Source organism: Diabrotica virgifera, chromosome 6 (assembly GCF_917563875.1).
Source record: "Diabrotica virgifera virgifera chromosome 6, PGI_DIABVI_V3a".
NCBI lineage: Eukaryota > Metazoa > Arthropoda > Insecta > Coleoptera > Chrysomelidae > Diabrotica > Diabrotica virgifera.
The window spans coordinates 135056406-135183009 of record NC_065448.1 but is presented as its reverse complement, the minus strand read 5'-3'; the positions used below and the strand labels follow the sequence as shown (position 1 = coordinate 135183009).

At 32.4% G+C, this 126604-nt stretch overlaps 2 protein-coding genes and 1 long non-coding RNA gene across 3 annotated transcripts; 1 reads left to right on the top strand and 2 right to left on the bottom strand.

Annotated features, from left to right (window-relative positions):
- Positions 1–30872: 30872 nt before the first annotated feature.
- LOC114338189 (dnaJ homolog subfamily C member 25 homolog) lies at positions 30873–41659 on the bottom strand. Its single transcript, XM_028288777.2, has 2 exons — positions 41165–41659; positions 30873–31941 (listed from the first exon to the last, which is right to left on the bottom strand). Exons 1-2 carry the CDS (start codon positions 41500–41502, stop codon positions 31275–31277), a joined length of 1005 nt encoding a protein of 334 aa, XP_028144578.1. The 5' UTR covers positions 41503–41659; the 3' UTR covers positions 30873–31274.
- Positions 41660–44343: 2684 nt separating this feature from the next.
- LOC126886039 (uncharacterized) lies at positions 44344–50827 on the bottom strand. The gene is made up of 2 exons (XR_007698559.1): positions 50275–50827; positions 44344–44576 (listed from the first exon to the last, which is right to left on the bottom strand). It is a non-coding gene; the product is annotated as an uncharacterized LOC126886039 (long non-coding RNA).
- Positions 50828–66503: 15676 nt separating this feature from the next.
- On the top strand, positions 66504–126137 carry LOC114338187 (non-structural maintenance of chromosomes element 4 homolog A). The gene is made up of 5 exons (XM_028288775.2): positions 66504–66820; positions 82695–82924; positions 87028–87442; positions 104463–104578; positions 126010–126137. The coding sequence occupies exons 1-5, from the start codon at positions 66712–66714 to the stop codon at positions 126055–126057; spliced, it is 918 nt and encodes a 305-aa protein (XP_028144576.1). The 5' UTR covers positions 66504–66711; the 3' UTR covers positions 126058–126137.
- The last annotated feature ends 467 nt before the right edge of the window (positions 126138–126604 follow it).

Below are 126604 nucleotides of genomic sequence, written 5' to 3'. Positions count from 1 at the left end.
AAAATAAAAAAATACAATAAAAAACAAAAAATAATAAAAAACTACAAACAAAACAAAAACAGAAACAGACACCAAGTAAATGGCGTGAGTTATACTACTTAAGATAATTTTATAGTTATTAAGTACACATTAAAAAATTAAAAATTTTGCAAACAATATGTATACAACGTCAGAGCAAAAAGAAGGCGAACGAGGAAAAGGGAAAGGGAAAGTAAATCAAAAGTTCTATGCCGCTGCAAATATGTATAAAAGTACTCTAAAGTAATAATCCTGCAAGTCAATTTGCTGAATTCAAATCGTTTATAAAAAAGTCATTCACTGTATAAAACGTGATATACCTATTAAATGTGATATACCTATTAGCTTAGAAAGAAGAGCCTTTAATCAATGTGTCTTGTCTCTTCTTACATTTGGCTCAGAGAAACTTACTCTAACAAGGACATCTGCACGAAAACTACAAGTGACGCAACGTAGAATGGAAAGATCATTGTTGGGCATAACTTTAAGAGATAGGGTAAGAAACGAAGAAATTCGTAGAAGAACTGACCACCCACAAGATGGACTGACGACATAAAAAGGATTTGTACCAACTGGATTGCAGCAGCGCAAGATAGATCTGAATGGAAGTTTTTCGAGGAGATCTATGTTCAGCAGTGGACGATTATGGGCTGATGACGAATTAGGAGAAAAACTGGTGTTACAGATGCAGTTAAAAGAATTACAACGCTAAAATGAAACTGAGCGGTACACGTTGCCAGATTGGAAGATGGACCAAGAAAATTTTAGAAAGGAGACCTAGACGCAATGCTTATCCTAATGGAGGATGTCCTTTAACAAGGTGGTGACATCAAGCGCATCCAGTACAACTGGACTCGGGGTTCTCAAGATTGGATGCAATGAAATTATTTACGGGAGGGCTATTATTATCAGCAGTGAACTCAAAACTATTATTGATGATGATGGATGATGGGAAATAAATGGATAAATCCTGGCTTGAAATAAAAGGAATAGTGGAAAATAGCTGGAATCTGGAGACAAAAACTGGCTTCAAACCCTATGTTCCTCTTAGAAGTCATTAACATTCTGTTAATATAAGTGAAAGTTTTCTAGATTTGTACGATTGATATCACATTTTCTAAATTTCAATTTGATTGCATTGAAAATTATTAGCTTCATCTTTCAATTTCGTAGACACAATGTCAAATACTCGAGACACATATCGACAATCGATAAGATAAGATCTTCGGAAATATTTTATTACAATAAGATTTGATTAAATTCCATTCGATTTACGAATTCATGTAGGTATTTTACATCGAGACAAATTTTTAATTATAATTAAAATATGTACACACACTCCTGGTCAAAACAATCCTGACACTTGCATTTTGTATGTTTTTTTACTTAAGGCGGGTTCTCATTAGCCAGCCTCATTGATCAATCGCGCTGATTCTAAGCAACTGAACATAGAATTCAAATTCACACTATTTCAAGGATATTGAAGTCGGTCTACAAAATGCTAATTTTAAAAATGGCTGCAAAGAAGAAAATTATCCGTGCTGGCTTGACTGACTGTCTTTTGCGACGGAAAAACCTCTTAAAAATGCATCAGCTTGGAACCAAAACAGTTTGGGTTTATACAGATCATCTGTTCCTGTAACACTTTTATTTGCTTTTAATATTTTATTCAGTTCAACTTTATATGTTGTCCGGGTATTTTTAATTTTATTTTTAATATCGTTTATAGTCAGGGCTTCTATTTCTATTCCACAACAAATAGCTTCGTAGCTTTTTTCCCGCTTTATTATATTTTTATATTATTCACTTATAATATTCCGTATGCACTCCTCTCTCTGATATAATTGTAGAAACTTGCAAATATGGTTATCTCTTAATTTAAAATTTGACACGTTTTACAGAGAATTAATTCATATACAGTTGAGTCCACGAGTCTTTACCCGTGCGTCATCATATAAAGCATACCAAATAAGTCGGAAATTTACTAAACGCAACAGCAAGTGACTGAAAGTGGGTATTACTCCGATCACGGGTTATAGTATAAAATTTGACGTTATCAAATACATATAATGTCAAATTTAAGTTTTGCTTTAAAATTTTGGTGCATAATTACAGCTACATTTGAAGTAGCTTAATAAGATATTTTATTATCATTGATTAATAAATAAATAAACAATTTATAAAAAAATTCAATAACATATTTTCTTTTTGTTATTTTATTCACTTTGGCGGAACATTAAACATAAGCATTCCTTAACTGTATCAATGAGGTTGGCTTTGTACGTTGTCAAAATTAATCGTAAAATAACATAAACTTACCATAAAATTTCAAACTCCAATATAAAATTAGTTTTGACAACAACTGTTTGTATACTATAAAAAACTTCAAACTGCAAAAATTCGACAAAATACCAGCAAAATATTCAACAAACTGACAGCCACAAAAGTAAACAAACCAAAACATCAGAAATTGTACTTCAAATATGTGAAAACATCCCCAATCGTCTTTTGTTGTACAAAATTACTTTTCAATGTACTGAGTTCAGATCGTTCATAAAAATAACATGTGTTTTTACTTAATAACAGGCGGTAGCTGGTTTGTCATTAGTTTCATGCGTGGAAGAGAATGATGCTAAATAAAAAGTATATGTTTTATCTCGCTAGGTATTAATGACGCACGGGTAAAGACTCGTGGACTCAAGTGTACCTCATATACTATTATCCTCACAAAATATAAGTCAACTCAACTGAAGGCTAGTTTTCACTGTCAAGTACTGTTCTATCTGATAGAATAACTTCCGTTGATACAGCAAAAGTAGAAATACTTTTCGCTTTTATTGAAATACCATATGATAGAACAATATCGCTGAAACGAGGTTCATATTAATCTATTTTATTTCTAGGGCGTAGAATCAAGGATATTGATCAATGAGGTTGACTAATGAGAACCCGCCTTTACCTATGTAGGTTTTAAGTGGTTTAAATGGGGAGAAAGTAGACATTAATAATATAAATCGTTTATTTAAAATGCTAAAAAAGTAATACATAATAAAAATAAATGACCAAAACGAAAAAGGCAAAAAATTGACATTGTTCGAAAAATTAAACAAAAGAAAAAATAAAAATTTTAATTGCCCTTGGTTGGCTGTTCTCTAGGTATAGTATCGATGATTATTGCCTCCCCTATATCTACGGAGGATTTCAATATGCCTAGGCATACTTGCAATAAGTTGCTGACTCTGTTCTTGTGGTATATATTCTCACTCTTCATTCAACGGTATATCCCGCTCCTGAATCGTTCCTGGCAATGGTTGCCTCTTTTTATTCTTTTTCCTTAAAATGTCCCATAAATGTTCTAATGGATTCATGTCAGGGACTACAGGGGGCCAATCCAAAACGGGAATTTTGAAAGTATTTAGGTAATACACGACGATTCGCGCAGTGGTAAATAAATAAGAAAATATCCCCAACGAAAGGAGCGTAGAGGACAACACTGTCCTCCCAGACAGTGTCGTATGTAACTTTCTGCTGTCAAGGTACGTGTCCATTACGTTGGTGCTCCGTGTAGCTGCTCCACGCTCCACATGGTGGATACGTTGGTGCTCCCGCTCGGCGACCCAAGCGGTGGCGGTTTATATGTAGACGAACTCTTGCCGGATTCATTGGATCAGTTACATGGAGCATCAACGTAATGGATATGTGTCTTTAGAGTTGCATGTTCGATGAAAATTAATTCGGTGCGTCCGTTGAATAAAATACCCACCCATAGCATAACACCTCCGCTACCAAACGACGTTCTGGGTGAAATACAGTGAGGTGAAAATCGTTCTCCGGGTGTCCTCCATACATGTACGCATCTGTTTGAAGATCGTAAGCAAAAAACGGGACTCGTCAGATAACATCATAACACTCTATTGCTAAACAGTCCAGTCTCTGTGACGTGAGCATTCGTAAGGGAAAGTGGGGAATGGTGCGCGGCGGGTAATCGTGCACTGCATTGTATTTCAAATTCCGTGGATGATTTTAAGAACTCGAACTCAACAAGTCATACACCTTTTGGATGATCTCGTGAACGGTTGACGCCATTATCTTCAGTCGAATGTTGCACGTGGACTAAGTGAGATCCGATTATTGAAAATCGCAAGAATTATTTTAGTTTTTCTGCTCCAAAAATTAAGACGCTAAGTTGGTAGGTTTTATTAAGTTGCTTTGAGCTTACTATTGATTTAAATCATGTTGTTTTCCGTACATTTTGGTGCATCTGTTGGTTTATATGGTTTAGTAGTTTTTGGTTTGTGACGACGTTTGCTATTTAAGGCGTAAAGGGGGCAATAGTGCGCAGGAGTGCGCATGATTCCCCACAAACAATGAAGTGGTAAATAATATAGTTACCATTTTCCTTTCCAGAGGCCACAAGACTACACTAGAAAATCTATGATTCTTACATATACTAACGAAGATTTACAAAATCCTCTGTATGCAATCAGAAATGCCGGCAAAAAATAAGGGAAACGATAAGAGCTTTCGACATTTTAAGATCGACTTCAAGAAAAAGACGAACGGGTTTATGTACCTAAAGGAGCTACAAATGTCGGCTCTGTTTGTTGATGGTGGAAGAACTATCATGGCCGTTTATTGCATGAGTGCTGGAGAAAATTATATTTCACTCATGTTGATCTATCATGAGTTAAACCAGAAATTAAAAGAAAATCTCGAACAATCGAAAAATCTTACAAGCTCACCAATGAAGATAAAATTGGAGAACGCCAAGGAAAAAATATGATTAAGGGACATAAATCTCAAGAGAAAGGAGGAACATAAAGCAGCAAGAAAGGCCACTGTTCAAAAATGGTTTGTTAAAAAATCGCTAGATATCTCGCCAGACAGAAAAAAACTTGAAGGCAAACAAAACAAGAATGAGAGTGCAAAAGGAGCTAACACCTAAGTAGTCTGATGTAACAGACACTGATTTGTCAAATATTACCGATGAAGACAAATTATATGATATAAAATTAAGTTTCATTCCACCACCAGAAAACCAGCTGCACCTAGGGACATGTTGTATTTGCTGGAAAACAGAAAAGAACAATATTTAAAGAATTTTATAAAAACATTATTCAGTGCTCACCATTTACCAATCCGTGCGCATGATTGCCCTCATGGATGGGGAATCGTGCGCAAAGGCACTTCTTTTCGTTTTTTAATATTCTTCTTTAGTACTTTGTATTTCTCTAAAACCTATTTTAAATACCTATTCAAAGTAGAATGATTAGAGCTTATTGTAACATACTAGCCGTTATGGTAGATTTAAAGAATTTACAACAGAATCGATTTCTGTTTAAGTGCGCAAATCTGTAAAAACCCATAATCACGCTGATCTCTGCACCTTTTTCTGCCTGATCCTAGTCTTTTATTGTATTCTTCAGTCTGATGCTACTTCGTAAGAGGGTGGTAAGAGCATCATGAACGGTATTTTTGTCAATATTCAAATTTGCAATATAATGTACCTATACTGCGACCGTCTTCATGTAACGCTATAACCTTTGCATTATTTTCGGAAGTAATACTAACACGAGTTGAAAACTCTATGAATAGTGATCTGAATTTATCAGAATAAACGTGTAACTTATCGTAAATGCAATAAAAAATACAAAAAATCGTTTGCTAGTAAACAAGATAAGGTATCATTTTTGTCAAATGTCAAAATATTGTTTCTATGATGACGCGATCATTTAAAAACATTTAAGAGAACCGTTATGTCCGGATTTTTTTGCCATGTGTGTAGTTATTTATTATATAAGTAGCAAAAAGCAGGAAGCAGGTTTTAGCGCGATACATGAAAGTTGCGTCGCGGCGCGTAGCGGAGGGATGCAATCATGAGAGCGCTAAAATCTGCATTTTGTCCCGTATATGATACAATTTTTTTTAAATCGCCAGAAACACCAGAAGTTTCAACAATTTTACCGTCAAAAATAAATATAATATCAATCAACAATCAGGAAAGTATGGGCGTTGCCTTGGTAACTACTAAAATAAAAAAAAAGAGTGTGTGTACTTTGTACACACGTAAGAAGTTATGTATAACTTCTATTTTTATGATTTCAACGATACAAAAAATATATTTTAAACATTTTAATTTTATTGAAGATATTCTTCTTTAGCGGCGAATCGATTGAGGGTAAAATTTGATTGATCCGCGCGCATGCGCACACCGACAGTATGGTATTAATCGTTATACGGGCTCTGATTGGGTGTTGAAATTTTCAAATGATCTGTCAATAATTGTTCAATATGGAGGTTATCGGTAAACAAAAATATTGTATAATATTAGTTTTTATTGATGTGTGGACAGAAATAAAATCTTTATAATTATAAGTGACTATAAGTGACTTTTTAAATAGTTTTGAAAAGCCGCAGGTACGTAATTCTAAATGTTTCAGTTGGAAATACCTAATAGTTTCAATACCTATCTATTTGGAAAATGTAAACAAAATAATGTAGTTACCTATTAGTAGGCAATGCTTTAATTTACATAATCTGATTACGAACAAACTTTCTACAAATCTTCATCTCATATATCGTTTTCTTACTCTATATTTTGTTGTATTTTATTTCGACAAAAATCAAACTAATAATTTTATTAAATTCATATAAATTTACGGTGTAAACGTTTAGTTTGTGTATATTCCCACATAACGTATACGCGAATGTGGTGCAGTTTGAAATACCGTCAACTTTCGTACGGCGCGGTAGACGTGAAGTGGGTTCAAGCCCCAAGTTATTATTTTTTTTATTTTTTTTATAGATTTTATGATTGTAAGTATATTATTATATAATTTTTGAAGATATTCTTCTTTTTTGAAAGTGGTAGATAAGAAAGTTAGTTTGATTTTTAAATAAAATAAGTACAAATAACCTTTTAAGTATATTTACTTCGTTTAAATTACCTATTATATAATAGAAGAATATCTTCTTACGTGCGTACAAAGTACACACACACACACATTATTTTTTTTTATTTAAATATTAATCTAATTTTAATACTTAAAATAATACCAAAAACTAAAAATAACGTTAATACATCATTTTTTATGAACTAGAGCGTCACCGCAATTGCTTTTCTCGTGAGGAATCGTATAAACTCTAAAAAAAAACTTTTCTCGACAAAAAATTTATACTATAATTTTTTCATGTGCCTTTCGAGTTTCTGCTGTATTTTCGTCAAATTTTAAATTTATTAAAAATGGTAAATCCTCGATAAATAATGTTACTCCGTAATTTTTGCGATCCAGCAACGAACTGGAGCGTCCCAGCAATTGCTCTTCCCTTGAGGAATCATAGAAAATCTAAAAAACGTCAAATTTTCTACACAATTTTAATAGAAGTACACATACGAAGTCTAACATGCGTACAAAGTACACGCACAGTCTTGTTTTCTATATTAATAAGTCCGAAAATATACAGTATGTCCCTGTAAGTTGTATCCATATGGAAAACTATTTTATTATTAATTTTACGAAAAAAAGTTATTCTTCATAAAAAGCTCTGCACGGTACATAACCTAAGATTCAACCATCAGATATCAAATTTTATGAATATTATACGAGCTATGTCAAATAAAAGTTTGAATTTCACTCCGGAGTAAAGTAACTTTATTTTTCACAATATTGAAAATTGCTATTACGAAAAGTTATTTGGAATTAAAAACTATATTCTAATATGCAACTACATCCTTCTTATTGAAATTTTTTTTTTGAAAAATTATGGATAACTAAAATTATTTTCAGTTATTTTAATTCTGGTAACTCTTTTATTATTAATTTTACGAAAAAAAGTAATTCTTAGTAAAAAGTTCTGCATGGTCTAAAACCTAAAATACAACCATCTTATATCAAATTTTATCAATTTTATACGAGGTATGTCAAAAAAGATAAAAGATAAAAAATAAAGTACCTTTTTAGTTCAGAATATTTCCATTAGAAGGATGTAATTACATACTGAAACATAGTTTTTATTCTAAATAACTTTTCATAATAACATTTTTTAGATATTGTGAAAAATAAAGGTATTTTACTCTTGAGCGAAATTCATATTTTTTGACATACCTCGTATAAAATTGATAAAATTTGACATAAGATGGGTGTATTTTAGGTTTTAGACCATGTAGAACTTTTTATTAAGAATCACTTTTTTCGTAAAATTAATAATAGAAGAGTTATCAGAATTGAAATAACTGAAAATAACGTTACGTTATCCATTTTTCAATTAGAAGGATGTAATTGCATATTAAAATATAGTTTTTAATTCCAACCAACTTTTCCTAATAGCAATTTTCAATATTTTGAAAAATAAAGCTACTTTACTCTTGAGTTAAATTCAAACTTTTTGACATACCTCGTATAATATTCATAAAATTTGATACTTGATGGTCGAATCTTAGGTTTTGGACCATGCAGAGCCTTTTAGGAAGAATAACTTTTTTTCGTAAAATTAATAATAAAAAAGTTTTCCATATGGATACAACTTACAGGGACATACTGTATATAAAAACTATTTAAAAAGTCAGTAGGTACAACTATAAACTCACTTTTATGTCTGTTTTCACAACTTTTAAAACACAACTTATGATTCAATAAAATTGTGTTTTGACTAGGAAAGTTTTGGGGTAGTTCTGATTTCTTTTATTACATATGGATTTTGGGCTGCTGAATCCGACTATGAGGTTTGCGGACAAAATTTCTTGCCGGAACATTGAAAAAATCGCGAGAAAATCGAAAAAGTTCAGCTTTTTTCCGCTTTTTTGCTCAAATCTTGAAAACTATTAACTTTTAGTAAATGGTCTGTTAACAGAAATTAAAGTACTTAAAATTATCTACAAATATCACTATTTACTTTTTTTTTCAGACGAACCGTTCGGTCAAAAGTGCAAGTTGAAAATTTGTTTTATTTATTTAGCGTATGGACTTTTTCAGTACGATAAATACACAAATATAATATATATTATTCAAATACCAAAACATAATGAATGAATCTAAATTTTAATGTCCAATTTACATAGCCATTCAATTGCATCTGGGGAGCATTCCACAAAGTCCTGGAGGTTTCCACGGTAGGCACGATTTAGGCAATCTGAAACACAATGACTTATGGTCTGTCTAGGCGATCCACACTCACACTGTGGACTTTCTGCACGACCCCATTTGAACAGAGAATCAGCACATTTACCATGTCCGGTACGTATGCGATTAAGCCTCGCCCAGGTGGGCCGGGGCAGACCCGATCCGATGAAACCCTGGGTTGGGATGGATATCTGAATATAGTCTGCTGCTATTGTCGGCATCCATCTTGTGGACCATTGCCTTTGTATATCATAGGAATCACCAATTGTTCGGGCAGTTCTGATTGGAGGATTTCTAGACCTCAGTCGCTGGTGCTCTTTTGAGATGTCTGGTATGTCTTGATGGATTGGTAATTGTATGTTGGCTACAATTTTCTGATACTCTCTCACTAATGCTGCTGTACGGCGTAGATCTGGTGGAGCAATATTGCTCAAAGTAGGCAGCCATCTCACTGGGGTTGATTTTATTGTTCCAGTGATTATTCTCATGGTTTGATTAAGTTGGACATCGATTTTGTTTGTATGTGCACTATTTAACCATACTGGTGCACAATATTCTGCCACTGAAAAAACCAAAGCTAGAGCAGAGGTCCGAAGAGTATCTGCAGAAGCACCCCAAGTTGTTCCAGCAAGTTTTGTTATTATATTGTTTCTTGTTCTCAGTTTACCGGCTGCGTTTGTAAGATGGCTTTTGAAGGTGAGTGTTCTATCAAGTGTGATGCCTAGATATTTGGGGTTGTTGTTATGTTTGATAGCTGCATCATTTAGAGTTACATTGAGGGTATCGCCCGCAAGTTGATTCGACAGGTGAAAGAGACAGGTTTCAGTTTTGCTTGTGTTAGGACGTAAGCGCCAGTTCTTAAAGTAGTTACTAAGTGTAGTTAGGTCCTCGTTTAGAGCTCGTTCTCCAGCTTCCTTACTATTATCTTGGAAGCCAATGGCCAGGTCGTCTGCATAAGCGAATTTTCTCGATTTTGTTTCAGGTATATCCGCCGTATAAAGGTTAAATAATAAAGGAGCTAGCACTGAGCCTTGAGGTAAGCCGTTGTTAAGTTTTCTAACGCTACTTCGTGCATCATTTATATATACCTGAAACAGTCTGTTAGTTAGTAGATTGTTTATCAGCTGGCAAGTTTTGAGACAGGGTATGATTTTCATCAACTTATAAATAAGACCCTCTCTCCACACAGTGTCATAGGCAGCCGTAAGGTCTATAAATGTTATGGCAGATTTTTCACGTCAATTGCCAATTTTTAACGGTCTCGGCAAAATCCACTTATTACATTCCAAAACTTTATTTTTTATTAGAATGCTGTCATTTGATAAATTTCTCCTAGTTTTCTGTAAAAATAATAAATGCTAGTTCATAGGTATGGTATGTCTCTTGTGACAGCTTCCATGAGTCCATTCCGTCCTAAGAGGCCGGAAATGTCTCTGCTTTTCCCTTAGAGCCACAGAAGATCAGGCACAGATGGAGTCACAGTTTCAGTTGGTGTGAACATTTCCTTCCGATCTGTTATCTTGATTTCTAATAAACCTTGAGGTTTTGTCCCTTTAAAATGAATTAGTTGAACAGCTCCCTGACTTTCATAAACATCAGGCGCGGGTTTCTTTTTTATCCGAGGAATGGATTGCTTAGGAGCTACTGCATGTTTTGGTGCAATACAAGAAATGCCACATATGACGTGAAAAGTGTGGTATTCGTCGATTGTAGGTACGTTAAAATCAGCGTTATCGTACATCTGCTGTGTAAAGCAGGCAGGTCAATTTTCTGCGGATCGCCTGCGAATGCTGACACTTCCAGGCGAACAGCTTCTGTATAGCATGAACAAAACCCCAAAGAGGAAACTACATCAACCTATTTTCTTGAGCCGTACTTTTTGTAGAGAAAACGGCCAACCCTGCAAGGAATGGCGAGACCAACTATCTGGGCCTTCAGGCGTCTATACTTATCGCCTATCGGGCGATCCGCAGAAAATTGACCAGCCGTGCTTTACACAACAGGTGTACGAAAACGCTGATTTTAACCCTTTCTATGCCAGGCCTTAATTTGCATGTTGGTCCCTTAATCCCAAAGGTTTTTTCATGCTTAGAGTCCCATTGCCTTATATATACGTCGCATATAAATAAACAAATAAATGACCAAACAAGTTTTTTAATGAGTTTTTTTTAACCAACTTAAACGTTTTCTTTTCAAAAGCACTCAGAGAGCAAAACCAACTTATAAAAATGTAACTAACTTAAAAAAAATAATGTAATGTAAATTAACATTAAAAGTTTTCTTTTGTGTGGTACTCCTCAAAACATGACACTACGCAAAAGCCGACTCCGCATCTTGCACACATGTATCTCGATTCGCTTCTTTTTTTTCTGGTCTTTTCTGTGGCTACAAACGCTTCACCTTCTAGCAGCTACCTAGTGCTACAATATAGCATTTATCTAAAATATGTGAACAAATATATATACGGCAATGGGTCCGCATGACCTGTCTTAGGTGCCAACATTTTGAGGCTTTGGGAACAATAATCTAACATTTTCGGACATGTTTCTACGGCATTGGGACACCAATGAGTCTAAAATTTTATAAGCAACGCATATTTTCGGCTTTGGTAAATTGAGACCTTAACACCTTGAACGTATATACGGCGGCTGGGAATACAGACCCACTTTTTCAAAAACATATATATGCAGCGTTGGGACAGAAAGGGTTAACGTACGTACAATCGACGGATACCACACTTTTTACGTCATGGGTGACATTTCTTGTATTGCACCAAAACATGCAATAGCTCCTAATCAATTCATCCCTCGGCTAAAAACTAAACCCGCACCTGAGGTTTATAGAAGTCAGAGAGCTGTTCAACTAATACATTTTGAAAGGACAAAACTTCAAGGTTTATCAGAAATCAAGATCCGAAGGGAATGTTCACACCAACTGAAACTGTGACTCCATCTGTGCCTGATCTTTTGTGGCTCTAAGGGAAAAGCAGAGACATTCTCGGTATTTTAGGATGGAATGGATTCATGGAAGCTGTGAGAAGAGAATATACCATATTCATATTATGAACTAACATTTATTATTTCTACAGAAAACTAGGAGAAATTTATCAAATGACAGCATTGTAATAAAAACTAAAATTTTTAACTTGCACTTTTGACCAAACCTAACGGTTCGTCTGAAAAAAAAAAGTAAGTAGTAATATTTGTAGATAATTTTAAGTACTTTAATTTCTGTTAACAGACCATTTACTAAAAGTTAATAGTTTTCAAGATTTGAGCAAAAAAGCGGAAAAAAGCTGAACTTTTTCGATTTTCTCGCGATTTTTTCAATGTTCCGGCAAGAAATTTTGTCCGCAAACCTCATATTCGGATTCAGCAGCCCAAAATCCATATATAATGAAAGAAATCAGAACTACCCCAAAACTTTCCCACTAGGGAGCTCGTAGAGTACAAATTGACTGAATCATTAACAACCATTACCATAATAATAAAAATGACAACATTCTTTAACCACAGCCGGCATATTGGATAATTTTTGACATATCATTGGAATACCAAATCAGAGCACACGTATAACGAATCTACGCGTAGCACCAACAATTTAGATGAATTCGCGCACATTTACATTCACTTCCAATCGCGCCTACAGAATAAGTATAACTTCAAAAAATTGTGTCAAAGTTTAGCAAAATATGAGCCAAATGGACAGTGATTCCTCATTTTCATATCACGACAGAAACATACTGTTCTTTCTTTCTCCCCTTCCTTATGCCCTTTCAGGTGTCGGATTAAACAGATTGTTATAAATGTGTTAACTGTACATACATTAAATAATTGTAATTTAAAAATTTTTGACGTCCGCGAGCGGAATATAAATAGATTATACCCCATGGGATAAACGTGACTCTTCAGCAACTAACAAGAACTTAATATATTAATTATATAATAAAAAGTATCAATAAGCACGATTTTTCAAAAGACAGTAACCCAATCTCAGAATTAATTTAGGTAGGGAATTATCCTACATATTATATTATCCTGGATAATATTGGATATATCTATATTTAAAGATACAGTGGAACCCCGATAAGTCGGCCTCCGATATCCCGGAAATTCGGCTAACCCGGACCGATTTTCATCAGACAAGACAAACATTTTTTCACTTATGACTTATAGTGCAGTCACTGAAGGTTTTCACCTCCGATTTCGTTGAACCTCCATCGATTTTCATGAAAATTGGTGAGTAATTAGAGGATACCTCAAGGAACAAAGGTGGCATGATGCCAATTTGCGCTTTTACCCTGGGGGTGAATGCCACCCCTTCTCTGGGGTGAAAATTATTTTATTAAAAATAATGCCTAAGTCCATAGAGGGACAAATTATAAGCAAAATTTGTTATATAAAGTTATTAAAATAAATCAACACTTTTTGAGTTATTAGAGACCAAAGATTTTATTTTTTCGTAAAAAAATGCATGTTTTAAATCGGTTTTTCACGTATAAATCAAAAACTATAAGCTTTTATAAAAAAGTTATTATTACTGAAATTGAAGATAATAAAAAATTTAATACATTCCTCACATAAAGAACTAAACTAATGTTAGTTCAAAGTGAGTTATTGGCAATTGAATGTGTATTTTTTTTTCGACGAGTACTCAAATCTAAGTATTCAAGCTTAAATAACGTGAAAACGATGCAATGTATAAAATATTCCTGCAAAACATTTGTCAAAGTACTTCGGAATACCTATCAAATGAGCTTCAGAACAAGGTAATAGCGTCAAAATTAAGCAAGTTATAATGAAAATAAAAAAACCGTTTCGAATTTTTTAGGAAAAAGTGAAAAATAAAACATACGAAATTTACACAAAAATTAAAATTTATAGTAATCCTTACAAGAACTTCTTTATATTAGCATAAATAATGTTTTCGATAATTTTGACCGGTTTTGAATGCATATTTTTGAAAAAAAGATATAATTTAAAAAAATAATAATTTTTAAAATTATTCTAATTCTCATATTCTTTTGATAATGACTCCAAAAATACTCAATATATAACCAAATTTTAGTTTTTTCTGTGCTAAATATTTTACCTGTTTTACTATTTCTATAGGATAAAAAATAACCGGGATAAAAACGTTTAAATCTTAAATTTTGCTGTGGGAACCATGCAACGGGTCATTTAACCTTTTATTTTTTAAAAAAGTTAGGGGTTTAGCATATTAGGTTCAAGGTACTTAAATACAAGTAAATACAAGAATACAAGTAAATAGCACTTGGAATTAACTTTTAAACAGTTTTTAGATGAACCTGATATCGTACACACGAATGGAGTAAACACATAAAAGACGTAAAGGAGTTATTAAGAAAAAAACAATAACATTTTTTGGAAAAATTTTTTAAAGATAAATTTTGAGCATAAATTTTAACGCTATCAACATGTTCGGGGGCTCATTTGATAGATATTTTTAAGTACTTTGACAAATGTTTAATAAGTTTATGTTATAAAATGCATCAATTTCCCGTTATTTCAGCCTGAATACTTACGAGTTTTTTACTCGCCGAAAAAATATACATTCAATTACCTATAACTCACTTTTAGTTAACATTAAAAAGTTTTTCTAGTAAGGGATTTATTTCATTTTTTATTAGCTTCAGTTTTGATAATAATAACTTTTTTGTAAAAACTTACAGTTTTTGAGTTATTGATGAAAAATTGGTTAAAAACATGCATTTTCCTCAAGAAAAATTAAAATTTTTGATCTTTAATAACTCAAAAAGTTTTGATTTATTTTAATAACTTTATATAACAAATTTTGCTTGAAATTTGTCCCTCTATCGAATTATGAGGTCATTTTTAATAAAATAATTTTCACCCTCGAGAAGGGGTGGCATCCACCCCCAGGGTAAAAGCGCAAGTTGGCACCTTGTCACCTTTGTTCTTTGAGATATCCTCTAACCACTCACCAATTTTCATGCAAATCGATGAAGGTTCAACGAAATCGTAGGTAATACTAGTGTGACCAACTAGTCCGAAAAATCCGGGACATAGCCCGAATTACGAAGTCGTGTCCCGGCGTCCCGGACAGGGCTTCCGGGCCATCCGAATTTTCAACATTTTGTTCAACATTCTATTTTGAAATGTTGAATACGTTATTCTTCTAAGAATTCACATCAAATTGAATTGGTGTGACGAAAAACGTCGACAATTTCTAGAGTGTAAATACTCATACCACATCCAAAACGTATGCATTTTATATCGTGGTATTATAGTTCTACGAAAACTCAAACTATACTGTTTTTCTGTACACTTTTTTTTCGTTTCTGTATTTAAATTATCGTCTTCTAAAATAATTACATTTTTATATTAACCCACCAAGGTCATATTTACATGGAAATCCAACATCAGTTGATTTTAATTTTTCCTTTTTTGAGAACGACTTCCGCAAGTCGAAACGTCAAAAACTAACAAGAATGTAATTGTCATTACAACCAATTGTGGCTTAGTTTCATCAAAAATATCATTGTCAACATAAAAATGTTAAATAATCAATAAAATGATGATAGGTTCTATATTAAAAAGAAATGGCCCGATTTTCATTGAAAAGTCCCGGATTTCAGGTATTTTTTTCAGCCTTGTCCCGAATTCGACTGAAGTGGAGTTGGTCACACTAGTAATAGCTCATATCCACCTTCAGTGACTCCACTATTAGTTTTTTACCAAGCAATAAACAATACTGTATAGAACTGTACATAATTTAGATGATGTACTGTGCATATGTATTTCATGTTTTCGCAATTATAATGTGTGTTTGTTTATTATTTATATGTATTTTATTAATTTTTACCATATTCTCCGGCCAACCCGGATTTTCGATAACCCGGATCGGCCGCGGTCCCGATTAATCCAACTTATCGAAGTTCCACTGTAATCTATAATTTTTCAATTTTTGTAGTATGTGACGATAATATAATTTTATCGTCTAGAGTACGCCAATGTATTAAGCAAAACATGTTTTATACCGTCTGTGACAGTATAAAAGACGGAACGGAAATCAATTTGATTATTCTGTGTGTTGAACGGGGAATAACCATCCAGGTACAATAGATGCAGTGGCAGCTCGTGGTCTTGGAGACAGGTTCGGCAAGGTTTTTTTTTGTCTTCTCGTATAGGTATACCATCAAACTAAAAGGCTTAAATCATCATAGGAGATTTTGTTGTTTTTTGTTTTTTTTTTTATTTGATGTACTTGACATTCTCTCTTGTTTCATGGTGTTTCGACAATACGTGTTTATTCTTTTGAGACAAGATAAATCCCGTTTATTTGAGGCAGAAATTGGTGGTAATAAGAAAATTGATGAACAGTTTGTTGTAATGAATTGCAGTACCTACTTACTATATAGAATTATACATACATATTTTGTAACTTATCTCACTTTCTGAAAATATTTGGATCGGCATAATTTTTAAGTACCTAACTTGTAATAATAAATATCTTGGAAATTCTTTGGCAAAGGGTACTTTTAAATTTTGAATCGTAAAAGAGGTCAAAAATTAGCAAATCTTCAAAATTCGAAAAACGACTATCTATTTGCATATAATAGTAGGTATCCAAAATTTCAAGATATACCTACTCGTTTTTCGAGATATGTATCATGTCAGTGTCTTTTTTGGGATGGTTCGGAAATATCAAGCGAATCCAAAACGTCACTGCGTATATATTGGAAACTACTATCATTACGGAAATATCTGAGATTTTGCACCAGCTTTCGTATTCTATTTTTGGAATTAATAATGTCAGTTGACTGATTTTGAACAACAATGAATATCTTGGGCCAACTCTGTCTTAAAAATATTTAAAAGAATATTAAAAGAGTAATCATTTAATAAAGTTCTCAAACCGATTGCTTCACGGATCGAGGTATCGCCGCTTTCAAAATCGTCGCCTTCGATAATAAAATCAAAAACTTTCAAAAGCTGTTACGAAAATCTGCTACAGATACTAAAACTACTAGAGATAATCTGCTTAGATAAAACTAACCGAGATTTAAAATTTCATCGCTTCTGACAAACTGTTCGCTGTTTTTTCGAAACAATTTTGGTCTAAAGCAGTAACCCGTTTAGGTGAGCTAAACGGGCAAGGAAAGACGATATTCTTTATTTTTTTACACGTATCATGCAAAAATAAATTCATTATATGCGCATCATAGTTCATAGTGAGTAAATAAAGCTTGTGATGCAATAGTTTTAACTTTTACCTGGAGACCATTCAATTCACCACACATCACAGCAACGCCGTCATAAGATTGCCCCAGTTTGCCCTACCAATTTATTTTTGATATCAAGAATTTTAATCTGTTCTTTAAAACACCAAAAATATATTCTGCCTTATTGCTTTTACTCACGTCTCTAAAACCTAAAAACCTCTCATAAATATTACCACGTAACGCGTATCGAACAACAATATAATTATTAATTGTGAATGACATGATAACCAGAAGTTTCATCTACTTCCAGCGAAATGCAAATGGTTTTCTAAATCTCAGATTCAATAACGTTATTCAAAATGTAACTATTTGATTATATTATGTATTAATTCATTCTGTATTACGAATACACTTCGAATCAGAAAGTAAATATTTCTAAAACCATTTTATTAATTCTCTATAATTACTTTGATTTTTAACAAATGCTTCGATCCATCATGTCCACTAAATGATAATTCCTGACAACTTAAAAAAATTACAATATCAAACGACGTAAAACCGCGTGATTATTTTTGACAATTTCTGCCGATGCGATGCGATGCTCCAAATGAAACACCGACCGGCAGATGTAAATGTGCCGTACTTGGCCGCTTAAACCCCAGTCGTCCCCAGTCCAATGCCCACGGAGAGAATGTATGTATGTTCGCTTTCCCTTGCTCATCGACTTGTTATGTCGTTGAGTTTTACGTGTCGTCAAGCGTTGGGTACGGCTAGCCGAAAAGTCGGATGAATGGCTCGGATCATTCATTTTTTGAGAAGTCGTGTTATGCGCAGGGATCACTTTTAACGTTCGGATTGATCAAATCCTTTTAAAACCCATGAATAAAATTGAATAAAATTTAGTCTGTATTATCTGACAGTTTTTTTTACTTTACAGATACAAACATTAAAAAAAAATATATCTATAAATGTGTGGGTCGGCACTGCCGACCTGCCGACCCTGACCGGCCGCCACTGAATAGATGAGTTAAACGTATTCCGAACCCCGTCGTCTTGGCGAGCTGAGCGTAGATCCTTACATGTCTTACCCTCTGGCGAGTTAAGTGAGATTTTCTCTCCTTATATATCTTTTTCGCGTTAATAAATAAATGCAATTCCTAATTCACTCAGTCGTCTAGTATCATTATTTATGTATCAAATGTCGACACATCGACCAGACATATACGAAAGTTTGATATGTAGATTGTAAATATATTTTGATAACGAAATTAACAAGAAGATAATTAACGTAACGATTAATATCTTATCTTTTGTATGTTTGGTTTTAAAACAAATGTCTTATAAAAACGAATGCTGGCTTCGACTGAATTTGTTACCTGAGATCAGCACAAGTAGTACCAACACATTTCCATTTTAACTGGGTATTTAACTACGTAACATCTCCAGGGGTGGAAACCAGAGCGGGGGACGAGGGTAGTTACAGGGGGTCAAAGTCGCGGTTTTTATTATTTTTTTGTGACGCCTATGATCAAGATAGTAAACCAAAATTTGGGAATATGTAGATCATGACGTAACTAAGCAAAATCTCCACGGGCGGAAGGCTGCGTCGGGGACAAAGAACGGACCACTGCCCGCCACCCCTTTGTCCCCCACGAAGCGTTCCGCCCCAGGAGATTTGGCTTAATTACGTCATGATCTACTTATTCCCAAATTTTGGTTTACTATCTCGATCGTAGGCGTCACAAAAAAAAATAATAAAAACCGCGACTTTGACCCCCTATAACTACCCTCGTCCCCCGCTCTGGTTTCCACCCCTGGAGATTTTACGTAGTTATGTCATGGTCTACTTATTCCCAAATTTTGATGCATCTCGATCACAAACGTCACAGAAACCCCTTATAATTTTTATATTCACCAGTGCCCGCCACCCCTTTATCCCCCACGAAGCGTTCCGCCCCTGGAGATTTGGCTTAGTTACGTCATGACCTACTTATTCCCAAATTTTGGTGCACTATCTCGATCATGAGCGTCACAAAAAAATAATAAGAACCGCGAGTTTGACCCCTTATAACTACTCTCGTCCCCCGCTCTGGTTTCCACCCCTGGAGATTTTACGTAGTTATGTCATAATCGACACTTATTCCCCAATTTTGGTGTACTATCTCGATCACAAACGTCACAAAAAACCCTTATAATTTTTATATTCACCTCTGCCCCACCCCTTTGTCTCCCACGAAGCGTTCCGCCCCTGCAGATTTGGCTTAGTTACGTCATGACCTACTTATTCCCAAATTTTGGTGCACTATCTCGATCATGAGCGTCACAAAAAAAATAATAAGAACCGCGAGTTTGACCCCTTATCTACTCTTGTCCCCCGCTCTGGTTTTCGCCCTGGAGATTTTACTTAGTTATGTCATGGTCCACTTATTCCCAAATTTTGGTGCACTATCTCGATCATAGGCGTCACAAAAAAAAATAATAAAAACTGCGACTTTGACTCCCTACAAGTACCTTTGCCCCCCGCTCTGGTTTCCACCCCTGGAGATTTTACGTAGTTATGTCATGGTCTACTTATTCCCAAATTTTGATGCAGCATCTCGATCACAAACGTCACAAAAACCCCTTATAATTTTTATATTCACTACTTCCCGCCACCCCTTTGTCCCCCACGAAGCGTTCCACCCCTGGAGATTTTTCTTAGTTACGTCATGACCTACTTATTCCCAAATTTTCGTGCACTATCTCTATCATGAGAGTCACAAAAAAAATAATAAGAACCGCGAGTTTGACCCCTTATCTACTCTCGTCCCCCGCTCTGGCATAATCTACACTTATCCCCCAATTTTGGTGCACTATCTCGATCACGAACGTCACAAAAAAACCCCTTATAATTTTTATATTCACATCAGCCCCCACCCCTTTGTCCTCAACGAAGCGTTCCGCCCCTGCAGATTTGGCTTAGTTACGTCATGACCTACTTATTCCCAAATTTTGGTGCACTATCTCGATCATGAAGTCACAAAAAAAAAATTATAAGAACCGCGAGTTTGACCCCTTATCTACTCTCGTCCGCCGCTCTCGTTTTCGCCCTCGAGATTTTACTTGGGTATGTCATGGTCTACTTATTTCCAAATTCTGGTGCAATATCTCGATCACGAACGTCACAAAAAGTCCCTTATAATTTTTATATTCACCCCTGCCCCACCCCTTTATCGGCCACGCAGCGTTCCGCCCCTGGAGATTTTACTTAGTTGCGTCATGACCTACTTATTCCCAAATTTTAGTGCACTATCTCGATCATGAGTGTCACAAAAAAAATAATAAAAACCGCGACTTTGACCCCTTACAACTACCCTCGTCCCCGCTCTGGTTTCCGCCCGTGTGGGAAAGTGATGTACACGTCTGATTCAACATATCCCCTTTAGACCAGAGAACTAAGGATTTTCCCGTGACATCCGTTGATACAGGTATCTAAGAACTGCTTTGGGTAAATTTCGTTACAACATTATCGAATATAAAAATTATGCAAAAGATCAAACGTACTTTTTAACTTATAAACAATATATCAACAATTAAAAATCGCTATTTGATTTTAAATATTAAAGGTGGAGACCGGTAAGCTATATCGAAAGGTGATACAATTTTGCTAAAGAAGCATAGAAAATTCTTTAAAATGAGTGTTTGAAAAGTTATTTTTGTTAATTTGTTGCTTAGTTATTGGGAAAATAGCTTCAAAAGTCGATTTTTTTAAAATAAATAATAACTTTTCTAAAAATACACAAAAAACTTTAATGTAGCGTGAGTTTAGCAACAATATCACAAGTATTCAGCTATTAAAATTTCAAGAAATTTCACTTAATAATTATTGCAAAATTGAAATTGTTTATACCAAAAAGCTTGTATCTATGTCGTTATTATGCGTAAACTATTAGGTCAACATAAATTCTCAAGGCATCAAATCAAAGAGAAAGGCACATTTTATCAAATTAGATTAGTTTTTGATTAAAAAGTTTATAATAAATGTTGTAAAATAATGTTGAAAAAGAAGTGTTATTTTAAGCTTATAAACAATTAAAATAACTCAGACGCATTAACATGTAGGAAGTTAATTTTTTTTATTTGGCATGTTGGTATTCTTATACAAACTGATACAAAAATATAATGCCCTACGACCCTTAAAACTCGAGTTAGCCACTTTTCTTCAAAAATTCACCGGGGCTTTGTTTATAAACATTAGAAAATTTAAAAAGCAACATTTAAACGACTGAAAGATCATATTTATACAAAAAGAAACTCAAAACGATTATTGTAAAAATGAGCCGTCCATGATGCGCCAAATTGAAGGGTTTAAAAGTTTCGCTCTTGATTTTATTATCAAAAACTTAATTCACAACTACACATTTATACAAGTGGCAATACCTCCGGTTCTAATGAACGAAAATTGATTTTCTTTTTGAAGTGAATACTTCTCATCGCTTGATATGGAAATTTGTCGCCAAATACTCAATTCGTATTTGGCGTCATAAAAAAAATCGTGACGCGAGTGGTAAGCTTGCGGTATACCGTAATATAAATATTACAGTGCGTCCATAAAGGGACGCATAAATTCATTATTTCGTAAACCAGCGACTTTAAGAAAAAATCTCGAAACAGGTCGATTTTTATTTTTAAATTTCGATTTTCTGGGATATATATCATACTAGTGACGTCATCCACCTGGGCGTGAAGACGTAATCGATGATTTTTTTAAATGAGAATATGGATCATGTTATAGCTCATTTTAAAGGGTATTCAATTATCTATTCAATAATATAAACATTAACATAATTATTTATACAGAGTGTTGAAAAAGAATTTAAATTAAATTAATTGAGACAAAAAGAAGAATGTACGTAATTTATATAATTCAAAATACGTTTTACTGTTATCAGAAAACAGAAAAAAAAAATTTTTTTTGACAAATAAATATTGTTTTTTGCTTAAATTCAATGTTAAAACTACCACTCACCTGCCTCTTGCCCTCTTGGTACTTTGAACATTTCGTTTAAGCGAAAATCAATGTTTATTTGTCAAACAATTTTTTTTCTGTTTTCTGACAGCAGTACAATGTATTTAGAATTAAACAAATTGCATATATTCTTCTTCTTGTGTCAATTGATTTAATTAAAAAAAAATTTGGACGCTCTTTATAAATAATTATTATGTTAACGTTTATATTCGTGAATAGAAAATTGAATACCCTTTCAAATGAGCTATCACATGACCCCTATTCTCATTTAAAAAATCATCGATTATGTCATCAACCTGTGTAGTTTAAAAACCACAAACCACAATTAAGCCAGTGAAGAATTAAAAATTCAAAATCCATATTTAGTTTTAGTATAAAAGAATGTCTCGCAAAATATTTTTTGAAAAAACTGACCAAATCAACCCCAAAGGGTTGAAACCACCTCGACCCGAACCAATGATATAAAATTCGGAATATATACTTAGTTTTACTATAAAATACGTATCGCACTTTATTTTTTGGAAAAACTCAATAAATCTACCCCTAGAGGATTGAAATGACCCCAAACTCAGCAAATACCGCCAAACCACCTGACTAATTTAAAATTCGGAATCTACATGATTTAGTTTTAGTATAAACCCATGTTTCGCACTAGATTAAAAAACACAGAACAAATCAACCATTAAGGGTTGAAACCACTCCGAACCGAACCAATGATATGAAATTTGAAATATATCCTTAGTTTTACCATAAAAATACGTATCGCACTTTATTATTTGAAAAAACTGGATAAATCGACACCCTATAGGGTTGAAATTACCCCAAACCCAGCAAATACCGCCAAACCACCCCACTAATTTAAAATTCGGAATTTACATGATTTAGTTTTAGTATAAAAACATGTTTCGCATAAGATTAAAAAAATCAAAACAAATCAACCCTTAAGGGTTGAAACCACCCCGAATCAAACCAATGATATAAAGCTCGGAATCTATATTTAGTTTTACCATAAAAATACGTATCGCACTTTATTTTTTGGAAAAACTAGATAAATCTACCCCTATAGGGTTTAAATGACTCCAAACCCAGCAAATACCGCCGAACCACCCCACTAATTTAAAATTCGGAATATAAATGATTTAGTTTTAGTATTAAAACATGTTTCTATATGGATTAAAAAAAACAGAACAAATCAACCCCAAAGGGTTGAAACCACCCCGAGCCCAACCAATAATATAAAATTTTCAATCTATACTCAGTTTTTCCATAAAAGCATGTAACACACTCTACTTTTTTAAACTGAACAAATCAACCCCAAAGGGTTGAAACCACCCCCCATCCGAACCAATAATATAAAATTCGGAATCTATAGTTAGTTTTATTATAAAAACATACATGTCTTATGTATCATAATTTAAAAAAAAAATTTAAAAATCACCCCTATAGTGTTGAAACCACCCCGAAGCTAGCCAATGATAGAAGATTTGGAATCTATATTTAGTTTTACCATAAAAGCATGTGTCGCACTTTATTTTTAAGAAAAACTTAATAAATCACCCCTCTAGGGTTGAAACGACCTAAACCCAGTTGGTTAATTAAAATTCGGGATCTATAGTTGAAATCACCCTGAAACCAGTCAAACAGTAGAGAATTCAGGATCAAGTTTACCATGAAAGTATAATATGTACACGGTATAACACCTGCCGACACAGGGGAGATGTCACCTGGTGATTTGCCGCCTTCCTGGAAATGGCAGGATGGATAATGAACTAAGGACGACAACCCCTTGGAGGATGCACAATGGGTCAATTGTGGCCTAAGTGCTGTGGGACTTGAGTCACCCTCCCTACTCTACAAATACAAATGTATACGGTATACCACAAGTTTACCACTCGCGTCACGATTTTTGAATGACGCCAAATATGAATTTGGTATTTGGCGTTAAATTTCCATACCAACCGATAAGAAGTATTCACTGCAAAAAGAACATCAATTTTCGTTGGTAAGAACCGGAGGTATTGCGCTTTTTATAAACGTGTAGTTGTGAATTAAGTTTTCGATAATAAAATCAAGAGGGTAAGAATCGCTTTACTTTTAATCCCTTTACTTTTGGCGCATCATGGATGGCTCATTTTTACAAGAATCGTTGTGAATTTTTTTTTGTATAAACGTGATCTTTCAGTCGTTTCAATGTTTCTTTCCATATTTTCTTGTTTATAAACAAAGCCCCGGCGAATTTTTGAAAAAAAGTGGCTAACTCGGGTTTTAAGGGTCGTAGGGTATTATATTTTTGTTTCAGTTTGTATAAGAATACCAAAATGTCGAATAAAAAAAATTAACTTCCTACATGTTAATGCGCCTGAGTTATTTTAATTGTTTATAAGCGTAAAATAACACTACTTTTTCAAAATTATTTTACAACATTTATTATAAACTTTTTAATCAAGAAATGATCCAATTTGATAAAATGAGCCTTTCCCTTTGATTTGGTATCTTCAGAATTTATGTAAACCTAATAGTTTACGCATAATAACGCCATAGATAAAGGCTTTTTTGGATAAACAATTTCAATTTTGCAATAACTATTAAGTGAAACTTCTTGAAATTTTAATAGCTGAATACTTGTGATATTGTTGCTAAACTTAAGCGACATTAAAGTTTTTTGTGTATTTTTAGAAAAGTTATTAATTATTTTAAAAAAATCGACTTTTAAGGCTATTTTCCCAATAACTAAGCAACACATTAACAAAAATAACTTTTCAAACACTCATTTTAAAGAATTTTCTATGCTTCTTCAGTAAAATTGTATCACCTTTCCGTATAGCATATCGGTCTCCACCTTTAATATTTAAAATCAAATAGCGATCTTTAATTGTTTATATATTGTTTATAAGATAAAAAGTACGTTTGATCTTTTGCATAATTTTTATATTGGATATTGTTGTATCCAAATTTACCCAAAGCAGTTCTTAGATACCTGTATACTGTTATCTACTCTCGTCCGCCGCTCTCGTTTTCGCCCTCGAGATTTTACTTGGTTATGTCATGGTCTACTTATTTCCAAATTCTGGTGCAATATCTCGATCACGAACGTCACAAAAAGTCCCTTATAATTTTTATATTCACCCCTGCCCCACCCCTTTATCGGCCACGCAGCGTTCCGCCCCTGGAGATTTTACTTAGTTGCGTCATGACCTACTTATTCCCAAATTTTAGTGCACTATCTCGATCATGAGCGTTACAAAAAAAATAAAAACGGCGACTTTGACCCCTTACAACTACCCTCGTCCCCGCTCTGGTTTCCGCCCGTGTGGGAAAGTGATGTACACGTCTGATTCAACATATCCCCTTTAGACCAGAGAACTAAGGATTTTCCCGTGACATCCGTTGATACAGGTATCTAAGAACTGCTTTGGGTAAATTTCGTTACAACATTATCCAATATAAAAATTATGCAAAAGATCAAACGTACTTTTTAACTTATAAACAATATATCAACAATTAAAAATCGCTATTTGATTTTAAATATTAAAGGTGGAGACCGGTAAGCTATATCGAAAGGTGATACAATTTTGCTAAAGAAGCATAGAAAATTCTTTAAAATGAGTGTTTGAAAAGTTATTTTTGTTAATTTGTTGCTTAGTTATTGGGAAAATAGCTTCAAAAGTCGATTTTTTTAAAATAAATAATAACTTTTCTAAAAATACACAAAAAACTTTAATGTAGCGTGAGTTTAGCAACAATATCACAAGTATTCAACTATTAAAATTTCAAGAAATTTCACTTAATAATTATTGCAAAATTGAAATTGTTTATACCAAAAAGCTTGTATCTATGTCGTTATTATGCGTAAACTATTAGGTCAACATAAATTCTCAAGGCATCAAATCAAAGAGAAAGGCACATTTTATCAAATTAGATTAGTTTTTGATTAAAAAGTTTATAATAAATGTTGTAAAATAATGTTGAAAAAGAAGTGTTATTTTAAGCTTATAAACAATTAAAATAACTCAGACGCATTAACATGTAGGAAGTTAATTTTTTTTATTTGGCATGTTGGTATTCTTATACAAACTGATACAAAAATATAATGCCCTACGACCCTTAAAACTCGAGTTAGCCACTTTTCTTCAAAAATTCACCGGGGCTTTGTTTATAAACATTAGAAAATTTAAAAAGCAACATTTAAACGACTGAAAGATCATATTTATACAAAAAGAAACTCAAAACGATTATTGTAAAAATGAGCCGTCCATGATGCGCCAAATTGAAGGGTTTAAAAGTTTCGCTCTTGATTTTATTATCAAAAACTTAATTCACAACTACACATTTATACAAGTGGCAATACCTCCGGTTCTAATGAACGAAAATTGATTTTCTTTTTGAAGTGAATACTTCTCATCGCTTGATATGGAAATTTGTCGCCAAATACTCAATTCGTATTTGGCGTCATAAAAAAAATCGTGACGCGAGTGGTAAGCTTGCGGTATACCGTAATATAAATATTACAGTGCGTCCATAAAGGGACGCATAAATTCATTATTTCGTAAACCAGCGACTTTAAGAAAAAATCTCGAAAAAGGTCGATTTTTATTTTTAAATTTCGATTTTCTGGGATATATATCATACTAGTGACGTCATCCACCTGGGCGTGAAGACGTAATCGATGATTTTTTTAAATGAGAATATGGATCATGTTATAGCTCATTTTAAAGGGTATTCAATTATCTATTCAATAATATAAACATTAACATAATTATTTATACAGAGTGTTGAAAAAGAATTTAAATTAAATTAATTGAGACAAAAAGAAGAATGTACGTAATTTATATAATTCAAAATACGTTTTACTGTTATCAGAAAACAGAAAAAAAAAATTTTTTTGACAAATAAATATTGTTTTTTGCTTAAATTCAATGTTAAAACTACCACTCACCTGCCTCTTGCCCTCTTGGTACTTTGAACATTTCGTTTAAGCGAAAATCAATGTTTATTTGTCAAACAATTTTTTTTCTGTTTTCTGACAGCAGTACAATGTATTTAGAATTAAACAAATTGCATATATTCTTCTTCTTGTGTCAATTGATTTAATTAAAAAAAAATTGGACGCTCTTTATAAATAATTATTATGTTAACGTTTATATTCGTGAATAGAAAACTGAATACCCTTTCAAATGAGCTATCACATGACCCCTATTCTCATTTAAAAAATCATCGATTATGTCATCAACCTGTGTAGTTTAAAAACCACAAACCACAATTAAGCCAGTGAAGAATTAAAAATTCAAAATCCATATTTAGTTTTAGTATAAAAGAATGTCTCGCAAAATATTTTTTGAAAAAACTGACCAAATCAACCCCAAAGGGTTGAAACCACCTCGACCCGAACCAATGATATAAAATTCGGAATATATACTTAGTTTTACCATAAAATACGTATCGCACTTTATTTTTTGGAAAAACTCAATAAATCTACCCCTAGAGGATTGAAATGACCCCAAACTCAGCAAATACCGCCAAACCACCTGACTAATTTAAAATTCGGAATCTACATGATTTAGTTTTAGTATAAACCCATGTTTCGCACTAGATTAAAAAACACAGAACAAATCAACCATTAAGGGTTGAACCACTCCGAACCGAACCAATGATATGAAATTTGAAATATATCCTTAGTTTTACCATAAAAATACGTATCGCACTTTATTATTTGAAAAAACTGGATAAATCGACACCCTATAGGGTTGAAATTACCCCAAACCCAGCAAATACCGCCAAACCACCCCACTAATTTAAAATTCGGAATTTACATGATTTAGTTTTAGTATAAAAACATGTTTCGCATAAGATTAAAAAAATCAAAACAAATCAACCCTTAAGGGTTGAAACCACCCCGAATCAAACCAATGATATAAAGCTCGGAATCTATATTTAGTTTTACCATAAAAATACGTATCGCACTTTATTTTTTGGAAAAACTAGATAAATCTACCCCTATAGGGTTTAAATGACTCCAAACCCAGCAAATACCGCCGAACCACCCCACTAATTTAAAATTCGGAATATAAATGATTTAGTTTTAGTATTAAAACATGTTTCTATATGGATTAAAAAAAACAGAACAAATCAACCCCAAAGGGTTGAAACCACCCCGAGCCCAACCAATAATATAAAATTTTCAATCTATACTCAGTTTTTCCATAAAAGCATGTGACACACTCTACTTTTTTAAACTGAACAAATCAACCCCAAAGGGTTGAAACCACCCCCATCCGAACCAATAATATAAAATTCGGAATCTATAGTTAGTTTTATTATAAAAACATACATGTCTTATGTATCATAATTTAAAAAAAAAATTTAAAAATCACCCCTATAGTGTTGAAACCACCCCGAAGCTAGCCAATGATAGAAGATTTGGAATCTATATTTAGTTTTACCATAAAAGCATGTGTCGCACTTTATTTTTAAGAAAAACTTAATAAATCACCCCTCTAGGGTTGAAACGACCTAAACCCAGTTGGTTAATTAAAATTCGGGATCTATAGTTGAAATCACCCTGAAACCAGTCAAACAGTAGAGAATTCAGGATCAAGTTTACCATGAAAGTATAATATGTACACGGTATAACACCTGCCGACACAGGGGAGATGTCACCTGGTGATTTGCCGCCTTCCTGGAAATGGCAGGATGGATAATGAACTAAGGACGACAACCCCTTGGAGGATGCACAATGGGTCAATTGTGGCCTAAGTGCTGTGGGACTTGAGTCACCCTCCCTACTCTACAAATACAAATGTATACGGTATACCACAAGTTTACCACTCGCGTCACGATTTTTGAATGACGCCAAATATGAATTTGGTATTTGGCGTTAAATTTCCATACCAACCGATAAGAAGTATTCACTGCAAAAAGAACATCAATTTTCGTTGGTAAGAACCGGAGGTATTGCGCTTTTTATAAACGTGTAGTTGTGAATTAAGTTTTCGATAATAAAATCAAGAGGGTAAGAATCGCTTTACTTTTAATCCCTTTACTTTTGGCGCATCATGGATGGCTCATTTTTACAAGAATCGTTGTGAATTTTTTTTTGTATAAACGTGATCTTTCAGTCGTTTCAATGTTTCTTTCCATATTTTCTTGTTTATAAACAAAGCCCCGGCGAATTTTTGAAAAAAAGTGGCTAACTCGGGTTTTAAGGGTCGTAGGGTATTATATTTTTGTTTCAGTTTGTATAAGAATACCAAAATGTCGAATAAAAAAAATTAACTTCCTACATGTTAATGCGCCCGAGTTATTTTAATTGTTTATAAGCGTAAAATAACACTACTTTTTCAAAATTATTTTACAACATTTATTATAAACTTTTTAATCAAGAAATGATCCAATTTGATAAAATGAGCCTTTCCCTTTGATTTGGTATCTTCAGAATTTATGTAAACCTAATAGTTTACGCATAATAACGCCATAGATAAAGGCTTTTTTGGATAAACAATTTCAATTTTGCAATAACTATTAAGTGAAACTTCTTGAAATTTTAATAGCTGAATACTTGTGATATTGTTGCTAAACTTAAGCGACATTAAAGTTTTTTGTGTATTTTTAGAAAAGTTATTAATTATTTTAAAAAAATCGACTTTTAAGGCTATTTTCCCAATAACTAAGCAACACATTAACAAAAATAACTTTTCAAACACTCATTTTAAAGAATTTTCTATGCTTCTTCAGTAAAATTGTATCACCTTTCCGTATAGCATATCGGTCTCCACCTTTAATATTTAAAATCAAATAGCGATCTTTAATTGTTTATATATTGTTTATAAGATAAAAAGTACGTTTGATCTTTTGCATAATTTTTATATTGGATATTGTTGTATCCAAATTTACCCAAAGCAGTTCTTAGATACCTGTATCATCGGATGTCACGAAAGAGGCCATTTAATTGCTAATTTCTCTGGTCTACTTATAGTTTGTCCATATTACTTACCACGAGCAAAATCCGCTTCCATCTCTCGGACTATAGTAACAATTTTTGTACAGTCATTGAAGCCAATATGTTAATTCCATGATCACTACACAAATCAATGTTCCATTGAGTATATAATAGTATATTATGCAACGAGCATTTAATTATGGTCATTATGAAGCGAGTATGAGTGATACGATTCGGATAAAGTACGAGCTTCATAATGATAATTAAATGCAAGTTGTATACACGATTTTTTCTATGATCATTCACAACAAAAAAATATATTCAAATTTATTAATTTTGTAACGCAATCAAATTAAGTAGTTTGTCAGTTTGTTTACATATTGAGAACTGTCAAAGCATAATGTATTTGACTCGCCATTGGTCACTGCGCATGTGCCACCTTCATCGCGAATACCATATCGCGATTCTATTGATTAAAAATCTGTATCGTAATGATACAGGTAGTGAAATCATAATTGATATAATTCTAGTATGAGAATAGAAAAAACATATTATATCTGTTAAGAATTAAAAAAAAATCAGTACTTAGATTAGGAAAAAATTATATTAACGGAAAATATTGGATGGATTATATTTTTGACGAAGCACGTGTATATTTTTATTATAACTTAGAAATTAGCTTTGTTTCTGAAATTAGCTTAAGTGCATTACAGTAGAAAATATGTGGTTTTAAGAATTTGAATATTCTTTTAGTATATCAGCTTTCTAAGTTGTAATAAGGGTTTATAAATTTTTTGATAGAATATACTTATAGAGTTAGAAACATTTAATGTCAAACTCCTATTGTATACATCAAGATATGTCTATCTGATGTTATATACATGTTTGTACCTCGGGAATATCAAAAAAATGTTAAACACAGCAACATTGTAATAAAAATATATAAATAAATAAAAAAAATTTGTTAGAGTCTGTATTAACTAAAGATCAAGAATCGTCAAATGTCATTCTTCCCACTCCATGATTCTTAAGATATCTTCTATATTGCTTATATTTATTGTTTTCAGCTAACTGTTTCTTAGCATTTTCTTCTTCCTGTTTATGCCATTCGTCAAAATTGGCCCTGATCCACAACTCTTGTTTTAAGAAATCTTCTTTTTTCTCATCTTCTTGACTATTAAACTGATGTTCACTCATTTTCATATATTTTCTAATAATGTACAGTTTTTCTTCTTCACTATATGGTTGTTTTAATATACTATGCCTCCAATACCAAGACACATACCAAGAAATATATTTTACTATTGTATACGGAAATATAATTAATTGTATCCAGAGCAAATCAGTAATAGATGGCTTGGCATAAGCCCCTTTAATATCCATCTTATCTTCGATTACTTTTCTTATGATGGTTTCAGTTTCTTCTTTTAACTCTTTTTTATTTTTCTTCTGCTTTTTATCATTTTGTAGAAGCCCGTCTTCTTTGGCGATTTCTAGCGCTTTGTTTCTATACTTTGGCACAGTCATAAAGTACTTAATAGCAAGGTCATATTTCTGCCAACCACTGTAATACTGGATTATTGATATTATAGAAATTGTCACTATTAATACTATTCTTACATCTACTTTGGGAGCTACTCTTCTTCGATAATATCTGAAAAGAAAGAAAAAGAAAACGTTAAACATTAACATAGCTTAAAATATAAATAAATTACTTAATGATATACCAATATTCAAAACTATGAAGGAAAGAAAAATGAGCTAATTTGGTTACATACTAAGAAATGAAAAATATGAATTGATGCGATTGGTTATACAAGGAAAAGTGGAAGAATAAAGAAGAACGGGAAGACGACGCACGTCCTGGTTGAAAAATTTAAAACGGTGGTGGAGTGGAACACGAAGAAAACTGATATACAAAAATGCAGTTAGTTCTTTCGCTCAGCTTGTGAATATTTTGACAGATTCATTGTCGGACACATCAACACAAAAATTATCTCTCAATTTAAAGCTCAAATAAACTGAATGTTAAAGACCTCTTTCATTGAACAAAAAAAAACATGAATAATGCCAATGTAGTCATTAATTTTTATTAAAAACATTCCATTTTTAAATACGATGAACGCATTACACTCAAAAAAATTTAGTTCGTAATATTGATTAACAGTGATTACTGAATAGTGTTTCGTTGTCACAACAATTTAATTTGTTGTTTCAACGAACTTTTAGACATTGACGAATGTATTTGGTTATTGCTGAATGATTGAATAATAATTGTGAGAATAACTAGAGTACATTAATCAATAACACTCAATTTATTCAGACAATAACTTAGTTTCGTATATTTAATAAATACTGTTAATTCTGGCAGCAACTCACGTTCTTGATTTCGTAGATGACAAGCAATTACCTTGGTTTATCGTGACAACGTACAGATTTCATTAAAACAATGTACAAATGTTGTTAATATAGAGTAATATATGATTATTGAATAGATGTAAATTGATTGTTGTGACAACGAATGCATTAATCAATCTACTACTGCATTTAATACCCACAATGAATGCGGTCATTGTGACAATAATCGTAGTTGTTGAGACAATAAATGTTTTGCTTGACCATTTGAAAGTTATCGGCTTTTCCTTATCGTGATACCCCTAGCTTCTCTGTGTTACCGAAGTGCCGAATAATAATTGCATTTCGTTTTCAAGTGTAGTCCGTAGTAGAAGGAAGTTCTTGTGTGTCTATTATCGTGAAATTTCGGTCGAATTCTTTTTAAATGTATTCATTTTTTTCGAATCCTGAGAAAACTAATTATTATTTTTGAAAATTTAAATGCAAAATAAAATATTACACAGTATTATCGAGGGTCTGAAGTCCCTGACAACCTCTATAATCATTATTTTAATAAGTCACATGGGTGAAAAAGAGAAAATTTAGTATGATTTTTAATTTCAAATAGGCATACCATTCAACAGAAACTTTTTGTTTATTCTAAGGGACTTTCTGCCCTCGGTAATAATGTAATATTTTATTCTGCGTTTAAATTTTTCAAAAATACTTATTAGTTTTCTCAGAATTCCAAAAAAAAATGAATGCGTTTAAAAAGAATTCGATCGAAATTTTGCACCTGCGCTCTCAAAAAGGATTAAAGTGTTATACATTTTTGGAATCACTATTTCAAACGCTTTTAAATAAGCTGTCACATGACGTACTTTCCCAATAAAAAAAAGATCAAAGTTACGCCGCGCCTGTCACCTAAAGAGGGATCGTGTAAAGTTCGAAACATTGATGTTATAATATACTTTGATTATTTTAAAAATCGACCTGTCCGAGCGTTTTGCTTATGTGCTAAAAATAAATAAGTTAATAAGGAGGGTGGGGGGAGTGTAACACTTATTCCAGTACACTGTATAAGTGAAATCATATGAAAAATCACACAGTGTAAAGTCCTTTAGGTTAAGGACAAAAAAGGGGGATCTAAAAAATTATTATTAATCAATTAATATCATACATTGGGCTATTGCATTCAGTAATTATTAATATAAAATACGTTCATAGTAGGAATGAACGAAACTGATTGTAAGAATGAATAGAATTGCTTCTAAGAAAAACCGTATTTATTGTGGGCATGAACGGAATTAATTGTAACAATAAACGGAAATAATTGTAGAAATAAACGAAATACGTTAGGAGAAATAACACTGTTATTGACACAACGAATAGTCTTCGTCGGTCAATTAACGACGTTGTTGTTTCAATAAATAGTGTTCGTTGACTCAGTGAACAGAGTTCGTAATATCAATAAATAGTGTTCGTTGACTCAGTGAACAGAGTTCGTAATACCAATAAAGTGATATTATGGTATACATAATGAATGTTCATTCATTCAATTAACGTAATACATTGGCTCAACGAACGAAAATAATGAATTGATGAACATCGTTTTGTTGTCCCAATAAAACCAAGAATTGGACAAATTTTAAGTATTGCGTTTGTTGTCTGAATTAGCATTTTTATTGATATTACGTACCTTTTTCGTTGAGTGTAGAGAGTCGCGGAAGCGACTTCACTCGTCGCGGACTAGTCTAGCTGAGATTCTTTACGTTGTTTTTAATCTTCATGAACGCATTTGGAAGCCGCGGACGCGACGAGGACTTGATTCAATTTTTAATGAGAATCTCAAGTCTTCCACTGTCTTGTTCGCGACGAGTCGCGTTCGCGACTCTAATACGTTTCTAACTTAAACGACTATAAAATTTCAAAAATACACTTTTGTTTTAATCGATGCAGTTGTATTTTGTCAATAAATTGCATGTGAATATTTATTTGTTTAATTATTGTCTATGTTTGGTTATGATTTCCAGCCCCTTCCAGTACGTCAAAATTTAGCCAACTTAGTAAAAAATAATTACCAAATTTACGAGGCAGTTGGGAGACAGTAACAAAATAATGGCCAGTCTCATGTTGGGTTAAGCTGTTTTCAATAGCGATTAGACTAATAGTATTTATGAATATAACAGTATTCTAGACTTCCAAAATGTGATTCCCATAAACTTTAATTACAATTTATACGCCATTATTAATGAAAATTCAGAGTTGGCGCAATGATATGAAATCATTGTAATTTCGAGATACATAAATCCTTTCATGTAAATTTTATTGTATTTGAGTGACATTACATTTTCCATAAGATGTGTCCTTTATATGCATCCCAAGAAATTTGTAAGTTTGGGAGACATAAGAAATACATCACAAAAAGTGTTTCTGAGTTATAAATGGACCATTGTTTCCATATAAATGTATTTGACATGATATTTTTAGTTTTTATCTTAAGGCCATGGGTAGGTACATAATTGACAAATATTTTACGTGTATCCCTACTTTTTCTGTCTTTACACGGCAAATTACGTGTAGTAAAATTCACACTGGTATGGATATGTAAACATTACTAGAATGTCATTCTACTTGAAAATGTCATCATTAATTTAAAGAGATGGGTTTTGAATGTTCTTGGATAACTGTTATTTTTATAATTGCAAATTATTAATTCAGTTAATAAATGTGATAATTTTTTCACTAACTATGTATTCAGTGATTGTAATAATTTATTTGTACAACAAAGACTAATACTCAATCGAGAAAAGAGGAAAAGTGTTAAAGTGATTTTTTAATTAACATTCAGTGATTGTAATAATTTATTTGTACAACAAAGACTAATACTCAATCGAGAAAAGAGGAAAAGTGTTAAAGTGATTTTTTAATAATATATTGTTATGGAACGCTTACAATTTTGAACATCTTTAACAACAAAATACTTGGATCACAGAATATATTATCCTGATGTATTCTCTGCTTGGATCTTCCACAAATAATACACAATAAATAACTTTTTATTAAGTTCACGTCTTAAATAAATTATTTATCAAATACACTATATATCAATAATATTTAATCAATAACTCAACATATTCCCGATACAATGTCAAATATTTAAAATTGTCACTGATTGTCAGTGTCTGACTGACAATATATGCTGACAATATTATATTCGGCTGAGTGCGTTGTAAGACAAAGATAGATTTGGAAAATATTACCACGGCATTGTGTTTATTTTTTTCGAATCCTGAAAAAACCAATAAATATTTTTGAAAAATTTAAACGCAGAATGAAAGACTAAATTATTACCGAGGGCCGAAAGTCCCTTAGAATAAATAAAAAGTTTATTTTGAATGATATATTTGAAATTAAAAATCACACTAAATTTTCTCTTAGTTTTTCACCCCTGTAACTTATTAAAATAAACATTATAGAAGTTCTCAGGGACTTTCGGCCTCGCTAATAACGTGATCTTTCATTCTGCGTTTACATTTTTCAAAAATACTTATTAGTTTTCTCAGGATTCGAAAAAAATGAATCCCCATTTGAATAGCATTGCAGCCGAAAATACGTACCGATCCTCTTAAGTACTACTTGAAACTTTTACAATCAATATTTAAATTAAGGGGATGGGTAGTGGGTACGAACTTTCAGCTTCAATGCTATTTAAATGGGATTCATTTTTTTCGAATCCTGAGAAAACTAATAAGTATTTTTGAAAAATTTAAACGCAGAATGAAAGATTACATTATTACCGAGGGCCGAAAGTCCTTGAAAACTTCTATAATGTTTATTTTAATACATTCATCATCATAAGTGGCTCGATAATCCGTTGTGGATCTTGGCCTGCTCACAAAGAAGTCGCCACTCCTGGCAACTTCCCTCCATCTTCTGACCCCTAGAATTTTAGGTCTTCTTCAACATCATCAATCCATCTTCTTTGTGGTCGTCCTCTACTTCTTGTACCCTCTGGTTTTAAAAATGTTAATCTCTTAGTGTATTCGTGGTCTGACATCCTAGCAATGTGTCCAGTCCATCTAAGTCTCTGCACTTTAACGAATTTCACAATATCTGGATCGGTGTATAACTGATACAGTTCAAAGTTGTATCTTCGACGCCATAGCCCATTTTCACTTACTGCCCCAAAAATCTTTCTAAGAATTTTTCTCTCAAAAATACCAAGAAGTCTTTCATCATTTTGAGATAGGGTCCACATTTCAGCTCCATATATCAAAACCGGTCTTATTAAGGTCTTGTATATATTGAGCTTTACTGCACGTTTTATATTTTTATTTTTTAAATGTTTATGGAGACCATGAACAGTTCTGTTTGCTATTGCTATGCGTCTTTTTATTTCATAGCTTGTCGTGTTTATTGAGTTTACTAGCGATCCAAGATATGTGAATTCCTTGACTTGCTCAAAGGTGTGACTGTTAATTTGAATTCTCTGTTGGATATTTCGGGAGTTTTTAGAAACCAACATAGATTTGATTTTTTCCTCGTTTACCACAAGTCCTAATTCACTTGCCGCGTCCGCAAGCCTTGTAAAACACTGCACCATGTCTCTCAAACTTCTGCCCACTATAACTATATCGTCAGCGAATGCGAGAATTTGCATCGATCTATTAAAAATAGTTCCATTCATTCTAATATTTAATTTTCTGACTGCCTTTTCCAAGGCAATATTAAAGGGGAAACACGCCAGCACGTCTCTCTGTCTTAGACCATTATTAACGTCAAAGAATGTAGAGTTTTCTCCTTGAATTCTAACGCACGAGCTTACGTTTTGCATTGTTAGTTCGGTCAACTCAACTAACTTAGGTGGGATCCCAAAGTCTATCATTGCAATATATAATGCGCTTCTTTTAACACTGTCATAGGCTGCTTTGAAGTTGACGAAGAGATGGTGGGTATCTATGTTATATTCTAGTGACTTTTCTAGAATCTGCCTATGTGCTTGAATTTGATGTATAGTTGACTTTCCAGCAGTAAATCCGCATTGGTACTGACCTGCAATATCCTTTGTAAAATGTTTTATTCTTTCAAACAATACATTGCCGAAGATTTTATATGCAGATGCTAACAAAGTAATGCCTCTATAGTTCTTACAATCCAGTTGATCACCTTTTTTATGCAACGGACATATTACTCCCTTTAGCCACTCTTCTGGTACCAATTCATTCTGCCATATAAGAACTATGAATTCTTATTTTAATCAGTACTTATTTTAATACGTTACAGGGGTGAAAAACTAAGAGAAAGTTTAGTGTGACTTTTAATTTCAAATATCTCATTCAAAAGAAACTTTTTATTCATTCAAGAGACTTTCGGCACTCAGTAATAAAGTAATCTTTCATTCTGCGTTTAAATTATCCAAAAATACTTATTAGTTTTCTCAGGATTCGAAAAAAATGATTACATTTAAAATGTTGATGCCTGTCAAAATTTTGCATTTTGTTCCTGTCCCCTTAAGAGATACTTGTTAGGATTTTTTATTACATGAGCAATAGCAAAAATTTGCTTTTAATATTTAATTTAAAATTGTATTACAAATATAATAATAAACTATGACACCAAATGCTTTGAGACTTGAAATTTAGAATATTTCAAAAAGTATTGTTAGTGTATTTGAGCAGTGAACTCGCCAATTAAAAATCAGTTTTATTAAATAAGAAGTGAATTTCATACTTGACATATCTTAATAGTAACATTTCTTTTAAAATTCGAAAAAATATCATTTCTTGTGATTTTGGTAAACCAAATTATTTGCTTTTTCAAGCATAAAATTGATCTATTTGCAAAGAACAAATGAAGCAAAACAAAGTGAAAGCATTATGTTTTTGCAAATGTTTGGTACACTTTCTGTAGTTATGTAATGTCTTTTGCTAAGAGGTACCTACCATTGTCTGCTACAAGAATATTATAACTATGCCAACAAATATTAAAATTGAGGATTGCTGAAAATGGGTAGGTATATTAAAGAAGGAATGTCAGCACTATAATTACAAATATTAAGGTCAATAAAATTTGGTTGAAAGACTGATAAGTTTGTACACACTTGAATGAATAAGGGAAAATGAAAATGTAGTATGTCAAAGTGTGTAAATAATTTATTTCCTTAGCTGAGCGCTTTCGACATAAACGTCATCATCGGAGCTAATGGTCAAATACTAAAAAAGTACCGCTACATAGAGGTGTAAACAAGTGCATCTTAGGAATGTAAATTTGATTTTTAAATTGTGAATGCTAACTTAGTCCTCCGTACAACAGCAAACAGCAAAAAAACAGAAAGAATGGACGGGTGATATCGACACCCGGACCATGAAAAAAGTTTATATGTTTTTGTGCAACGTGTATGTGGCCGTTTCTTTCTGTTTTTTTGCTGTTTGCTGTTGTACGGAGGACTAAGTTAGCATTCACAATTTAAAAATCAAAATTATATTCCTAAGATGCACTTGTTTACACCTCTATGTAGAGGTACTTTTTTAGTATTTGACCATTAGCTCCGATGATGACGTTTATGTCGAAAGCGCTCAGCTAAGGAAATAAATTATTTACACACTTTGACATGCTACATTTTCATTTTCCCTTATTCAATAAAATTTGCTCTGATAAAAGGAACAATTGAGGGAGTTAGAAGCAAAAGGGTTTAAGTGCACTTATCTAAAAATATGCTTGAAGTATAGATTTGCATACTTAAATGGTATTATACTTTTGTGGTAAAAGGGTTTTTAAGCATATTTCGTCAAACAGTTGCCATCTATTGCTATTACATTTAATTTAATGAAAACAATTGCAGTATGCCACAAAACTATTTTTAGTATTCTGTAAAAACATGTGTTAATTCAGGATTAATTTCAAGTAATTAAATATTAGATTTGTGCCGAATTTGGAAGACTATTAATTAAGTATCATGCAACATGCCAGTTGTAATTACACTGTGGATAATCACTGGGATAACAATTCTCGGTCCCTAGGAAGGGACAATTCTTCTCTTATCGTTAGTGGGCAGTTCTGTCATATTTTGTAGGGACTGGAACGGAAGTTGGATATTTTATGAGTATATAAAATATCTAGAAGTATTTTGTCACGTTCGGAATAAAATGTTGTCTAAAACGAACAAAAAGAAAAAAGTAGCACTCCTCAGGTTGTGTATGGTGGAATTACTAAATAAAAAAGGCCAAGTAAATCAACCAAAATGGATTAAAAATTGGATGAAGGAAAGAGAAAAATATGGACACATATCTTTACTCCGTGAATTAAGACAAAAAGAGCAGGATGATTTTAAAAATTATTTGAGAATGTCAACTGTAAATTTTGCTGTTGTTGACAGACTGTGTTGCTGTGTTGCAAAAACTAATCGTCAAAAATACAAAGTATTTTAATGGACCAGGTGAAGTCCCATTGCAGGACAACATGTTAGAAGCCGGAAAGAGTTAATATGAATTTAAATTTTGTATCCTTAATGCAGGGTTAATAAGTGGTCGGTGGAAGTCACTGAGTGTCTAAACCTGCAAGTCACCGGGTGTTTTTTGATAATTTATTTACCAGCAGAGATTTGTTAATTCATTTGCAAAAATGTTGATACCGACCAACAGGAACCTTGCTGGAAAATAGATTATCGAAGTTTCCTATACAAGATACGAAAATCCTTAGTAAAGAAGCTCGTAGTTCATATTATTTTCAGTGTGATGTAAATGAAAAATACTTTTAGATGGGATCGCAAGCTCAAAAGAACACGTTTGATTTCTCAACCACACATGTTAAAAATTATCATAAGTATATGAAATACTTGGATCAACACGACCGGTTTGTTGAAAAATATGCCACTAAAATCAGAGCCAAGAAGTGGTATTCTCTACAAACGAGTAAATAAGTCATTTTTATTAGATTTTTGTTGGTCTGTAGCAGTTTCCTACCTGAAATTGGCTTATAGGACACTTCATGGAAAAACATAAAATGCAGAAACGATGTCAAGGAGAAAATTGTAAAGTCAAACCACTAACATACAGTGGAAAATGTACCTACTGTAACATTATGTAAAAATTGTTTTATACACTATCATAAAAAATAAATGTGCTTTTATTAGATTTAAAAATATTTTATTGTTTTAAACTCATTCATACATACTTTAAATTATGATAACCTAACGCCTGTACTTAGCGTCGTACTTATAGGACAGGTCATAATTCAAAAATGCAATGGTGTAAATTAATTTCATGAATATTTCCTGATTAAGAACAAGATTACTAATAATTATGATTATGTATAACTATAACCAAAATTTTGAAATTTGAAAAATAAATAACTTGGGTGTTAATGGGTTAATTAAAAAATTAATATTCATATAGAAACCTAAAATATATTCATATAAAACTATATTGATGAAATCAGTAAGCAATATAAGATCCAAAATGAGGGAAGTAATGTCAATGAAGATAGCATAAAAGAGAAAGAAGCAGCAGCACAATAGTAGTGAATAAAAACTGAAAAATTACCTATAATAATGAGCGTAGTATTCATCTGGATTATCCAACATATAATCATAATCTGATCTAGCTTCCTCATCTTTAAGAATTTCATATGCATTTGCAATTATTTTGAATCTTTCTTCAGCCTTTTCCTTGGCTTCCGGTGTTCTGTGCAGATCAGGGTGATACTGTCTGGCCAGTTTTCGATAACTTCTGGATATTTCATTTTTGGTTGTCTCCCTTGTAACTTCCAACACATCATAGCAGTTCTCTTTTCCACAATATATTCCTTCTAAAAGTTGACCACTTGCCGAAACACATAATATAAACAGAATGGATGTTACTGCTATTAAATAATGTAGCATTTTATATCTATTTATTATATATCATTAATTCAAGAAGGAACCAACACTCCCATTCAAATTATTGAATTAGACTAAAATATAAAATATCCAATCCAACATGCTTACTTACAATTTGCACAGCTGGCCTGCCAGCACAGAACGAGTTATTTTGACATTTCACATATTCACATCATAATGTGACATATCAAAACTTCTTCTGTTTTCTTTTTGGACTACATATTTTAGAACTTGGACTAAGGCATAGCCACCTTTACTCAGAGTGCGTCCAGGGAGAGTGTAGCCAAGCCCGGAAACCAGAGCAAAATATGGCCGCCCTCAGTGATCACTGGTTGCCCTAGTCGCACACAAAAATATAAATTTTACATAACTGTCAGTTGTAAAAAGAAGATTGAGGTTATATAGAAACATTGCAAAAAATGCAAAATTATATTTTGATTAAATTAATGTTATGTTCTTTTATTAGAACTGCTTGTTTTGAGAAAGTCTGAAGTGCCTATAGTTAGTGCAATATTGATTCGGAGAAAAAAGACGTTAATTCATAACAGAAACTAAATGAATCTGAACCAAATCATTGTAAACAAAATTCTGGTCTCGTTATGGATGGGCTGCAGTGGAGCTTGTAATAATTGGTTTCACACTGATTGTGTAAAAATATCATTTGCTTCTTAAAAAGCTAAAACGGTATTGTGATAATTCTATAGAAAAGGTGAGAGTATGAGTTTAAGTCATTTAGGTTCGGATGTGTGGAAGATACTGGGAATAAGATAAGAAGCTGGTCAAAATAGTAAAGCAGAATACATAGCGTGGAAGGAGTTAGTATGGTTATTGTTAATGAAAAGTATAAGCATTTATCAGTTATTCTGCAGGTGGATTCTCCCAGGCATAAACTGTTGGTAGAAAAGGGGGAAGATCAGATGAGGATGCTGGAGCTAAACTGGTCTGTTACTTACAAGATTAGTTTTTGTGATAATTTGCAAAATGTGTTTAGGTGCCTCTTTTAATACTAGTGACATAACCAGTGTTTAAACATGGATTAAAAAATAGTGTGTGTACTTTTATGTATGTAAGTTATACTTACAGTAGACGCCCTCTTAACCGACCCACCCTACACCTTTTTGGATGATACTATTTTTAGATTAGACGTCATACAAGTTTCATAATTTGTCTTGTGAGTGATATTGTTAATTACATATGTATATACACATCGACATTCGTTTCACTTTATATTTTGACTTAATTTGTTTGAAAATGAATCGTGACCCATGGGAAAAGTTATAGCGGGCAGACTATATGTACATACTACTTTTTTGTTTATAGATCATAAAATATATATATTTTTAACAGAGTTACATATGTAATGTCTTTCTGAGGGTGGTTTTAAAGATTTTCGGTTTAACCAACTTTTTGATTATCCGACCTATGGGCAGCTCCCGTCATGGTCAGTTAAGAGAGCGTCTACTGTATATATGATTTCAACTATTTCAAGGAAATAAATAGATTCAAAACAAACAGTTTATTTGTAATTTATTTAATTATTAAATTAAATATTAATACTTACTACTTTCCAAAAAATTTCATTAAAAGAATTAATAGCACAAATTAAAAAATTATAAAACATATATTTACTAAAAACACCAATATATTTTGTTCACACTTTATTTCCACTGATACGTAACTTGAAAGATTTAGCAACTAACTTTATATTGTCTGTGTGCACAATAGTGCATACTGTTAGTTTTATAAAAAAACTCACATTTTTCCCAATCGCACCTAATAACTTCAAAAATAGAATCAAGCTAGAAACATAAAGCATAAAAGAACTTATAGGTGTTTAATTCAAAATGACAAAAAACATATAAACGTTTTTTGGACAGAAAAGTAATGACTGCTAGGTCTGTATGAATTTTTAAGTCTGTATTACTCATTATTCATCACGAATAGCTGGTAATGTATCCACTGGAAATGTATCAGAAATTTCAACACCTTTTCGTGGTTAATGTGGAAGAGACAGATAAAATTAATGGAACATTGCTGGAATAAAGCTTATGTTAAGCGATAGTCCATATTCTCCACTTACTGCGGTCACTTTATTAAGTAAGCAGTATCTGTAGGTTTTCATGTGATTCGGCTAAAAGAACTGTATCATCAGCGTATCTCAGGTTATTTATGATCATGCCATTAATTCTAATGCCTATGTTAATTTCATCCATTGTCTTACTTAATATGTCTTCCGAGTACCTATATATTAAATAATATTGGTGAAAGTATACACCCTTGTCGAACACCTTTTTTTTTCATTTCTATTTCTTCTGATGTTATGTCTTCTATTCTCACTACCGCTTTTTGGCCATAGTATAAGTATATAGGCGAGCCTATAAGGGTCCGTTTTTCCTTTAGAAGTATGGAAACCTAAAAACTGTTAATTGTAATAAAATGAATTATTCTATACCTATACAATATTGTGACAATCAATTGATATCGGCCCTGGACAGATAACAAGTACAGGCATATTTGTGCTCTTCACAATTTGTTAGTTCTTGAGTGGTGAATCAATATCTATGAAAGAATTTTTAATTTTTGCATACTGGTAAACAAAAGTATGTTACATCTCCTACTGTAAGTAAAACTGTAAACAATTTAAAATGATTGATTTAACATGTAGTGTTACCACTTTAAATTCTTAACCTGTCCAAATCAACCGGAAACAAAAAGCTGACAAGTTTCTTTGCTAGTGACATGTGAGCGACTTTACTAATTTGATTTTTAGGCATTAATATTTATTTTGAATTGACTTTATTTATTTTTAAATAAGAACACTTATATTAATTTAAATACACAGACTTACTTCATATTATTTATTTACCACACTAACTTACAAGAACAATAAACACTTAATAGTATTTAATTTATTAGGAAATACTACACATTATCAAATCTAATTTATATTGTACTTTACAAAATTTATCTAATCAAAATACCTCCAAATCGTATGCTCTAATACAGTATCTCGTCTTGGCTTTATTAGACTTCTCACTCATTCACAATCGTTGCCTTAAATACTATTTCCAGTTTTTCTAGAACAAAAAGAATGATAGCGTCATTTACCTGTTAAGTCTCCCTTTGATTCTAGAATGAAAATAATATTTACATAAAACAAAGTAACGTTTACATGTATCCAGAAACTGGTGCCAGTCTCACTGGAATGCCAGTGGCATGAAAAATAGACCACCTTTCTATAGACAGCGCTGGCAGACAGCTCTGGACTGGCGCAAAAAAGTGTTTACACTTGAACAAAACCCTATACAAGATGACTCTGCCACATCCTTGGTAGAGGAAGAAATTAGAATAATCACAAGAAACTTCCTTGATGGACAACGGATCATTCAAGTAACGAATCAAGACTGCTAAATACCCCTCCTGGATTTGAAAGGTGACCCTTCTCCCTCATGTGTTCAACATTCACACCATTTACTTATAGCTTCATGATCAGATGGTAAATTAAATTGTGTATTAAATAAAAAAAAATGTCAAAATATTTTTTATACCTAAAGGTGGAGCAGAATCTATTTCCTGAATTTCAGTTATACAATTTTGATCGCTTATGGAAGATGTTTGTTGTCCTTTATATACTTTCTTATTTTGTACACCAATCCTTTTTCTCGGCGATTCCAAATTCAATTCTTGTTCTGCATTACTTCCAATCATTGCAGGAAGTATTTGTATTGTACGATGACCTGATACTAAAGATATAGGAAAAGTTAAACAATGAGGAATGCACATAACTTTCCCCTTGTTGCCATATTCTAAATTTGAAAAAATATATAGAGAATAGTCAGATTTTTTTGATATGCCATTCCTATTACAGCAAGCATTTCATTGGCTAGAATTAGTGACAAGTATAATATATGATGTCATGGTAACTGACGTCTGTCATAATATTGGAGGTTACATTTATAATGTCAAATTATTGTTTTCAATTTATATTTTATTTATTTAGTTTATATTTTAACAACAGTTTATTTTTTAAATAACTTTACTTTCCTTTCCATATCCTCAGTGCCGGTTTAACCTAACTTCGGGCCCTGGGCGCTAAATATTTAGGGGCCCCCTTAATTGTTATTCGTTGTCAGTTTTTTTAACAAGAAAATAAATGTATTTATTGTAACTTACAATATTTTCATTCATACAATATCAATCCATACAATATTTTTTTAAACCAAACAAGAAGAAGAATAGTAAATGTAAAAAATATTCGAAAAAGTACATTCAAAAATATATAAAAAAAACAGAAAGTTACACAAAACAACGCATGACAAACAAAAAAATATATTTAAAAAAATACATATGACAAAGATTAGATGACTTTTTCTTGACTAGGCATTAGTAATCTGTCATATAATACTATCACAATTTAGTTGCTCCAACATTTCCTATAATACAATAGTGATATGCGCCTAGATTTTCTTGACCCAAATTTAGGGTTAAATATATTTTTATTCTTTTTAAAGCCGAAAAAGACTGCTCGCCTGACACAGTAGAAGTTGGTATCGTGAAATAAACTTGCAGTAAAGGTAAAATACTTGGAAATGTTGCCTACAATCCTTACATCCTGGATGACACCAAATTTTATAAATTTATTCAACTTTTGGCATGCTATCATCATCACGTAGCGCTACAACCCTGGGTGGGTCCTGGCTGACTGTACAACTTTCTTCCAATTTCTTCGGTCTTCCATCAACCTAGGGTCAAATGGGATATTCATTTTTCGGAGATCTGCTTGGATGTTATCTCTCCATCGCATTCTGGGACGTCCGAGTGGTCTTTTGTCAGTAGGAATCTCCTCCCATACCAGTCTTGCAAGTCTCTCGTTATGAAGTCTGTGCACGTGGCCTGCCCATCTTAGTCCAAAAGTATTTTTCGTTCAAAACGTCTGAGCTTTTCTTCGTTTGATTTGGTCATGGTCCACGTTTCGCAACCATATGTTAGTACAGGTCTGACGATAGATTTATAGATTTTGATCTTGGAACTTCTTGTAAGATTTTTTGATTTTATAAGCTTATCCAGTGCGAATAGACAGCGATTTGCTGATTGGATTCTGTCTTTTATTTCTTTAGTAACATCGTTGTCAGCTGTAATTATGGCCCCCAGATACTTAAAACGTTGTGCTCTTTCGAAGTTAAAGGTGTTGACCGTCATATTTTGTCCTATCCTGTCTCTTCGTGTCGATCTATTTATACACATATATTTCGTCGTCTCTTCAATAATCCTCAGCTTTACTTTGCTTGTTGCTCCTTCCACCTTGTTGAAAATGTCTTTTGTGGACAATATGGAGTCTCCAACGAGATCAATGTCATCTGCGTGAGTCCACTATATTATAGGCATGTTATAGAATGAGTAATTTCACTATGCAAATTCTCTTTGGTTTTATCAATACCTTTTTTATATTTCACACATAAAGTATTAATTGACGTCTTGACTGCTTCTTTATTTAGCGTAGAAAAACATCTAACAGCTGATGTAACATCTTTGTAGCATTTAATTCTCTTTAAAAGAACTTGAGTAATTATTGTAGCATATAACATTAAATACTTCAATTCCGAATCTTTCTTTCCTCTTGAATTGTTTCACTTTCACCTGCTTCATCGAAAAATGTTTTGTTCTTCTTTGTTCTTTGAAGGTCAGTTGTATAGAATATGTTTGAGATATCCTCGTCTTCGTAAAAAATATTTTTGGCTTCTAGTTCAACTTCCCTTAAAATATTATTTCTTACGTCTTCAACAAATCTCAAAATAGATGTCATTAATTCTACTTCAATTGACACGCTTAAGTCCACAGTTTCTTCACGTTCACGTTTTGCTTATTGCATTACCTCGTTGCAAATTTTTTGTCCAAATCAGTGTGAATAGAACTGTCTCAAAGGTATCCATTTTATTCTGCAGTGTCTTGGCTTCATTTTTAATTGCTAATTTTTCGTCTCTGTTATTGCTTAACTGGAAAAAATAGATTTGATGAATGATAGATCCCTAGTTTTTAACTAAAGCATTTACAGAGTCAAAAGTGTCAAAAGAGTACAAGTTTTGATTTCATTACTTCCAAGAATTCATTGCAAATTTAGTGATACAGATAGCTAATTTAACTTTTTCATTTATTCGCATTCCGTTGTAAATGCTCAGCTAAAAAGTAGTGAAATTTAGCCTAGTATACAAGACAACTTAAGTAATTTCCTTTATGACGACTTGTTAAATCCTCATTGTATCCTTGAGAAGCAAGTAATTTGGTAGTGAAAACAACTCTTCTTATGAAGCTTATCCAATAGTCAGCTTCGCGTTCTACTTACTCTTTCAAGCCAGCGTCTATAACTATAACTCCAATTAATGATGATCTTGTTCTTAATGTAACCATAGAGTTTGGATAAAATTTACTTTCTTAATGTAACCATAGAGTTCAGATGAAATTTACTTTGTTCGTGAGATTTGAGCAAACTATTCAAATGTTTCCAGTGAATCCGTCCAAAATCAGTTAACTATTTTTTCAATTGAAAAAAAATTGCACGGGAAACAATAAACACTTGCGTCGTATATTAGCCAAGCTCTCTATTTTCTTTCCTTTCATTGGGTTTTCCTCTATAAAAGTTGCTTTTATTTAATCTTCTATAATAAGGTTTGTCTCCATCTTGGTACATTGTTTTACAATTTTCTCACCCCTTGGTTTAAAATCACTTTTTGGTTTAAAAGTTCACAGTTTTTAGAAAGTCATCAGTCTTAAAATCAGACCATTTCGAAATCGTAGGTATTTCGTCGTCTTTTTTTTTCCATTTTGGAAAATATGTAGATTATTTAGCGGACTAAACTTTTTTTATTAAGAAAAGGAACGGGTCTCTACGGGCCCCTCCGGGGCCCGGGCCCCTGGGCGCCCACCCCAAGCGCCCAGTGCATAAACCGGCACTGCATATCCTTGATTGGTCATTTAGGTTCGTAATGGTTTTCTTGTATGGTAGGTTTAGTTAGGCATTAATTTTAAGAAATGTTGCTGACTACATGGGCACAGCTTCCAAAGGCCACAAAAGAAGAAGAAAAAATAAACAAACAAAAATCTTACATAACCTTCTATCTAAGCCTTCTATACTATAGGAAAACATGACTGACACTGGGTGCGTTCGGATGACCACAGCGGCTAGACAGCTGAGCCAGCAGTAGCTGTCAGACGTCACCGCTGGAAGTCAGCCGCTGAGAGATTTACTAAGCTTTCCCTATCACAGCTGGATACAACCACTCAGCCGATTTCTGCTGACAGTCAGCCGCTATGGTCGTCCAAACGCATCCACTTATACGCTCTGAGCTTCGCTGGTGTCGCTCCTAGCGGATTACTAATTCAACTTTCACCAGTAATTTTTAAATTTATTATTTAATTTTATCGCTTAATATTTACAACGCAAAAAAGTAATTAAATTGTAATCGATTTTTTAAAAATTTTGCTAACTGTTTTAACGTTCTCTTAATGAAATATTAATTTCTTACTTCAGATACATTCACAATTATCGTGTAGATGGCGCTTAGATGATTTATATCTAATTATAATTAGATATTACAAAATATTAAAAAAACTTAATTCAGTATTTAAACCGTAAGTATACTTAAGATAAAAATATATACCACAGCTTTGACCAACTAATATTTTTTCTAATTAATGTTTTTAATTTCAATTTTAAATTATTCACTTCGACATTTATGTCAAATTTCCAGTAAAGGTTTACAGACTTGTCACTACTGGCTCTCGCGATTTTTTAATTATCCCCTCTACCTACGAGCTCAGCGTATATTACAGATACAGTTGGAAAAATGAAAGAATACCCATGAACGATCACATCAATCACTTAATTTATGTTTGTTGTCTTTTTCTATAAATAATAAACGTTTGTTATAGAAAAAGATAGGAAACACAAGATAAGTGATCGTTCATGGGTATTCTTTATTTTTCCCACTGTAGTTATCTTTGTTTCACACTCTTAAAGACAAAGAGAAACAGTGTCACCTGTAGTTGCTGTAGTAAATACATACCGTCGAAAAAATGAAAGAATACCCATGAACGATCACATCAATCACATATTATTCAGATTATTAATAATCTATCTCTCTCATTTATTATTTATGAAAAAAAAACAGCAAATACAAAATATGTGATTGATGTGATCGTTCATGGGTATTCTTTCATTTTTCCGACTGTATATGTTTTTATTTGGCAACAGCGCTTGTTTCCAAACTTAACAGTAGTGAAAAACTAATAAATGAGGAAAAATTTGTTGAATTTGCTTGCCGTCAAGTTTGTACGAGTACCAGTGGGTTATATTTCATTAAATATAATATGAAGTGCATGCCTAATTGTTTAACTTTTAGTTTATCATACTTTAACAATGAATTGGGTGGCTCTCTGATCCAATATAAGTACTGTTATTATTTCCACTAAAAATGGTTACTGGAACAATTTTTGAAATTTTTTGATTTGATTGATATGACACATTTTTAAAATTCTGATCAGTCTGACATAGAGGACATTTTGTTTGAATAATAGGTTTGTTCTAGCAAACAGTCGAACTAGTCAGCAAACAGTTGGTCAGTGAGAGAACACAATACAGTTACGAGTGCTATCTTCTCTACTCGCGCTGGTCCACTATTCGCTAATGGTTTCAGACCGTTTGAAACTCGTGCTAGAACAAACCGATTGTCTGTAAGAAACAAATCACAATAACTGAATAAAACAGATTTTCCCACCTACCTCTATCCAAAGTATACATTTCCTGGCCTCATTGTAGGGAGCATAGTCATATTTTTTTCTCCCTAGGGAAACAAAGTACTTTTAATCCCTAGGGAGTAAAAGTAAAAGTGATGTTGACGTCATACTATGTCATAGCATAGATGAAATAACTTATTGACACCCTATTGGGACCGTGCAAGTTCGGCAAAGCGACCCCTATTTCTACGCTCTGTACTATTATTCGCACTTTTAATTATATTGGCCAATTATATTAGTCCTGGTTACTGGATAATTGTCAAGGCCATAGTCCAAAAAAAATAATAAGAAGAAAAAATAAGATTCAGGTTATGTTATGAAAACATCAACAATTGTATGTAGTAAATAAAATTAGTTATTAAAATGCAGTACTGCAAGCAAAATACAATTAATTAAATTTACCTTTATATAATAATTGCATATCATATCAATATTGTGGAGCAATATGTAATTTTTCTGCTTCATTGACAGAAGGTATGAAATATACGTCAATTTGACAATTTCAATTGACAATATGAATTATTTAAGATAGTTGCAATATTTCACCGCGACTCGCGCAGGGTCGTTTCTTGTTTCCCTTTCCAAGTACTTGCACACCGCGAATACTATTACTCTATTTTCTATTAGGTCCATACATTTTAAATTTTATTTATAGATGTTGCAAAATGGTAAAAACAGTAAATTGTTATTTTGATTTAAAAATTTTTCATTAATAATTTGATAGTTATACTGTACCTACTTGTTAGTTTTAGTTCTCTAATAAATTTTGTTAGTTCTATTGTTGATTGAATACACAAATTCCTGTATTCAATTATGATTCATGTATTCAATCAACAGTTATATAAATATTTTAAAAATGAAAAAATGACTTATTTGAGGGAGGTGGAAAAATGTATAACATGGGAGAAGTGCCTTTTCCTCCCTTGAATGATTACTGTAGTAAACTAGTAAACTTTATTCTTGGGAGGAAAAGGTGCACTTCGCTCTCTTGTTATACAAATATCTATAGGTGTTAAATTGGTGAATAAACAAAAAACCAATATAAATAATTAAATACTTTCGCTTTCTTCTCTAAATATTGTTGGTATACTACATTCGCTCTCGCGAGATTTTTTTTGAGACATTCGGAATAGGAAACGTACAACACAAAAATTCCTACCTCACACTATTAACTGCTAAAATCAACTCAAATCAACTTAATCTTTCATTAAAAAAAGAAGAATTATTAGAAATAGTGGGAGTGTCTACTAATCTCATAAAATTTTGTGAAGTTTATTTCTACAAAATATTTTTATTTTGTACAATAAATAATTTTCTCATTTGCTATCAATACATTATAATGGTTTAAATAAATAAATATTGATTGGCGTAAGGTTTATGTTATTTTTATGTCTGTTTACTATTAATAATATTGGATATGAGCAGGTGCGTTGGTTTTGTAGTAATTTCCAGTCACTTCTGACAACTGAATTTTTCAAAAAAGAAATTACTAACGTCAGTGTCAAAAAAAATCTCGCGAGAGCGAATGTATACTACATTCGCTCTCGCGAGATTTTTTTTGACACTGACGTTAGTAATTTCTTTTTTGAAAAATTCAGTTGTCAGAAGTGACTGGAAATTACTACAAAACCAACGCACCTGCTCATATCCAATATTATTAATAGTAAACAGACATAAAAATAACATAAACCTTACGCCAATCAATATTTATTTATTTAAACCATTATAATGTATTGATAGCAAATGAGAAAATTATTTATTGTACAAAATAAAAATATTTTGTAGAAATAAACTTCACAAAATTTTATGAGATTAGTAGACACTCCCACTATTTCTAATAATTCTTCTTTTTTTAATGAAAGATTAAGTTGATTTGAGTTGATTTTAGCAGTTAATAGTGTGAGGTAGGAATTTTTGTGTTGTACGTTTCCTATTCCGAATGTCTCAAAAAAAATCTCGCGAGAGCGAATGTAGTATAGTATACAGCATTGCATTTTAATTTTCTGCTGCCATCTTGTCTAACTTTTTTCCACATGTCAGAAGTAGTGTTCCTAAACATTCAAAAATTGAATACAATATTGTTTAATGATATAAATATTATAAAGAGAATGCATCAAATGCAAATACTCAATTAATTTTACTTGAAGAACTTACTTCACAAACCAGAGCATATTTGTTTGGATCTTGTTTTAACCCTATATTTTTAATCCACACTTTCCGTCGTTCAGATTCTTTTGGGAAAGAATTCATTTTCACATTATTTTTTCCCAATCGACTTCGTAACCTTTTACCTTAGAGGAAGGCATTTTTCAACCTGAATAATAGTAATTTAATATTTCTCGATTATCTAGTTAAGTGAGGTTAAACCAGAGTAAACGAAAAATAAACAACTGATCATCTGTTTACCCCTTCCAAATTAATCCGGAAATCTGAGCAAAAGATGGCGGAGCCAATCAGCTTTTAGCGTATACGATGGCAACACTCTTCCAAGACGCACACTGCCTTTACTCAGAGTGCGTCCAAGCAGGGTTGCCAACGACCGAACCTCGTTTTCTACTAGATTTATATATAAAATCTGCTAAATTCTACTAGATTGAGGATGAAATCTACCAAAAATTCTACTAAATTATTTGCTAACAAATGACACATGACAGCCAAAAAAGAAGAAAAAAATGACAGGTAACTGCCCAAAAAGAAGAAGAAATGACAGATGACAGCCGAAAAAAGAAGAAGAAATGACAGATGACAGGCTATTTTGTTATATATACAAAAACAATGACAAAAACCATTTTTATTTAAAATAAAATAAATTTTATAAATATTTACATGAACAACATAACTGAATCTTCTAAAAAATAAAAAAAAATGTTGAATATTTATTGTATAGAAAAATATATCCTCTCTAGGAGAAAGTGGTGAAAACAAGTTACATTTTAACTAATACCATTGTTTAAGATTTATCCTTTTTTAAACAATGCTAATACCATACTATATTATTTATCTATGGCTAATACATTTTGTACATTTAATTTTTTAAAGTCACTTTCTTGTGCTTAACACAGTTTACTATCCAAAATTTTACTTCAAAATTAAGTTAGCTTAACGTTTCGAATTGTATACTTATTTTAAAAATAGTACATTAAAGTTCGTTCTAACACTCAATAAACCCCAACTGATAAAATGCTGCAAGCATTGGCAATTTCATCTGATTGCACATATCAAAAAATATCCCCTCTAAGAAGAAATAAGTAGGTAAAAATAAGTTGTATTTAACTGAAAGGAAAGTTCTACATATTAAACATGTAAAAGACAACTATAAGTTCTAGGCAAAAAAATATTAAATAGTATATATGTACAAAGTTCATTTTTAACTTAAAATATTTTCGATTTCCGCTAATTCTAAACCTACAATGGTATGTTTCTGTCTTTTGTAATGTCTAAAGGTAGGTATATCGGAATTAAAATAACATTTGTATATATTTTTTTCTCCTTGTTAACTTTTATTTACAATCAATTTCTTAAAAGTTTTAAGCAAGTTTGAATGAAATTTTAAACAAGGAAGGATGATGATCCAATGATGCTTTGTCTTATAGGTTTATTTCACTGTTGTATTAAATCTTGTAGCCATGTTCGCTTGAATCTTCTGATTATTGGTCCATTGGTAGATCTGTTTGATCAGTTCGTTGTCTTTGTTTCTTGTTCGACTTTCATGGTTGGTCGCTGCATTTCATCTATTACGAAGGGAATATTCAGATCAGTGTGAGATTACTGACATACCAGGGTGCGCCAGTAATTAATCTAAGGACTTTTGATTGAAATTGTTGTATGGTTGTGATGTGTGTTAATTTAGCACAATCCCAGAGATGGATACCATACATTCTAATTGATTTCAGCATGGCTTTGTATAGTAGTAATTTGTTATTTAACACATTCACGGACACGCTTCAGATGTAAACACATCTTATGGAGTAAGTGACTTCATATGCAGTCATGTCCGTGAATGTGTTAATGACAATTTGGATGTCCTACCAAGGAGCCAGTACATTTGTCTGAACTTGAGATCCAACTGCCTGCATTTCATTTGGAGGTGTTTGTTCCATGTTATCCTTTGGTTGATATGCAATCTAAGGTATTTAAGATGCAATGTAAATTAATTTGAATGCACAAATATCATGCTTGAGACGAGACATTGTGGAAAAGTTTAGGATTTGTTAAAATTCTGGATTCAAAAGTAGGAGTTCAATTCAACAGATATATAACATAAATGGTATTAACAATGTAAACAGGTTAATACAATAAAACAAAGGTTTAAGTATTTATTTTTTAAATTTTAATACTTTATGTATTAGAATCTATAAAAGTTTTGAACCAAAATTATTACACTTTCATTTGCATGCCATCAGCATTTGTTTATTTAAATGTGCTATAAAAAACCACCATAAAGCCAATTTCTTTACTATTATTTTGTTTGTCCTTTAAAACAATTTGTTTATTCATACATTTTTGCTAGTTGTGGAAGTTCTTTTAACGGAATATGATATAACATACTTTAAATCAAACACCAATATCATGTATGTATTTATAAATTTATTAACAAACTGCAGTCCAAGAAAAATAATATGTTATCAACATTAACCATTTACAGTAAAACCTCCGTTAACCGAAATAATTGGGGGGTAGGCTGTTTTGGATAACAAGAATTTCAGTTAAAAATGACATTGTTTTTTGTACTATTATTTTATCAAATTACATAGTATTGGAGAGATATAGCTACAAAACATTATCATTGTCAAAGGGAAACGCAAAAGAAAATAGATTTCTTTAAAAAAAAAACACTCAAACATGTTCATTTTCCTTAATTTTATTGCTTTTTGTTTAATTTACTTTTTATTGACAAAATTATTGAAACTCTCAGCCATTTCGGTTTAACGATGTTTTGGTTAACGGAGGTTTTACTGTATTTGCCTTAAATGGCAACATTTTAAAACAAACAAACACACACTGCACAAAAGTTGCACTAGATTTTCTCCTGGTTAAAAATGTATAAATGTACTGCCATAGCTTAACTGCAGGCTCAGTTGCCAGTATTTCAATGTTTTCTCTAAACAACTGCAATATTTGTAAAGCTGATACTATTTGAATAAAAGGAATCTTGCATTGCATCTCATTTCCCATATTAATAGGAAAAATCTCTTTAAAATACCAAACCTTCTTTCAATAACAATTATTGAAGCAATCATTTATGATTGATTAAACAGCACTTTAACTGCTGTCTGAAGATTCTGCAATGGTGTCATTTCGTTAGGTAGTTGAGAATTGGATATTCCCTAACAATACGTTGTCCACAAATTCCCCATTTTATATACCCATAATATGCAAAAGTATTTAACAACTAAAGAGTATTTCTGAATACACTTCAAATTCAACGTTTTACTCTTTTCCATGATATTATTTTACTTTTTATCTATTATGTTACAGGTAACAAATAGAATTTTAGCACATTTTAGAAGTTATTTTTTACAAATTTACAAAAATAAAAATATCTAATGTCATTAGTCATTGTCATTTGTCAAAATAAAAGATTCCTTTACTTCCAACCAAATCCTACTAAAATCTACTAAATTTTCTACCAGATTCTAAAATCTACTAGATTTGAAATTTTCCCACTAAATCACAAGAAATTCTACTAGATTTAGTAGAAAATCTACTAAATTGGCAACCCTGCGTCCAAGACGCACACTGCCTTTACTTTACAAGCCGTGAAGAGAAAAAGGCAACGTCGCAATTGATGACGTCGGTAGTCTGACTTTCGGACTACCGCTTTCGAAACTACGATTTTAAAGTACAAATTCTGGTAAAATTTATAGTATTTTTTGAGTCGAACAAGAAATATTATTAATTAGAAGTTTGTACAAAATAACATTAAAAGTAATTCCTTGTAAGTAACGTTTATTATACAAAAAAAAACCAATAACAAGAATATAAACGGGATTATTTTTTTTTGAATCCTAAAGTTGGATTTATAGTTTGACGTAGCGTAGACGTAGACGCAACGGAGACGTAAGAAACGGACTGGAAACGTAAGAAAATATTATGTCAATTTATAGTTCGACGTAGCGGAATTTTTGCGCATGAGTAGAAAGAGTAAACAATGACTTAATTCTAATTCAACAACATAGCCTATAAATTATGCGAACAGTAATAAACAAACTTTGTGTTTATTTATTTATACTTATACTACTATTTATTATAATATTTATCTGTTTTGTGTGTTACATGGATTAGGATATAAACGAAGATATGCTCCTTGGTGCCGCATGCCGTGGGATTTCCAACTATTTTGTTTCATTTCTGGTCTTTAAAATGTTTATTGGATTTACCTATCGTATAATATGTGTATATAACCCCGAATTAGGCTAATAAACAACTCATATTTATCTGAAATATTGAAATGACTCTATGATATATTTTTATTAAATTAATAACTTAACATCCATTGTATTAAAATAATTAACAAAATTCGAATATGTTGATAAACAACTTTATCTTTACAAAATTGATGAGGGAGTGTCCACTTTGGGTGACAGAACAAAATTCTTAATTTTGATTGGCCAGACGTAAGAAACGCACTGTAAAAGATGAAAGTTGGTCAAGGTCCCTATACCATAGGTTGTATGGTAACTTTGACATTGACAAATGAAATATTGTCATCGTGACGTCACCCAGACGATCAATTTTACGAATTGTTTGTAAACATAATAGAATACGTGGTTTGGAGGCTATATTTTGTTATTAAATATCGTTAGTGTTTTAATTTGTGTTTATATCTTGAGATATAATGTATCTATAGATATCATTAAGTGTTTTTAGTATAATAACTTAAACCCAAAACTCTTTTACAAGTGTTAAGATACATTTTAATGTGGTTGTATTAAGTACCTACTGGATTTTCTTTCTGCTGTATTGTATAGTAAAGAACATTCTTGTATAGAGACATTACAGTTCTGTAATGTCTCTTGCGGTTCTTCACATCAAGTTTACATCATCTGTGTAGGTTGCAATCTGCTTAGACTTATTGAACAATATATCTAATTAAGTCTATAGATAATAGATCTATTATATGTAATTGTTTCATATAAAATTATAACCAATATTGCAGCCATCTGAAGATCGTTTGAATAAACAATTATAAACTAAATGAATATATAAAATGGGGAAAATTCCCTTTATTGCACTGAAATTGTATTTTTGTATAATTTACTGTTAATGTAAAACTTCACAGGTACCTATTGAATGGAATCATAATGTTTTAATAGTTTTAGATATTATAATCCAGTACCTAACGTAATCAGATGCTCTTATGTTAAACTTAAGAGAAAAACTACTAATTTTGATACATAAATCTTTAGTTGAATCTCTTTTTCACCATGGTTTACATGTTAGGAGGAATTTATAATAATGTACTACATGCATTATCCCCAATTCAAAATTATTATATACCTACTCAAAATCATTTAAAAAAGTAAATTGTATTCAACCCATTATTAATATACCTAGGATATTTGAATGATTTAGTCCCATATATACACAAGAAAGAATCTCCTTCTGCTTTAATTAAGTAGTAATGCTATTCTACTGCATATATTTAATTGCAATTATATTCTATGATTTTTGTAACTCTACAGGTATCTACCACATTTTTTAAAGAATATATGAAATAAATAGTCATTAAAAATCCAAACGTATTTTTTTTAAATATACACATTTTCAATACATTCCTACTTTCCGAGTTCATTTCAATGAGTGAAGGGAATGAATTTGTATGCAGCATTCTGGGTGACGTCACTCCCGCCATTAGATTCTCGACGCTGATTGGTGGAAAGTTACCATGCAACCTGTCTATTTATGAACCTTGAAAGTTGGTCATCTCTTCCGTTACGTTACGTTTCTCTTATGTTCCGTCAGGCGCTTGCGTTCATTTATAAACACGAGTACACAAAATTCAGTGTTGATCTTTTCCACTGCGTCTCCGTTACGTCTACGTCTACGCTACGTCAAACTATAAATCCGACTTAAGGCTAATTTTCACAGATCCGATATCCGAAGACACGAAATACGAAATTTTTTCGTACGATTATAGGGAGTTTTTGTGCACACAAATACGTAAACGTAACGCATCTTTTTGACATGTACGCTTGCGCATTAATGGTTGAACTCCCCTATCTCGATGCGTATTACCTAAAGTAACGTTCTGATACGTACGTGAGAACGCATCCCTATCGAGACGAAAGTCACCGAATGCACACGAGGATCTTGCCCGATTACCTACCAAATGAACATTTCATCAGCGATTATCAACATTTTAAGGTTATATTGGTTTAGTCTATTTGAGTAAAATTATTCTGTTTGTAATTGGAAATTGGAACTTCATAATATATTTAAAATTTTATTGTTTTTAAGTTGTCTATTAATAAAGCAAAACAAACAGATCTTGTATTAATTTAAGAAATACAGTGATCACCACAATTAATAACTAGATAAACAAATGACCTAGTTTCAGTAAAATTTTCAAATAAATATTACCAAACTATTTACATTATACTGGAATTCTGATGTAGGTACAATAATTTACAACTAAAAAGTAGGTATAAACAAAAATAAAAAAAATTTAACCTAAGGAAAAATAATATATTTATATTTAAATAGAACCAATTAAAACCATACAATTTCATCATTCATTTATCTTTTTTTACATTTGTATATTAATTGTATATTGTGTGAACATTGTTTTATTTTTTTAATGTCAACGGAATTTAAAAATGACTTTACGATTTGCTTTACGTTACGTTAAGGGAGTTACAAAAACTACCTATTTTAACATTCATCCTCTACGACACGTTAGTTGCTTTACGTATACGGAGATGCGTACGTTACGTAGCAACAAAAACTCCCTAGTAACTATTTGATTGTCGTATCCGAAATTTTTTGACATTTGTGTAATATGTCAGATTATTCTTATTCCATGGATTGATATTTGATACAAATGTTTGCTGTTGGATATTGAACAGGAACAGATAGATAGTTTTATTTCGATTTTATTCTTATTATTGTTTGGATCATCATGGATTCGTCAAATTATCTGTTTGAAGAGGATAAAAATGTGAGTTATTGTTAGAAGTACCATCACATCCATTTATAATTAACTGCTTTAATGGGAAATAAGCCACAATTTCACTAAAAAATAAAATCATTTTTTTTATCAAAATTGTGGCTCATTTCTCATTAAAAATAGTTAATTACAAAAATGCCACAAGAAAATAGTTTCAGAACAACATCCATTTATAATTACGATTTTGTTGTTCCATTTCAATATATCAAAAACATAAACACTTTACAAAAGTAAGGTTATCAAGACGTTCAAGATAGAATGTCAACAGTGTCAAAATTCTTCCGATTTTCGTGCAAAAGTTAAAATAATTTTAACTTCTTCCGATGACTTTTTAATTTCGTACGAAAACCCAACTGTCACTTTTCAGCCAATGAAATTCTCTGAAATTTCTATCGTATCATCGTACCGTCGGACATCGGATCTGTGAAAATCCACCTTTAAGGCCCGGTCTTTTCACCTCCGGATAAAAGTTATTCGGAGGTTTATTTGAGATATTTACATGTAATCTGCCGGATAAAGTTCCTAATAAATATTTATTCGGAGGTGAAAAGACCGGGCCTAAGAAAACTAAAGGCCGCGCACCATCAAATAATTTGATCAAACAGTTTGAGCAAACTTGACGTACTTGAGGAAGTACGTCAAAGTGACGTCACAATTGCAGTTTTTTTGGAATTCTAAAACACAAGGCCCCGTCTCACCATCAAGGCCCCGTCTCACCATCAAATAATTGACAGTTATTTGATCAAACTTGACAGTTAGTGACACAAAGTGACAGTTAGTATGTATAGTTTGTGTCACTAGTCAAGTTTGACTGTCAAGTTTGATCAAATAACTGTCAATTATTTGATGGTGAGACGGGGCCTTTAAATAATTGACAGTTATTTGATCAAACTTGACAGTCAAACTTGACTAGTGACACAAACTATACATACTAACTGTCACTTTGTGTCACTAACTGTCAAGTTTGATCAAATAACTGTCAATTATTTGATGGTGAGACGGGGCCTTAACTGTCACTTTCAGTTTGCTCAAACCAGTTTGATCAAATTATTTGATGGTGGGACGCGGTCTTAATGTATTTTTCAAAAATTTAAACGCAGAGTGAAAGATTACGTTAGGACCGAGGGCCCAAAGTCCCTGAAAACTTCTATGTTTATTTTAATAAGTTACAGGGGTGAAAAACTAAGAAAATTTGGTGTGATTTTTAGTTTCAAATATGTCATTAAAAAAAAACCTTTTTATTCATTCTAAGGGACTTTTGGCCCTCGGTAATAAAGTAATCTTTTATCCTGCGTTTAAATTTTTCAAAAATACTTATTAGTTTTCTCGGAATTCGAAAAAAATGATTACATTTAAAATACAGGCGTCAAAATTTTGCATTTTGTTCCTTTTCCCTTAAAGTTTTGTCGCACTTATTTAGAAACATCCTGAATTGATAAAGAACAAATCTAGTTGTTAATCATAAGCGAATTAATCAAAAAACAGAATGTTAAGAAAACCGGAGGCTATTAGTTGGGTTTTAATTTCAGTATTTTATAAATGCCCTGTACACCATAAAAATTTAACTGGTTAGCAACAATATTATTACAGCGGTATTGTAAAAGAATTAGGCTATAACATATTAAAAAATCACTTAAATCTGCCAACAGATTTAGGAAATATAAGACATTAAAAATGACAAAATTTTTAAGTGGACGGATTTCTATATGCTCGCAAGTTTATATAAAAATATATTATATTAAACTAAAATCATCTTAATAACATACCTTTTAATGTTCTTTATAATTTGGAGCACGAAATATTGTAAAATATTTCAGTTTCTCTGTAAATACAGTGAAAATTATTTAAAAACAAAGAGAACTGTCAGAATTAATCGGTCTACCAATAGATGTTGCCAAGTTTCAACTGCATGGCTTGTTAAGTAAAGGTGGCTATGACTAAAGGCTGTATGACACTATACATTTTCTTGTATCATTTCTAATATCGTTTCTGATATGTCAAAAAAATGCATAGTGTCATACACAGATACAAGAAACGATATCAGAAACGATACAAGAATTTGAGTCAGACACAGATTCTTGTACAAGAACTGCGCCAATTTCTGCGCAAAGAGCAAAAACATAAAACCTGCTGGTAAAACATCTAAAATGTCATAATTACTTACTCATAATGGCGGCTGAAATGAAAATGGAATAATGTATTGATGAATTTATTTGTGTTTTTGTAGGTATTATTTATAAATCTTTTATCGATACTTAATATACCGTTTGGTATGGACTACTGTTCTACTAATAACCATATATTTAGCTCCTAGTAAAGTTCATACTATAAATTTAGGTTTCATCGTGCATAATTTTTTAATAGACGAAAATACAATAGTTATCCTAATTTGGATCAAACTGAAGATAATTCTAATGCAAATATTTTAGCACAAATATCAAAACAAAATAAAAACACAAATAATCAACCTCAAACAGTCAACGTAAAATTCTGGTTAACATTAAAATGTTAATTAAAAGTTTATAAATTTTATAAAATCTTCAAAATCAGCTGTAGCTGTAGATGCAGTATGCAGTACTGCCATAACGTGACACAGGGTGATAAACAAAATTTCGACCAATCACGTGCCGAATTTCATACAATTTTCGATACAAGAACTTGCATAGTGTCATACAGGGCACAAATGTACGTACAAGAAATGATACAAGAAAATGTATACAAGAAACGATATCAGAAACGATATTAGAAATGATACAAGAAAATGCATAGTGTCATACAGCCTTAAGGTGATAGGACAAAAAGGCTCTAAACAGGGACCCGGACCGTACCGCTAAAAACAGAAAACCGAACCGAAACCGTTATTTTTTAGTGGACCAGAACCGAAACTAAACCCTTATTTGATATTAAATATAATTTTTGGAACCGAACCGTTCACTTAATTTTTTAAAAGGTTTTATCGGTTTTGGTTTTGTTGCTTACAATATTGTTATTTTTGTTTTTGTTATAAGTTAATGCATGATACTATAAATAAAGTATGTTATTTATAGTATCATGAGTTAATGCAAACAATTTTGTAGTGTTTTCTACTTTTGTTAATAAATAAAAAAATCGCTGTGTCTAGGTACACGCTAGCGTGTACGCGAATAAGAAAGTTATGTACACGCGAATTAAACTTCATCAAGCCAGTGACGTCATTATTTAGCGTGCACAGTAACTTTATATTTTTGTGCACGCTATTTTCTTATGTTTTACGTTTGTTTGATAGAACAATATTTGTTATTAAAGGAAGGGGAATGAAAGCCGAACCATTAAGATGTCTCAAACTTAATTGTAATAAATTAATGTGTATATAAAAGTATAATATTCAGGTTAACAAAATAAATATTTAGTTGACATGACATGTACAAAATATACTGTTAAAATAATTTTTATACGTAAGTTAATTATACCAGTTTATAAACCAATGCTGTTGTGTTTATTTCTATTTATACAGCGAGTTAAACTTATTACTATTTTCATAGAAAATTGGTTATAACTTTGTAAATACCCTATATAACATAATAAACGAAAGACTAAGTTTTCACTCTAATGGCATATAGCATATCCCACCAGAATGAAAACAATGGGAACCTTCTCTGGTTACACCTCCGAGGCTTCTACAATTTGCAAGCCATACGGATGCTGAGACTAAGGAAGATGAGGGAATTCTACAATTTACAATTCACGTCCCATCTGCTCAGCGCGGTAAAGTTCCAACGAGACTGGTTCCCTTCATACTCCACACAGAGTAAATGTAAATCAAAAATGAATAACCATTTTCAATTTTGTTGCAAAACGAAAATACAGCCGAACTATATTCCAGTCCAATCAGAGAGTGCTGCAAGCACCTCTACCGGTTTCGAAACTTATTAGTCTCTCATCAGGAGGCACATATGCTGCTCACATTGCTGCACATATGCTGCACAATTGAAAATGGTTATTCATTTTTAACATAATAAACCTTTATATTTTTGTGATGAGAAAGTAAAGAAGATTTCAAATTTAAAATATAGGATGTTCCATTAAAAAAATATAAGTTTGGTCTGCCACTATATGTTATCGAACCCCCTATGTAACATTCTAACTAATTTTGTAATATTATGAAGCTCAAAGTTTGTTGCAATTTTTGTTACTAATTTTTATTGCTATCTATTACTATAGCGGATCTACTAAGCTTTATCAAACAAATCAATCGCCCTGTATATTTTATCTTAATACTTCTACTACCCTTAATCACGAATTTTTGTCTCTTATCTTTTTCATACTGTTTTAAAATAATGTTAAACTCATTAAAAGAACTAAATAATTGTCCACTATTCCATAGAATTAAAGAAACACCAAACAAATAAAAAATAAGAAAACTCTTTATAGTAAAAACAACGCGATTAGACAAATTCTAACACTCTGACACTCGCGGTATATACAAGTATACTTATCAAGTTAGCGTGTATGCAAAAAACCAGTAACAGTGCACGCTAAATAGTGACGTCACTGACTTGATGACGTTTCGCGTGTACGTAACTTTTTTATTTGCGTACACGTTAGCGTGTACCTAGACACAGCGATAAACGCTACATTTAAAGATGTTTTATTATTTTTAAAATCAACTCAAAAACCATAAAAAAAAATATGTTATAATAATTTCTTCTTTTAATTCTGGTCAACAAATGTTTCTGAAGTTGTTGACGAAATTAAAATTGTTTGTATTTCAGAATATTGTCAAATATTTTATTTAACTAAATTGATGCCGTTTTAGCAAATTTTAAAATAATAAAATTAATCTATCCATTGTTAACTGTTGCACCTGATCAGTGGTCACTAATTGATAATCGGTGATAAATCTTTGGAGTTGGTTGTGATGGGAAAATATAATTTAATAATGTCAACAATTATTAGATTATGTAATGACATACAGAGATATAAATGAATTGAGCCATATTGGTAGGGGAGCCCAAGCGGGGATTTTTGCAGTTACTCGAGCGCGTCAGGAAATCACATGGGGAGAAACCTTATTCCTACTCTGTAAATGTACCCCTACCGTACATTGGATCTTAATACAGGGGAGTTCGTTAAGGAGATCCGAAAAAAATCTATTCTGAGAATAACTCGAAATTGTCAGATTAAGATAGCGTAAGTTAAGTACATGCATAGCATAATAATTAACAGTGTACATTTAAAAAATCTGACGGTTTGAGCGGGTCGTAAGGAAATGGGTGAGTCACAAAGCTTCACAAGAAAAAAGCGAATATTACGAGAAATTAACGTCAGATCGAAAAACTAAAAATTACGTGTTCAATATTTTTCAAAAATTTATCGAATGATACCAAACACCACCCCCCACGGAGAGGAGTTTGGGATAAATTTAAAATTTTAAACAGGAACCCCGCGAAAATGAACATCAAATCTAAAAAGTGCAAAATACACGTCACACACGTATTAAATATTTTGACACCAAACACGACCCTCCACGGAGGTGGGGTGGGGGTTACTTTAAAATCTTAAATAGAAGTCCCCATTTTTTATTGCAGATTTGGATTTCTTACATAAAAATAAGTAACTTTTATTCGAGATATTTTTTCGAATTATGGATAGATATGGCTCTATAATCGGAAAAACAATTGTTGGAAATGGAAAACTAAATTAAAAAATGAAAAGTCCCTACCTAAATAGAAAACTTTACTTAACTTTTTTTTGGTTTTAGGACCTAATCTTCACAACCCAATAGGTCCCCATATCGCTCGAGTAACTGCAAATTTAGCATACTTTCCTCCCCTACTATATCTTACATAAAAAAAATTTATAGAGAAATTACACCATATATTTACTTTTTTATCAGACTGTGAAATTGAAAAATTTGAAGGAACCGAAGAAAACCGTTTGGACCGAAAAAATTGGTCAGAACCAAATAAAAATATTTTAACAAAACCGGAATCGGACCGGACCTAAAATTTTGAATTTTACTAGAACCGGAACCGGACCGGAACCTTTTATTTCATTTCGGTCCGGGTCCCTGGCTCTAAGTCCATATTAGAGAAAAAAACGGTCTCTTAATTTTTAGTTTAAAAAAAATATACTTTGGGATACTTTGAATGCTTTGATAGATAATAAAAACTTTGAGTACAACTACTGACCCAACAATTTAATTACATATATGTAAATAGTTCTGACGCCTGGTCACCACCTAGTTTTAAAAGCTCACACTTAATTTGCTTTTTGGTGTTTAAACTTTCTATAAAGTAAACTTTTTTAGATGGAGTTTTAAAAATTAATGTCCACTTTACATCAACAATAAATTGAATAAGAAATTGACAAAGTTATTCAAGGCCAAATTTAACGTGTACAAAATGTATGGTTTGTGTATTTGATGAAATAGAACAATTGGATATGTTTTATTTTGTCAAATTTCTTGATTTTCTTTTTATTCACGGCAAAATTGGGGCAAAACAATAAATTGAACAAGAAATTGACAAAGTTATTCAAGGTCAAATTTGACTTATACAAAACACCCAATTTTGCCGTGAATAAAAAGAAAATAAAGAAATTTGACAAAATAAAACATATCCAATTGTTCTATTTCATCAAATTCCTTCATTTTCTTTTACAAACCATACATTTTGTACACGTTAAATTTGGCCTTGAATAACTTTGTCAATTTCTTATTCAATTTATTGTTGATGTAAAGTAGACATAAAGTGCACTTTACATCAACAATAAATTGAACAAGAAATTGACCAACTTCTTCAAGGTCAAATTTGACTCCGTGAACAAAAGAAAATAAAGAAATTTGACAAAATAAAACATATCCAATTGTTCTATTTCATCAAATTTCTTCATTTTCTTTTACAAACCATACATTTTGTACAGGCAAATTTGGCCTTGAATAACTTTGTCAATTTCTTATTCAATTTATTGCTGATGTAAAGTGGACTTCTATTTTCCACTTAAACTAGTCGCTGATACCTTACACCCGGGCACCCGGGTATTACGGGGTTAAATGAAGAGAAGAAAATGACATAAGATGACATCACAAAATGGCGCATGGCGCGATTTGTTTTTGTTTGAGTTGAGTAGTTGAGTTTGATGTTTGAATTTGAAGTGCAAGTGCAAGATTGCAATCTGCATTTTTTAATAAATCATAGAATCATAGGAAAAAATACATAAACTCGATTCATTACTTCCGGGAAATTAGATAATCTTTGTTTCTCTTATCTGAAATGGAACAATTTTCTAGTGAAAATCAAGAGAATCGTGGCACAATGAGAAGGAATTCACGAGAGAGAAAAATAATTTACAGAGAACTTTTAAATAAAATAGAAGGGATAGGTAAGCTTAGTTAGTAGTTGGTACATATTTAATATTCGCATTGATATGTTGTTATTTACAAACAGTTGTATGTTCTTCCCTATTTTCATAAGTAGCTTTTAGAACATCTTTATTTTGCAATCACATAAGAAACACTGACAAAACGTATGCATAAGATATAATTTATATTTGTATGCAGTTGTTAATAATTTGTTTACTCATTAATAAGATGTGATGTACCATTTCTTGCCTTCTCTGGTAGTTTCAAAGTGGGTAGAGCAGCTCGCACAATCATGTTCCTCCCAGGAAGTTTGGTAGACCTTTTGATACCATACTTACTTAACACGTTGTAGGACAGAACGTCCATAGATGTCCAATTTCCATTGATGTAATGTGACACAATGTCTATAGACGACATTTTTAAAATAATGAGTTGTGACAAGAAATTGGTGTTAAATGTGATGTTAAATGTGGTGTTAAATGTGGTGGTTAAATGTGACACGATGTCCATGGTCATCGTCCACATGTTTACAATTAGTTTTAAAAAGCTCATTGTTTCATACAATGTTTTTAGATACATGCTCAATTATTTTGCCAATTCACTAACAAATGGATGCTTCAGAAGTCAAACAGTGTGAGTCACATTCTCCTTAAAAATGACATGAGATGTAACACATATTATTACATATAATAATTTTATAATTTCCTTGTTTGTATTTATGAATATATAACCCATATTATGATATCTTTGCCTCAGAAGCCAATCGGTGTAAGTCTATGTACTTTGTATCAGTATTCTTTGGTTCCACTCTATCGAGAACCAATATTCATTTCTAATAAGAAGTTTGATGACTTAAAAAGTCTCTTACAAAATAAATCAATTCCTTCTGCCCACAATCAGTTCTTTAGTAGTTTAAAATATGAATCATAAGTGAAATGATGAATTTAATTTTACTATTCATAGTTCTTCTGCTTACTTTTTATTTTTTATCATGTTTATCATTTTCGTGTTAACAGAGATAATGTTAATAATTATTACTTAAGATCTTATTTTGTTATTTTTCTATGTACACCTGGTTCCAAAAAAAACTGATACGACTCTTGACGCGTATTTTGTCGAAAATTGAGCAGTGTATTTTGAAGGATAAATACTTAATATTTACATACTGTCAATGTCACTGCCAAATCTTAAAATTTGTCAGATAGCTTATTCTGTTCCACGGTTATTAGACTTTATTATTAATCTTTATTATTAATACTTTCTCCGCAACTGAGGGTATCTTATCAACTGTATTGTTTTACAATAGATGATAAAATAAAAATATTGACAGTTCAAAAATGTGAACATTATTGCATTGTGTGTGGCCTAAGTTAGGGCTGAAAACTGAAATGTATTACATTTTTACAAAATTTTGGAATATGTTTAATTACGTAGACCAATTTTAACAGTTGTTTTCAATACAGATTTGAATCATTTACAAATAGTTTCTAATGTCTTTTGATGTCAAACAATTAGGGAAGCTGGAATTCAACAGTTTAGAATTTTACATTGAGTTAATGCAAAATTTATCATATTGCAAAATCATATTTATAAAGTCATTAGTCAAGTTAAACAGTGTTTTTTGATCTCTGCTCGAATTATTGGATTTAAAGTGGTTTAAACTTATCCAAAATTTTCGTTCTTTTTGTGTATTGTTCTTCAAATGTATCTACGTTCATTGAAGAGATTAATTTTCTTGTTTTTGTTTGCAAGTCCAATCAATATTTGATAATATTATTTCATCTATTGTGTATACTCCTTATAAAAAGCTACTAATTAAGCCAAAAAAAGTGCCAACTGATAAGAACTTAATTGAGGTGATAGGTTTATTAGTCCAGGAATATTAGAACTGATATACTCACATTATATTAGCCCAGTGAAATTGGCATTATGGCTGCAAATAAGTGTTCAAAGTGCAATGAAGATATCAGTGATAAATCAGTGGCTTGTGACAGCTGTCATATTATTCTTCATCCGACCGAAGGATGTACTGGCTTAAGTGCTTCTGAACTTCGAGCTGTTGTAATCCAGAAGAGAACGTTGTTCTACTTTTGTTCTGATTGCCGACTGTCATTCAAAAGTGTGCCCAAAATTCTAAGAGAAGTTGAAAACCTGAAGTGCGAAGTCACCTTACTCAAAGCTGAAATCCAGATGCTAAAAGATAACAAGAGTAACTTTCCAATAACCGATGACATCATAAATGAGCTACACGAACGCCAAAAAAGGTCAAATAATTTACTTATCTTCAATCTCCCAGAACCATCAACTTCAACTGAGGATATTAATCAAATAAAAACACTTTTATCTGGAGCGAGTGAAGGTGCGATAAGTGTCAACAGTAAACATATCTTTCGTTTTGGGAAGAAGAATAAAAACGGTCATAGACCAATTAAAGTCGTTCTTTCCTCGGCTCGCGAAGTGCATCAAATCTTAAGAAACAAAGTTAAATTAGGCCAGGCAAATAAAATATTTTTCCTATCTGATCAAACTCCCTGTCAGAAAAAGCAACTCGATTCAGTGAAAAACGAACTTAGAGTGCGTCAACAGGCTGGTGAGCAAAATTTAACTATTAAATACTTCAACAATACACCGAAAATCTGCAAAAAAAACTAAAACCGGGCAGCCCTATACTTTATTACCAAAATGTTAGAGGACTAAGAACTAAACTGTCTGACCTCAGCTTGAATGTCAGCAACTGTTCCTATGATATCATTATCTTAACTGAAACCTGGCTCACACCTGAAATTACGGATGCTGAACTTGGACTTCTCAACTACAACATCTACAGAACTGACCGCTCTAAGGACTCCAGTGTCTTCAGTAGAGGTGGGGGAGTGTTGATTGCCATTAAGAACTCAATTCCTTCTTATCAAATTCAGTCTGATCCTTCGATTGAACAGTTGTTTGTTCTCTTTAATAACAAATCTATAATCGGTACAGTATATTTTCCACCTAAATCTATAGCTACTTTATACCAATCGTACTTTGAACAGCTTATCACTATAAGCGAGCAATATGATAGAGCAAACCTTTTTCTATTGGGTGATTTTAATCTTCCATCTGCAGTTTGGGATGTCGATGATTATTGTTCCGTTGCTTCTCCCCAGCCTACAGCTACACAATCTGAAGCTGATTCTATTGAAACTATATCCAATATCTGTGCTTTTTTCAATCTCTTCCAGACCAACGAAATAACCAACGATAGAGGAGTTACGCTTGATCTCATTTTATCTCCATTGGGTATTGATGTATTGAAGGCTATCGACACTTTAATTCCAGTGGACACACATCATCCTCCGCTTGAATGCAGTTTGCCACTCAAAATCACAAATGATCATTTATCTGGTGAAGAGTATTATTATGACTTTGTTCATGCTGACTATGCAGCAATTCGTTCATCCCTTCAAGCAATTAATTGGGATGGTGCACTTCAAGGAAAAGTACTCTCTGACATGGTTTCTGTATTTTACGACATTTTTTATTCCATCATTGATTGTTTTGTTCCGCTAAAAAAAATCTGTGATAAGAAATATCCATGCTGGTACTCCTCTGAGCTGAAGAAGTTGCTTCACGAGAAGAAATCAGTGCACAAGATATATAAGAGCACAAGGTGTCCAGAAAGTTATGCAGCATTTAGTAACTTAAGAACTAGATGTAAATTTTTATCAAGACAGTGTTAGGCTGATTACATTCAACGTACCGAACATTCTATTGTTAGTAACGTTAAATCCTTTTGGAAATTTGTAAGTAGTAAAAGGGAAAATAACGCTATACCTAATACAATGACTCTTGGAGATCGTACTGCCTTCAATGGAACTGATATTGCTAATCTTTTTGCTAACCAATTCTCTTCCGTCTATACTAACCAATCCTTACATCCGCATGTAACCCAGATTTCACCTTTGGTTAATGTGTCTAATTATCACATTGAAATTTCAAAAATCTACGAAAAACTGTCTGAACTCAATACCAACAAAGGTCCTGGTCCTGATGGAATTCCCCCCACTTTCCTTAAAACATTCAGCTTCATTCTATCGCGCCCACTTTTTTATATATTTAATAAGTCTTTATCAACAGGGGAATTTCCAGACTACTGGAAAAACTCTTATGTCACTCCAATATATAAATCAGGTCGAAAATCGGATATAGGTAACTATCGTCCCATTTGTATTCTTAATGCTATTCCTAAAGTTTTTGAGAGCATTATTTCCGATTATTTAAGTTATGACTTCTCGCCAATTATAGGGGCCCAACAATTTGGATTTACATCCAAAAAATCAGCAGAATTGGGTCTCATAACATATGTTCATTTTTTGACAGATGCTCTTGAGAGGGGTTTACAAGTTGACTCTGTGTATACTGACTTTTCCAAAGCTTTCGACAAAGTTAATCATGAGCTCTTGATTCATAAACTTTATTTATACGGAGTTGATGGCCTTATATTGAAGTGGCTCAAGAGCTATCTTACGCAAAGATTGCAAATTGTCAGGGTTAATCATCACTATTCTCATACCATCTCTGTTAACTCAGGTGTACCACAGGGATCACACTTGGGACCTCTGTTGTTTAATATATTTATCAATGATCTAATACCCTGTTTCCAAGTAAGTGAAACTTTGTTATTTGCTGATGATTTAAAATGTTTTAAAATAATCACATCTGAGGCTGATTCACTTAGTCTACAAGGTGATATTGATCGCCTATCTAACTGGTGTATGCAAAATGGTATGTGTTTGAATGCATCCAAATGCCATATTCTTCGTTTCCACCGAACTCATCATCCAATCATCTTCGAATATAGTATAAATAATCTGACCTTACATTCTGCCTCTGAAACTAGGGATCTAGGTGTGATCCTTGACTCCGCCCTTAGCTATAAATCACACATTTACAGTACAATACAGAAGTCTATGAAGATGCTTGGCTTTATAAAAAGAACCACTAGAGACTTTACAAACATCTCAGCTATTAAATCTCTTTATTTCTCCCTGGTTAGATCTCATTTCGATTACTGTTCCACAATTTGGTCCCCCTATTACTTTACTCATAAACTGAAGATTGAGGCTGTCCAACACAATTTTCTGAGATATACTGCCAGTAAGTTGCATGTATACTGTGACTATTCTGTATTAGAGCGCATACTGAACTTACCTCCTCTTGAGGTACGCAGAAAACAAAGAGACTTAATTATTTTATTTAAAATTATCAACGGGCTGTGTAACTGCCCCGAACTTCTCTCCAAAATATCTCTATTTGTCCCCAGTCGTTCGACTAGGCAGGTGCAAACCTTTTATGTCTCTTTTCATAGATTCAATTATTCTTACAACACATTTATTCCTAGAACTCTTCGATTAGCTAACTCATTAAATAACCTCGAAATTTTTAATATATCAGTTTCCCGCTTTAAAAACCTAATTTCTTCCCTAACTTTTTAACTTTTTAATATTTTCGGCCAGAGCTTTTGTATTGTGATTAGTGTTACATGACCTGTATGTATTAGATAAATTAAAACCGTTATACCTTACAACATTTCCGAATTGATTTAGGTGATATCTTTTGTTTGTAATTGTACTGACCTAATGTTATCTTATTCTTTTTTTTTTCTTTTTTGTAACTGTATTACTCATACGAGTTATTTTTTCTCAAACCACTTGGTTATATGTTATATTACGATAGTTTATGTTATATAATTGGTTAACATTAATGTTATATAATTGTATAATTATGTTATATAATTTAGAACACTGTAAAATTTATATCGGAATAGGGCTTGCCCGTGAATAAATAAATAAATAAAATAAATAAATTGTGACGCATGTCAAAATTCTCAATGTATTTTAATTGTATTCATTTTTTTTCGAATCCTGAGAAAGCTAATAAATATTTTTGAAAAATTTAAACTCAGAATGAAAGACTACATTATTACCGAGGGCTGAAAGTCCCTGAAAACTTCTATAATATTTATTTTAATAAGTTACAGGGCTGAAAATAAAAAAAGTGTGATATTTAATTTCAAATATTTCATTCAATAGAAACTGCTTGTTTATTCTAAGGGGCTTTCCGCCCTCGGTAATAATGTAATCTTTCATCCTGCGTTTAAATTTTTCTAAAATACTTATTAGTTTTTTCATGAATCAGTTGTTTGTTGTTTGTTTATTTTATTATTTGTCTGTCATAATAAATATAATGTCAGATCAATCAAATACACTGCTCAACATGATGAAATCTTGCTAAGAGTCGTATCAGTTTTTTTAGGAACCGGCTGTACTTCTATGGTACTTTAGTTTCATTTTGTAAATAACTGTTTGGTTTGTATGGGCCATTCCACGAACATACGCCTGTTTTGGATTACTTCGACAACGAATATTTTACTGTGCAACATAAGAAGTACGAAAGTAAATGGCGCTAATAATTATTCCAATAAACAACAATGTAATTTGCAATTTACTTTCGTTCTTCTTATTTTGCACAGTAAAATATTTGTTGTCGAAGTAATCCTAAACAGGCATATGTTCGTGGAATAGGGTATACAATGCAATATTTTATTTGATGCGTTTTATTTATTTTTAAAAGTAAATTTTTTAATTATTTAAAATAAAAACTAAACTGTTGTTGTGTAGTAGCAGTAAAGTATAGTGGCGAAACATCAAATTCAATTCCTCGATAATGCAATAATGATGTAACGCAGAAAAAAAATCAAAAATAAATACAATATCCATCTTTTCTTCAAATCAAATTACTTCTAGTAATTGGTTTACATAACTAGAAGCATATTATTAGAAAAATTCTGCAAAATTATTACCTATTAGTCAGTTATACTATTCAGCAGTTTCATCAAAACTTCAAATTATATTATCTCTAAATGTTCATTTTGAAGTTTCGCCACTATTGTCCTCACCAGACGAGATATGGTATGAATGATAAAGTAGAATCAACAACAACACCTAAATCTTTAACTTGGATTACAGATTCTAAAGGGCAACCTTTTATAGTATAGATCTGGTTGGTGGGGTTTCTGCTACGACTAAAGACCATTAACTGGCTAACATTGAGTTCCATACCATTTATTTCACACCAGTGGCTCAAACGATTCAAATCTGCTTGTAGGTAGTGGTGATCATAGATGTTCATGATCTTTTTATAAAGCTTTAAATCATCCGTGAATATGAGAGAGTGTAAATGGACAAAACAGGTGATACTATCATTCACATAGATATTAAAGAGAAGAGGACCTACGTGCGAACCTTCAGGTACACCAGATGGTACCTCAATCTCATTTGATTATGAACCTTGAATATGCACTATTAACCTTTAACTACCTGCGCATCAAGTTATAACATAACTACACGTGTGGCATATTTTATACACCACAAGAAACTAACACTTAAAAACGGCGGATCTGTTTTTTTTTTGAAAAAATAAATTTAGTTGTTTGTTATAAACCTTATTCGGCATCAGCAAATGCTTGGAGTTCCTTCTCAGTAAGCTAATTCTGATTTATAACTGGAATCTAATTCCATGATAAATAAAATTACTAATAAAAAATTGTTTGAAATGTGATTTTTTACATTAGAAAAAATATTGTTTAAAAGAAAAATATATTTTGTGCCATAATGACTAAAAAACAATTGAAAGATGTACTTATATTACTACTTATATTACTATAATCGTGGCATATATTGTCACCGATTATAACGAAACTAAAACCAATGGTAAAGCACATTCCAGTGATAGGTTAGGTTAGACAGATAAACAAGTTCAAAAATTAAATTTTTAAATATATGTACTTGCAGTAGAATTCTTATATCTGGCGTGCAAAATACGCCAGCGCATGTAGTTAAAAGTTGGCATGTAGTTAAAAGATGTAGTGGCCTTTGAATACCCATACTATGTAACTTATTAAACTTTATGGATTACACCAGCTGTTCTCAATCTTTTTTGAGTCAGATACCACCAAATATTTTTTATTATTTTTGGTACCACCTAACTAAAATACCTATCTAGCTAGGTGATCTAATTAACTATAATTGTGCCAATAGTGGTGCTGATTTTGGCTGTTTTGAGTTTTGTGTACCACCTCAAATAATGAAATGTACCACCAGTGGTACATGTACCACAGATTGAGAACCGCTGGATTACACGATCTAACGCATTTGTAAAGTTCGTATATACAGCGTGAACTTCAGTACCATCCTCCAAAGATTCCAAGATAAAATCAGTGAATGTTAATAGATTTAGCTCAGTTGACCGTTGACGAATAAATCCAAATTGTTGGTCTGTAAAATAGCATTTTAAGGTAGCACCTAAATAGTCACAAACAATACTCTCAAATACTTTAGGAATACAACTAAGTATACTGATGGGTCTGTAATTGTTAACCTGAGAGTTATCTCCAGACTTAATTATGGGAGTAGTAAAGCTTTTTTCCAACAGGCTGGAAATATCCCACTCTTTAATGAAAGATTAAAAATTTGAAAAAGGGATCTGGAAAATAAAAGGTTGCATGCAAATATTAGATATTTTACTTTAATACTGGCAAAAAACAAAACTAAAGTATTTTACTCAAAATATAATGTATGGTATCTTACAAAACAAATGCACAGATGAACATTGCATTTGTTGCATGTCATTCGTGAGTTGCCCTTATAACCAGGCAATTTACATCTGGATGCATTAGGTTTATAATCATGTATGAGCCAATGACAAAATCCATCTAGTCATACTTTTTGGACAGAGCACATTTTTATATTTACCTAAAAAATAATTTTTCCTTTGACTCACAATGTCCGCAAACGAGGACATATTTTTAGAAAATCCACAGTAGTTAATTTTAAGCAAAAACACTATTAACAATAGTTTTTTAACAAATTCTACTATTTATGAACACGATAAGACACATTAAATATAGTTGAAAGACTGATAAGTTTGTACACACTTGAATGAATAAGGGAAAATGAAAATGTAGTATGTCAAAGTGTGTAAATAATTTTATTTCCTTAGCTGAGCGCTTTCGACATAAACGTCATCATCGGAGCTAATGGTCAAATACTAAAAAAGTACCGCTACATAGAGGTGTAAAAAAGTGCATCTTAGGAATGTACATTTGATTTTTAAATTTTGAATGCTAACTTAGTCCTCCGTACAACAGCAAACAGCAAAAAAACAGAAAGAAACGGCCACATACACGTTGCACAAAAACATATAAACTTTTTTCATGGTCCGGGTGTCGATATCACCCGTCTATCCTTGGCCTAGTAACAACAGGTCAGTCAGCTGTTGTTACTAGGCCAAGGATGGACGGGTGATATCAACACCCGGACCATGAAAAAAGTTTATATGTTTTTGTGCAACGTGTATGTGGCCGTTTCTTTCTGTTTTTTTGCTGTTTGCTGTTGTACGGAGGACTAAGTTAGCATTCAAAATTTAAAAATCAAATGTACATTCCTAAGTTGCACTTTTTTACACCTCTATGTAGCGGTACTTTTTTAGTATTTGACCATTAGCTCCGATGATGACGTTTATGTCGAAAGCGCTCAGCTAAGGAAATAAAATTATTTACACACTTTGACATACTACATTTTCATTTTCCCTTACACATTAAATACCAATTGTTCATATTTATAACGATAGAAACTCAAATGAATTGGCGCTGTATACACCTCGGCCTGGATCCCGCCTACCAAAAGAAGTTGATTAATAGCAAGCTGAAAATTTGTTAATAGCTGAACGGTGTCTAGTCGGACCAACTTTGATCAGATTACGAAAACATCCCATGTATTTTGTCAGACAGAACATCCAATTTATTTGTTACCCTTTCATTAAAGTCTCATGCAAAAATCCGACTGCTATTACTAACCAACATGATTTCTGTCATTTGACATGTTCTTCGTGTTCCACTCATTAAAATGCCCAGTTGGTGATAAACACCAGTCTGATTTTTGCATGAGAGTTTAATGAAATGGATAGATAGATAGATATCTTTATTTCAAAATAGGTAACCTAATATACAAATTTAACTTAAATACATTTTTTTACATATAAAACGAATTAAAATACAATACAATGATTCACAATAAAAAAATTCAATAGAAAAAATAATAAATGTAATAATAAATTAAAAAATAATAACAAATTATAATCAAAATTAATAACGAATTATAATCAAATTAACAAGTTCCCCAACTAATAAAAGTCAATAAAAATAAACAAAAATATTGTGCACGTTCACCGCCAATTCAAATACATACTACTTTAAATTTTTAAAGAAAACCTTTAAATTATCTTTAAAACTTTTAACTGTCCTACAGTCTTTTAATTCATTAGGCAATTCATTAAATTCTTTGAAACCTCTAAATATTAATGAATTCATTGAGCTGCTATAATTCATTTTAGAAAAGTATATGTTATTTTTATTTCGAGTATCGTGCATGTGTGTATTAGGAAAATTAATAAATTGCTGAAAATAATCGGTAGCTATATTGTTTTTAATTTTATAAACAAAAATCAATGCAAAATATTGAAACCTTTGACATACCGAAAACCAGTTCAATGTATTCAGCATTAAATTTATTGGTGTCCATCGACCCATTCTTAATATTATACGCATGCCACGATTTTGTAATTTTTGAAGTTGCCCCATTTTATTTAGGTTGAACAAATATAAGACTGATGCACAATAATCAAAATGTGGTTGGATTATTGAATTATATACAGTAAGTCTAGTTTCTAAAGATAAATTTTTTGCTATTCTTGTAAAAAAGAATAATTTCTTGCTGATTTTTTTGTGTATATAAACAAAATGATCTTCCAATGAAAGAGTGTTATCAAGTTGAACTCCTAAGTATTTAATAGTTGTTGTTATTTCAATCTTTTCACCATTTATGGATAAATTAATGCTATTTATATTGATTTTGTTATACTTATATCTACTGGTTACAATTAGAGCTTTTGTCTTTGATACATTTAATTTTAACTTGTTTAATGTTAAATAATTATAAACAGCCTCTAGAATTGAATTCATTTTTGCCACTGCATTTTCCAAGCACACATCACTACAAGCTATTAACGTATCGTCAGCAAAAAGATTGACAAACTCACAATCCACAAACAGATCTATATCATTCAAGTAGAGAATAAAAAGTAATGGCCCCAGGACACTGCCCTGAGGTACACCTAGATCAATGTTAAGTTCATCTGACATACAATTATTGAATTTAACCTTCTGCTTGCGATTTGATAGATAATTATTCAGCCAGTCAAAAACTCCACCCCTAATGCCATACTGCCACAATTTTGCCAGTAAAATATTACGGTCTATGGTCTCAAACGCCCTCTTAAGGTCTAAGAATACAGATACTACATATTTGTTTTGATCCAATTCAGTTTTAAATTTACTAATTGTCAATTGAAGTGCCGAATCACAAGAGTGTTGCTTTCTGAAACCAGATTGATTACTTATCAAAATAGCATTTGTTTTAACATGTTCAATAATTTGATCATACACAACAAGCTCAATCAATTTTTCAATTGGGGGTAGTGTATTGATGGGTCTGAATTCTTCAGCTTTCACTGTATTATTGATTTTTTGAATTGGTACAATTGTACTAACTTTAAGTTGATTCGGAATTTTACCAGTAGACAGACAAGTATTGATTAAATTTAGTATAATATGCCCAATTGTTTCAAAAATGTCTTTGAGAATTTTAGCGTTTAATATATCATGAACTGAGCATTTACTGTCTAATTTATTAACATACATACATAATTCGTTTAAAGATACTAATTTAAATTTATTTATTGGTAGGTATAAGTTACTATTTTTATTACACCAGGTTTGCCTCAAATCCAAAGCTCCAACAATATTGTTGATACTTGAAACAAAGTAACTGTTGAACTGGTTAGCGATTTCTTTGCTATCTTGACATGTTGAATACATACCTGTTTCAAATTGAACATATTGAGGTGAACCCTTGGATTTAATGTTCACTAAATTTTTTAATGTTCTCCACATTTCTTTGGGGTTGTGTCTAAATCTATCTATTTTATTAAAATAATAAAGATTTTTTTTAGTTTTTAACAAATTAACAACTTCATTACGATATCTTTTAAAATTACTCCACAACTCCTGTTTAAACGGTTCAAGTGCTGTTTTAAAAGTTCTATAAGCATTATCACGTAATTTTATAAGAGAGTGAACTTCGTTATCAAACCAAGGTAGCTTTAAGTTAAACCGGCAGATTTGAATAGGTGCTGTTTTATTGATTTCAATCTCACAATTTAAAAATAACTCATTAAAAATCGAGTCAACATCAACAGAATTCAAATTCCAGTTATAATACATTAAATTAGTTTGAATTGTCAAAATATTACTCTGACTTAAATTTCTAAATTTCTTAACATTATAATGCTCTGTACTTTTAGTATTTCTTAGATTAACAGAAATAATGGAGTGGTCAGTTAATTTTGGAGTTTCATGAACATTTACTATGATATTATTAGTATTTGACAGGACATAATCTACCAGTGTTTTAGATACATTTGTCACTCTAGTAGGTTCTGTAACTAATTGGCAAATACCGTAGCTCAACATTTGATCATTTGTTTTTTTGACATAAAAAGTTCTTGACAATTGATCTAAATTGAAATCGCCCACTAAAATGAAAGAGTGGTTCGTTGAAACAATAAAATCAAAAATATTATCCAGTTCTTCCATAAACCTAGCATCTGATGATGAAGGCGAATGATATATGCAACCTATGTACCAAGTTGATGTTAAAAAATTAACTTTTAAAATTACACACCAATAATTTTTGTCAAGGACATACTTTCTTACAACAGAACATCTATAGTCACTTTTAACATATACTAACACTCCACCAGTATACCTACTTGATGAATCACAACGAACACACATATAGTTTTCAATACTTATTTCATTATCTTCTATGTCCTTGGTGGTCCTGGTCTCGCTTAATAAAATAACCTTCGGATTAAAACATAACAGACTTTCCCTAATTAGATCTAAATTTTGCAAAACACTTTGAGCATTTATATATATAACATCTGTATTAAGTTGTATATCAGGTGCAATTTTTAGTTTTTTTGATTATTTATATTATTTTTGTTGACAATCGTGGGTCTATTATTAATGTATTTAATAGTTTTACTATGGTCACCCGAATCGATCAGATTCTGTAGTTCATTTTGTACTTTTTTATAATACTCACGTTGCTGGTTGGTTTGATCTGCAAAGATCTTGATACCTGCTTCCTTAATCAGTTGTTTATTCTTCTTCACAGACATAACCTTTTCTTTAGATGGTGGTATAACTTTAATTGGTCTAGTTTTCATTGGTGTAAACTTACCAAGTCTAAAAACTTTAATGCTCTTTCTGTCTATATCAAAATTTTCCAATATCTTGTTTACCGTAGTCAAGTCTTCATCATTTCTGTCCTGTTGGGTCTTCATTTTGGACTCATTTACATTAAACACTACAATATTAGAAGCTCTCCTCTCTCTATCCATAATTTCACTGATTAAATCTTCCTTAACACTCAATGACATTTCCCCACTTCTCTTGTAACCTTCAACACATTTTTTTACTTCTTGCAACTCGTTTTGTAAATCACCAATTTTTTGTAGTAATGTAGGAATTAATTTAACTCCGGCTTCACATTCTTCACAGTAATACTTCAATAATCTGGTTCCCTTAAGGTCAATAACTTTTAATTCACTAGCAGTAAGATTCGAACAATCCCTGTGTGTAGCCCTCTGGCAGCTGTCACATGTTATATATGGTCTGCTATTTATAATTTTACAAACAACACACTCCATAATAATCGTCAAATTAAAAATTAAAGAATTAGGAAAGTAGTAGGCACGCCACTGGTAATTATTCCAAAACAGACGGAGCTTATCCTTAATTGATTTTTAATGGTAATTGCTTTTGAGCCAAAAAAACGAAAAAGAGAACTGCAAAACTGCACTAATTTTCACAGATTTCTTAGATTAGAACACTTCAACTTCAAAAACACAACTTTAGGCAGAAACTGCAGACCTTTCTCACCATGTAGGTATGACTTTCAACAATTAAATTGAAGGTTTTACCACTAAATTTTGATAAAAACAATCACAAGAAAATATATACGTTAATGTTGTTTATATGTTGTTTATTCCATTTATGTTTAAATGGTAACAAATCAATTGGAAGTTCTGTCCGACAAAATACATGGAACGTTTTCGTAGTCTGACGTTCCAAATTTTTAACCTGTTCCACAATTCACACTTCCCCTGTTCCAGTTTTCCCATGCATCAAATTTTGTCCGACTAGACACCGTTACGGGGATCGGTACAAAGTTTCGGCTCCAATGTAATTTAAATGGGATTCATTTTTTTCGAATCCTGAGAAAACTAATAAGTATTCTTAAAAAATTTAAATGCAGAATGAAAGATTACTTTCTTACCGAGGGCCAAAAGTCACTGACAACTTCTATAATGTTTATTTTAATAAATTACAGGGGTGAAAAAGTAAGAGAACATGTAGTGTGATTTTTAATTTTAAATATATCATTCAAAAGAATCCTTTTATTTATTCTAAGGGACTTTCGGCCCTCTTTATAATAATTTAGTCTTTCATTCTGCGTTTAAATTTTTTAAAAATATTTATTAGCTTTTTCAGGATTCGAAAAAAATGGACACCATGTCTGTGGTGATATTTTCCAAATCGAACATTCGCTATCTTTGTCATACAACGCACTGAGTCGAATAGAATATGGTGACAAGACAATGACAATTTTAAATATTTGATATGGCATCGGGAATCTTTTGAGTTGTTAATTAAATAATATTGATAGTGTATTTGATAAATAATTTATTTAAGACGTGAACTTAATAAAAAGTTATTTATTGTTTGTTATTTATGGAAGATTCAAGCAGAGAATACAGCAGGATGTGCTGTGATCCAAGTATTTTATTGTTAAAGATGTTCAAAATTGTAAGCGTTCCATAGTAACAATATATTATTAAAAAATCACTTCTCTAAGTTAACGGTGACACTGTCATTGTCAATATATCCACACCAGTGAGAATTTTACTACACGTAATTTGCCGTGTAAAGAAAGAAAAAGTAGGGATAGCCGTAAAATATTTGTGCCTGTGCTCTTAAAACGCAAATAACTTGAAAACTACTTACTCTATCGCATTGAGACAGCGGATGATATTTACGTAAAAAGTAACGAAGAATCAAAAAAACATGCTGAAATGATTATTACGACAGTGGCATAGATTCTAAGGGAGGAAAAGGGGCGAAAAGGAAGTATATATCCCTACAGCACTCCTATGGTAACAGTGGAAAACTATCTTTTAAGACTAGTTAAAGTACCCTAGCATGTGTAAACTGTATGCCAAGTTTGAACAGAAAATATTAAAAGGTGCTTTAACCATGGGCTAAAATCATTTTAGAACATTTATAATAAAACACTCTATATCTCGGTGAGGAAGAATATTTTATTTAAGTGTTTTGGGTTAAATCTTCGTATTTTGTGCTAAGGTTTCTCCAGTTACGATATGGACAATTGTTAATGAAACACCCTGTATACTATACTGTGGTACAGGCGAAAAAGGAAAAAATCAACTGATATTACTAATTTATTACAAAATGTTTGGGTAGAAGTTTAATCTATAAAATGGTAGTGATTTAGAAATTTAAAAAAGTTTTATTTTATGCTGCTTATTTTTCCATGCATTGTTTTTGTCGCATGCAGCCTAATGGTAGAATCATACTGTACTTAAAACAGGCTTTTCTAAAAATATTTTTCTTATACAATTAATAACCCTATATATGTTTTTGACTTTTAGAAGAAACAGAAGATGTCACTCTAAAAACAGTAAATGATATAGGAGTAGTGTTAAGAGAGGCTAATTCATTGGATACAGAATGTGATATAACACAGAGAGTGGGAAATGCAGATGAAACATTTTTAGATTGTTTAGTATTATCTTCTGCAAGTTCTGTTTTAAAAAGATGTGTAACAGCTGTTGATATATTTACCTCCACCTATGATTCTAGAGAATATTCCAATAACATAGTAAGTATGTTGTATTAATTATCTATCGTGGCTGAATGTTATCTATCATTAAAAAAATACGAAGTTTGTACCTATTTATTGATTTTTTTACTAACTAGTGATTTTGTCAGACACCATTCATATCAGTTGCCATCTATAGCCACTCCACTGATTTTTTTCTGCTCAATACAGGGTGTTCAGAAACTCTCCTGGCAAAAGAAGCCCGGAGATTCCTCAGATAAATATAAGACAATTTAACCCAATTCACCTGGTCCGAAAATACTTCCTTAGGGAGCTAGCGCTCTTTGAAGATGGCGCCTTGTAATTAGTTTTTTAATATCTCTAGAACGCTTCTATTTATAGAAACAAAAACTGGTACGCCTATTTATCTTCCGGAGATAAATTGATTCTAGTACCGGTCGTAGGTGTCCGTTTTGACAACTTTGATAACAGTTATTTTATCGAATAATTTTTTTGGCTTTTTTGCAATTTTTAAGCATTTTTGACACTGGATACACTTGCTTTAAGTCAGTAGGATGCACCGTTTTCTAAAAAAATCCATTTAAAAATTTTTCGTTTTTTTAATTTGAGAAATATTTAAAAAAAACGGTTATTTTAGAATACCTCATAATTTAATAATCTAGTGTCAAAAATGCTTAAAAATTAAAGACAAAAAAGTTATGCGATAAAATAACGTTGACCTACCTGAAGCGGACGCCTATAACCGGTGCTAGAAATTCGCAATTGATTAAATCGATTTATCTCTGGAAGATAAATAAACGTATCAGTTTTCGTTTTTCCATGTAAATACATATTTGAAATAGTGCATATAGTCCAAGAGCTGGGAGCGGATTTTGCTCGTGATAAGTAATATGGAAAAACTATACGGGATATGTTGAATTAGTTGTGTACATGACTTTCCCCCAACAGGCGGAAACCAGAGTGGGGGAGAAGGGTAGTTATAAGGGGTCAAAGTCGCGGTTTTTATTTTTCTTGTGACTCTCATGATGGAGATAGTGAAACAAAATTTTGGAATAAGTAAGTCATGACGTATCTAAGTTAAATCTCCAGGGGCGGAACGCTGCATGGCCGACAAACGGGTGGGGGCAGGGGTGAATATAAAAAATATAAGGAGTTTTTTGTGACGTTCGTGATTGAGATAGTATACCAAAATTTGGGAATATGTAAACCATGACATAACTAAGTAAAATCCCCAGAGGCGGAAACCAGGGTGGGGGACGAGGGTAGTTATAAAGGTTCAAAGTCACGGTCTTTATTATTTTTTTTGTGACGTTCGTGATCGAGATAGTGCACCAAAATTTGAGAATAAGTAGATCATGACATAACTAAGTAAAATCTCCAGGGACGGAACGCTGCGTGGGGGACAAATGTTGTGCTGCGTCACAAGAAAATAATAAAAACTGCTATTTTGTCCCCTAACTACCTTCGGTGCCCAATTCTGGTTTTGTTCCCTGGAGATTTTGCTTAGTTACGTCATGATCTACTTATTCCCAAATTTTGGTGCACTATCTCAATCACGAACGTCACAAAAAACTCCTTATAATTTTTATATTCACCCCTACCCCCACCCCTTTATTCGCTATGCAGCGTTCTGCCCCTGGAGGTTTTACTTATTTACGTCATGACCTACTTATTGCCAAATTTGGTGCACTATCTCGATCATGAGCATCACAAAAAAAATAATAAAAACCGCGACTTTGACCCCTTATAACGTCCCCTCGACCCCCACTCTGGTTTCCGCTTCTGGAGATTTTGCTTAGTTATGTCATGGTCTACTTATTCCCAAATTTTGGTACACTATCTCAATCACGAACGTCACAAAAAACCCCTTATAATTTTTATATTCATCCCTACCCCCACCCCTTTGTCGGCCACGCAGCGTTCCGCCCCTGGAGATTTTACTTAGTTACGTCATGTCAGGACCTACTTATTCCCAAATTTTGGTTCACTATCTCGATCATGAGTGTCACAAAAAAAATAATAGAAACCGCGACTTTGGCCCCTTATAACTAGCCTCGTCCCCACTCTGGTTTCCGCCATTGGAGATTTTACTTAGTTATGTCATGGTCTACTTATTCCCAAATTTTGGTGCACTTTCTCAATCACGAATGTCACAAAAAACCCCTTATATTTTTATATGCCCCTGAAGATTTTACTTAGTTACGTCATGACCTACTTATTTCCAAATTTTGGTTCACTATCTCGATCATGAGTGTCACAAAAAAAATAATAAAAACCGCGACTTTGACCCCTTATAACGTCCCCTCGTCCCCCACTCTGGTTTCCGCTTCTGGAGATTTTACTTAGTTATGTCATGGTCTACTTATTCCCAAATTTTGGTACACTATCTCAATCACGAACGTCACAAAAAACCCCTTATAATTTTTATATTCATCCCTACCCCCACCCCTTTGTCGGCCACGCAGCGTTCCGCCCCTGGAGATTTTACTTAGTTACGTCATGTCAGGACCTACTTATTCCCAAATTTTGGTTCACTATCTCGATCATGAGTGTCACAAAAAAAATAATAGAAACCGCGACTTTGGCCCCTTATAACTAGCCTCGTCCCCACTCTGGTTTCCGCCATTGGAGATTTTACTTAGTTACGTCATGACCTACTTGTTCCCAAATTTTGGTGCACTATCTCGATCATGAGTGTCACAAAAAACCCCTTATATTTTTATATGCCCCTGAAGATTTTACTTAGTTACGTCATGACCTACTTATTTCCAAATTTTGGTTCACTATCTCGATCAAGAGTGTCACAAAAAAAATAATAAAAACCGCGACTTTGACCCCTTATAACGTCCCCTCGTCCCCCACTCTGGTTTCCGCTTCTGGAGATTTTACTTAGTTATGTCATGGTCTACTTATTCCCAAATTTTGGTACACTATCTCAATCACGAACGTCACAAAAAACCCCTTATAATTTTTATATTCATCCCTACCCCCACCCCTTTGTCGGCCACGCAGCGTTCCGCCCCTGGAGATTTTACTTAGTTACGTCATGTCAGGACCTACTTATTCCCAAATTTTGGTTCACTATCTCGATCATGAGTGTCACAAAAAAAATAATAGAAACCGCGACTTTGGCCCCTTATAACTAGCCTCGTCCCCACTCTGGTTTCCGCCATTGGAGATTTTACTTAGTTACGTCATGACCTACTTATTCCCAAATTTTGGTGCACTATCTCGATCATGAGTGTCACAAAAAAAATAATGATAACCGCGACCCCTTATAACTACCCTCCCCCCTCTGGTTTTCGCCTGTTGGGGAAAGTCATGTACACAACTAATTCAACATATATCCCCGTATAGTTTTTCCATATTACTTATCACGAGCAAAATCGCTTCTATCTCTCCGACTAATATACACTGTGTAAAATGAAATAGTGAACTCACAAATAACTCGAGAAGTATTGACTCAGTGAAAAAACTCTATAGAACAAAAGTTACTTAGAATTAGTCAGTTTATACACTTCCGGACTTACTTTGAGCACGAGAAGGGGTGGTAGTCACTACCAGGGCGAAAGCACACATCAGCTTAATATCACTTTTATTCTTTGACATGTTAGATATTCGTACGCCAAATTTTATGGCAATCTAAACTTTTCTTTAAAATTCGGAACAAAAATTGTGAGGAAATGGACTAAATTTGCATATTCACCCCTGTCCGCCACCCCTTTGTCCTCCACGGACTCCGTCCCTGGAGATCTTGCTTAGTTACGTTATGACCAAATTTTGGTGCTCTATCTCGATCATGAGCGTCACAAAAAAAATAAAAACCGCAACTTTACCCCTTATAACTACCCTCGTTCCCGGCTGAGCTGTCCGCCCTTGTGGGAAAGTTATGTACACGACTAATCCACATATCCCCGTGTAGTTTGTCCATATTACCAATCACGAGCAAAAGCCCCTTCCATCTCTCCGACTATATAATTTATATCTGGAAGTATTATGACATTTTAATAAACAAAAGTACTTCTGTTTTTGTGTCCTCCTTGAAGTTTATATTTATTGAGAATATTCTTTCCTGGTCTCTATTGTTCATGCCACCAAATTAAACGACTGTGGATTTTGAATTATTTTAAAACTATTTTCAGATTAATAATATCAAAGAAGAAAATGAAGAAATGGTATCATCAGATTTATTAAAACTGCTTGAAGATGCTAGACACATCATTCCAAAAGTACCTGAATACTCATATACCTATGGAGCATATGATTTAGATAAGCAACCTCAACCAAAGCCTAGAAAAGAGAGAGTAAAAGTTGTAAAGGAGAAAGTTCAAAAGAAAGAACCAGAAAGAGTTACCAATCTGAACAAAGAAGAAGAAGCGATTGAAGACATTGTGAAAGTATTTTTTGAAGTGTTAAATATTCAATATAACGCAAATAATGAAGAGCCTATTCCTTACTTTGATTATATTATAGATACTGACGATTTTGCAAATACTGTGGAAAACATCTTTTATTTCTCATTTTTAGTAAGAGATGGGAAAGCCAGTATAGATTTAAGTAAGTCATTAACTGTGTTCTTTATTGTATTTATGTTTAGTTTTTTATTTACATATAAGTATTTCTTTTGAGATAAACTGTTTTTCAAAGTGTATCCGAACGAATTCTTGGAATGTTCTGGACCGAATATTTTTGAATCACTGTGGTCATTAAACTGTTTGGAAGTTTTATCCTATGGTTTGATTTTTACGGCCTTTACTATAGGTCTCAGAAATTATATTTTTTTGTAGTAGATGACAAGAATAAAAAACCGCTAAACGCCGTAAAAATGAGTGGCGCATACAATATTCCAGCTACAAAAGAGCTGATACAGTGGAACCTCGATTATCCGTCTCTCTATTAACCGTCACCTCTGTTAACCGTCAGGGTCCATACCTACATAAGTTATATTGATTACCTATACATAAGTACATAAGTAAAAATTTAGTCATCAATTCATTTTGTTTGAGCATTGCGATAAGCCAAACGAAATTCGTGTGCAGTTATGCCACCACCGCATTTTTTATGTAAATAATTTTTGTTCTTATTCAGGGCTCTGGATTAAATTTTAATTTAAATAGGTGATAAAAATGATACCGTGCTTTTAGAGTTCTATTTTTAGAATCGCAAGCCGAAAATAAAAATGCACAGCACAATAATTATTACAGTCAATATCTGAGTGTTACCATAATTAAATTTGATTAAAATTCGAACATTAATTGTGCCACTTAGTCGTTTGATGAATTAAGTTTTGTTAATGTTCTGTTAACCGTCTTTTCGATTATCCGTCATACGCTTGGTCCGGTGCCCTGACGGATAATCGAAGTTCCACTGTATGAGTATTACGTGGCGCGAAAATGTATTTTCATTTTGATGGAAAATAAAATTCTAGTTGTATTTTGAAAGATTTTTTCCATAATATTTGCTAAATTTGAAGTAAAACGCGCCACAAAAGAGTAACTTTGATACACTTTGCATTTTGAGGCTCTTTTGTGGCGCGTTTTACTTCAAATTTAGCAAATATTATGGAAAAAATCTTTCAAAATAAAACTAGAATTTTATTTTCCATCAAAATAAAAATACATTTTCGCGCCACGTAATACTCATATCAGCTCTTTTGTAGCTGGAATATTGTATGCGCCACTCATTTTTACGGCGTTAGCGGTTTTTTATTCTTGTATCAGGAGTTTTTCAAGTTTTTTATAAATTAAATATAATGTAATGTTTCTCGATTACATGTTAAGCGTTAGGTATAAATGATCGTCTTTGTCGCATTCTCTCCCAAATGATCTAGTAGTTACGACACCAGACTTGTGATAAGACAATCCGAGTTTATATCCCAGCTATCCTAATAATTATGGCCGGCAAATAAACTCGGATTGCACGATCAATCTTAGCGTCGTAACCATTACAACTACATAAACAATTTCAGGGATAATGGTTATAAGTGGATTATACTTTTGAAGATCGATTACTTCTGAACGGCTTAACCGATTTTGATCATTATAGTTCTTAGGCCCCCATATAAAATTATTATTTATGACCACACCGTTGAAACTTTTTGTACTTGTTATTTGGGTGGAGTCGGACAAATTTCGAGCTTAGCGCATCATGGCAGTGGGGCGTTTGTCTGTCAAGCGGTCACGAAGTTGTCAATTTTATGCAAGAAAAAAATTTATAACCACATTGGTCATTTTATTTTAATCAATTGTTTTTATCATATAAACAGCGAAAATAATTTTGTCGGACAAAAATATTGGGGCATACGACGCGTCGGACACGCTAAATATGTCAAATTTATGAAAATAATAAATGTATTACCACATTGCTAATTTTATCAGAATATACCATAAAACATTTTTACAATAATGTGGTAACCTTGTCGGACAATTTTCACGGGGCATATGCGCAGTCAGACGCGCCGAAGATGTCAATTTCCTGAAAATTTTTTATTTATTACCACATATGTCATTTTTATTTTGTGCTGTTCTTTTACATGTGTAATGCATATTGGATCACTTGTCGGACAAAAATGATGGGGCGTTTTGGAGATACAGGGTGTCAAAGTTAAACTTTTTTTTTATTTATTATTGAATATTTCCTGACAGGTATGAGATAACAACATGAAATTTGGTATGTGGGGGTTTTTTGGGTCGAGGAAACTAAATTCCCTACCAAAAATTATACATTACCCAGAGGGCGCCACATACGCCTTTCAGCACTAATTTATTACGTTCAATTTTTTATCCCTCACTCTGTATAATTTTGACATTAAAATTTGTATTTTACTATTAGTTTTACTTAAAAAAGGTATACTTCTTTCATCTCCCTAAACTCAACCGTTTTCGAGATAAACGCATTTTAATTCTGCGATACACCATCATTTTTAGCATAATATCATTGTTGTTACACCCGAAAAATAACTTAAAACCATAAAATTATCCAAAAATGTATCGCAAATTTCTTCAAATGGAATTTGCGATGCAATGACATAAATTTGAGAACTGGCACAATTATTATGGTATTAAATTATTTTTCGGGTGTAACTACAATGATATTACGCTAAAAATGATGGTGTATCGCAGATTTAAAATGCGTTTATCTCGAAAACGGTTGAGTTTAGAGAGATCAAAGAAGTATACGTTTTTTAAGTAAAACTAATAGGAAAATAAAAATTTTAATGTCAAAATTATACAGAGTAAGGTATAAAAAAAATTGAACGTAATAAACGAGTGCTGAAAGGCGTATGTGGCGCCCTCTCGGCAATACATAATTTTTGGTAGGGAATTTAATTTTCTCGATCCAAAAACCCCCACATACCAAATTTCATGTTGTTATCTCATACCTGTCAGGAAATATTCAATAATAAATAAAAAAAAGTTTAACTTTGACATCTTGTATCTCGGTTATTATAAACTTTGTACTAAGATAAGTTTAAATCTAAGCTAACTAACTAAGCTTAAATCGGTCTATTTTTACCTCAGGAACCTGACGTTAAGCTATGGCCCATTATTTACCAAATTTTACCTGTATATAAATTAAATGAAATTGAATGTATTGTTTCTCGATTCCACGTTAAGATATATATGGTCGCCTTTCTATGATTATCTCTCAAATGATCTAGTGTCCATCGAATGTACACTAGAGTTTTTTTTCTATTCAAAATAGAATAAAAAATTATTTTAGTGGCCGGTAAATGAACTCGTATTGCTCTATTTTTAAATAAATCTATCTAAATTTAGCGTCGCAGCCACTACAACTACATAAACCATTTCGGCGATAATGGTCAAATGGATTATACTTTTGGAACTAGATACCTTCTAATCGGTATTACCGATTTTGATCACTAAATATGAGTTTGAAACGTATTGAGAAGTAGTGTCCGATGCATCCAAGGTCAAGTAGGATAACTGAAGGTATTATAGGACTATTGAGCTTGAAAAACCGGTTTTCCTATAAGAAATAGATTTGATCACACTTATGAAGGCTATAACTTAAAAATTCGAATTTTCCCAAATAGAGGTATACACCGATAGACGCATCTGGAGTCCTCCTTAGTTGTTGGCGCAATTTGTAATTTGAAATTTTGAGTAATTGTCTAAAAACCAAAATTTTCAAAGTTTAGTTTTTCGGTTTTTCAGCTGTACTGAGCCGTGTGTATCTCTGATCCTAACCACTTAAGCACTATCTGAAAGCTTAACTCAACACTATTAATCTGGTGTACTTTCGGTTTTCCTGACTCTCCTTGACCCTAAGATATATACCCCCAAAAAATATGCCCTTTTGTACCTACCAAGTCCTATAGCTGGCTTATGGGTGGTCGAAAGTCACAAGCTATACCGGTTCTGAATCGGCCCTGACCCCCTCTTAAAACATAGAAGAGAAATTCAGATCGGTATAACTTTTCCACAAACATACACACAAACATACAAAACATTTTCCCCTTTTTAAATAGAAATTGAATAAAATTTCTGAGATCGGTAACTTTTGAATGGTATATACAATTTTCAAAATGGCAATGGGATAAGACAGGGAGATTCCCTGAGTCCTCTGTTGTTCAACCTGATCATGAACGAAATAATAAAAAAAGTAAGAACAAAAAAAGGATACCAAATGGGAGAAAAACCACTTAAAATAATCTGCTATGCAGACGACGCAATACTAATCTCTCAAAGTGAAGATGATTTACAACGTATGCTGCACGAATTTAATATAACCGCTAGAAAATTTAACATTTTAATTTCCCCAAAAAAGACTAAATGCATGGTTACAACAGTAGATCTAATAAGGTGTAAATTAGAGCTGGAGGGTCAAATAATAGAACAAGTCATGGGGTTTAAATATCTAGACATCACACTATGCAACTACGGAAAGCTCGAAACAAAAGTGGAAGATCAGGTGAATAAAGCAAACAGCCGCAGGTTGCCTGAATGAAACAATATGGAGAAATAAAAACATCAGAAAAGAAGTGAAAGGCAGAATTTACAAAAGAGTCATCAGACTAATAATGACATACGCGGCAGAAACACAACCTGATAGAGAAAGGACAAAAAAAGCTATAGAAACAGCAGAGATGAAAACATTGCGAAAAATCAATGGTAAGACGCTGTGGGATAGAGCTAGAAGTGTAGATATATGAAGGGGATGCAAGGTGGACAACATTAATAACTGGATGAAAAGCAGAAGAGTAGAATGGAACGACCACATAAGCCGAATGACAACAAATAGAGTAGTAAGAACGGACAGAGACGGTTCCCCAATAGGAAGACGATCAGTGGGAAGACCACGAAAAAGATGGACTGACAACTTACTGGAGGCACATTGAAAAACAGACAGAGTAATGTCTATATAAAAAGAAGAAGAAGAAGAGAAGAATTTTCAAACTTCAACATGCGTTGGAAAGGTAATGTTCAGTACTATAAGAAGCCGTAAAATCGGACTTAAATTTTCGAAATTTTTGGGAATTTTGGGGACGAGAACGAAAAACAGACCCTAAATGGGAATGGCCGTAACATCCACACCCTTGTACCAAAATGGATGGTTGACATATTTCTCTTTTCCTATATTTTAAGATTGGATTTGGCCCAATTTTTTCAATTCAGTCACATTTAGAAAATCGAAAATCTCTTGTATAATATAGTGTCGCATGTACGGGAACAGCCGTTCTCTGGGATATAAAAAAATAATAAGCATCAAGGAGACCAAAGCGAACTATAAACAATTTCTCTCGGATAGATCTACATAGATCAAACTGAAAATTTGTAGAAATACTCCTTATAATGTTTATAAGGACGTAACGTAGAGAACATTCCAAAATTTTAGAAAAATTTTCCGAAATTTTCCCTCTTGTTGGAAAATCTTTTTGGAAAATTTTGGGTACAACTCACCGTCATGCCCTTTTAAGTGTTGTACATAGCGTATGTACCAATTTATAGCTAAATCGATTCAAAAGAAACCGAGAAACACTGTTTTAAAATTTTTTTTGATAATACCTCCTCCTCGATAGCCTAAAAGCTTTCTGTTCGTTTGCCCCAACATTTTTGTCAGACAATTAGATTTTTTGTTCAAGAATATAATTACTTGTAACTTACTGCCTTTGTCGGAAAAATGGTTTTAAAGATAAGGGATGCACGAACCCAGCAGAGTTTAAAAGTATAATTTATTAATAAAAATTAAATTTTTTGTCCGACTTTGGATTTGACCCAATATTTTTGTCGGACACTTAGATTTTTTGATTTAGAATATATATACTTATAACCTGATACTTGTGTCGGAAATTTTTTTTTAATTGAAGAAAAAAACTACAGAAAGATATTTGTCGTTGTTCAAGGAGTATGTATTCAAATATCAGATCACAATTTTTCTAAAATTATCCCTCTTGTCGGAAAATCTTTTAAGAAAATTTTGGGTACAGCTCTACGTCATACCCTTTTAAATGTTTTACTTAGTGTGTGTACCAATTTTCAGCTATATCGATTTAAAAATAACCGAGAAAAACTGTTTTAAAATTTTTTTTTGATAATACCTCCTCGTCGATAGCCTAAAATAATTAATTTTTCTGTTCGTTTGCCCCAACATTTTTGTCAGACAATTACATTTTTTGTTTAAGGATATAATTACTTGTTACTTACTACCTTTGTCGGAAAAATGGTTGTAAAGATAAGGGATACACGAACCCAGCATATTTTAAAAGTATAGTTTATCAATAAAAATTAAATTTTTTGTCCGACTTTATATTTGCCCCAATAATTTGTCGGGCACTTAGATTTTTTGATTTGGAATATAACTACTTATAACCTGATACATGTGTCGGAAAAATTTTTTTTAATTCGAGAAAAAAAACTACAGAACGATGTTTGTCGTTGTTCAAGGAGTATGTACACAAGTTATCAGATCACAATTTTTCTAAAATTTTCCCTCTTGTCAGAAAATTTTTTAAAAAATTTTGGGTACAGCTCTAAGTCATACTCTTTTAAAGCTTTTACTTAATGTGTGTACCAATTTTCAGCTAAATCGATTTAAAAATAACCGAGAAAAACTGTTTTAAATTTTTTTTTGATAATACCTCCTCGTCGATAGCCTAAAGGAATTAAGTTTTCTGTTCGTTTGCCCCAACATTTTTGTCAGACAATTAGATTTTTTGTTTAAGAATATAATTACTTGTAACTTACTGCCTTTGTCGGAAAAATGGTTTTAAAGATAAGGGATGCACGAACCCCGCATAGTTTAAAAGTATAGTTTATTAATAAAACTTAAATTTTTTGTCCGACTTTGGATTTGCCCCACTATTTATGTCGGACACTTAGATTTTTTGATTTGGAGTATAACTACTAATAACCAGATACATATGCCGGAAAATTTTTTTTAATTTGAGAAAAAAAACTACAGAACGATGTTTGTCGTTGTTCAAGGAGTATGTACACAAATTATCAGATCAAAAGTTTTCTAAAATTTTCCCTCTTGTCGGAAAATTTTTTGGGAAAATTTTGGGTACAGCTCTACGTCATACCCTTTTAAATGTTTTACTTAGTGTGTGTACAAATTTTCAGCTAAATCGATTAAAAAAAAACCGAGAAAACTGTTTTAAAAATTTTTTTGATAATACCTTCTCGTCGATAGCCTAAAAGAATTAAGTTTTCTGTTCGTTTGCCCCAAGATTTTTGTCAGACAATTACATTTTTTGTTTAAGAATATAATTACTTGTAACTTACTACCTTTGTCGGAAAAATGGTTGTAAATATAAGGGATACACGAACCCAGCATAGTTTAAAAGTATAGTTTATTAATAAAAATTAAATTTTTTGTCCGAATTTGGATTTGACACAATATTTTTGTCGGACACTTAGATTTTTTTATTTAGAATCTAATTACTTATAACCTGATTCTTGTGTCGGAAATTTTTTTTTATTGAAGAAAAAAAACTACAGAACGATGTTTGTCGTTGTTCAAGGAGTATGTATTCAAATATCAGATCACAATTTTTCTAAAATTATGCCTCTTGTCGGAAAATTTTTTAAGAAAATTTTGGGTACAGCTCTACGTCATACCCTTTTAAATGTTTTACTTAGTGTGTGTACCAATTTTCAGCTATATCGATTTAAAAATAACCGAGAAAAACTGTTTTAATTTTTTTTTTTTTTTTGATAATATCTCCTCGTCGATAGCCTAAAAGAATTAATTTTTCTGTTCGTTTTCCCCAACATTTTTGTCAGACAATTAGATTTTTTGTTTAAGAATATAATTACTTGTAACTTACTACCTTTGTCGGAAAAATGGTTGTAAAGATAAGGGCTGCACGAACCCACCATAATTTAAAAGTATAGTTTATCAATAAAAATTAAATTTTTTGTCCGACTTTGGATTTGCCCCAATATTTTTGTCGGACACTTAGATTTTTTGATTTGGAATATAACTACTTATAACCTGATACATGTGTCGGAATTTTTTTTTAATTGTAGAAATAAACTACAGAACGATGTTTGTCGTTGTTCAAGCAGTATGTAGTAGGCAAATATCAGATTACAATTTTTCTAAACTTTTCCCTCTTGTCGAAAAATTTTTTAAAAAAATTTTGGGTACAGCTCTACGTCATACCCCTTTAAATGTTTTACTTAGTGTGTGTACCAATTTTCAGCTAAATCGATTCAAAAAAAACCGAGAAAACTGTTTTAAAAATTTTTTTGATAATACCTTCTCGTCGATAGCCTAAAAGAATTAAGTTTTCTGTTCGTTTGCCCCAAGATTTTTGTCAGACAATTACATTTTTTGTTTAAGAATATAATTACTTGTAACTTACTACCTTTGTCGGAAAAATGGTTGTAAAGATAAGGGATACACGAACCCAGCATAGTTTAAAAGTATAGTTTATTAATAAAAATTAAATTTTTTGTCCGAATTTGGATTTGACACAATATTTTTGTCGGACACTTAGATATTTTGATTTAGAATCTAATTACTTATAACCTGATTCTTGTGTCGGAATTTTTTTTTAATTGAAGAAAAAAAACTACAGAACGATGTTTGTCGTTGTTCAAGGAGTATGTATTCAAATATCAGATCACAATTTTTCTAAAATTATGCCTCTTGTCGGAAAATTTTTTAAGAAAATATTGGGTACAGCTCTACGTTATACCCTTTTAAATGTTTTACTTAGTGTGTGTACCAATTTTCAGCTATATCGATTTAAAAATAACCGAGAAAAACTGTTTTAAATTTTTTTTTTTTTTTGATAATATCTCCTCGTCGATAGCCTAAAGAATTAATTTTTCTGTTCGTTTGCCCCAACATTTTTGTCAGACAATTAGATTTTTTGTTTAAGAATATAATTACTTGTAACTTACTACCTTTGTCGGAAAAATGGTTGTAAAGATAAGGGCTGCACGAACCCAGCATAGTTTAAAAGTATAGTTTATCAATAAAAATTAAATTTTTTGTCCGACTTTGGATTTGCCCCAATATTTTTGTCGGACACTTAGATTTTTTGATTTGGAATATAACTACTTATAACCTGATACATGTGTCGGAATTTTTTTTTAATTGTAGAAAAAAAAACTACAGAACGATGTTTGTCGTTGTTCAAGCAGTATGTAGGCAAATATCAGATTACAATTTTTCTAAACTTTTCCCTCTTGTCGAAAAATTTTTTAAGAAAATTTTGGGTACAGCTCTACGTCATACCCCTTTAAATGTTTTACTTAGTGTGTGTACCAATTTTCAGCTAAATCGATTCAAAAATAACGGAGAAAAACTGTTTTAAACATTTTTTTGGTGGTAATACCTTCTCGTCGATAGCCTAAAAGAATTAAGTTTTCTGTTCGTTTGCCCCAACATTTTTGTCAGACAGTTAGCTTTTTTGTTTAAGAATATAATTACTTGTAACTTACTGCCTTTATCGGAAAAATGGTTTTAAAGATAAGGGATGCACGAACCCAGCATAATTTAAAAGTATAGTTTATTAATAAAAATTAAATTTTTTGTCCGACTTTGGATTTGACCCAATATTTTTGTCGGACACTTAGATTTTTTGATTTAGAATATAACTACGCATAACCTGATACTTGTGTCGTAAATTTTTTTTTTAATTGGAGAAAAAAAAAACTACAGAACGATATTTGTCGTTTTTCAAGGAGTATGTACGCAAATATCAGATCACAATTTTTCTAAAATTTTCCCTCTTGTCGGAAAATTTTTTGGGAAAATTTTGGGTACAGCTCTACGTCATACCCTTTTAAATGTTTTACTTAGTGTGTGTACCAATTTTCAGCTATATCTATTTAAAAATAACCGAGAAAAACTGTTTTAAATTTTTTTTTGATAATACCTCCTCGTGGATAGCCTAACAGAATTAAGTTTTCTGTTCGTTTGCCCCAACATTTTTGTCAGACAATTAGATTTTTGGTTAAGAATATAATTATTTGTAACTTACTACCTTTGTCGGAAAAATGGTTGTAAAGATAGGGGATACACGAACCCAGCATAGTTTAAAAGTATAATTTATTAATAAAAATTAAATTTTTTGTCCGACTTTGGATTTGCCCCAATATTTTTGTCGGACACTTAGATTTTTTGATTTGGAATATAACTACTTATAACCTGATACATGTGTCGGAATTTTTTTTAATTCGAGAAAAAAAACTACAGAACGATGTTTGTCGTTGTTCAAGGAGTATGTACACAAATTATCAGATCAAAATTTTTCTAAAATTTTCCCTTTTGTCGGAAAATTTTTTAAGAAAATTTTGGGTTTAGATCTACGTCATACCCTTTTAAATGTTTTACTTAGTGTGTGTACCAATTATCAGCTAAATCGATTCAAAAGTAACCGAGAAACACTGTTTGAAATTTTTTTTTTATAATACCTCCTCGTCGATAGCCTAAAAGAATTAAGTTTTCTTTTCGTTTGCCCCAACATTTTTGTCAGACAATTACATTTTTTGTTTAAGAATATAATTACTTGTAACCTACTACTTTTTTCGGAAAAATGGTTGTAAAGATAAGGGATGCACGACTGCAGCATTGTTTGAAACTATAGTTTACTAATATAAATTAAATTTTTTGTCCGACTGTCGATTTGCCCCAATATTTTTGTCCGACACTTTGATTTTTTGATTAAGAATATAATTACTTATAACCTACTAATGTTGTCGGAAAAATGGTTGTAAATAAAAAAATTTCAGGAAATTGACATCTTCGGCGCGTCCGACTGCGCATATGCCCCGTGAAAATTGTCCGACAAGGTTACCACATTATTGTAAAAAGGTTTTATGGCAGGTACCGTTAAAATTACCTATGTGGTAATAAATTTATTTTTTTCATAAATTTGACATCTTTAGCGTGTCCGACGCGTCATATGCCCCAATATTTTTGTCCGACAAAATTATTTTCGCTGTTTATATGATAAAAACCATTGATTAAAATAAAATGACCAATGTGGTTATAAATTTTTTTCTTGCATAAAATTGACAACTTCGTGACCGCTTGACAGACAAACGCCCCACTGCCATGATGCGCTAAGCTCGAAATTTGTCCGACTCCACCCAAATAACAAGTACAAAAAGTTTCAACGGTGTGGTCATAAATAATAATTTTATATGGGGGCCTAAGAACTATTACACATGAGTTTAAAACGTATTGCCAAGTAGTATCTGATGCATCCAAGGTCAAGTATGATAACTGAAGATATTACAGAAATTATTGAACTTGAAAAACCGTTTTCCCCATAAGAAATAGATTTTATCATGCTTATGAAGCCTATAACTTAAAAATTCGAATTTTCACAGATGCGTTAGATGCGTCTAGAGTCCTCCTGCAAACGCTCAGTTATTGGCGTAATTCGTATTTTGAAATTTTGAGTAGTTGTCAAAAAACCAAAATTTTCAAAGTTTGGTTTTTTAGTTTTTCGCCTATAATGAGCCGTGTGTATGTCTGATCCTAACCGCTCAGGCACCATTTGAAAGCTTAACTCAACGCTATTGATTTGATGTATTTGCGGGTTTCCTGTCTCTCCTTGAGCCTAAGATACATGCGCCCAAAAAATATATAATTTTGTATCTACCAAGCCCTATAGCTGACTTATGGGTGGTCAAGAGTCACAAACTACTCCGGTTCTGAATCGGCCCTGACCCCCTCTTGAAACACAGAAAAAAAATTCAGATAGGTATAACTTTTCCACATACATACTGAAACGAAATAACCGATGGATTACCCCAGCTAATTGAAATAATATTCAAAAATATTACCTCAATCATCCAAGATAGCCATCGCTACACCCTTAGCTTAGCTCAGTCACTCAGGTGTGTGTTCGTCCTGTCCTAATTTTAGAAATGAACTATGAAAGTTTGGAATGAAAGCAAACAAAACAGTATTTTTAACTAATCATGTTTATTATTCAATAAAGATATAATAAAAATATGACTTAGTAAATTGCATTAACAAATATATTTAAATTCTTGCCAAAAACTAACAATTCTTGGATTATACTTATGGCTTTTGGTAGCTGATGGTAACTTCTTGATGTTGAATGGTACTGCTGTAGACTTCTTGTGGACCTGGGCGGATGTTCGGCCCTAGGCCCCTGCAACTGAAGATGTTGGATGCTGTAGTCTTGATGTCATGGATCCTGTCGTCTTTGCCTGAAGAGTAGCATCACCGGTGAAGGCAGGTGGCTCCCGAAGGGAGAAAGGTGATTTCAAGAAGAAAAACCAACGTGTGCCGTCCGCCATTCTAATCGTCAGAAAGGGTTAAATGAAATTTAGATGAGGAGAATAGTTAAAATTTTGATTACTAAACGTGCATACATGTAAATTAAAAAGATAATATATTTAAAACTAAAATATCAGAACACATGTTCTGACATTGGAGGTTAGATATAAAGAATATTAGAAAAAATGTTATAAGAAGCTAGGTATGGATGGAATATAATGACTGTAAGAGATTATTAAAAAAACTGTATGAAAACCCACCCCAAGAGAAGATTTGATTTGGAAAAAAAATGATTTATTTTTCACATTACATGCCTTTTATAAGATTACCACCGCCATTTGGAGAATTGAAATAACAGCGAGTAGGGATGAAGTGTCACTTTCATGACAGTGCGACATAGGCAGTGGCGGGCTTGTTCCGTGTTGAAAAACAGATATTTACAGAGTAAGAATGTACGGGGTACGTTCAGTATGTTCAATCGATGATTTAAATGAAAAGAGATATAGTAAATAGAAGATAATAAAAGAGGATAATAAAAGAGGGTAATAAAAGAGGATAATAAAAGAATAATCGAAGAGGGCGCCAACAAGTTTTTAGCGAAGAAAACTGGTAAAACAAATAGAAGAAAATTATTGTGAATGAAACATTAAAGAAAATAAAATAAAATAATTATTTAAAAATAAAATAACAAAGTTGTGACTTTTGTAACGTTACAATACATACATATCCACAAACAGTTTCCCCTTCTTAAATAAAAATTGAGTCGTACTTCTGAGCTCGGTAACTTTTGAATGGTATAACCGATTTTCGAAATTAGACATGCGTTGGAAATGTAATGATCAGTACTATCAGAAGCCGCAAAGCCGAACTTATATTATTGAAATTTTTGGGAGTTTTGAGGACAAGAACGAAAAACAGACCCTAAATGGGAAGGGCTGTAAAATCCACACCCTTGTACCAAAATGGAGAGTTGACATATGGATGGACGAGTCTTTTCCTAAACTTTAAGATGGGATTTGGTCCAATTTTCAATTCAGTCGGATTTAGAAAATCGAAAATTTCGTGTATATGTATATACAGGGGAGGCAGATAAAAGTCCTATTAGAAATATCTCGAGAACTAAAGGAAACAGAATCATGAAAATTGGAATGAAGGGGTTTTGAAGAGTGATCTCTTTAATGAAAATATTTTCATCGATTTGCTACTTCCGGTTATACCGGAAGTGGCTTATAACTTCGTTTTTTTTTAATGGAACATCCTGTATATTTTTACATTTTTGAATTCTCCTGGATGTCTGCTTTCTTAAAATATGAGGTTTTGTAATGTTATACAGGGTAGTTTAAAAGATAATTACGTTTTTTTTTCTTAATTTCCTAGCAACATTCATACCCTGTAGAATTGTAGTAGTTTGACATAAAAAACTCTATTTATGTTCAAATGATTTTTAATATAGTCTACTATTGTTAAAAATTGTTAGTATAGCTAAATGTTGAATTGTACTATACAGGGTTGGTCGAAACTCGGAAAGAGTATTTTCCGAGTTTTCTTAAATGGAACACCCTATATTTTATTATTGTAATGAAATGATATTTTATGCTACTTTTTTATTTCTTAAGCATTTCCTATACCTAACTGCTTTAATTTGTGAGTTATTGGTGATTCAAGCCAAACATTAATTTCAACAAAAAATACGTGAAATTTTATTAGGTTGGCCGTGAAAATATTCAATCACAAAATAATTTTTCGGAAATAAATACAAATTAATCTAGACTGATCTTTAAAATTGACAATAATGGTTGAGCTATCAAAATACCTACGTACTTAACATTTTTGGCGCGATTAACAATTAAGCACAAATTAAAGCATTTAGGTATAGGGAATGCTTAAGAAATAAAAAAGTACCATAATATGGCTTTTCATTGCAATACTAAAATACATGGTGTTCCATTTAAGAAAATTCAGAAAATCCTCATTCCGAGTTTCGACCAACCCTGTATACTAAAATTGAACATTTAGCTATACTAATAATTTTTAATAATAGTAGACTATATTAAAAATCATTTTAACATAAATAAAGTTTTTGATATCCAACTACTACAATTCTACAGGGTGTGAAAGTGGCTACGAAAATAATAAAAAAAAGTAATTAGCTTTTAAACTACCCTGTATAACATTACAAAACCGCATATTTTAAGAAAGAAGACATCGAGTAGAATCTAAAAATGTAAAAATATACAGGGTGTCCCATTTAAAAAAGCGAAGTTTAAAGCAACTTCCGGTATAACCGGAAGTGCCAAAGTGATGAAAATATTTTCATTAAATAGATCACCCTTCAAAACCCCTTCATTCCAATTTTCATGATTCTGTTGCCTTTAGTTCTCTAAATATTTCTAATAGGCCAGTTATCTGCCTCACCCTATATAGTGTCGCATGTAGGGGTATTGTGCGCCACTGACGAGAAATGCCGTTCTCTGGTAATAGTAGATATTATTTGAGGGCATATATAAAAAGAACAGGGATTATTTTATCTTAGCGAATATTTTTTTATAAAATAAAAATGTATTCCATTTTTATTCAATTGCAATGCGAAGGCAAAGCTGTCTTATTTTTCACTTAGAACAGGGAGCGCAAACCAGCACTCTAAATCGACGATTTTCGACACTCTAAATCGACGCTAATTGTATCCGAACGTCTGCAGTCCCTCCGGTTCTTAGCAGATATTCTTTTTAGATTTTTCTGGTTTGATATATTAACTGAAGTCTTGATTACATTCCTTTTGTTAAATCATAAGGTAAATAAATGTTAGTTCACTAGGGCAGGGGTCGGCAACCTTTTGAGTCGGACGAGCCAAAAATTGCAATTTACAAAATTTCAAAGTTTTTAAAGAGTCACAATTTTTTTGTCGACAATAAATAGTACTCACATAAATAAAAGTTCTTTGATAAAAAAATTAATCTATTTATTCATAATATGTATATATTATGTAGTGTTTTTGACATAATATGTATATATTTTCTTACATTTCATTTATTTAAGTTAAAAATTAAAACAAATATTCACTTACAACACTAACTTGTACTTCAATGACAAACAATTGAGCAAATAATCTCAATGGGAGCGTTGGATTTGCATGGTTTTAGAAAGTTTGGATAAATCTGGCTCATAACTTGTTGTTTTCAGTTTCAAACACAACTCTAAATTTTCATTTGTTAGTTGGATTTTTAGTTTACTTTTAATTATATTCATGCAAGAGAACGCTTTTTCGCAAGAATATATCGATCCAAATATAGTTAGCACTCCAAATGCCAACTTCTTTACCTACTGTAGCACTAGCAATCTGGAGGACTATTCCATGCGTCGAATATAAGTCCCTCAATTCGCGGCATATCTTTCAAAGCTGTCCACTTTTGTTACGTTACGTACATACATTTCTGGACCTCCTACTCTTCCAACTTGCTTTTTAATTCTGTAAATTTTCCACTCCACAAAGCTTTACTTTTTTATCGATCAATGGCATTCCTAAAAACCAAGTATCAATGATTCCAAATGGCTCAACGTGGATTTCGTTACTATTTGTGTTGAGAGGATTTACTATGAATGTTAGAGTGATTTTGTTGGTTTTGAATTATTCAAATGTGCCAGCAAATTCATCTTTAATTTTTTTTGTAACTGTGCTAAAGTAATTCGTGTCAACATTTGCATTGGTTTTATTGCGATATTTTGGTATTTATTTTGGTAAAATAAATAATATTTGCGTGTGAAACTAAAGAGCCGCAGCTTCACATCCAAAGAGCCGCATGCGGCTCGCGAGCCGCAGGTTGCCGACCCCCTGCACTAGGGGCATGTATATTTAGTGATACATAGGTTTTATGTTGAATTATTTGAGCGTCAATCAATTTAATATAGTACAATCGTACAGAAATATTTGATACCATGAAGATCACTCGGGTAGCAAATCAAGAAGAGAGGACTTCAGTTAAACGTGTTGGTCCAAAGAATAAACATCCATTGTGGCTCAGAATTTGTGTTATACACATCCATTAATAAACATCCATTGTGGAATTCTTCGCTCAGAGCACTAATTTCGCTTTGCAGTGCGGTGTTTCCACCTCCTCCTGAGCGCGTCAAATAGAAGTTGGCATTTTCGATTTACACTGCTTACGATGTGAGTTACGGAATGCTAATCCAAACACGAAAACGACGCGATAGATAACATTCCGATTTCGGGTAATTACGATTCGACTTAGTCATTTCTATTAGATTTGTTAAAAGTTACAGAATATGGCTGGTTACCAGATAAAATCGTCTAATAGTTGTTTCTTTAAAATACATTTAAGATTTTTTTAATAAACATGAATATTACAAGTGCCGTGAATCACGTGAAATTATACACAATGTTCTAAAAATTTGCACACTGCAGGATGCAAGCAGCCCAAAGCAGGAATACATGGAGAAGAAGATCTATATCCAGCAGTGGATAGATCCGGGTTGAATGATGATGATGATGATGATGACACTGCAGGAGGAAGCAGAAGGAAATTTTACTGTAGTAAAACAGATAACAAATAAAAACCCGAGAAAGCTTTAAAACCCGATTGGATATGGCCCGATCTAGGCGGTTTCAGATATTTATGTCGACTTCTAGTTGTTTCTCAGAAAATTTCCCAAAATTTAACATCTACTTTCTCTACTTCTTGTTTCGCCGATGCGATAGAATCCCACTCCGCAGGAATCATTTATTAGCATTTGCTTGTTTTATAAATAATTATTTAAATTAGACTATTTGCCATATGAAGTCTTTAAAACGTACTTCTATATAATTCCTTTTTATATATTTTAGATGGTAAAGGGGACCCAATAATTAAACCTGTGAAAAAGAGTGTACTAAAGGGATTTAGGGAAGAAGGTGGTGTAAATGCACAAATTATTACACAGATAAATATGGAGCAATGGAAAGTAAGTAGTGTAATTATTGTTACAAAGTTTAAAATTAAAATCAGGATCGATGGTAACAAGTCTCATTTATGTCATACTAATACATTATTTTGTTTTTATTGCTTTAAATTTGATCACATAAAGTGGAATTTATATTGTTATTCGCCGTGTGCAAGTACTTGGAGGGGATACGAGAAACGATCGTGCGCGAATAGCGGAGAAATCTTGCAACTTTCTTAAATAAATCATATTGTCAATTGAAATTGTCAAATTGACGTATATTTCATACCTACTGTCATTGAAGAAGAAAAATTATATGTTGCTCCACAATATTGATATGATATGCAATTATTATATAAAAGTAAATCATCATCATCGTCAGTGGCGTTACAGCTCTTTATGAGCCAAAGCCTTCTTCAGAACAATCCTCAATTAGCTCCTGTCTCTGGCAACTCTTCTCCATGCTCTAATTCCAATAGATTTTAAATCAGTTTCTATGTTGTCTAGGTACCTAAGTCTCGGTCTTCCTCTTGCTCGTTGTCCTATCGGCTCTCTTCGGTCAAAAACTTTTCTGACTATGGCATCTTCCTCTCGCCTGATTACATGACCTATCCATCTAAGGCGTGCTACTTTAATGAATTGTACAACGTCAGGTTCTCCAAAATTTCTATACAACTCAAAGTTGTAACGCCTGCGCCACAAACCTTGTTCTTTTATGCCACCATATATTCGTCTTAAAATTTTTCGCTCAAAACGTTTGAGCAGTTCTTGGTCATTCTGAGTAAGTGACCAAGTTTCTGAGCCATATGTTAGCACTGGTCTTATTAGTGTTTTGTAGACAGTCAATTTAATTTTTCTAGGTATTTTTGAGGACATCTGTCTTCTTAAGCCATAGTAGCACTTATTGGCGAGCACTATTCTTCTTTTAATTTCTTCACTGACATTGTTATCTTTAGTTAGCATTGAGCCTAAGTATATGAAGGTATCGACACCTTCTAGTTCTAGGTCATCAATTATTATTCTTGTAGGTGTCGGTTTGCTTGACCTAGTGCAACACATATATTTGGTCTTTTGAACATTTATATTTAGCCCCATTCTCTGTGCAGATGCTCTTAACGACCGAAATGCTTCAGTCAGAGATTCTTTAGATCTACCTATGATGTCTATGTCATCTGCGTATCCGACAATTTGTACTGATTTGTTAAAGATAGTACCATTCGTATTAATTTGGGACTCTCGAATTATTTTTTCTAATGCCAGGTTAAATAAGAGACACGATAGTCCATCACCCTGTCTTAGTCCATTTTTGCAATGGAAGGGTCTTGAGAAATCGTTCTGGATCTTTACCACGCTCTCTGCTCCTGTGAGCGTAAGTTCAGTTAATTGGACAAGATGAAGCGGTATTTTAAATTCTACCATAGCAAGTAGAAGTTTACCTCTATTAACTGAGTCGTATGCGGCTTTGGTCCACGAATATGTGGTGGGTGTCGACGCCGAACTCTAGGGTTTTTTCAAGGATCTGCTTCACTGTAAATATCTGGTCCGTTGTTGATTTATTAGGACGGAAACCGCACTGATATCCTCCTACTATTTCTTCAGCGTATGGGCGTAAAAGTAAATTTAATTAATTGTATTTTGCTTGCAGTACTGCATTTTAATAATTAATTTTATGTACTACATACAATTGTTTACCTTTTAATAACATAACCTCAATATTACTTTTTTGTCTTATAATTTCTTTTGGGCTATGGCCTTGACAAGTATCCAGCAACCAGGACTAATATAATTGGTCAATATAATTAAAAGTGAGAAAAATGCTGCTGAGCTATGAAACCAAGTGTCGCTTTCCGAACTTGCACGGTCCCAATAAAGTTCAGTGTTGAAACAAGCTAGTTTACCTACAGTAAATACTGCCTAAATTTTCGTTATCTTTGTATCTGAAAGGAATACAGAAATTTAAGCCAATAACAAACTAACAATATATAGAACACTCATCCTACCAGTGCTGACATATGGATCAAAAACATGGACCATTTCCAAAACATCGTCTGCTTGTCTTCGAAAGAAAGATAGTAAGATACTATGAGCGAAATCTGTAAGAATAGTATTTGGAGAAGGCGATATAACCTCAAATTATACGAGAAGTATAAAGAAATAGTACAGGGTGCCCAGAAAGTCTCTTTACAGTAATGTATTGTTTTTTTTTATACTACAGGGTAAAAGTAACAACACAATGTTGTTCGTGAGTTATTTATTAAATTATTTATTTATACTCCGTCTAATATACTTACCGTTGCACGTCATCCGCGTCATAGCACGTGACGTCACATGATACCAACACGAAATATTTAGGCGGTAGGTGTGTTCTTTTTTAGAATCATTTTGCCGAGTACACTAGTATTAAAGCTAATAGATATATGTTATTATATACGCGTAGAAATAATATTTGAAGATTTCTATTAATGTTAACTTAAGGTTGATCTGAACCCCCAAAAAAAAACTTTGAAGTTCAAAAATTTTGAAAAAATTTGAGGTGTATGTGATTACTAGAAGTATTTTGACAAATTTTGAGCAAACTTCATGTTTTCGTTTCGAAAAAACTCAAAAATACTCTTTTTTTTTCCAAGTATAAAACGGGAAAACCAAACATACAATTTTGTTAATTTTCTTACAGGATAAAGATATAATCCTAAGAAATACTTATGAATTTTTCTTAAATTTTTTATTTTACAGTTTTGCCACAATAGGAAAAAATAATATGTTTTGGCTTATAATAAAGCTACCGGTAAGAAATCGGACAAAATTTTAATAACAACGTATATAAAACTGTAAGAGTGGAAAATATTTGCAATAAAATGTTCAATATCTTTTCCTAAACATATGAAAAATCTCGTTAAACAAGAATTATATCTTGAATTGCCGCTGTGAATTTGTGCCGCCATGACGTGGCTCCACCCTCCACCTACACCATCGGTAATATTTATGTTCGATAGATAGCAGTACCTTCTGCTAGAATCGCGTCCTAGCTTTATCCTAGCAGCGTTGCCATATCAATTACTTTGTCAAACAAAATGTTTTATTGTATTATAGTTAGTAGGTAATATAATGCAGATATAAGCCTACTATAACGTCTATTTATAACGCATCAACGTGACCTTCTGAAATTAATTTAACTACTATTCCTGAAATATTGTCAGTCCCCTTGGCCGTATTAGATTTTGATATATTTAGGGCCGGTACTTTCTGTCTCGATTAAACCCGAGTTGGCTTTTTAATGTTTTTAAGTAACATAAGTTGTCTTTTTTATTTGTATTTTTTCATGTATCTCTGAAGCTTTGTATTTGACTATATTTTGAATTGGAGCATAAATAGTCTTCTTTTGTCAAATAGTTTTTCTAATAACTACCATCCATGGTGTTTCTCTTTTGTCGCACTTATGTTTATTAAAGATTTTAATTGAAACCATTATTTTATCTTTAAAATTTTCCTTGTTCGTACTTTTTGCATTTGTGGTGAGCTAAATTTAAAGGAAAACAATTGGACGATATTTAAATAGATATGGAGTAAGAGTAAATAAATAACCACTTCTGAAATTAATTCAGGATAGGTTAAAAAATATTTTCACATTCATATTAAAAATAAAAAAAGGTTCAATATAAAAGGAATAATAACAATCAATTTTAAAAATCTTACATCTATATTGATTTCTTCTACGTATGTACAAAAACAACAGAAATAAATAAATATTAGCGAAGACAAAAGAAAAAATGTGTTGACACTTAATAGTATGTTAAATAAACGTATTGATTAGTCTGATGCAAGTAGAACTAGAACTGTTATATGGAGCTAATCTGGATCGGTATAAATTAGATGAGAAAGAAAAAAATCTAATAAACAGTTTCTTTGAGAGCAGTAAGAGAAAGAGTATGGAATATTAGAAAATGAAAACGGCGCGGCAGAATAATCATCGATTAAGAAGTAAAAAAGGAAACGCGATAACGATATCTAGAACAATTGTTTTATCTGATAAGACACGAAGAAAAGCCAGAAATTGCTATCAAAACAAAAAATACAGTAAAGCAGTGTGGATTGTTTGTGTGCTTGGAAAAAGGTTATCGGTTTTTATGAGCTTCCCCGGACGAGTTAGTAGGTGATAATAAGATTGTGGAAGTTAAGTGACTGTATTCAGTCTTCTTATAGCTTCCAATAACTTCTTCTTTAGCCTGTTTGCATCCACTCCTCGACAAAGGCCTCCCATGAGTTTTCCACTCTTCTCTGTTTTGTGTTATTTGGTACCAGTGTCTCCCCACTTTTGCTTTGAAGTCATCTAGCCATCGTTTTTGTGGTCTTCCTCTGCTACTACTATGCTCGCGTGGTCTCCAATGTACAATGTTCTCGTCCACCTTTCGTTGTTTTGCCGTGCCACGTGTCCTATCCAGTTCCATTTCATTTGCGCAATTCTTCCAATTACATATTCCACCTTCGTTCTGTTTCGTACGTCCCATTTCGAATATGTTCTCTCAGAGATACTCCTAACATAGCTCGTTCGATGGCCCTCTGTGTTCTTAATCTATTGGCTGATAACCCTGTAAGTGTCACGGTATCCACTCCATCAGTCATAGCTGGTAGAATACAACTGTTGAATACCCTTTTTTCTAGATTTATTGGTATCTTTTTTTTGTTTTTCAACACATCACTGAGTCTTGCAACTGCTGCCCAAGTAATTCGGATTCTTCTAGTTATCTCTGCCGTTTGATTCTGTTTGCATAGCTTGATCGTGTGACTCTTCGACAGTTTCGATCTCACTTGCATCTAAGTCCATTCTGATATTTGGATTTGTCATCACTTTTGTTTTATTTAAATTTATTTTTAAACCGCTTTTCTCAGATTCCTGTTTAAGCATCTTTAGTATGTAGATTAGTTCTTCTGTATTGTTGCTTATAAGCACTATGTCATCGGCAAATCTTAGATGACTTAAAAATTTAAGTGACAATTTAACTTTTTCTTTTAAGACATAAGGCATCTTCTAATGCAAGAGTAAATAATTCTATATTCTATTGTCTTAATATTCTAACTTATTGGTCTGTAATTTTCGAGTTTGTGTTTGCCTCCTTTATTTTGTAGTAGAAGTGGCTGCGCATTTTGCCAAGTGGTTGGAATAGCAATATCAAAGAGGCACTTCTTCATTAGGATTTTAACTGCCTTCAAGGTAGTTTGACCTCCAGCTCTAATCATCCCTTTTGTTATTCCGTCGTCTCTATATTTTCCATTTTTCATTTGATTTAAGGCATTTATAACTTCCTCGTTGGTAATAAACCATACCATAATAATAACATTAGTAATAAACTATACCATTTATACTACAGCCAACGATCAAATGTGCAATTTGGAGGAGAAGTGTCAGAAGAAATGGAGATAAGGAGAGGGGCCAGGCAAGGTTACTTACTGTCGCCATTATTGTTTAGTGCTTATTCTGAAGAAATCACACAAGAAGCTTTGGTAAACGAGACAGTCGGCATAAAAGTGAATGAAAATTTAATTATTAACATTAGGTATGTCGACGATACAGTCATAATATCAGACAACTTGGAAGACTTAGAAAGAATAATGAACAAAATATTAAGATATATCTAGTGGAGAATACGGACTCTTAACATCAAAAAACCCAAATTTATGAAAAATAGCAAGAACAACAATACAAATGAAATATTAACGGTAGGCGGCCAGCAGTCTGAGAGAGTAAAAACATATACTTACTTGGGAACGATAATCACAGAAAATAACGATTAGACTGCAGAAATAAGAGAGAGAATTGAAAAAGCACGTGCCAACTTCGTGAAAATAAAAAAGATTTTATGCAGCAAAGATCTGATACTGGGCCTCAGAATAAGGCTAATTAAATGTTATGTACTATTGTGTTTCAATTTATCAATCAAAGATAGAATAAAAATTTTTATTTTTTTTTTTAATATAAGAGAATTTTTTAATATAATACTCTAGGAGAGATTATACAAGAAGAGAATTTATTCCGAGGAGGGAAAACGAAAATAGAGACAACGGAAGAGGAAACTATGAACAAAGAAATCGGCAATGGAACGAAGACAGATATCGAGAAAACCAGAATAGAAATAACACCCGCACATATCAAGAAGACAGAAATGATAATAGAAGGAATGAACAGGAAAATAGTGGAAACCGATACGGGTCCGACAGACCAAGAGAAAATAGAAGAGCGGTAAACAATACGCAAATAGGTGAATATGAGGATGAGAGACAAAGCGACGAACGAATAAGCGAAGAACAGCAAGCGTTTTTTCACGAAGGCGCTCACTAGACACGAAAAAACAAACAGGAATTTTTTGTCAGCCGAAGGAATTTATTAAATTAGCAGGAAATAATGATAAAAGAAGTGGAGTAAATTTAAAATTTGTAGATGGTTTTATCAATGAAAAACCGATTAAAATTATGATTGATACTGGTTCGGAAATTACATTGATTAACAGGAAATTAATAGAAGAGGTTGATTTAACGAATTTAATTTACAAAATTCCCAGGGTAAATTTAGTGGGCGCAAATAAACGGACTTTGGCAACAATAAATGAAGGAATACGAATAAGGGTACGATTGGGGAAGAAATTTTATGCACTACAATGTGTTATAATGCCGATCATGATACATGATATGATCGTAGGAGTGGATGAATTGTCAGAAAAACATGTGGTGATAGATTTCAAAAATAATACGATGAAAATCACAGAGGAAAAAGAAGAAGAACAGGACATTCTGGAAATGGACAAGGAACATGAGAAACGGAAAAAGGATAATGTAGACAAAAAACAAACGGTGGAATGAATTTGGCAATGAAGCAAGGACAGAGAAGAAAGATAAGAAAGCAGCAGAAGATAAGTAAAGACAATGAAGACTGGGATTCCTCGAAAAAAGAGATGAGCCCAGAAGAAGAAAAAGAAGAAAAAAGAGTGACAAAAGAAAATGAAGCTTGGGATTCCTCAAAAGAAGAGATGAGCCCAGAAGAAGAAAAAGAAGAAGAAGAAGAAAAAAGATTGACAAAAGAAAATGAAGCTTGGGGTTCCTCAAAAGAAGAGATGAGCCCAGAAGAAGAAAAAGAAGAAAAAAGATTGACACAAGAAAATGAAGCTTGGGATTCCTCAAAAGAAGAGATGAGCCCAGAAGAAGAAGAGATCAGAATAGAAAAAGAAGGCGAAAGAGATACCATTGAAACTGTGGTATTTGAAGAAGAAGTATGCAAAATGGAGGAGGCAGAATACACAATAAACATGTGTAAAGAATCGGAAGAAAACGAAAGAAAATTAATATGGGGAGAAGAAAAGGAGAAGGAACTGCGTGTAATATTGAGGGAGTATGAAAATTTAATAAATGAAGAAAACAGAGTAGCCAAAAAGTATGAACATTCATTTGAGGTTAAAGACTTTTCGAAATTTTCGATCGAAATCTTACCCTATCCCACCTAAGTACAGACACTGGGAAAAAAGGAAGCAATTGTTTTTCAGGTGGGACTCAATATTTTGACACAATAGAAAAGTGTTGTTGTCGAGAGAAAATATTTTTTTTTGTTGCACTTATTAAAAACGATTTTATCTCAAAACAAGGCGGGGATGTTATTGTGTTTCAATTTATCAATCAAAGATAAAATAAAAATTTTTATTTTTTTTTAATATAACGCGGGCACATAAATTTGATACACCCTGTATATTGATTTGTAAATATTTATTAGAAGTTAGCTTTCAACGCAAGGTGGTTTCTCCTTAATGAATCTTTCCATGAAGAATATTAAAAACATTTGTAAATAAAAGTGAAGTGAAAGTTATTTAGGATTATTATTTTAAACAGATTGTTTACGGGCAATGTAAAACCACAGGTAGATGTAATTATTAGTTCTTAGAAAATTAAGGTAAAGAAAGTTTGGAATTTTAATTTTTTTTTTGTTTAACCCCGAGTAAATTTTGTAGAATTTCATAAAAGTAATTTATTATGATGGTAGAAATATTTTTGAAAGTATGAGTGGGTGTTTCGAATGAAAAAAAGAATGGGGAAGAAGAAATGTCTCTGATTGGTTTGGCAATTTGGAATGGGAAGGAGAGAAGGTTGAATTTTCAGATAGTTTTGGAAAGAGGGATTATTGTGTTACCGGCAGCCGAGAGGAGCAGTCAAAAGTTTTCGTGAGTAGTTCAGAAGCAAGTACTAGTGGTTGTGTTTGATAAGTGAGAGTAGCTGAAAAGTGGAACGAGAGACAAATCAAATCGAGAAGAAACACCTCTTTGATTCTGTAAAGTCCAAGAGAGTAAGTTACAAGAATTATCGTTATTAAAATTATTTGTGACACCAAGAAAAAAAGACACTTGGGTCTCAGGAGGTTATTGTTGAGAGAAAGAGAGGAGAGAGATTTGGAGTTTATTGAACGAGTCCTGGTCAAAGGAAGCCTGGCTTGTGTTTTGGAGAAATAGTTGCTGGTATCCTGCTGGATTGTTTGCTGAGAACGGAGAGGGCTTTGATTGGTAGCCTAACATAATCAACAAGGAGGAGCTGTTTGGGTCAAGAGGAGACATCATTGTGTGTGAATCAAAAAGGTCAGTCAATAACCTATGTGATAGATTTTTTTTATAATCAGAGGTTAATTTTTTTACGTAAAAACATATGAATTTAAGATTCCAACATTTCAAAAATTTAATAGGAAGTATAAGTAATTTTGCGAATACCAAATTTGTTTGTTTAGCTGGGTTTATTAATGGTATCAAGAACAAAGCGATAAATATTTGTTTGAATTAGATTAATTTATATGGTAAAAGTTTCTTTTGGACAGTTATGCCCACAGAATTTAATTGATAAATTTACAGAACATTGCTTTTGATAATAAAGGTAATTGTATGTTCTTATTTATGATTTTTCTATTTATTTCCTTTTCCTATTTTATCCCGATAAGGATCAACTAAGAGATACTGAAACCACGAGAGAAGACAAGTATAACATAAGATAATTTAGACATTTTTTATATTATAAAAAGGCACCCTGAGATTCTTTCTTTATTTTTATGTATGATTTGCGTTAATTAAATAATTGATCAAGTAAATAATAATTAATATAAAAGTAATAGAAAGCAGATCATAACAGTACACAGTGTGCTTTACTATGGAGCTGAATCATGGACATTAAATCGAAATGCAATAAATCGACGGTTCTCTTAGCAAGACAGAGACGAACTAGTTTTTTTTTCTGTTAACAGTCATTTTTAATATCTTTATTATAACCTTTTGGGTCTTATTCTGCGGTATCTCATGAAACTGATTAGGGTGCGTTCAAGTATTACGTAACGCGATTTTTGAAAATTTTAACCCTCCCCCCCCCCTACGTAACGCACTCTTATGGGAGTTTATCTATTGCGTAACGCAATTTTTGAAGATTTTTGACCCCCCCTAACCTGCGTTACGTAATACTTGAACGGTCCCTTACGCAAAAAGATCTCATGGGAATATTTTTCCCAAGAAACGCGAGGTTTTCGCCTTGCTTAAACATTTTTGCTGAATTTAAAACAAAATCATATTACATCCTCAGATGCATATGAAATATGATACTACATCCATGGTCGTCGTCCCCATGTTTACAAAAAACATATTGTTTCCATAAACTATAAGCGCTAAAACAAATTTAGCAATTTCCCTATTCTACTTTGCAAAATTCATAATAGTGTCACAACACTTGATTATACTTTTGACGCACTGTCCGTCAACGTGTTAAAAGGTTTATGTGTATAAACAGAATTTGTGCAATGCAATACATTTTTACATGATTTGTCGACAGTGAATGGAAGAGGTCGTAAAATTTTATTACCATCTTTCAGTGTGAGATAAGATGAATGCCTGACAAACTGGAATATTTAGTTACGGAGAAACATAATATGTAATTAGTCTATGTTGTGAGGCCGCTCCCGTCTGAAAAAAAATTCTGATTTGGTTTCTTTGCGGATTCCTATTCAAAATGTCCCCTTTAAATAAATCACAAGAGTGCCGGCGAAATTTTTGGACAGAAATTGTTTAAAAAATGTTTCTAAACAAATTCACAAGATTACCATTTTTTGTCCAGGAAAATATTTTTTCTTGTTTTTTTTTGGGTCATTCTAAGCAAGAAAGATATCTCGTCATTTTTCTCAAAAGTTGATAGTTATCGAGGTGAATTAAAATCTGAAAAATGCGAAAATACACATTTTCGAGGCGTAAAAACTCATATTTAAATTATTATATTTAAGGTTGGCGAGTCCTTAAAGGGAAGTTTAAACATTCATTTTTGAAATTCTGAGTAGTAATCGGGTCTAACTTCAATTTAGACCGTTGTTTTTTAATTGTTAATTATGAGCGTCCATCCGATTTTAATGCCAATGCGGCAGGCTCTATTTCAACAATCTCCTATTTTGCCCTGTAATTTTTTAGGTTTTTTGGCTCCTTCTAAACAAAAAAGATATCTTCTCATTTTTCTGAGAAATTAACAGTTTTCGAGTTACAAGGGATTTAAAATCTGAAAATTGCGAGAATACACATCGCTTGCTGAGAACATTACTGACGTAACTTCAAAAACGTAGTTTGTAGCGCCGTAACTATTTCATGTATGGATATTGCACGGAGAATATAATATGTTTAAATGTAATATCGCCACATGTTGCGAGTTCTAGGGGTCTTTTACAGAAACGTTTACACAATATTCCGAAGTATGGGAGAGTTGTAGAAGGAAGTAATAGGACAAACAATTTATGTTTTTCTTTAACTATAAACAAATTAAGGAGAAGAGCATGCAAAATATTTTTATGAATACCCTTATTATTGGAGATCGATTTATTCGAACAAGTTGGGCTAAGTCAAAAGATTATAACATCGTTCAGAAAGATAATAGAGGAAATCATCAAAAACGCACAACTATAGACGAGAAACTTAAGGAAACCGTCGTAAGAAAACACATAAATAGCTTTGAGCGCGTAGAGTCTCACCATTTAAGAGCTCAAACTCGTAGAGAATTTATCTTGATGGATCATGAACCTTAGCTCAGATGTGTAGATACTACAAAGAGTAACGAGAAGAAAAGCAGTTGCCATCTGTCAAAAGATGTACATATGAAACATTTTTTAACACAGAATGTAATATCTCTTTTTTTAAACCGACGAAAGATCAGTGCGCAACTTATGAGGTGTATAAACAATGCAATCAAGAAGAAAAATGCAAAGGCCAAGAACAATACACACGTCACTTTCGTAGTAAAGAAAGAAGCCGAGAAGAAAAAGCAAGAGATATTACAAAGCCTACATAAAAAATAATAAACTCATAGTAGCTTGCTTTGATTTGCAAGCAGTATTAGTACCTACACGTTGCGGAGATATTTCTACATTTTTTTGTAAGTCCTGCCTCAATTGCTTTAATTTTACGATTTTCGAAGTAGCATCGCAAACGGTTCCTGCTTTTTTGGCACGAAGCCATTGCTATGCGAGGAGCAAATTAAATTGCAACATGCCTCTCTAGCTATCGTGAATGAAATGACGCTGAAGATTTTTTGACTTCAAGTACCTTTCAAAAATTTTTGGGCAAAAATTCACCAAAAATTCGGATAACGAGAAAGTAATATGGAATAATATACAAATTCTTAAAGTAGAAAAGTGTTATCCTACAAAAGTTTTTTACAAAACTAACTTTGACTATATAACCTATAAAATTTTTTTCTGATAATAATAATATTTTAGAGCAATATAACTCAAAACCAGCCTACGAAAAGCCTCCTACTGTAGGAGAGAAAACAAAAGAGCATTTACTGGAATTATGCGAAAAAATCTTATTGCAAATGTACACCAATCATTTTATTTCAATTTGTTGAGTTAATTTCTTGTAAGTGATTTATAATATACAATTATGATTATTAAATTTATCTAATAAACTACCATTTATAACTTTGTCTGGTTTTTCATTGTTAATCTGTATAATCGTAGCAGTTATGGTTGATGAGTTATTTAAAAAGATAATGCAATACGGTATTGCCAATACCGCCATATCTTACAAATATTTATAACGGTTAAATATTGCTTGTTTTTAAAAAAAGATATCCATTCGTGTGCTATTGAATTACTAATATTCTAATATTCAATTACTTGTCTTAAAATATCTATTTTGTAGAAGAAAACCGCAGTTGTATCGGTATTGAATGGGATGTGCGATATATTAATATAAATCTGAGCTTTTAAGCTTGGAAAATGCGTATTATCGCATTTCGAAAACTATCAACTTTTGAGAAAAATGACACCATACCTTTCTTGTTTAGAATGACCCAAAAACCTAAAAAAATATTTTCCGGGGCAAAAAATGGTGATCTTTTAAATTTCTTTAAAAAAATTGTTTAAACAATTTCTGGCGAAAAATTTCGCCCTCAGATTTCCTTAAAGGGGACATTTTTGCATAGGAATCCGCAAAGAAACCGAAACATAATTTTCTTTCAGACGGGAGCGGCCTCACAACATGGACTAAATGTTTCTTGCTATTAACATTGTTATTAGGCGTTGATAAAATTAGTGTTTAAACAATTTAGCAACATAGCCAATTGAGCCGATGGGTGTAACGATAAAAAAGTGTTCAGGTTTCTACATATTACTGAGTCATCATGTAGAAATCTACAATTAAGTTGAAAATGTTACCACAATGGTATGCTACAGTAGAGCCATCTCTAGGATCAGAAACAAATTAATTAAGGGTTCATATCAACCTTAAAGTTTGTTCATATCAACCACAATAATATGTTTCATTTAATTTGTATAAATGGATTATAAAGCGTTTTTATGAAGCACATTTGTTCGTAACTGAACACACTGTAACTGTAATCGAACGAAGGTGACATGTTGGCATAAATTGGTAACATTTATTTGACAGTTGCGGTGATGACACTTCATATTTGTTTTTATTCTTTACTATAAGTATTTGTTTTATTATATTTACTGTTTTTATTATTTACTTTAACATAAGATTATTTTTTAATTCTTGTTTTCTTTCTATCTATTTACATTCAATATTAATTTGTTTTGTTGTATAATCCACGTTTTCAATAATTATGTGATCTATTTGATTTAAAATGGATTCAGGATTTTTTTATATACTTTGGCAACTATGTCAACTTAGATCTCTGTATCTAAAAAAGCGGTATACGTACCTCCATTATTCCAACACAACTTGATACGACGCCATGTAAATATGTTTTTCCGTTTCTGCATGTCCGGAGTCACTAATGTAAAAGCTGGGCGAACTCCGTTTCGCAAGTCCTCATTTTAAACATATCTGCGTTTTCTAACCTCCTCTTGCAATCCACTGCAATCCTCCTCTTGAAAATCCAAGTGCATTATCCATCAAATCTGGACTTCTTGGAGCCCAATGCATTGGTACGGGACAGTCTGAAGAACCTCGTCAAATCCATCGGTCCGGGAAAATTTCATTCAGGCTGTTGCGGATAGCGAGAGCAAAATTGGGAGGAGCGCCATCTTGTTGAAAATAAACAGTGCCTTTAATAAACTATATAAATTATATAACTATAACTATAATTTATAGAAAATGAACATTATTGTTACTGTATTAGCGGTACCAGTGGGAAATAGTAGAGGTAGACCCAGACTGAGATGGAGGTTCGGTGTGAACGAGGACGCGAGGAATATCGGAACAAAGTGGCAACGGTTGGCGATGGATAGAAACGACTAGCGACATAGGCTGAGGAAAGTCCAGTCTCAACTAGGGCTGTAACACAACTGATGATGATGATGATAATGAAGATGTGGTCTTCTTCGTTAAGTTCCATCTTCTATCGAAGGTTGGAAATCATCATGGCAATGCGGACCCTGTTGACTGCCGCTCTAAATAGCTCTGCACTACTGCATTCGACCCATTCCCGTAAGTTCTTAAGCCAGGATGTTCTTCGTCTTCCCACATTCCGCTTTCCTCGGATTTTGCCTTGCATAATAAGTTGTAATAGTGAGTATTTTTGCCCTCTCATCACATGTCCAAGTACTCAAGTTTTCGTCTTTTGATAGTATTATTTCCGGTTGATTTTCTATCCTTCTAGTTACTTCCACGTTTGACATTCTTTGAATCCACGATATTCGTATGAGTCTTCTGAAATACCAAAATTCAAAGGCTGCCACGCCTTCCAAATGTCCACGCTTCCAAGCCATAAAGAAGAGTAGAGAACACGTAGCATCGAAGCATCCTTAGGCGTAGTTCTAAACTTATATCCCGACAACAAAGAAACTTTTTAAGTTTAATGACTGATGATAGATAACGAACCCAGTCCAGAAATTGAAATCAGGAGAGGAGTTCGGCAGGGATGTATTATGTCTCCATTACTCTTTAATGCATATAGTGAAGCCATTTTTGAAGAAGCATTGCTATCTCAAAGTGAAGGAATAATAATTAATGGAAGATCTATTAACAACATAAGATATGCAGATGACACCGTGATTATGCCAAGCTCTGCTGAACAACTCCAACTACTACTAAACAAAAAAAAACAATTTCTGTGAAGAATATGGACTAAAAATGAATATAAAAAAGACCAAATACATGATAATAATAATAACTAAGAAAACAAACATACAAACAAGCATACATTTGGGAAATGTACCGATAGAAAGGGTTGATAAATACAAATACCTAGGAACCTGGATTTCAGAGAAAAATGATCAAACAACAGAAATACGGACCAGGATAGAAATATGTAGCATGAAATGCGTTTGTAAAAATGAAAACATCCACTGAAACATCCAAATGAAAACAGTTCTCTGCAACAAAGACCTTAGCTTAGAACTGAGAGTAAGAGCTTTGAGATGCTACGTGTTCTCGATACTACAATATGGACTTGAAAGCTGGACATTAAAGCAAAAACACATAAATAAGCTAGTCATTTGAAATGTGGTGTTACAGAAGGATGCTTAGAATAGCATGGACACATAGGAAAACGAACACGGAAGTATTGCGAGAAATGAGTAAAGAATGCGAAATAATAAACACAATAAAAATAAGAAAGTTACAATATCTGGGACACGTAATGAGGGGACCGCGATATGAAATGCTAAGACTGATAATACAGGGAAAGATAAGAGGCGGAAGGAGTATAGGAAGAAGGAGAGTGTCATGGTTAAAGAATTTAAGGGACTGGTTTAGATGCAGTTCTATAGAACTCTTTAGAGCAGCGGTGGATAGAGTAAAGATAGTGATGATGATATCCAACCTCCGATTAGGAGACGGCACTTGAAGAAGAAGAAGACTGATGATTATGTGGTACAATATTATAATATATAAAGATCAAGTCAGAACTTACAAAAATTTTTGAAATAATTGAAAGCGCTTTAGATGCCGAGACAGAGGACAATCTCCAAAGATTAACACACATCTTCAATACAACAGCCAAGAAATACAATATGATAATATCAGCAGAAAAAAACCAAAAGTATGGGAAAATAATAAAGCAGGAAGCCAGGTTTAGATATCTGGGAATAGATATAACTAGTTACGGAGATGTTGAAGAAGTACGACAACAAAGCTTAAAAGTAAGTAAAGCGGCGGGATCTCTTAATTACACAATCTGGAAGAACAAACAGCTAAGACAAGACACAAAAGCAAGAATCTATAAAGCAGCAATTAGACCTATATTGACTTATACGGCGGAGACACGACACGTCTAAAACGAGACGACCACTAGAAACAACAGAGATGAAAATACTTCAACGAATATCAGGGAAAAGTCTGTTAGATAGGGAGAGATGCGAAAACATAAGAATATCATGCAATGTAGAAGACATAAATGGATGGGTGGCAAAACGGAAACAGTAGTGGAATGAACACATTAGTAGAATGGCAGAGGATAGAGCAGGGGTGCGCAAAGTGCGGCCCGCGGGCCGCATGTGGCCCTTTAGACATTTTTTTGCGGCCCGAGGAGACAAAGTGAATTATTTTCATTTCAAGATTTTTTCTAATTATTGCTAATATTGATAATTAAAAATAGATAGATAATGCAGCTATTAATATTATCACTTTCGCAGCGGGTGATTTTTCCGCAAATTTTCAACATAACGCGGGCAATGGGTGCGTTCGGACGACCATAACGGCTGGCTGCCAGCAGAAATCGGCTGAGTGGTTGCATCCAGCCGTGATAGGGAAAGCTTAGTAAATCTCTCAGCGGCTGGCTTCCAGCGGTGACGTCTGACAGCTACTGCTGGCTCAGCTGTCCAGCCGCTGTGGTCGTCCGAACGCACCCAATGATTTGGGTTTTTGGCACAGAGATTTATCGGCTCCCTCAATGAAATCCATGAAATTTCAACAAATGAAAATGATATTTTCGAAGTAGTCAGGAACTGCGTGGAAAATTTTGAATTAACCCGTAACCACCTAGTAAGAGTAACAACTGACAGAGCACCAAATTTAAGAGGAGCAAATATTGTAACGTTGAGAAAACTTAAAAGATTACGTTCAACAGTTTCCAGAACATGATTTATTATTCTTCACTGCATAATCCATCATCAGATATTGTGCAAAAATGTTTTGCAAGTGGACAACGGCATTTCAATTATAACTAGTATTGTTAGCTGTATTAGTTCAATAGGATTAAATTACCGTGAATTCATAGCTTTTGGAAGAGTTAGAGACAGAACATACTGACGTCTTATACCACAATCAACAATCATATTCGATAATTAAGTTTAGAAAAGGTTCTTAGAAGATGCTGTGAAATAGGGGAGGAAATTATTTAGAAATTAAACACTGCTACTTTTCTAAATTTGTAAGTGTTCATCGCAAAATGAAACTTTTGTAATGAAATTCAAACTATTCATTGATCATATAAAAAAGAAAGAATTAGTCCAATTATTTCCCAATAATTTTATTTGGTCCGGATCTGGATTATTCTTGTGATTAGAAGTTCGGTGGTTTGGATTTTAAATGAGAGATATCTATGTCAAATATCAAAAAATATATAAGGTGGTTCTAAAGTTGTGCTTCCAGAAAGACATGGGCAAAATCGATAAAACACCCTGTAACTCAGTTATAAAAATCATTGAGGCAATAAATGTAGTATATCTAGAACCGCCTTAGTGACCTCTATTCACAATTTAAGTATTCCCGTTTTTCAATGAAACACCCTGTATATTTGCGGCAAATACCGTGCTTAAATAAGTGCGAATGTGGTATAGAGGGGTAGGGATATGGTTTGAAAGTTTTGAAATTTTCGATTTTTTTTATTAGTTTGTATGAAAATACATAATTTCAAAAATATTCTGTGAAAATTTTAGTTTGGCCGTAGGAAATCTACCAGAAATACAGCATGTTTAATATCCCTACCTTCGACTCGCTTTGCAGCAGCTTGTTGAGCGTAGTGAGAAACGTTCAACAGCTGTTCCATTTTCTTTTGTAAATTACTCTGCGATTTAAAAACATATTCCGGTGTGCATCACTTTACGATTTGACAGACAGAAGAAGTTAAAATAAAGAAAAATAAAAGTTTTCAAAACTAAACGTGTTTCTCTCAAAACTGCTCAACTGCTTTTTATAGGCGGTGGACATTGTAACTCAAAGGCTGCTTGACAGATCCACCTGAAATTTTTCATATATTTTCTTTAGTCATTTCGTGAGGTAACAATGACAAATGTGTTGATTTTCACTATTTCGGTATTTTCACTTCTGAAAGATATCAAAAACGCAAAAATCGTCAAAACTAAAATAAAAACTCGACAGTGTTATCTCGAGAAACTTATAAGCTAATAAAATATTTTTGAAATTTTTGTTTCATATGATCCAATAACGAGTTCTGATGTCTACTGAAAAATTCCTTTTTTTTAGGTGTAGGTTTATTTTTCAATAGTTGGTCTTGAAACATTTTTTTCGGATATTCTTTGAATTGTACTGAATATGTTTATTTAATTTAAAATTAAAATATTTCTACCATAGTTTCAAACAAATTAAAAAAATTGCTTAACATCCCCCCCTCCCCCAAAGTTAAAAATTCGAAAATATTGCGGCCCTGGGTAATAGACCAAAAACCTTTTGTGGCCCTTATTAAAAAAAGTTTGCCCACCCCTGGGATAGAGGATAGTACGAATAGCACGAGATAAGTCACCAAATGGATAAAGAAGTATTAAGAAAGAAGTAGAAAAAGATTGTGCGATAATTTAAACAATTTAGGAGGCTAATATTGATGAATAAAACAGGCTTCAAAGCCTACATGCAAGAAGGAAGAAGAAGAAGAAGAACTTTAGATCACTGTATTATAGAAAGTCGGAATATTTCAAAAAAAATTAAATATGGTTATAGTTGTTAAAACGATGACAGTATCATATATAATTTGTATCGTCAAAGGAAACCGTATGTTCGCCATACATCTTTTAAGAGGATCGGTACGTATTTTCGGCTGCAATGCTATTCAAATGTGGATTCATTTTTTTCGAATCCTGAGAAAACTAATAAGTATTTTTGAAAAATTTAAACGCAGAATGAAAGATTACGTTATTAGCGAGGGCCGAAAGTCCCTGAGAACTTCTATAATGTTTATTTTAATTAGTTACAGGGGTGAAAAACTAAGAGAAAATGTAGTGTGATTTTTAATTTCAAATATCTCATTCGAAAGAAACTTCTTATATATTCTAGGGGACTTTCGGCCCTCGATAATAATTATGTCTTTCATTTTGTGTTTAAATTTTTTAAAAATATTTATTAGTTTTTTCAGGATTCGAAAAAAATGGACACCATGTCCGTGGAAATCGAACATTCGCTATCTTTGTCATACAACGCACTCAGTCGAATATAATGTTATGACAAGACTCAAGACAGTGACAAGTAGAGATGTGTCCGACCCGCCATTTTGATATAGCAGTTCATTCTGCTACTGCTTTTTAACGCTTTTACGATGATAATAAAATCAATCAAAGAGTTGTTTATTAAATAGTATTGATAGTGTATTTGAAAAATAATAATTGATTTAAGGCGTACAATTAATAAAAAGTTATATTTTGTTTATATATTATTTATGGATAATCCAAGTATTTCAAGACATTAAAGTTCAAATAAAGGTATCATTTTATAAGAGTTTGTTCCGATAACCGTAAATAGGTACGAGTTTAGCTATAAAGTAAAGTGCCCATGGTGGCATAAAATGTAGTAAATGCTAATGCTTCAAGTACGTACTACATTTTTGAAGATTTCACTACACTTAAAAAGCATTTGCTTTTCTCCGTAGTGTTTGCTTCTATTTACCAGCCTACATAGAAGAATGTACTACGCTTTTGAAGTTATGTGCTTTTTAGTAGTATTTTGCTTCAGTTTAAGTGAAGTTGGTGGGTGGACGTCTTCGGCGTAGGTATTTTTTTGTTACAATATGGCAGCATTTATGAATTTGTGTCATAGAAAAATTTACAAACTAAGAAGAAGATTCTTAATTTTTGGGGTCATTCTTTTATCAAATAAAATTTAATAATTGTGAAGAAGATTAACAAATAACAATTGTTCATTTTTGTCCTCGCGTAACTTGTTTGTCGGTTCGGAATCTGAGTCACTCGTTTTTACTCATGTACAATTCTAATAATTAAATAATCCAACAAATAGTTTATTCCTTTAAACGAGAATAAAATTTAATGCGAAAATTCTTGGTTTACCGATAGATTTTATAGATCATATTTTCACTATAAATTTAAAATTAATTTGAAAAATACAATAGTAATTAATTTGATTTATGTAAAAAAGTACTTACTTCAATTGAGCTAACCGTCTATTTCTTCGCTTTTCAGTAACACATTTCTTGTAACAACGTCCCATATTTTAATTTGCGCAAATAAAGAAATAAATAAAGTCTTTATAAATTAATTGAGTAATACTACATTTATACAACGCAGTTCTTCACATGTTCAAACCTTATCTAAGCTTTCCGTACATTATTAAAATAACTTTACAACTTTTTTTCTTTTTCGACTATTTGTATATAAATAATGGTAACCACTGAATACATAATTAGTGAAAAAATAATCCTATCATTTATACAAGTAAAGGTTATCCAAGAAACAAGAACATTCAAAAACTGAACGAAACCGAAATAGCCATCTCTACCTTTCTAATGACAATGTCACTGTCAACCTAATGTTTACATCTGCAGTTTTCATACCAGTGAGAATTTTACTACACGTAATTTGCCGTGTAAAGACAGAAAAAGTAGGGATAGCCGTAAAATATATGCGAATTATGTACCCATAGCCTTAACAGGGCTAAAGAGAATGCACAACTTACTAGGCCCAGAATTTTTATAGGCTATAATATGTCTCAAATAGAAAAATGTAATAGAAAGATATTGAACGAAGTAGTAATATAAAGGGTACCCCCGTTAAAATAGTCTAATATTTCACTCCCAGAATTAAATATTTTTCATTTTTTACGTTTTATGTGATAAAAAATAAGACTCAGTGCAATTTTAACTCTTCGCCCCTTTCCCCCTCCCACACTGGCAAAAACGCCATTTTTTCGTTTTTATTTTTTTTAGGTGGGATACAATCAATTTAAAAATTTCAAAAAATACACACACATAATTGAGGCTTTTAAAAAAATGTCTGTTTTAATATAGACTCGTATGAGTGTACATAACTTAAACTTATTTTGTGTATTTTATCAACAACTATGTTGTTGTATCAACTATGTTGTATGTATGTGTGTGTATCAACAACTAATTTTTTCAGATTTTCCGTAAGGTGCGCCACCTTCAAAAATTCGAATAACTGGTTTTGTAAGGGGTTTTTGGGATTTTCCCCATTTTATACACTTTCAAATAGATCAGATCAAAGTTTTTTTAGATCAGATCAATGATTATATATAATTTGAAGTAACTGAGTTCTTTAGGACATTCAAAAATGGGAGGAAAATCCCCAAGAAACCAGTTTTTCGAATTTTTGAAGGGGGCGCACCTTCAGGAAAATCTGAAAAAATAGAAATTTAGTTTTTGATAAAATACACAAAATAAAAAAATAGACCTACAGCCATCTCCAAAAAAAGTTATACGTTTAAAAACAATAAAACGTCTTTTTGAGGTTATGTAGACTCAACCTACTTTCTATAAAAATAAGACATGTTTGGTAAAAGCCTCAAATATGCGTTTGATTTTTTTTTTTAATTTTTAAATTGAGTGCATCCCACCAAAAAAATAAAAACTAAAAATGACGTTTTTGGAGGATTGGGAGGGAGAAAAGGGTGTGGAGGGTTAAAACTTCGCTGAGTCATATTTTTAATCACATAGGACGTAAAAATGAAAAAAATTGAATTCTGGGAATGAGAGCATTTTGCCTATCTTAACAAGGGATAACCCTCTATCTTTTTGTGATATATGTTTCATTATAATTATGTGTTCTAACCTAATGGCTTATTTGGTTCTTTTTATTTTTTTAGAGGTTTAAGAAACCTGGATACCTTCAACAACATAAGAAAAAACTGTGATGATTCAGTGTACCTATAAAGTTTATTTTAATTTGAATATGTTTATATTTTTCCATAATAAAGATGTTTAACATTGTGAATACTTTTTTTGTTGTTTTTATTAGGAAAAGAAATATATTAATTTTACGAAAATGAAAGGCAGATATCGAGCACTGAGTTTATTAAATCTTGCCCAAGTATACTTTCGCTCCTAGAGCACCATCAGGGGCATTTCGTCAAATCAGGAAGTATAATAGACCAGCATTTCCTTGTCTGAATGGTTTGAAGAAAATATTTGACAAAGTAAGACCCAAAGATATAATTCAACTTCTGTATAATACAAGAGTTCCCTAGATATCATAAAAAATATTGAAAACATCTAACAAAACAACAAAATGGATGTCATAATAGGTGGACAACTTACAGAACCTATAGACATAGGCAGCGGAATAAGATAGGGAGTTGCTCTATGCTCTTCAATTATATCGTGGACGAAATTATCAAAAGCGTCAACAAAGGAAGAGGAAACAGAATGGGAAACAAAGAAATAACAATATTTTGTTACGCA

Bases quoted from the DNA above. Each gene is read 5' to 3' on its own strand.
- LOC114338187 (XM_028288775.2), top strand. From the start codon at position 66,712: ATGGAACAATTTTCTAGTGAAAATCAAGAGAATCGTGGCACAATGAGA. The intron at 82,925-87,027 runs GTAAGTATGTTG...AACTATTTTCAG, and splicing joins GAGAATATTCCAATAACATA to ATTAATAATATCAAAGAAGA. The intron at 87,443-104,462 runs GTAAGTCATTAA...TATATATTTTAG, and splicing joins GAAAGCCAGTATAGATTTAA to ATGGTAAAGGGGACCCAATA.
- LOC114338189 (XM_028288777.2), bottom strand. From the start codon at position 41,502: ATGCTACATTATTTAATAGCAGTAACATCCATTCTGTTTATATTATGT. The intron at 31,942-41,164 runs GTAATTTTTCAG...CTTTCTTTTCAG, and splicing joins TACTACGCTCATTATTATAG to ATATTATCGAAGAAGAGTAG.